The following is a 144,179-nucleotide window of genomic DNA, read 5'->3' as shown; positions in this document are numbered from 1 at the left end:
TTAAGAATCTGGGCGTAATTATGGATAGCACATTTACCTGGCTACCCCAAGTAGAAGCAGTTAGTAAAAAAGTCTTTGCATCCTGTCACTCCCTTAAGCGCTTGCAATTTTTCCTGCCTCATCACACTAAGATTACGCTGGCACAGTCACTACTGCTCCCGATTCTCGATTACGCAGACGTAAGCTATCTTGACCTCACAGAGGAGCTACTTAACAAACTCGAACGTCTCCAGAATTTATGTATCCGATTTATTTTCGGATTACGTAAATATGATCATATTTCTGAGTACCGTGCTGTACTAAAGTGGCTCCCGATTCGCCTTCGAAGGAATACTCATATTCTTTGTCTTCTTTATAATGCCCTTAATAATCCAAATGCTCCCCAGTACCTACGAAGCAAGTTCACATACTTGTCTTCCCACGGACGTGCTTTGCGATCACAGGAAAATAAAATGCTGAGTGTACCGCAACATACCAGTGCGGCCTATAGTGGCTCCTTTGCTGTCAAAGCTGTGAATCTGTGGAACTCGCTACCAGTGGAAGTACGGCTATCGTCATCACTTAATGTATTTAAAAATAGTCTTAAATTACATTATTATAAGACCTTGGGATGGTAATTGTTTTATTCTATTTTATTTATCTATTTATTTATTTATATATGTAATAGTATATTTATATATGTATACTACTATTTATATTAATATAAAACATGATAGTTAATATATGTAGGTAAGTACATAATAGTTATTTATATTTATTTATTTTTAGCTTAGAACTTAATATGTTAGGTTATAGTTAGATATGTTTATTTAAATTTGGATTAGGTTACACTTGATTGTCTCTGTGTATACAGTAGTTTTATTTAATTTTAAGAGTTATAGGCTTACTTTTATTTCCACACCATAAAGGTTGACTGGAAGAAATCGCGTTTAGGCGATAAGTCCGCCTTTGTATATATATACTTGTATTGTTCTTTCTTGTACTTGTTAACTTTTACTTTAAACTGTGTAATTTGTGTATACATACAATAAAGTGTTTAAATAAATAAGGGGCAAACACGCGAGACTCGAAAGTTATCAGGTACTCGCTCCTCGTCCCACATTCGAACGAACAACTTCCAAATCACTTCGTGCAATTCACCACCCCCATACTTTATTAGTTCTCCGGGTATGTTGTCAATACCGACCGCTTTCTTGTTCTGCTGTTGTTGAACGGCAATAACAACCTCTCGCAGAGACAATGGCTCGTCTAGCTTGTCCATCGTGGGGAATGATGTCATCGAGCTGATGTGCGACATGTCCGCAGCACGGTCAACATTGAGCAGAGTGTTAAAATGCTCGCCCCATCTATTGAGCACGTCTTTCCTATTGGTAAGCAATTCTGTGCCATCGAGCGTCCTCAGGGGCACACTAGTACGAATGACATTACCAACAAGTTTACGAACTTCTTCATAAAATGCACCTAGCTGTTTAGTATCAGCGAGCCACTGCATGCGCTTAGCCTTGTCCTGCCACCACTTGTCTTTTATTTCCCGTACATATCTCCGCAGCTCGGAACCACTACGCTTAACTTGTTCCACCTGTTGATCGTCACGGTGCCGACGTAAGAGGGACCGATGTTTCTGAATAGCCCTGGTCAAAATTTCGTCATTATCATCGAACCAGTCCTCGTGCCTACTCGTTTGTATGCCTAATGTTTGCGAGGCCGCGACGACTAAATTGGTCGAAAGCGTTTGCCAGTTAGCCACAGTATCACCGGTTTCTATGTCCAACGTCGAAATCGCACCACTTACTGTGTGAGCGTAGGCCTGGCGTCCATCTAGACGTTTTAATTTGTCTACATCGAGGCGCCTAGGCTTCACTCCTTCCGATCTGCGAGGAGGATGCAATCGCAGTCTTAGTTTAGTGACGACAAGCCGGTGATCCGTAGAACAGATCGCGTTAGCGTCACGCATCACGCGGGTGACATGTACTTGGGAAATATCTCTTTGACGTACAATTACATAGTCAATCAGGTGCCAATGTTTTGACCTCGGATGCATCCATGTGGTCTTATATTTTGCCGGAAGCCTAAACATGGTGTTGGTAACTGCCAGATCAAATTGAGCACACAGGGATAGTAGGAGTTCTCCATTACTATTCATATTCCCAACACCATGTCTTCCCAAGACCTTAGGCCAAGCTTCAAAGTCACGCCCAACTCTCGCATTAAAGTCACCCATCAACAGCACCTGCTCTCTGGGGAGAATCCTAGAGAGGGCTTGCGTGACTTCTTCGTAAAACTTGGCCTTGAGGTGATCATCCTTATCCATGGTTGGCGCATATACACTGACGACATTCAAATAATTGTCATTGGCCAGGTGTAATCGCAGCGTAGTTACGCGATCCGAGATGTGAACAGGAAGCTCCTCCAATTTAGAAGCTATATGGTTTTTGATCGCAAAACCTACACCGGATCTCCTAGGCTCTGAAGACGGGGTTCCTTTCCAAAAGAAAGTGTATCCGCCCAGGCGCTCCACCCTCTCCCCCTCCTCAGCCAGATGTGTCTCACTGATAGCAGCAACATCCACATCATAACGTCGGAGTTCTCGGGAAACGAGGGCAGTTCTGCGAGGAGGACCTGGAGATGCTGGAGGTGTTGGAGCATCCCCATGCAAAGGGAGGATCCTCCGACCAGGCCGGGTGGTGTGGCCTGGCGGGCAGCTGCCCAACGGTTAGCGTTGGGGATTTCTATATATTGCAGAGTAGGTGAGAAACTTCGAATGCGCGATGTAGGATTTTCATAGTAATTTGCGTAGTTCCCATACATCTTCTCTGTATTGCGTTCCGAGCGCCATCTGTTGATCTTCGTCTGAACTAGTGGCTAGAGTCCGCCACATCACTCCCCCACCGAGACCGGAGGGCGATAGTCTTCAGTGCAGCCGAGAGTCTTGATTGCCAGCCAGTGCCGCGTAGTCCGCAGTGAGTCGGGACTGTGAGTGCGGTGAGGAGTCCCCAGTGAGTCGGGGTGATGCTGCAGTGGCGATGTCCACGGTGAGTCGGGATGAGCCTGCAGTGGAGCATGGTGGCAGAGTGCTGCGTCGACCAGGAGAGGATGGCTCTGCTTGCTGACCGGCCGAAGTGCAGTGGTGCTGTGCCAAGTTGCTGGTGTGGGTCGAGGGTGTGACCAGGCCTGCGCGTTCGCTGCATGCTGGTGGTCATGATGCCCTTTGAGACCGGATGCTGGCTGGTTGGCTCCAGGGGCTGCTTGCTGAGAGTTCTGCTGCACGGCTGTTGAGGTGAGGAGAGAAAGTCGATGGAAGATGGCGTTGAGGCTGCTCTGCGGGTCTTCAGAAGGCTGCGCTGATGTTCTTCACGGGGTCACCACTATGGAGATGCTGGAGGTGTTGGAGCATCCCCATGCAAAGGGAGGATCCTCCGACCAGGCCGGGTGGTGTGGCCTGGCGGGCAGCTGCCCAACGGTTAGCGTTGGGGATTTCTATATATTGCAGAGTAGGTGAGAAACTTCGAATGCGCGATGTAGGATTTTCATAGTAATTTGCGTAGTTCCCATACATCTTCTCTGTATTGCGTTCCGAGCGCCATCTGTTGATCTTCGTCTGAACTAGTGGCTAGAGTCCGCCACAGACCCAAATTGCTCTCGCGATCAAGGAGGGTACGCACGTTCCACGCCGCGAAGGTCATATTATTTGTTTTGACGGTTTTTATATATTTTTTATGACTCTTTCGACCACGTCTTGACTGATGCAGAGATAGCCGTGGTTACTACCTCCTGTAATTTAGGGTTAAACCTTTTTTGGGACACCTTTTCTAGCCCCCTCCCCAGATTTGGGAAAGCAGGGCCCCTCTAAATAGAGCTGCTTTGTCACTCAGGTAGCTGCCGAGTCACACTGTTAACCCAGTGCAGTGCAAAGCGACCATCTTACCTGAGCCGCCTACGTGCAGACATCAGACAAAGCCCAGTTAGCATCACAACCAGACCTCTCTACCTCTGTCCATCGCCGCAGGACTTTCGGAGTCCGTTGTCAGAAACCAAGTCATTTGCGCAGGAAATATTAAAGTGCACAGAACATTTTTGAAAATGACAGTGTGCGCGCGAACACAGGTGCACTCTTATCCCTACCTCTCTTAATCCAATGGAACGGGGAGCCGCTACGATCGGCAAGAGGTAGAAACGTCCCTATGCGTCAGCGAGGCCCCTGACGCAGACCGATATTGATAACTATATGGTCAGCCTCTGTCATTTGTCGCCTTTTACGACACCCCGAGTGTGGAGGGGTGGTGCTATTCTACTCCACCGGCACCACACGGCGAATTTTCATAGATATATTGGCATGGAACAGTTAGTATACCTATTTCCTTAAACGTATCTCTTAATGAAATTCTAGACCCTAATACATATATGGCTCGAATTGCTCGTTTTTGCAGAACAAAGATTTGATTAATGTCAGCCGCTCGTCCCCACAATAGAATTCCGTAAGACATAACACTATGAAAATAACTAAAATACACAAGCCTGGCTGTATCTACATCTGTTAACTGTCTAACAACTGTCTGCAGTGGTTGGTATTTTTGACTGCTGCGCCGAGGTTGCCGGGTTTGATCCTGGTTCGTTGCTGATGTGATGTCTCCAAGTCAGGTGTTTATAGCAATAAACCTAGTCTTCGAGGCAGCTAGTACCCTGCAATGGACTTTCATGTGTGTGACCAGTCTTCAAGATTTCCTGAAGTCCGTTTCCTTTAATTCCTTCAAAATACTAATAACCGCATTATTCCTCCTCAGATTTGCGGAAAAGAACAACCTGCCTAAACTAGAATACGTGTCGCTGCCCCGAGCTGGTGCCATGAAGGTGATCATGGAGGAGATAGGACCCCACGTCGTGAAGGGAGAAGACGCGGGCACCTCCAAGGCCAACCAAGCTGACATAAAGAAAGGTACACTTTATAAAACGTTTTAAGCAAACATAGTGAGTGTTAGCCACCATGACTGTGATGTGGGCCTTTGGCTTCCTTCCGAATAGCAAAGATACAAAAAAAAAACCACTACCGGCTACTACAGCAATATAGCATGGAAGACTATAAGTTTAAACAGTATAAATCTATATTAAAATGTGTATTTCTGCCGTGACTTATAGGTGATATAATGGTGTGTATCACAGTGCAAATTCAATTATAGACACTAGAAACGCCAAAGAGCTACATAATTATAATGTTCTTCTCCAAAGACAAAAAGAGCCTCTTTTTCTAACGGAGAATAGTTTGTACAAAATTGTCTTTCATTAGAACATTATTTTATATTTATACGACGAACCTCCACTATTCCTACATGTCACTAACTAATTTCCCTTCACAGACGACAACTTCAACCAAAACAACGCGGCGACGATCTCGAAATTCTCCGACTCTCTATCGAAGAGCAAAGACTGTATCGAGTGGATCCTGGACGTGACCATCGCCTACGAGGACCGGGTTCCCCTGCACCTGCCCGACATCGTGTGCGGGTTCCGCCCGCCCTGCACCACGCATCTGCACTATCGACTGTATCCTAGTACCGATGTGAGTTGCTTTCGTGATTACTTCCGTTTTGGAGTTTGGCTTTTTCGGTTTTTGCTCAATACGTCTTAAATTTTTCACTGTTGTGCTTGATCAACAGGTATATTTGTGGATTCTCTTATTTATACATTATCTTCATTATCATCATCTTCAGTTAATAATAGTCCAGATCACTACTCAGACAATATGTTCCTTCCTCAATCGGCACCAAGACGCCAACGCTGTCTTTACCTTAGAAGTTATTAACTAAACCCATAATTTTCCAGGTCCCTGCAGACCCAGAGGGTATGACCCAATGGCTCTATGACAGGTTCATAGAGAAGGACAAGATGCTGGAACATTTCTACAGCACGGGCAAGTTCCCGTCCAGACCCTGCGTGCCCAGCGTCGTGAGAGAAGTGCGACAAGACAACCTGCGATACTTTATCGTGCATCTCTTCTTCATCACCTCAACTATCATACAGGTCAAGCTAGGGTATATGCTCATGAGCTACTTCTGGCAGTAGGTCGGAGTAAGGGACCAGATGTGACTCGCGAAGATTTGCGCTGAACGAATGCTCTAAACTACCTGCCGCAAAATAACCCCTCGGGCCACAGTTTTTGGTACTTTTGTATTAGTTTTAAGACAAACATATCTATGCAACTCAGGTAGACTGACGAGACTTTCGTTTCGCGCAAATCTTGTATCCACGAAAATTTCGGTCCAAATTCTTTAGCACCTTTTGACTTTTTGAATCCGTCTTTTTCAATAGAATAACTTCACTCTTCTTACTAGTCCAGGTTAGCCGGTGCAGTAGGTACTGCTCATTGGTATTCCCCGTCTGACATCCACATTTGTCTCTGTCCGAATCACATTTGTAGGAACGAAGCAAGTTCCTAAGGAAATGTGCTGAATAAAGTCTAGAAATTTCTCCGTTTTGCTAACAATTCCATTTCATATGCGGGAGTGATTTGTGTGCCGCGTACTGCCCCTGATGTGCTCAATAATTCACTCTGCAAGGTAGTTTTAATAAAAATAAAATAAGGTTCTGTTCAATGTATCCTAAACTCAATAAACTAAGGCTGAACTGCACCCTCAAAAAGTTGCATTCACACCACACACTAATCACTTTTATTATCAATTTCCACGTGTATGGCTGGCATAAATATTATATCACCGAACCAACAGTTTCTACCAGCTTATGGTTTTACAAAGAAACCGTTTTGTCTCACCGCTGCGAGTTTCCACATAAAGTTAAGGCACGCGTGTCGGCGAAGTTAACAGTTTTATAACTCGAGCTAATAGCAGGAACCACTTGCCTACTATGTAGCACCAAGTACAGCTCACAAGAGCAATATCGTTTATGTTACATTATATGGTGACATGCGAATAACGGAGACATTGTTAACCACTTAAGTTTTAACTTAAACCAAGTCATTTTACGAATTAAACTATAAGTACTAATTTTCTTTCACATGTTTCGTTGTGATAAATATAAAGTTGGTATTTTTTAAATATTATAAATTGACATTGATCAGTAGTGCGGCAGCATTAAAACAAGTATTTACTAGAAGCCTTTCAAAATCAGTGCAGTCTCGTTCAATCCAAATTAATCCTAAACTCATAAAACATAATTTTCCCAAAACATGTATCTTTCGACCCAGGAGAGTTACTCAATACTGACGAAAAACGAACGAACGAAAGCTGTCGTGCAATCGGCACGTTTAATACAACGAGATATAGACATGGCTCGAATAGCTGCGCTCCGCAACTTCGTTTTTCGTCACATAGAGTGACCCCCCTGTCACTAGAACGTAACGTTCCAATAACGACCCCGCCAAGTCACGTCTGGTCCGATCAGCATAAGTTATAAACTTTGTAACTATCTAGATAGGTTTCTAATGAGTCCCTATTATTAACGCTAATGACTGTTGTTTCAGAACTTTTTCTGTTCAGAATTACTGGAAGATTGACGTTGTTTTTGGTTCGTTTAGAAACAGCAGTCACTAGATTTTAGGCGGTTACATACTGCCCCGCATACTGCTGCATATTCTGTGAATAACATGCGAATGAACGTAAGTAAAAACCATTATCTCTGCGTGTTTTCTATTCAACGTTGGGACACGCATTTACGCAACATGCTGTGTAATGCGTGGCAGTGGGTGAACTGCCTTAAGCGCTCATTCTAAAAAGGTGCATGGCGTTAGTACATTTTAGTTAAGGACCTAACTTTTGTATGCGAGGTTGTTTTCTTTATTACAATAAGTTGATACAATGTTACCTCGTGTTGGTTATAGAGTGTTCTCTATAAATGCCATCGCACGTTTGTTATAATTTTGTAAACCGAAAGAGCACTTTCTTATAGTGAGAAAACACCATGTGTTATCAAAGCGTGCTGTGACATATAAGTCAATATTTTAGGAAATCTAGTTAAGGTATAGGTTTTGTGTGCTTGATGCTGAACCAATAATTGATCCCCTATGACAATAAAAACTCTTTTTTCTTTGTATTTTCACGGTACACCCTTTTATACTAAACCTTTCTTACTTTATACTAAACCTCTACTTACGAATTTTTAAATATGACGTAGCAACTTTATCGTACTATGTATTTTTTTGTACTGTCATGAGCAGTTTTACAAAAAATACAGCTAAGTACTTAGAACCCCCATCTTTACTACAATCCCATCGTATATAAGTACCTACTTGCACTTTTGGGACGCAGTTATTACATCAGTTATACTTTAATATAATATAAGTACCTACTCGTAATTTTGTTTATTCCAGAATTGTTGTGTTTAAAAAGTGATCATATTCCAGCCACCTCGGAATAGTTCATGGTAAGACGAGTGCGGAATGTTGATAATTAAAGTCGTGTTGCCGTAGTGTTTTTTTTCTTATCTGATCGGTGCAAGTTATGTACTTTTTTTTCTTCGTTGTCTACTCCGATAGTAACTTGAATTGCTTATTTTTTGGCCGTGGCATTGATAAAGCCTTTTTAATGTCTAAATTAGATTGTAAGTATTGGTACTAAGTTAAGGTAAAACAAAAAGTTATAACAAAGAAATATTTTTTATCAACAAAAGGAGAAATTTGTCGCTTAAAACCCTTTTCGTAAGCTACATTATTGTTGTAAAAATATAGTTAGATATCGGCGTATGTATAATTATTTGAGTACCTATATTTTAACCCCCTTATTCATAAAAAAGTTACTGGACGGATTAACTATTGAACTGTTCTGTCCCTCTCTAACAGAGAACAATTTGTTCTTTGACAGAGAGTGACAAAACAGTTCAATAGTTAATCCGTCCAGTAACTTTTTTATGAATAAGGGGGTAAGCCGGTAGTGCCTAGACGTTATTTTTGTCTGACAGAAATCAAAAAGGTATCCACTAAATTTGATCATTCTTCAAATCAATACCAAGGAGCTTAGCAGGAGAATTTAATACCGAGGTGAATATAAAAGATGGCATACAATACATTATGTCTATTCAGACCATAAAGCTGAATCGGGTTTTAGTTTTGTATTAAATAAAAAGCAAACCTTTTTTCGAAGAGTCAAGAATAGTCAGATAAGAATGCTTAGATAGAAAAATCCTATGATGTATTTATGTAAAATACCACCAAAAATTTAGTGTTTCTTTTTGTGATCGTATTATCAGATAAATAAACAGTATTTTTTACCATTTGCTGTTGTACGTTGCATCTAATAGGTAGAGGTACCCAGTCCGACCAAGTTCCTTTCATAAATGAAAAATATGTCCAATTGTGTGCCTTTCTTGACATTATAGCCGAAAATATTTAAGAAAATCGATTCTCCAGCAATTTTAACAATAAAATACGGATGCTATAGAATTGTTTTAATCTTATGATTAAATAAGTATACCTACTTAGTTTAATAACAAGGCTTCAAAACATTCAAACCGATTCAAATGTTTTTATAAATCGCTTTCCAACTGCAGAACTCTGCAAGTTCATAATTATTGATTATTAAAAGATCTATTCAATAAATTGTTGGATGAAGTTTATACGTAAGTATGTTATTTTACCAATATTTATTTTGGTAACAATCTGCCTTGCATACTACATCATCCCTTAAATGGTAAAATGATTGCCTAGTCTCTTACCTCGCAACTTGATATGTAGACTCTAGACTAGATTTTAAGCTAATATCGGCATTAAATCTACTTCTGTCTGTTAAATTCCATATTTAATAAGAAGATACATATAGAAGAAATTTTAAGGTCAACATTAGCTTAAAGTCCCTTTCTACAACTCTGCGTAAGACATCAATGTTTTCGTGAAAGGATTTTAACTTTTTCATATTATAAATGGGAGTAGTTTTCAGCGACGATTGATGGCATCTATTAGCACTTACGAATGTGTTAAGATTTCTTTGTGTTGTTATATTTTTTTAAGTTATAACTTGTAAGTAAGTAGTTGTTTGTTTTATTAATAATATTACATTTGTGATGCTTCTTCTTTGTGTCATTATTGTCTTAGTTAAAATATTAATTCAAATAGATAAGCGAAATTTATTTACCGATTCGGTAAGTTCACCGATCGAAAATAATATTAATATTTTATCTAAGTACGCTTCTGTTTATTTTGGTATGTATGTCTTGTCTCGCATTGTGAACTTGGCTTTTGAAGCTACAGTTGATAAAACAATGGTCAACCTACAGGGCCTCTAGTACGGGATTTGCCATTTTTGAAAACTAAAAAAGTTTATGTTTTCTCCTGTCAGCTGTCAAAAGTTTCATGATAGTTTACGCAAGAGGCGCCACTTAGTATGCGAGAAAACGTAAACTTTTATAGTTTTCGCCAAACTATCAAACCTGTACTAGACCCTCAGACGCTTTCTAAATTTTAAGTTAGTGACGAATGAAAGGGTACCAAAAAGTCACGAGTGAAATAGAAAATTTTCAACAGTTTGTAAGAGTGAGATGGAAGATAAGGTAGTTTGGTCTGAAATTTAATAAAAAATCATTTTGCATGTGTTCGAGGTACATAATACACATGAAATGGGGTTTCTGTAAATAAACAGGGTAAACATTTTTTTATCATTTGTCCGGACGCCAGCAATTTGAATTTTTGTTTGTATCAGAATATGTTTTTGGCTGGACCATAGCTTACAAAGTTTTGGATTTTGCACTGAATATGGCATTGTCAAAATGGTTAGTGATATTGAGGGCATGAAGATTCGAAGGTTCCAAAAGAAGGTTTTGTACGTAGGTACCAAAATGTGTTTTGTGTATTTTTTTGTTAAAACTGCATGCAAACAATAACCGAATAATATATATTTTATATCGGTGACGATTGTGTACAGTTGCCCGAGCACAGGATTCGAAACCTCCGTTTACGTTGCGTATCGTCAAATGTCACTGTCCAAATTTAAGGCAAATTTGTTAGTTCCAAAAGTGGCATTTGTTTTGTCCATGTTAGGTGGAATTTCACCAAACGCTAAACGTATTTAGTAGCCTGTCATACGTCTGTCAGTTAGTACAAAATGTATTTAAAATTTGATTTAAATACGTTTAGCGTTTGGTAAAAGCGACCCTTCGTGTAGATTCGAAAATAGTATCGAATCCTATGCTCGCGCCTCAGTTCAGTAATCAAATTCGTATTTGATGGAATATAAACATTCTATCGCGAGTCAATAGTTAGCTGTGAAGTTAGCAGAATTGGCGCTAGGTTATGTTTGCCATGTATTGCGTGTGAAAAATTCGTCAATACTAATTTTCATTATACTATAACTTTAGTTTGGGTTTTATTCATTTGTTGTATGATTATAATTTTGTAATAAAAGGATGAACAGCAGTACATTATGAGTTTTGTATACGTATGTAAAAGAAAAAGTTAAAAAAAGGTTTGTGATCACTGGAGTTTTGCTATACAGGGTGATTCAGGGAGAGCAGGGCCAACACTAAATATAAGTACAGTAAATATGGTGGAGTAGATAAATAATTGAATCCATACGTTAATCTTGGTCATGTCACGTGAAACACTCTGTATTTACTTTTTTTTTGTCTTAAAGCGTTAAATTTCGGTTCTTGTGTTTTAATATTGTAAACATTATTAAACTGTGTAAATATTTTAAATCAGTGATCAAGGACCTTTTTTTAATACGTGTCATCTGTTTCTGTCAAAATTATGTAATGGCGGAATATAATGATGTACAAGGTGTTAAAAAAAGATTAGGTATAGAAAGTCGAAAGGGGGTGACACACAAGGTCATTCTCTACAACTTTGGTTTAACAACTTCCGAGAATTTGCAAAATGACCTCTTGAGTGGCTAAACCCCCCTTTCGGCAAACAATACATCTTTAGAACACCCTGTATTTATAAATGTAAATATTTATATGGAATTGTTGTAAACCCGACTGCGAGAAAAGGGTAATGTTTTCAAGCAAATGCTTAGCTTGCTGTAAATATAATGTCTTATGGATAATGTTCCACAGTTTGTCAATAAAGCACGTTTGAGGCACCATCCTAATTTTTATTTTTATTTTATCCTATTCTATAACTACCGAGAAAAATATTTTAAATGTAATTGAATGCGAGCTATATACGCATGTCCTTAGTAGTAATGAAAAATATTTTAAAATTGGTAAATTTTATTCCACATAGGTAATTTGTTGCAAAGACACACAAATCTTACCTCTTTACAACTATGTCTTTCAGTCTTTAAACTTTGAATTAATTCATCACTACCTGAAAAGTTGGATGTACTTTCATCCAACATGTTTACGCTCCAAGTAGGGATTTGAACCCGCAATTCTTGTGTGAGAAGCGGTCGCCACGTTACGTAAGCATTGCCTCACATTAAGGGCGAGGCCTCATTGGTGCGTTGCGTCGTCGCTGCCATTTTTTATAACAGTTTGTTTGGGAGGATACGCTATGCAACGCAGCAATGGGGCCTCACCCTAAGTGTCCGCGGGCTATTCTCATTACGGGTTACGGACATGACGGCTGGAGTCCAATTTGTTGCTTTGATAATGCGTGACAGGTGAATTAGGTCATTTGTTTGAGCGCTCCGGTGTCCTGATTTGAAAGGGTTTTAGATGTGTCGACTGAAATTACAGGTTTTTTGGGTTAAGTAAATTGCAATGTAGGTAGGTACCTAAAGATTTGTTTTTTTTTTAGATAAATATCTGTCGGATGACTTTTCGCAGAGAAATTAGGCATGATATAAGTTTGACTTTGTCTTAACAACTATGTATTTGAGTCTTTTAGTCAATTTTCCGGACAGGTTGGTAGGGAAGTTAATAAATCCACAAATTTAATTCATGAATATATCACTATAGTCACGGATTAGTTCAATCGCATTTTTTCTCTTGATCTTAATATTTTTTTCTTTTTTGCGTAAGAAATTTTCAAGAGCTTAAAACCCTCAGCTATAAATTATTCAAAACAATAGGAACCATCATTTATGGGCCGTGAAATAGAAAGGGGTTCCAATATTGTCATTCATAGTGTCTCTGATATATTATTATCGGCCTTTAGTACTGTGTAAAACTAGAAATATTCTATTTCGAAGTAGTTTTCACGTTTTATAGAGTTCTGGTGGCCGTGTAATATTGGCCAACCATCTACTGTACTTATATCATTGTTTGTACTGATTTGAAATCAAAAGTGGTAAAACGATATTTTTTGGTTCCTTCCAGAAAGGATAGATGTATACATACGACCTTCCCACTGTCACTCCGGCATGGGGAATAAGCGTTTTTACTCCTTTCGAGTAGTGTCGAGTTAACGCGAATGTATTTGGCGCGGCAGAGTCGCCACCTAGCGGTATACACCTGCACTAACTGCGCGCCATACAAATTTGAGTCGATTTTCGCTGCTCGATCGGTTAAGAAAACCTTACACTATTGGTCCTTGCTTACTCGGTAATCTTTACCAATCTCATGCGTAGCCCATCATCTTGTTCAAACAGAAGGTTATTCGAATGCTGTCAGACCGTCATAAATAGAAATAAATCAATACGGGGCCAGCCGAGCGCCCTAAGCCTTCTTCAAACATTGGCGCGTGACGAGGAATTGTGGAGGCATTGAAGTACTATGAACACAGGAACGGACACGGCGAATATATTCTCAGGTTGCTTGGAAGATGTTGCTGCGAGCGATAAGATCGCATTGTTAAATTTTTATTGTGTAATATATTGTTTGTTTGTGTGTGTACAGAACGTATTTTATTTTTTATTTATTTTTATTTTATTTATTTATTTTATTTTCGGAAAACTTACAGCACAATTTAAAGGTATAACAATAGAATGAGCAGTAAAAGGCCTTTTACAAGTTTCCACTGATAGAAATAACTTAATAATATTTACGCTACTACAAAGTAGCAAACTAAAGTAGGTACATTAACATTATCTACGCCTAATCAAACGTACTAAACTGTATATATATATATATATATATATATATATATATATATATATATATATATATATATACAGTTATATACAGTATACATATACAGTATATATATATGTATATATCACATCCATCCACATATACATACCGATATCTAAGTATTAAAAAGGAATAGTGACAGATTTTCCAGACCAAAATGTAGGCCAGTTTAAGCTGAGGAGATATATTTATCAATTCTAATAATATTGTTTGTGTTGATTTTTTTACTTATTTTTCTACTTACGAAAAATCTGTATTTTTTACAGCAACGTTCTCTAGTAAAAATAGTACCTCAGTGAGAGCCTTCTTGAACTGTTTACTGACGGAAATGTATTTTGATGTTTTGTAAGTATAGGACATTGTTGCCCCCCTTTACCCCTCCTACACTATTCAGTTAGGCGTAGCTAAAATTGAAACATTTTTATAGGTATGTAGAATGCTTTTGTGTGAATTCTAAAATTACTTTGCACCCACGCAAACACTTTATGTATTTTCATTTTATGGTAGAAATCTCGACACTTAAAAATAAGTTCTTAACGAAAATATTTTCTTGCTTGTCTCCCACCCACGGTAAAAGAAAATATATATTCAATGGATTCTTTATAATTACACAGATTTACTGTAATCTGTTCACAATAAAATTTAATGTCGTTGGTTCACAATATTAAGTCATTCAAATCAGTCAAGTTCAAGTCAGTCATTCAAAATCCACCTATCGATAAGTACGATGTATCGGACAAAACGGATTTTCATGAGTGTGTGGAGAAACGGCGTCAGCAATACCGATGAAGTGGACGCTTTTGTGTTAATTTCTATACAAAGAATACTGAATGCGATGCGTCCGTTGCGTACGATGCTGAAAGGTGGACGCATCCTAACTTAATATTATAAATGCGAAAGTAACTGTGTCTGTCTGTCTGTCTGTCTGTCTATCTGTCTAATGAAATTTGGTACACATAGGGTCTAGCTAGACCCTGAGAAAGAACATAGGCTACTTTTTATCCCGGAATTCCCACGGGAAAACTTTTTAAGGCGAAGCGAAGCTCGCGGGAACAGCTAGTACCTTAATAAAAATACCTACTTACACCAAACATAGTGCGCCCTTTTTGAGTAGAAATGGCATGATTATAAACCTCGTGTTTCTTTAGTCTTTAGAATTCAAAGCTTTTGTTATTGTTTGTGCTTGAATGTGCCAACTTTATGCATATATGCGGTAAAGTACCAACTAAGACGTGTTTAACTCAACCGTGCTAACGTAACTCCAAAGACCCACAATGTGTTAAGAAGATAGCTGTGCTAGGGAAACCTATGATAGGTAATATTTTCTGAAAATTTAGTTTTGTAAAAGAAATGAAAGTTTTCATTTTCTATTCCTAAAAAGCAGATTTATATTTAATCTCAGCTTTGGGTTCGATCAAGTCGAATTGATCCCACCTGAAAAATAACAAATTACAATCTGAGCACATGTCATTGACCCGATTTCATAGCTTATTTTATTTTCAGATGCATTTGCTTTTTATAGAAAGTTCAGAAATTTTCTTGGAAAAATAAATATTTCTACATGAATTTGTGATAAAAACTTAGATACTTATTCCAGTAATTGCATACCTGAGGACTTTCTGCGTATCAATGTGTTTTACCTGATGTCTATCTACTGATAAGGTACTACGAAAATAGTATAAACATTTCTTGGAATTATACAGATAAGACAACGAGATAAGATGTATAGAATTAACGAAGTAGGTATTCTTTATGTAGAATACCCTTACATACAGTATAAAATTTAATTACTTATACTATACAGGGTGATGCAAAAAGAGTGTGCTAAGATATCTAATCTAGGTTTCGACTTAGTATACCCTTTTGGTGACACCCTGTATATTCAGAGACACCAAATTTCTCACAAGAGACGAAATGAAAAAAAGTAGTAACTTAATAGAATACCGCCATAAGGAAGGGTGCGTCAAAAGGCACGGTGATTTGGCCTCGGTATTGGAAATGCCTCATAATGTTCATAACAACACCGTCACATCACAACAGCAGGGGAACTCCTCGCAATGGCAGATTATCTTCAGTTGGCGGACTGAGTAAACTTTAATATTAAACATAACGAAATACCAAGGATCCAGCTAAATACAAGTAGATACAGTACAGTCACTATAGAATTTCACGTTTGACAGCTTTGAGTCGCTACCAATAATATAAATTACAAATAAATAACGGTATCACATATACGCAAAGGACACATCGCATTCAATATTCTGTATGAAAATTCACACAAGTGCGCCCACCTCATCGGCATTGCCGACGCCGTTTCTCCATACATTTATCACAATCCATTTGGTGCGATAAGTACGATACCAATAGGTGGCTCTTAACTTTATTGATCTATTGTAGATATGAAACGGATGGTTTTTTTTTAATTTAATGTCAGAATTTTATTGTGAAAAGATTGCCGTCACTCCGTGTAATTATAAAGAATTCATTGAATATCTATTTTCTTTTATCTTAGATCAATATGCAGTCTTAACTGACAGTACAGGGTGTTACAAGGACATTTTAAAGCTGCCCTTTGAGCTGCGCCCTCACTCGTGCAGGATGTGAAGCATGCATAATCCTGTTAGCCGAATGACAGTTGGAAAAATACGAATATTAGCTACGCGGAAGAAAAAAAACACCCTGCATTTTATTTGAACATATTGACTACTCCCCTACTTTATGTATTGGTTAAAACATTCTTGATGGGATTTGTGATGTACTTACTACATAATTCTTCAGTGTATGTTAGTAAATGAAATTCGGTACTTGCATTAATTATTCTGATACTTATTGCATTTTCTACATTCTAGGTTTCTACTTATATGGCGGAAAAACGACCAACTGAATGATATGTGTAAGTAAGTACATGGTGATTTTTGGCTAACATCGTTTTTCATAGAGACTGAAATTTTCAAAAGTCAATATTAAACAACTAGGTAGTACTAGCCAGAAAAATACGAAGCCAATGTTTCTTACAAAGAATTAGGTTCAACTTTAGAACTTCTCTACACTATGTAGTATGCAAACGCTTCTATTCTTTGTACTTACAATACAATACAATACAGTACAATACTCTTTATTTGCATTAAATAACATAGACATACAAAAAAGTGTACTTAAAATAATATCAGTTCAATTAGCGGCCTTATTGCTTATAGCAATCTCTACTAGACAACCTTTGGATGGAAGACAGAGTTTAAAAATAGTAAGGCGGCTATTTATGTTCTATCTCGATCAATATATTATTATTATTCGTAACCCATATCCCTTATTATCATTAGTGCATCCAACCATCAAACACCCCCGTTCTCACATCGTCGCCCACCTCTACACATTGTGCACCCACCTCCGTGTATAAAATGTTTAATAAAAAGGTGGGAGCCGCACGGCAATCAATCTCTATCGAAATTAATTGACTTGGAGAAACTTGACAGATTGATCGAACCGCGGGTGGGGGTGGGGGGGGACCTTTTTAATTAAATTCCACTTCAGGATTCGAACGTACAAATATTTCAGCAGGCGGAATTTCGCAAAATTTCTTTTCAGTTTTAGTTTTATTATTTTTTGTATGATATCTATTTGTGAAAGTGGTTATTAAAGTTATAATTTATAATGACTGTAGGACTAATTTTTAATGTTATTTATACAGGCTGTTGCAAAAAGGGTAAGTAATAATATAGTGAGCGGAGAAGAGGGTTATTCTAAAAATCTTTTGGAACACAAAATGTTGATCAAGTGACTTTTGATATAATAATATGTAATGGGTATTACATATATTTTTTCGAAAATTTTTAACCATCATTATACATAGAATGACGCCCAGAGTCACCCCCTTTCAGCTTATTACTCTTTTGCAACACCCTGTATTTGCAAGGCTGCTTTTCCACGGAAATTAATCCTGTTTGTGAATTCAAAGTCGAAGGCGGAAAACCGATAAATAAAATAACTACCAATAAATTTCAAGTTTGGTTTTATAGCGCCATCTATCAACCGCATTTTAAAGTAAAGTAAACTGGATAAATTGAGCTGCCAACGTTTGAGAGCTCGAAATATCCAATTGAACTCCATTTTTCAATTTATATTTCAATCATGCGATTTCTAGACATTTTCTCTCGCCCGCAAATTAAAGTTCTGAAATTATCAGCAAATTCCATTCGGGCCAACGTTGATTTAACTTTGAAGGAAAAAAACGTTTACTTATATTAGGTACTGTCAATCATAGTGATTTTTATTACCAACTAAACCGAAAGAGGCATCGAAAGATGGACTATCAGATGGTATTTGACCACGTAATTTATGATTATAGTAAAGAAAATATAGCATAAAATCATATGATTTTACCAATGAATAAAGTGACAAATCTTGAAACTGAACTAATTCAATATAAGAGCTCAGTGTTAGAAATTGGGTGTTATTTGTCAAGACGCTTCTTTAACACAGACATTCCATCAAGTTTATATTATTATTAAATTCTTTGTTGCACATAATTAATTTGTAGGTGCATAGGCGAACTTAATGCTAAAAGCATTCTCTCTAGTTAACCAAGTTCGTATTAAAATATTGTTGTGGTAAGGTAACTTTGCAGTCCGTGAACTCCGTCATAGAATAACAAATATAGTTGCAGACGCGCAACCTTTCCCAGGGGAGCGTTTCGGCTGGATTGCGAGGCAAAACAATACCACAGTAAATAGATAATGTCACTATTTTTGAAATGGGTTTGGACTGTCAAACCCTTTTCCACGGAATATTGGTAGTGCTCACTCGAGTGTGGCGGTGATAACCCTGCGGGTTTATTTTTTGTTCTGGAAAACCATTAGGATCACGTGGGATTCTTTTTGCGGAAACAATATAAAAAAACGGTCGGTAAGTAAAAAACTATGTAATTTTTGTATACTGTAGGTATTTTAGCAAATTTTATGCAGTTATCGGTCATCATGATCAGCCTAATATCGCCCACTGTAAAATAGATAGGTAATTAATAATACCGCTAACCGGTCTTTGGCTCTATCATTAATGTTTTGTCCACACTGTCTAATTTAAAGAACAATGCTAACTTTGCAACGGGTAAAATATGGAACATTATATTTGTAACAATCTTAAATGAATGAAGAATAGTAAGACCCAGCACGTCAGTGGCAAAAATTACAAAGAATAATTGAAGCCCTAATAAACATTTTTTGCTGTTGGCACTGGTTTTTGTTGCTACTCTACCACTTCGACGAACTACAGGAATTTCAGGTGACATAACATCACAATATATACTGTGACATCCTACATCTGTGGGTTACACAGACAATGCGGAATTGACACAGGCATCGGGACACGGTTGACATCTCGATTACGAGAATAACCCCCAAAGGGAGGTATCATACAGCTATCCGAGCGAACACAAGGTACGATGTGAATGTCGTATACGACTTTGTTGTGCGACTTGTATTGTAGAAGCAGTTTGATCGTTGAATACAAAGGATCTCTAGGTGTAGGAAACAGCTATTTAAGTGCTAAGAAAAGAAAACTAGAAAACAGCAGTAAAATCTCATTTTAATTTAATCACCACAGTGTGTTGTAAAATTGACATACTGTAAGCCGAATACGGGTATCTCAGAGTTTCTAAACTAATAAAATACATTTTAATTGGGATATATTAATTAGTATCTATCTAAATTCCCAGCCAGATAACGTTAATTTAAATACTTACGTTCGTTTTCTAGTATAAATGGTCCCGAAAAATACAGTACCTACTGTGTTACATTGCGACTATAATATTGCAAAGTGGTTACCATCGAAGCTAATGCACTAAGAACAGCCAGAGACTCCTTGCAAGCCTTACAACAACCCCTCTCTTTCGGCCAAAACCCGCCTAATCACCAAAAACAATGTCTTATTTTCCTCTTAACTACCCATTTTGTTCCCGGTAAACCTTGCACCACCCAGTCTCAGGGCCACTCTACCTTACCGAAAAGTAACTTTCAGACCTCTGCTATGCCAACCACGCCTGTATTCGACTGTACTCTTTGTCTTAAAGCAGCGATTATGTTATTTATTGTGCCTAGATAGCAGACTCGAATATCGTTCCATTTCATAACTGAAATAGGCTATGTCTGAAAAAATTGAACAACGCTCATAATTTTTCTGATGATAGGAATAAGCCTCCGTATCATCCTAAAAAAATCTCGGATTTTTCCTATGCGTCAGTAATTTTATAAAAATAAAAACATTTCAAGTTTCACAAAACGGGGATATGATGGCACTTCAGGACTTTTTCCATCGTCTCTATAGGCATTAAAAAAAATATGACAGATTTTGATGTGACGTTGTCATTGACAAAAGAATAAAGAGAGGACATGCCATATCAACGAAAAAAATGCGCTTACCTAAACTTTGGTGTCAATTAAAATGGCGGCTTTTTTCTTGAAAAATGTAAACAAACAAATTGTTTGACAGCTGAAGTACCTTGTGTTTGGATGTCAATCTTGGTCAATCAACATGGCGACCGATCGCAATGTTGTAATTTTAGGCAAAGACAAAACTACTGTTGTCCTTTTTTACGTACGATTTTTATGCCAAGTCCTCTTTATTCTTTTGTCAATGGACGTTGTAGGTCTATGGATAGACGTGTGACCAAAGAGTATGTAAAAGCTGACGCCTGTCAATTTTTTCTTTTTTATTGCCCATATATTTTTATAGAGACGATGGAAATAGTCCTGAAGTGCCATCATATCCCCGTTTTGTGAAACTTGAAATGTTTTTATTTTTATAAAATTACTGACGCATAGGAAAAATCTGAGATTTTTTTAGGATGATACGGAGGGTTATTCCTATCATTAGAAAAATTATGAGCATTGTTCAATTTTTTCAGACATAGCCTATTGTGAATGTACTTTACCTATATGCCAATGTGTAGGTATGTGTATTGTGTAATTCTTCTACTAGCTTACTAGTCAGACTTTTATAGCATATTTCAAATTTTGGGAGCGCTATGCAGTATGCAATATGAACTTTTTATAGGAAAATACCTACAGCTGTCGTCCGTTCCTTTTTCGCCAAGCTGAAGTAACCCCGCAGACTCTCAGTTCAATTAGTGTAATCCGCCGGAGCCGCCGTAATCGCTACACTTTAATTATGTCCTGAAGACCTGAAGGATCCAGCACCTGCACCTTCAGCTCTTTGAGACATTCATACCTGTTGTTGGGTGAGTTCTTTTTGTTTATTCGTTAATGGTTTTTTGGTTCATGATATTGAAGGACTGGGGAATTGTAGAAAGCGATATGAAATGAATTACTATTTACGCGTAAACTTAGAGCAAGTTAATTAGTAATAATAACTGTATAGAAAGTATTCTGTAGTTCACTAAACCACACAAAATAATATTTAAGGTACAAAAGCTTTACGTCTATTATATTAACAAAAAAAATACATCCTAGGGTTTATGAATAATATATAACATAGTCCAATTTTCACCCATATTAGTTAAATCAATACTGTCAAAGTTGAAAATGAAGTTTCCTGATAATTTTTTGCGATTTGCCAACAATTTAGTTTTTTGAATTACGCCTCTATTATCCTGAGGGTGCGATATGTATTTTTTACTTTACTCACGCCTGTCTCCTAGAGGGGTAGGCAGAGACTATGGATCTCCACGTGCCACGATCCTGACATACTTCTATCGCTTCCTCCCCATTCATAAGTCTTTTCATAATTTATCTTTCGTCTATTCTATTTAATATTAATGAAGTTACTTCATACATAATATTATCGGATATACTATCGCACTTAGTTCTAGGTTATTATGCATTTTTATCTAGCAATTATGTTTTACATAATAAAATCCTTCAATCAATCGCCTTATTTACCAGTAATTTTAACAAACCTCAGCTAATTACACTATCATTAATCAATAAACATTTCCTAATAAATTAAACTACCTACAAAAACCCTAGCCCCAAGACCCGGGCGTGTACAGTCTGCAAATAAAGTCCCGGAGAGGATTCCCGGATGGAGTCCGCCCGGAGCTCGCGCTCGAATAATCGATAGCCGACGTCTGGCGCCCCCGCCCCGCCCCCGCCCCGCCAGGTGGGGCGCCCCTGGACCCGGGGTTAGGGGGGAGCGGGCTGGGTGCGATTTTGGGAAAATAAAATGATTAGTCGAGAAAAGTTAGAGTTTGTGTTTAAAAGATTGAGAGGCTTTTGTTAGCTTGTGTCGTGATTTAACTATCACTATAATCTGAAAATGTATTTCATAGAGCAAGGAGTTTGAAGTTATTAACTACCAACAGCTGTTTTATCTCGCATCTAACTTTAAGAAAAGTACCTACCTACTTAATCACTACTAACGTGAGTGTTTTTGTGACAGGATGAAGATCTAGTTTGAATTTATTATTTTCCTTCAGTCACTGTATTTCGTACAAAAATATCATTGACATATTATTAATATTACCAGATTATAAAGACTTGTAAAAAATACATAATTAATTGTGTAAGTAGGTAACAAAGCTTTTCTCCGTATCTACAAATGAGACAAAATAGCATGTCAAAATATTATTTAATTAGTAATATTTTCATAAAACTGGTTACAAGCATCATATTTTATACGTAATATTACCCGTCTATCGCTGCTGAATGATACCTTACGTACCACGTGACCCATGCAAGCATAAAAATGTATTGCGAAAGATGAGATAAAAATGCAAAGTGTAAAAAATACCGCGGTTCCTCGCAGCGGGAACCCGCCTCAAGACGTGAAGTATTTTTAAATATTTATTGTATACATTTAATAATCCATTTAGGAAATAATCGCACAAAAATCAGACAGTCGCCGCATCGCAACTCCCCCTTAACCGACACAGATGGTTTTCCAGCCAAGCACCCGCGCACCAATAGACTTGTTGCAGCCTCCGCGTCTACGTGTTGCATTTAATTGCTAACTCTACATTGCATCTCAGTACTTATCTACACTCACGGCAGAAGGCTTGAGATATAAGTCTTTGGGGGACTAAGTAATGGCATAAGTTAGGAGTAGGAGATTTAGTTGACAGCGGTGCAGACAATGTAGAGGCTTCGCTGCTGTTCACATTTAATAAATTGTAATGAGGGAAAGGGATAAATAAAACGTCACATTGGTGGTTATAATGTACTTATATCTCTTTCTGTCCGTATACTGTCAAAGCAAAGCATCAATACATTTAATACCGGCATTAGGTTTAAGTTTCTTTGTGCAACTCAGTATTAGAGGTCTCTTTTTGTAGTGAATTTCACGATGGCAATCCTTAGTGTTTGTTACCGAAATGAAAATATTGGACGGTCAGATTAGTTGTGCGTAGCAAACTGTCCACTACCATAATAATAATAAATTATGCTCATGAATATCATGAATATAGTTAGTCACTATATATGCTTGGAAATCTTTTTTGTATAAATAACCAAAATCACGCGTTATCCATTACCGCCCGATATACCTACATAATACCTATTCCGGGAAACTTACTGAATAACTCGTGGCTTTTCTGAAAATAGGAGTTATTGTCCGCCTAACTATTCCATTGTAAGTCACCACATATCATAAAAAAGCTTCACAAACCTATTCAAAAACAAAGAACCACGATATTTCAAATTAACCAACCGAAACCTAAAAGTTGGTGAATAAATTTCAATACAAATTTTCATATCAAGTTCTACTTTTTCAATGCCTAGCTCGACCCTCCGTAGTTATTATTTATTCGCATTATTATTAGATATATTTGTTGGCAGCCCTAAAGGAAGGTTGTGTTACCCCACACGTTAAGTTTTCCCCTACGAGTTGTAAAACTACGCTTTCTTATACAATAGTGCCTTGGGATCCGCTCATAGCCAGAGGGAAGAGCCTACAAAGAGTAGACAACGATACATTTACAGAAGCGACACGTATTTTTAGCACACTGAAAAACACTTCACTTGAATGAATTTACCGACTTCAATAAAAAGTAAGAGGTTCTCAAATCATCTGTATGTATGGTTTTTATAGTTATTTATTTCTATGATTTATGTATTTAGATTTAAGAAACCCAGTTTTAGTACCACTGCTGGGCAAAGGCTTACCCAATGCTTCCTCCGTATATTTCTTTCGTCAGCTTCAGTCAAAAACTACCTACACAAGAGTAAAAAAATAAATTGCGTCAAGTTATTTCCCTCCATATCAGCTCGTAATCATCAACTGCTGGACTAGGCTTCTCGAAACAAGCATTACAACATTTTGTCCTCGGTCTTCCTCACTAAGCCACTATCGGCTATTGCCCGCTAAGTGATTTTAAATCGTACGACCAGTGTCACGTCTTCAACACTGTTCGCGTATCTGTACCATACGTCGCATCTATATATTACTTACATTTATTCTATGTCAGGTCGTCCGGCGCATCCGGCACTCTTTACGGCCTATTTGCGATATTCTTGTTTTTACAGCGGCGGCGCTGCGGCGGCGGCGACGATCCCAATTCTACACTTATTTCAGCTAGGTACCTGGTTCTCGTGTGATCCTTTTTATATTGTAGCATTAGTTTTATAAATATTTATTATTAATGATTGTGAACTTTACGGGCCATTAGCCATACCAATGTCGATATTGTTTGTAAATAAACTTGTCTATTCCGAGCAGCACAATAAGTTGCTAAATAAATTTAGTGGGTATAGCCTTTTGATATCAAACCAAGGTTTGTCCTCGTGAATTCGTGAAATCCTCTTGATGCGCAGTGAATAAAGGAAATTTTTAATACTTACAGATAGAGATAACGTTACAAAATATGTGGACTTATCGCTTACAGAAACATTATAAAACGTAGGCTTTCATATAGGAAGAGCCCTAATATCCCCAGTACTGAAGTTCAGAACAGGTGTTGTTGATTGACGATTAAACGTGTCTTCGCGTAACGCATTTTTCGTACGCACATTTTATTGTATTCTTTTTACCGTTCAAATTACTTTTCAGATGGTAAAATTTGTTTTTATGTCATGCGGCCTGAATTTATCGTTCATGTTGAATAGAATGTTTGTTTACTTAAAATTACTTGACGTTTTTATTTGTGGTTTTATCTTCCTAAGTATTAAGTGGTCTATATAGGTATGTATTGTAGGTACCTATGTGTAACGTCTTTAGTTCAAAGTAGTTTATAGTATTCAGCTCTGTGCAGTGAACTCTATTTTTGACGTGGCTAACTATTCTTTATACGAGTAAGTCTACGCTAAATTGACATAACAAATAATTGCATATTTAAGTACCTATTAGCACCTACTAAATTTGGTAAGATTGACACAAAATATTACAACTACATATCATGATAAACAAGGAATACCTACTGCACAAACAAGTACACACCAACCGAACTTAAATTTCTGGTCCATAAAACCGAAAACCATATCTGTACAATCGGCCTTTGGATCTTTTCAAATATCGCATCCCTTTGATTGTGGCAAGAGAGCCGTGGTCAAAGCGGGATATCGGATTCAATTCAGAGGCGGATTCCGGGAAAGAAAAAAAATACTGCCTTTGATTCCAACCAGCATTTATTGCTGCCTTTTCGTTCCGGGAGAGGTAAATAGTCATTATTTATGGAAAGGATTGATGAGCTTTGCTACCGGCCAAAATGAAGTACAGGATGTAGATTTGAGAAATATATTTTTAAGTACTTACTCGGTGTCTGATGCCCAAATGTAAGAGGTTATTATTAGGGTACCTACCTAATAAAACTGTTCTCGGGTAATACATATTAGTTGGTATACGTATATCTAATGAGTGTCTAGGCCACCTACGTAACTTTTAATACTTTCGCTACGAATATGATTTTATTTAAAAAATCGGAACTTTTGCTGTTGCTGTTATTTGTGCTAAATTATTAACCTTATAAGTAGCTTTATTATAAAAAGTACCTATTATTATTATTATAAGCTACTTACCTATCATCAAAAAAATAACAGACTGATTCTTTTTTTTTCAGATAAACCTAGATTTGCTAGCGCCGCCATTTTTTTATAATAATCGGAAATAAAAAAAAATATGGCCGCTACAGCCGTCGTGGCTCAGAACATTGGAAAATTGACTAATTTGATCAAACGGTCCCCCCCCCGCCCTCCCCTCACCTCAGGCAGGTCACTGAACTGTAAAAATTATTTGTTTTATTGTTGTTTTCAGATCTATGTATGAAATAAGTCATCTGGAAAATTCAGTTCAGTTGGTGTTAAGTATACGTTTACTCGTTAGATTGCTTTTCTATTGTCATAATCGATTTTTAATATCATTGTTTTAATACTGTCAAGATCCCATTTTTAACACTTGTATCATTTTAGTCATTATAATTTTTGGGTATTGCAACACTGTGCTTCCTCAAAGACGACGATTGGCCCCGCTATCTCTCGGTTCTCAAGCTGATTGGTCGAGAGGGATGGGGTGTGATTAGAATGATTAAAAAATAGGTAGCTAAATTGAGGAATCTAGAAAAACGCTTCTTCTGGTAATGGCGAAAAACGATTGTGTACGCTTGTTTGATTTTGAGTGTAAAAGGAAGAATAAATCTACAATTTCCGTGAATACCTGGTTTTATTTTATATCAGAAGTGGGATAGGACCCAAAAAGGTATGTTACATTATATTATGCTACAATTTAAGCTCGGTTACTAAAATATAAGTTCGTGTTTGAAAAGTGAAACGAACAAGCAAGCTGCGTACGAGTGGTGTATTTATTGTTCTTTATGTCTTTAACGAAACAAAATATCAGATTCATAGAAATGGTTAACATATTTTGTTAAAAGTTACAGTGAAAAGACTTGTGAATCAGTTGATAAGAAAAACTCAGTTAACACGAATTTGTGGCGTACATTTTTATCCGCATTGATATCTGCTTTCTCAAAATAAAAAAATTTAGTTATTAATACAGATATACAGTGATCATCAAAGAGATCTATAATTGCATATGAATATGAATGCGATTTTTCACTTAAACAATTGCTGGTTCGTTTCGCCGAAGCTATTTCGATATTGTATTTGTTGATGTTATACAGACAAGGCTAGATAGACCGAGTTGTTGACAGTAGGTACCTACTTGATAGCAATTACATAAAAAATTAATAATAAGATGAATTGAATGTTATCAGTATTGTTTCCTGAGCAAGGAAATACAGCTAGTAGGTATACAAACAATGCAGAGGGTTGTAACCTGACCAACTAATGTGTTAATGTTTATTTATCATAACGATATGTATGTCTGACTTAATCCTTGTCAGTGCGTTGCAAGATAAAGTGTTGCCTCTTGCTCGCACAAGATGAGATGCAGTGTTAATCCTTGTCAGTGTGTTGCAAGATAAAGTGTTGCCTCTTGCTCGCACAAGATGAGATGTAGTGTTTATCCTTGTCGGTGTGTTGCAAGATAAAGTGTTGCCTCTTGCTCGCACAAGATGAGATGTAGTGTTTATCCTTGTCGGTGTGTTGCAAGATAAAGTGTTGCCTCTTGCTCGCACAAGATGAGATGTAGTGTTTATCCTTGTCGGTGTGTTGCAAGATAAAGTGTTGCCTCTTGCTCGCACAAGATGAGATGTAGTGTTTATCCTTGTCGGTGTGTTGCAAGATAAAGTGTTGCCTCTTGCTCGCACAAGATGAGATGTAGTGTTTATCCTTGTCGGTGTGTTGCAAGATAAAGTGTTGCCTCTTGCTCGCACAAGATGAGATGTAGTGTTTATCCTTGTCGGTGTGTTGCAAGATAAAGTGTTACCTCTTGCTCGCACAAGATGAGATGTAGTGTTTATCCTTGTCGGTGTGTTGCAAGATAAAGTGTTGCCTCTTGCTCGCACAAGATGAGATGTAGTGTTAATCCTTATCAGTGTATTGCAAGATAAAGTGTTACCTCTTGCTTGCACGAGATGAGATGAAGTGTCATTTATCCTTGTTAGTATGTTGCAAGATAAAGTGTTACCTCTTGCTCGCACTAGATGAGATAAAGGTTTGTTTATCCTTGTCAGTGTGTTGTGAGATAAAGTGTTACCTCTTGCTCACACGAGACGAGATGTAGAGTTGTTTGTCCTTGTTAGTGTGTCACAAGATAAAGTGTTGCCTCTTGCTCACACAAGACATAATGTAATTTTGTTTATGGATGATGAGGACCTGCAGATTATTGAGAGTGTGTATGAAAGTTTAATACTTATCCATGTGTAGTGAGGTAAAGTGAAAACCTTGGTTGCACGAAAAAAATGAAGTATGTATAGTGTGTAGTAATGATAAAGTCACTGAAAGTTTATCTAAACATTAGTTCAAAAATTATAATTAATTATATGAATATAATATTATGTGATTATTGCTAAGCAAGATGTGTATGTCGTTGGTGTGTGTGGTTTACCAGTTTATTTGTAAGTTTGTAGTGATGAAGGAGAACATTACAGATTTGCTATTAAACTATATAATAATTAGTATAACAGTTACTATGCAACAGCAGTATGAGAATCAGAATACTTATTAGAAATAACACTAACTGTAAAAAAAAAAACTCTGCAGGCACTTATAGAACTTGATGTGTCTTGACCATGTTTATTTTTAGACATTGCTTGAGGGGTTAAGAAAATACATATAAATTATGAAAGAGAACATGTGGTAATTGTTATATTAACAATGTTTCAGCATCAAAGTACGATGAGCCCGTATCCTGAAGAAGAGAGGCGCAAGCGGGGGCGGCATGAGAAGCGGCGTCGACGAGATGGGACGCCCAGTTCATCTAGTCTGACAAGTAACAGCAGTAAGAACAGTAGCAGCCGACGGAGAGACAGACGTCACCGCAGGTCTCGCAGATCACGGTCGTCGATGGCCGGTGAACTGTTGAAGGTGCTGCAGATTTTAAAAGACGATTCAAGTAAGACGTCCTCTTCTATTAACAATAACCAACTGCACAATGTTATTCCTGAGTTTGATCCGTCACTTCGGACTCAGAGTATAGAATGCTGGATAAGAAAGGTTAACGAATGTGCCGTTATATATAAATGGGATGATGCACAGATTATTCATTTTGCACTGCAAAAGCTGGTAGGTTATGCTAAGACATGGTTTGAAGCCCTTCCAACAGTAGTATTCACCTGGAGTGAGTGGCAAGAGAAGCTTATGAAGGCGTTCCCTAGTGAGGAAAATTATGGAAAGCTTCTAGAAGAAATGTTAGCCCGTGTGTCACGGAATGATGAAAATTTACGCGAGTATTACTATGATAAGTTGACTTTATTAAACAGATGTCAAATTATAGGGAAAAGGGCCGTAGATTGTATTATTCACGGAATTCATGACAAATCGTTGCGAAATAGTGCACAGGCACTAAAATGCCAGGAACCTGAAGACATGTTAAATTTTCTCAATGCACAAAGTTATGTAGAACTTAACACAAGTGGCACGCAGAAGAGGCGCGACCGAATTTTTCGAAATCGATTTTCCAACGCATCATTTAACTCAGTGTTTTTCAACCTTTTTCATGACGCGACCCCCCTGGTATTAAAAAATATTTCGCGACCCCCTTGACCCTTCGGTTTTTTTTTAACATTTAGGTATGTATGGCCAAAAAAAATTGGGTTTTGTTTTATTGGCGACCATTTAAAAGGTCCTAAATATAATCAAAGTATCTTATTAGTTATGTTTAATACAGGGTGTTGCAAAAAGGGTATACTAAGCCGAAACCTACATGTGCATCATGGTATATCTAAGTCGGAAAATGAAATCAGAATTTCAAAACTCGCGAAAAAAATACCCATTTTGCAACATTAACAGCCTCTGTATTCACTTCGAAAAATCTGAAAAGAGTAATATAATTAATTTAGACGTGATTTTGAAAACCATTATACATTCTGTGTAAAAAGTATCGGGACTGGATCAATAAAACAAAAAATTATTGTTATTCATCCAAATTTATTTTATTACCTTCCTTCAGAAACGATACACATACGCCAACGAATTATCCAATCATCACAACATTTTTTTAAACGCATTTTTCAGAGTTGTGTTTAGTACTCGCGGCGATTTTTCCTTACATTTCCCGATTTTATCTTCTATCGATTGAAAACAGTGCCTCGAAGTGGTATTTTGAGTTTTGGAAAAAATAAGCTAGAAGCGTGATACCTGGTTAATATGGTGGATGCTCGATGGTATTTGTTGAGTTTTGGCCCAAAAATTCATTCACAATTATGGTCATTGTGCGAAGGCGCATTATCGCGGTGAAAATCTTTCTAGTTTTTTATTTATTTATTTATTTATTTATTTTATTTTAGGAAAACTTACAGCACAATTTAAAGGTATAACAATAGAATGAGCAGTAAAAGGCCTTTTACAAGTTTCCACTGATAGAAACACATCTGGCCTTCTTTGTCCAATTTGCTGTATTAAATTCTACATAACCCGCAAATAATATTCTTTTCCTACCGTTTGACTTTCTGGCAAGAATTCCGAGTGCACAACACCACGATAGTCAAAGAAAACAGTCAACATGACTTTGACTAACAATCGATGGAAGACAAAAAGGAAAAATCACCGCGAGTACTAAACACAACTCTGGAAACAGCGTTTAAAAAAATGTTGAGATGATTGGATAATTCGTTGGCGTATGTGTATCGATTCTGAAGGAGCATACTTTGAAGGTGATAAAATAAATTTGGATGAATAACAATCATTTTGTGATTTATTGGTGCAGTCCCGATACTTTTTACACAGAGTAGTATTTTATTAAAGTCAATATTATTTTCTGCATTCATTAAAAGCAAACATGACCTGAATCAATCAAAAAACCTTCTCTAATTAAATAATTTACTGTGGAAGGCAAGATAAAGTAAGAGTAGACTCGAGCTAATTGTAGGTATCAAGAAAAGATTTCTCGGGAAAACTACAGATTTTGGCCAGATTTAGTAGTAGTTTGCTACAAAAATCTATACTCGCAAGGATTGAGAAAAATGCCTATAAATGATCGCTGATCTATCATATATACAATATCAAGAAATATTAATTAAATTATGTAATTGTCTTTATGGTTTTTTTTTCACTGAAATACCCAGTTATTTCGATCTCTGGCGACCCCCCTACAGAACCTTCGCGACCCCCCAGGGGGTCGCGACCCACAGGTTGAAAAACACTGATTTAACTCAACGTCAAATTCTGCTGAATCCGGATTAGTCTGCTACAATTGCCGAGCCAAGGGACATACATTCACGAAATGTCCCAAACCATTACTCAAATGCACGAAATGTCACAGAATAGGACATGACAGTGATCATTGTAGGGCAATTAGGCCTCTGGGTAATCAGGGTATCCGTACAGAAAATAGAGACGGGGATAAAACGAAAACTACTCTGAAGGTTTCGACAAATAATCCTAATGACAAATACTATAAGCCAATAACGATCAACGGTAAGAGTTCTGTAGCTTACATAGATTTTGGTAGCGAATGCACTTTGATGCGCGATACGGATGCTCAGAAGTTTAATCTCACCAAGTGTCCTGGTAGTCTGCCCATAGTGAAGGGTTTCGGTAACTCTAACATTTCACCGTTATATAAAACGTTTGCTTGTGTAAAGGTTGATGAGGTTGAAACTTCTCTTGAAATTCTGGTTGTCAATGATGATTTGTTACAGACGTCGGTTTTAATCGGACAAAACTTTACAGAGCTGCCGGCTGTGACAGTTCTTAAGGACAGCGACACTTTGCTGTTTTATAGCAACCCAACATTTAGTATAGCAGAAAACCCGAATGAGAGAATTGATTTAATAACGTCTGAGTGCGTTAATGTAGTGCAAACGCAACTGTTACCTGTATTTACTTCCGAAAAGACTTTCACTGGTGATGTATATGTTGATGGATATTACTGTCACGAACCGGGAAGGGAGTACCATTTGCATCGTGGTGCATATCGAATAAAAGATGGTCAAGGTCATATTGTAGTCACAACTATGTCTCGTAAGCCCGTAGAACTGTGTGGTCAAACCGTTATCGCGAGAGCACTCAAATTTGTTGAAAAGCAAGTTCTTCACGTGAATAGAATCCATACTGACAATTCAAATGTAGAACCTTTAAAAAAGGAGGAAATTCACGTTGGCTGCAATATTGACGAGAAAAGTTTAGATAAGTTATACGAATTACTCCAGTCGTATCGTGACTGCTTTGCAACCAATTTGAGTGAAATAGGTTGTACAAATCAAGTAGAGATGCAAATTGATTTAACGGATGATAAGCCAGTGGTATATAGACCATACAGACTTTCGTTTTCTGAACGCGAACAGGTCAAGCAGATAGTTGACGAATTATTAGAGAATGATATAATCCAAGAATCTTGTTCCAACTATGCAAGTCCCATTCTGATGGTAAAGAAAAAAACCGGAGAACAGCGTCTGTGCGTGGATTTCAGGGCCCTAAATAATAAAACTGTAAAAGACAAGTTTCCTTTGCCGTTAATAGATGACCAACTTACTAATCTAAGTGGGAACAAGTTCTTTACTACTCTAGACCTTGCATCCGGTTATTATCAGGTCCCGTTGGCAGAGAAAAGTAGGCACTTAACAGGTTTTGTCACACCCGACGGACATTATGAATTCAAGAGAATGCCGTTTGGGCTAGCTAATGCTCCAGCTGTGTTCCAGCGCATGATGAATGTTATGTTGGGTCACAGGAGGTTCCATTCTGTCCTGGCTTATCTGGATGACCTCCTCATTCCCTCTAAAACTATCGAAGAGGGTTACAATAATCTGGAGGAAATTTTGAAACTTCTTAGGGAATTCGGTTTGACTCTAAAATTATCTAAGTGCCATTTTTTCAACGAGTCCTTAACATATCTCGGTTATGAAGTTTCCGAAGAAGGTATCAAACCCAGTCAGGAAAAGATACTAGCTGTAAAGGAATTCCCGGTACCCAGTAATATTCATGAAGTGCGTCAATTCTTGGGCTTGTCTAGCTATTTCCGCAAGTTTGTCAAGGGTTTTGGTGAGATCGCGAGACCCTTGACAAATTTATTAAAAAAAGACGTAACCTGGCGCTGGAGCAGTCCTGAAATGCAATCTTTTATGTGCCTCAAGGAAAAACTTATTGAGAGACCTATTCTTGCACTTTACAATCCCCAATTAGAAACTGAATTACACACGGATGCCAGTTCCATAGGATTAGGTGGCATATTAATGCAGTGGCAAGAAAATCCCAGAGTTCTTAAACCTGTTGCTTATTTTAGTAGACAAACCACACCTGATGAAAAATTCCTGCATTCGTATGAGCTAGAAACGCTAGCTGTAGTCTGCTCCTTAAAAAAATTCAGAATCTATCTCCTAGGTATAAAATTCAAGGTTTATACAGACTGCAGTGCCCTGAGAACCACCCTAACAAAACGTGATTTAATACCTCGTATCGCCAGATGGTGGTTACAAATAAGTGACTTTACCTTCGATATTGAACATCGCCCAGGAACAAGTATGATGCACGTAGATGCTCTAAGTCGTAATACTAAACAACCATCTGAGGCCTTAGATAACACCACTTTGACAGTATATAATATAACCAAAGAGAACTGGTTATTGACCTTACAATTAGCTGATACAGAAATTTCTCGGATTTATAAAATTTTGAGTCCTAATAATGATGAAACAACAAAAGAAATCAAGAAGAATTACATTGTTAAAAACAACAGCGTTTACAGAAAGATTGGGGATAAATTATGTCTTGTAGTCCCTCGTAAAGCTAGGTGGCAGATTTGTCGAGCAAATCACGACGAAATAGGGCATCCCGGTTTTGCTAAAACATTAGATAAAATTAGTAGTCAGTATTGGTTCCCGAAACTACGTCGGTTTGTAAAAAAATACGTGTCAGCATGTATAGAATGTGCATACAACAAAGATAATGCTCCGAAAATGAAAACTGGGTACCTTTACCCAATAGAGAAAGTCAGTGTACCGTTTCATACCATACATATAGATCATCTTGGGCCGTTTGTTAAGAGTAAAGATGGTAATTGTTATATTCTTACAATTGTAGATGGATTTACTAAGTATGTTTTTGTCAAACCTGTCAAAAACACCAAGACAAAAACTACAATCAAAGTGTTGGAATGTATTTTCTTTGATTTTGGAATACCGGTTAGGTTGATATCTGATCGGGGAACATCTTTCACATCAGCAGCTTTTAAGTCATTTTGTAATGGTTACGGGATCAAGCACATTCTGAACGCTGTCGCGTGCCCAAGGGCCAATGGGCAGGCAGAACGATTCAATCAGACAATACTTAATGCACTATCCACACATAATTCAGGAGTAAATGAACGCGAATGGGATAAATGTCTAGGAAAAATACAATGGGGAATTAATAATACTGTCAATGTAACCACAAAAAAAACGGCATCGCAGGCGTTGTTTGGTGTTAGATTACGCGATAATATCTCCAACAAACTTAATTTGGTTAACAATGAGGATGCCTTAAACCAAGACGAAATAAGAGAATCTATAAGTGAAGCGATAAACGAGGCCCAAGAAAAACAAAAATCAAAACATAATGCAACACATAAGCCTGCTCAATTATACAGCGAAGGTGATTTAGTAAAAATTTTGAGAAATAATTATCACAATGACGGTAAAAGTAAAAAGCTTTTGTCAAAATTTGTGGGACCATTTAAAATAGTTAAGTGGTTAGGTAACGATAGATACAGAATAAACAATGTTCCTGGATTCAGTTCAAATACCAAAATGTATGATACTGTAATCGCAGCTGACCGCATGAGGCCATGGATTAATTTTAAAGCTTTAGAAATCGAAAACAGTAGTTCAAGTGAAAGCAGTGGTGCTGCGTCAGCTGACGATAACGATAACCCTTAAGTTTTAGTAAGTAGATAAGTTAATGTCAAGTTTAAAAAAAATATATATATATATATATATATATATTTCCGAATGTCATAATGAAAACACTTACCTGATCTCAGTATTTAAGTCAAATACAGATATATTTTGTTGTTTAAGTTAACCACTACTAAAGATTACTTGCCATGTATAAGCTTACACCTGAAAATTATTTTAATTGATAATTTGTATTGTAAAGTCAATATCTAATTTACAACTACAGCCAAAGACAATGTGCCATGTCAAAGCAGAAACTTTAGTTAGTTATAATATTTAATTTTATACTGTGAGTCTATATTTAATTTAAAGAAACCACCATATTCAATGACAATGTGCCATGTAAAAGCTTAAACCTAAGTTATATTATTTTCTTTAATTATTGTGATTGTTAGTCAGTATAGGATTAGTTATGTAAAGCCAGAGCCTTAGTTTCTCAGTTAGAACAAATTGTAAGTGAAGTAAAGACAATTGTTGTACAATGTCGATATGTTGATTTTATTAAGTATTTGATACAAAATGTTTTGTAGCGCACCAGGAGGTAGCACTGTGTCTGATGGCCGAATGTCATAATCGATTTTTAATATCATTGTTTTAATACTGTCAAGATCCCATTTTTAACACTTGTATCATTTTAGTCATTATAATTTTTGGGTATTGCAACACTGTGCTTCCTCAAAGACGACGATTGGCCCCGCTATCTCTCGGTTCTCAAGCTGATTGGTCGAGAGGGATGGGGTGTGATTAGAATGATTAAAAAAAAGGTAGCTAAATTGAGGAATCTAGAAAAACGCTTCTTCTGGTAATGGCGAAAAACGATTGTGTACGCTTGTTTGATTTTGAGTGTAAAAGGAAGAATAAATCTACAATTTCCGTGAATACCTGGTTTTATTTTACTATAGTGTCTCAAATTGTTAAAACATACATTACATAGGTAGGTAAATCGATGAGTTGCGTATTATTTTTATGTGTTAATTATTACCTATAATTCAATAAATTCAATAAATAATAATAATACTCTTGAAATCGGCATTTCCAAATGGCATGAAATTTCCCCGATGGAACAGGGTAATAGGGGTTTATAAAGTCTGGCCAAATTAAAGATACAGACGGAAAGTGGAGTTATTTGCATCTTAACAGTCAATTGTTCCATGGGCCCGATCTCGAGATGTTATACAAGTTTTTTTTAATCTATCGCAATGGCAGACCAAGGTCGGGAAATGATTTAAATTCGTAGGACAAAAATATAAATATATCTTTATCTTAGTTAAAAATATCTTTTTTGTCTCTAAGCTGTGATTATGATATTTACGTTACTTTTTACTTAAAACTCAGTATTGTATTTACAAAACATTTCCATCTGCAAAACTGCAGACTTAGGTACTTAATCTAGAAACCCCCAAAAATATTACTTATTATAAGGTCTATAGAAATTTTATTTGCCTGTTCTAACAAAAAAGATATAGGTATTTTTCACAATCAAAGCGATAGAGATATTTTTAAAGAAGACAATACGGCCACCGGTCCTGTCTAAATAATACCCAAGATGAGCCTAATAGCTAGAGAGCGATGGAGTTCCTAGATTGATGTCGGCCATTTAACCTCTCTCTCGAGATTAAATGAAATCTCTCGTTGAAAACTTCTTTCTTTATATATTTTTTGCTGTAGCTATTTACTTTTGTTACGAGAGCTGACGCTGTGAAATGTTAATAGTAGGTGATCTGGTTCTACCTTTTTTGGCATAAGATTTATTTGCCTAATCTCGTATTGCATAGTAACGTTTGGTCAAAGTCTCGTTACGCCGAAAATCGTATGGCATAAATCTCGTTTAGTAAAAAGTTATTTCGCATAACATTGTTTAGCCTAATAATGGTATGGCCAAATCTTGAATAGCCTAATAATGCTATGGCATAGGTTTATTAGGTTTATACAAAGTAATAATATTCGTTTGGCTTTAACTTTGACGGAGCGTCTCCCTACATAGCGCAAACTGGTTCCTTGTATTGTTTCCGCTGTTTGGAAAACGCTCCGCTCCGCTTCGCTGCGCTCCGCTTTGGTTTTGATGAACATGTGCACCTAACACGCTCCTCCTCGCTTTGCTCGTCGTCGCACCTATTTTTAGGTTTCGATCTCATGGGGTTTGTAATAATTATATTGGTCGTTAATTTTCGATTTTTTGATCATACAATATCGTGATTTTCGGGATGTAGGAGAAAAATACCACAATTTGTACATTTTCTACATACTAAATATATTATTTATTAAGATAACATTACGAGAAACAAGATTATACATAGGTATAGACGAACATAAATTTGAGCAAACGAAACTTAGGTGTTTAAAGATTGTGCCTAAAGAGTTTTAGACGAAACGAGCCTTATGCCACATAAGTCTTGGCAAAGTGATGCTTCGGCTAAAAAAGTTTAGGCCATACGAGTTATGCGAAATGAGTTTTGGTAAATAAAGATTATGCGAGATGAGCGGAACCCAGGTGATCTTATTTCTTTTGTAATATCATTGCGCAATCTGCAATCTACATGAAACAATAAAATTCACATACTGCATAAGTATTGCATCTATAATTCCTCTTGTAGCTAAACAGAAACATCCAACATCACATTAATCCGGGTGTAAGGGGTGACTTGGGGGGCTCAGACTGGATAACTTTTATCAAGATCGTAAAAAAGATGCTTCAGATTGACCCTACGAGTCACTCCCTTTCTGAATAGTGTACCAATTTTATTAAACACACTATATAAGGATGCTTGACAATTTTATTATAATTACAGGAACTGCCTAGTTTGAAGTCGGGTAGCCGTGTGGGAGATATGACCACATAATTATAATTATAAGATATTTTTACTTTTCAAGTATTCAGGTGCTATTATTGAGATTTAATATACCCTTAATTGCAATAAATATTTTAATTTTGGATCGAATTAGGAGTATTAAAGAGTAATGAAAGATAGAGCACTGTCTCTGTTTCAGTATTCCAAGACCTCGGGCAAAGGTCGTGTAACGTTTACTGGATATTTCGTGACTTTAATTAAAAATTGCGAGATTTGTCACCGTGTAATGAAGCTTTCAGGAAGATAAGGTTATCGAACCATGGTACTTTATTTTAGAAATATTTTGTGTTATGTGTAGGTAATATATCTGTGAGTTTAATTTATTCTAGCAGTGCTGGAAAGTGATTGATCTGTAGATATATACTATATAATATACCTCTATATACTAACTATGAATCTGTATAGATTTATGACCACTACCTAAAATTCATAAACTTACAAGGCAGAATTGTAAATATAATGCGGCTTTCTCATGTAAGTAGAAAAGCCTGTCTAACCAACTGTAATAATTTGAAATAGAAGTGTCTACTTTATTTGCAACTGAGGAGGCTCTATTTGTGGTTCACCAGCTCCAAGTAGGTGAGTAATAGTAAAATACAGGGTGCAAAAATTATTTTAACGTAGGTATATTTAAATTATATTTTTTTAATGTCCTACTCATAGCACGCCCGGTGTCAGAAGGATATGGGGTAATGGCCATCGCACATATGACCGTAACGGTCCCTTTACCGCCTCTTTTTCTTCTGTCAACAGCAGCATAATACCTCTTCCACGGGTACCTCGTATTAGAGTGTAGTGGGCCTTCGCTCTTCAGACTTCCGCTGAAAGCTCAGTCACTGATCTTTGATATGTACATTTGTTGTACATAGCCTGAAGTGAAATATCTTGATGCTGAAACCAGTAAAACCCTGAAATAATGTAATTTTACATATTTATCATAATTTTCCTGGGGCACACGAAAGGAGTCCGTGCCTTGAATGACGTGCCATTTATATTTCTCGTTTTGCGACAATTTCCATGTAGAGTTACGGAGATCATTTCCAATGCCGAGTTAGTCAGCGACTGATGCTCATCTGACTGGACCATACTTTCACCGCGGTGGCAAACCCTTGCTCTTGTGTTTTTGGCACCGACACGATAAGAAAAATATATTTTTTCATGTTTTTAGAGCACCCTGTAAACTCGCAATGTATCAGAAATGCGAAGAAAGCCTTAAATGTATGTACACAACCTCCTCAAAGAAGCCGCAGAGAAGCTTTAAACTTACAAGGGAATTCGATTATCACTGCCATTAATAATTTATTAAGCCCCACGTTCTGGGAAATGTACTTAGAACAACGAATTAGGGTGATGTAAAATTTGTGCCTGACAGGCTAACTTTGTAGTGGGTAAAAGATGGGATGAAATATTTTTTTTTTTGCTGAACTGCCCAGATACGGCTGCACGGGTTCGTAATCTATGTAGATAAACTATTACGCGATTCATCATAAATTTATTGGTGAAATGAGTTTAACGACGTTCATAACGAACCCGTGTAGCAGCCGCAGAATGAAAAGTTAAGTGAACTGGTTGTTAGACAGTAAGTATTTCATTTCTAATTAATTCGTTGTTCCAAGATAACCTACTTATAATACGAATTAAATTCTATATAATTAAGTAAAGAAGATTTTATGTAAACACAAAGTAACCAAAGGTTTTTTTAAGTATTATTTTAGATTTTTGTACGCTATCATCCTTAAACTAATTCCATAATCATGAACAAACTATCACATAAAACGATCAAGTTATGTTTATGGTGCGAAAATTCGTGATTTTTTCTCGTGATTTTGTGCCTAAGTTAAAATAAAATTTTATAAAGTACCAAAATTTACTAACATTTTAAATTTAAATTGATATCTTAGACAATTTGCATCAAAACTCTTGCCAACTTTTGACGACACCGCAAATTAGTGATTGGACCAAACTTATAACGACATAATTCAGTTAACAAGTTGCTTTTGCTAACGGTATTAAACTGGGTTCGCTCGCTGGTAGCAAACCTCAGATTTAACCTTTGAAGAAAATATAATGGTTTCTAAAATAAATAGTATATATAGGACAGTTTTACCCTTCCTTCATGGCACCTTAAGGCTAAACCAAACAGATTTTCAAAAATGTATGGAGAAACGGCATCAGCAATGCCGATGAAGTGGACGCACTTGTTTGAGTTTTTATAAATACAAAGAATGCTGAATGCGATGCGTCCGTTTCGTACGATGCCGAAAAGTGGAGGCTTACCTAAGTAACCCGCGCATGTGTCATCGCTTGTGTACACTAGTGTGCACCCGAGTTGTACACCCGAGTCCGAGTTGTCGTTGTTCTATGCCTAAGGGTGTTTACATAGAGAATCGGGTTCCCTGTATCTACCTGTACCGGTAACCTGATTATGCGAAAGCGCTCACTCACGGAGCATTTCCCGGATTTTTAAATGTCATGAGCGCTTTCGCATAATCAGGTTACCGGTACAGGTAGATACAGGGAACCCGATTCTCTATGTAAGCTCCCTACGTCCGTTCGTCACGAAAATTAGCACTTGAAAGACGATATTTAATTCATAAGCCGGTTGACTCCATCTTGTGGCTCTCCGTGGAGGTTGGTTGGAGGAAACTGTGAACTTTTTGATTAATTACGTTTCGGGGCGTCGCCGCGCGGAAGTATTACGCATTCCACGGAAAAGTTATGTCAGGGGGCGTGCGTAGAGCTACGAACTTATTGCTTATAGAGGGGCCTTTGAAGAAATACAAGCTACGATTAAAATACGGGAGGAGCAGTCATAATCGATTATGTGTTTACTGAAACTTCTTTTTAGTAAACTAGATGTTAGTTTACCTGTCATGCACGTCCACTACAGAACAAAAGGTATTAAGTATGTGATTCCTCCCAAGGGAAGAAAGTTCACTATTCCTTTTTCCCAGTGAAATTCAAGCTAACTACTAGTAGCGGAGGACGGAGGAGTGCCCCCTACTAGGAACCTCATCGTTAACGTGAAAGTGACGTGATATTCTACTCCTGCCCGCTGGACTGACGACCTTAGGCGGGTGGCGGGTAGTGGTTGGATGAGGAAGGCCGAGGACCGAGTGCTGTGGCGCTCCTTGGGAGAGGCCTATGTCCAGCAGTGGATGATTATTGGCTGATGATGACGTGATATTGACAATTATATGACATACTATAGCTGTTCCTTTATTTATCTCTTTCAATATAGAATACCTAGAGATACTGAAGATGGCTGACGCCACCTGAGCGTGGCTTACCATAATAATATTTTCCTCACAGTCCTGTCTAATTACTCATAGCTCTACTCCTGAAGTGTTACCGGAGACTCAAGTTTATTACCTGACATGTTTGAAATACCAATTTAATGTGTGAAATGAGAAGAGCGCAAACTTAGCAGAATTAGGTAAGACGAGATATTTTACACTCGAGCCGTGATGTTGGCACTAAATACTTGAGGTACCTAGAAGATATTTAATTACCTATTTGAGAAAAATTCAAAGGTCATCTGGGCTTTTACGTGGCACGGGTCCTTTGGCCACGAATACGTTTAATGGGGGTTTAACCAATCACAACGCCGTATTACTAAAGGTACCTACTTATAATTATATTATTTTGGATTTGAAGAGGATAATACATTAGTATAGTTCATTACCTACATCAAATAGGTGATTAACTAATAATAAATGAACTTAACCAACCCGCACTTGGCCAGCGTGGTGGACTAGGCCTAAAGCCCTTCCTTCATTGGAAGGAGACCCGTGCCCCAGCAGTGGGGACGTAATGTGTCGTGATGATGAAATGAACTTAAACGCATGCAATGCATGGATGGATGTTTAAGTAAATTAATGAATAAGAACGGTTAAGAACCTACTGGATGAACCACAATGGAATAAAAATTAAAGGAATACCTTTTAAACATTACAATAAATTATCCTGACGGCAAAACTCAGTGAATTTTCAAAATCATATATTATCAGACATAGATAAAAGGATTATCTCTTGGACCCATGGAATTAGGAGGTACTTCGGACCCGGATAAAAATTATGATATCCCGTTTTCACTAATGTTTTTAAATAATAAATAAATATATGGGGACATCTCACACACGGCCATCCGACCCCAAGCTAGGCAGAACCTGTTGTATGGGTGTCGGACAGCTGATATATCTACACAAATACATAGATAGATAGATACTAAATATAAATATCAACACCCAAGACCCGAGTACAAATATCTATCTTTAAAAAAATATATGCCCCAGCCGGGAATCGAACCCGGGACCTTCGACATAGCAGTCAGGGCCACTAACCACTACGCCATTCGACCGTCTAATTTTAAGTTGAGGTTACACACATAAATTCGGGTAGCGTGATTTTCCATCCGTCTATCTGTTTGTGCTCTTTATATTAAGGTAAACTACCCAATTATAGGCATATTAAGCCACAATTTAGTTTACGATGTTATAGCCTGAAAACATCTGGCAGTCGGGTTGACCACTAATCCGACAACTCTCTCAGCACAAGCTTGCTTGTGTTGGGGTCCACCAACCCGCACTTGGCCAGCGTGGTGGACTAGGCCTAAACCCTTCCTTCATTGGTAGGAGGCCCGTGCCCCAGTAGTGGGGACGTGATGGGTCGTGAGTTCGTGATGATGAAGTGAAAACTAGTTATTTAGGTACCGATTTAAATCCTATTAATGGGAGAGAAACTATAGCCAAAAGCCATGTAAGGGCTGATTTTGTCACAATTCTGATGCTGTCACATCTGAATAGTTAGACAGTGACAACAACAATTTAATTCCTCAGATAACGTTTATACATCTGACCATTAAAAATCTGCCCTAAATAACATAAATAGATAGATAGAACACAGCGGAAAGATTCCTCGCTGTCAAGTACCAACAACACTTCAGACAAGATCGATTGTTCCAATAACAGCCGACATCCCGGAACATTCTAGAAATTTCTATCTATAAATCTGAGCTCGCCGAGGAAACACAATCTCGCTGCAGAAACATGAATGGTTTTACTTTACAAAGCGTCAAAAATATTTTACCAAAATGGGTTTAGCCGCTCAACAGACTTTTTATTTTTTGTTTCTCTATGATACATAACTTTGCTACGGGTGAAAGACGGGAAATTATCTAAATGAATGAAGAAGAACTGTAGTAGATTATTGAGTATGTGTGGGTAGCGAAATAATAAATCAGTCTGTATCAAGTACTCGTGCGTTTCACTTCATGGTGACAGCGGTGGCTAAAATTAATTGTTATATCTCGTAATTGCGCAGTAAAAAGTATTTTTCGGTGTCGATATTAACTAATATATTGTTTACGTGTACTTATAACAATGGAACATGCACGTCCGCCGGCGGAGCTCGTGTTGGAAGGCGGGCCGGCGAGCCGGGCCGACGCGTGGCGAAAATGGCTGCGCCAGTTTCAAGTATTTTTAAAAGCGTCTGGAGTGGACAAAAATGCCAGTGATGTTCAAGCCAGTTTATTAGTAAACTTAATTGGACCGGAAGGTTACGACTTGTTTACTACGTTTAGATTCGCTCCGAAAGAAGATAGTGAAAACATAGATAAAATAATTGAGCAATTCAACAATCATTTTGGAACGAAAACCAACACCACTATTGTTCGGTTCAAGTTTTTTACGAGGAACCAGGAGCGAGGTGAGGCTATCGACGAGTACGTCACGGCCTTGAAGCTTTTAAGTAGACAATGTGAATTCGAAACGCTCGAGGACAGCTTGCTGCGAGATCGTATCGTGTGTGGTGTCCTTGACACTACGGTACGCGATAGATTGCTGAGGACAGACGGGCTGACGCTGGAGATGGCAGTCAGGATGTGCCAGGCCAACGAGGTGTCACACGACAACGGTCGTCAGATCGAGGGCGTCGTGAAGACAGAGGAGCGGCCGGGGGCGGTGGACGCGGTGTGGAGCAGCGGCGGCGGCGGCGGGCAGCGGCGCGGGGCCCCCTACGGCAGCGCCAGGCAGGGCGGCTACAGCGGCGGGGGCGCGGCCGGCGGCGGCGGGGCGCGGCCCCGGGGCGGCGCAGGCGCACCCCGCGGGCCGCCGCCGGGCGCGCGAGCCTGCGCGGCCTGCGGGGACCTACAGTGTGCTAGTGATATTAGGTGTGCGGCTAAAAAGGTCAAGTGTTATCTGTGCGGCAATAAAGGCCATTATAAGCGAATGTGTCCAAACCGGAAGTCGCGTAAAGTGTTTGAGGTGATGGAGGAAAATGACGATACCTACGGGAGTGACGGGGAACTTTACTACGTATCTATAGTGGAGCGCGTCGACGAACTATCGCGTAAGCAGGACGATAAATGGTATGAAAGCTTACTTATATGTAATAATAACTGTAGACATGTTTTCAAGTTGGATACTGGGTCAGATTTGAATGTGTTATCGAAAAATAATCTTTTAAATCTAGGATTTTCATTGTCTGACATATCGAAGAACAATGTGCGCGCTCAATCATTCTGTGGAAATTATATAAACATAATTGGTTGCATAAACATTAATGTTATTTACAAAGATAAAACATATACATTAAACTTTATGATTTCTGAGCGCGACTGCCACAGTATTTTAGGTAAACATGCCTTAGAACAATTAAGTTTAGTCGAGCGTGTGTATTCTATAGATATAAAAGAATATAGTGATTTGTTCCATGGTTTAGGTAAGTTACCTGGGTTATATAAAATTCCAATCGAGCCTAACAGTAGCCCTTGCATTTGCCCTGTCAGAAAAATTCCTCTAGGAGTTAGGGACCGGTTGCGCGATGAGTTGCAGCGCATGGAGGAGTTAGGGGTCATTCGGAAGGTGACACATCCGACCTCCTGGGTTAATGGTATTGTCATTGCACCTAAAAAAGATGGTAGCCTAAGAATATGTTTAGATCCGCGGCCGCTGAATCGCGTCATACGGCGGCAACATTATCCTTTGCCGACGCTTACTGACATAGCTACCAAGCTAAAAGGAGCTCGCTATTTTAGTAAACTGGATGCTCGATCAGGTTTTTGGATGGTGGAATTAGATGACGAAAGTTCAGACCTATGTACCTTTGGTACACCATTCGGTCGTTATCAGTTCTTGCGTATGCCCTATGGTATAAATTCAGCGTCGGAAATTTTTCATTCTCGTGTCCGCCAACTGCTTGAGGATATCGAGGGGGTTGACTCATTTGTTGATGACGTCATCGTCTGGGGGGCGACTAAAGAAGAGCACGATGAGCGGTTGAGAGCACTGATGGAGCGGGCGAAGAGCGTCGGTATTAAGTTTAATCGTGATAAATGTTTGTTTGGAGTCAGGGAGGTAACGTATTTAGGTCACACTTTTAGTGAAGACGGCATGAAAATTGATGAAACAAAGCTAAAAGCTATCAACAATATGCCGAGTCCAAGCGATAGGAAAGCGTTGGAGCGGTTCCTAGGAATGGTGAATTACGTGAGTAAATTTATTCCGAATTATTCAGACATGGTAGGTCCTCTGCGGGGATTACTGAAGAGCACATCCGTGTGGAGCTGGGGCGAGCAGGAGGAGAGCGTGGTGCGCGCGCTGCGGGCGGCGGTGTGCGCGGCGCCCGTGCTGGCGCTGTACGACGCCGCGGCGCCCGCCACTGTGTCCGTGGACGCCAGCGGGCACGCGCTGGGCGCCGTGCTGCTGCAGGGCGGCCGCCCCGTGGAGTTCGCGTCGCTCACGCTCACCGACACACAGCAGAGGTACGCTCAGATCGAGAAGGAGATGCTGGCGATAGTTTTTGCTATGGAAAGATTCCATCAGTATGTATACGGAAAAAGCGACATCCTCGTAGAAACCGATCATAAGCCTCTTGAATCGTTGTTCAAAAAGTCCTTAGATTCAGTTCCTGCTCGACTACAAAGGATGATGCTGAGGGTGCAAAGGTATGATTTTACCGTATCATACAAGCCAGGTAAATACATGTTTATTGCAGATGCACTATCCCGGGCGCCACTCGCGGAGAAGATGTCTGAAGATGTGTCTAGTGAGGTTGAGATTCAGTCATGTTTTTTAATAGAAAATGTTAGGTTCAGTCATGAAAAACTTGATACAGTTAGAAATTTTGTGACTAAGGACAAGGACTGTCAATTATTGATAGACCACATCAAACACGGATGGCCTTCAGATAAATACCAGGTGCAGGAACCCATCCGTGCGTACTGGAGTTTTAGGGAGGCGCTTGAATATGTAGACGGAGTGATATTCAAGGACAAGCTGGTGCTGATCCCCAGCGGGCTGCGCGGGGAGATGCTGCGGCGCGTGCACGAGGGGCACCTCGGCGCGGACCGCTGCAAGCGCCGCGCGCGCGACGTCATGTACTGGCCCGGCATGTCGCGCGACGTGGAGCAGCTGGTGCGGCGCTGCCGGCTGTGCGCGCTGCACGCCGCGCGCCCGCAGAGGGAGCCCATGATCCCGCACCCGCTACCGACCCTCCCGTGGGTTAAACTAGGATCTGACATATTTGAGTACAAAAAAGATAAGTATCTCGTACTAGTTGACTATTACTCAAATTTTATCGAGGTCAGTTTGTTAAATAGCATTACGTCAAAGTGTGTTATTAATGCTATCAAGGAACAATTTGCGAGGCACGGAATAGCAAAGGAGCTGGTAACAGACAACGGTCTGGCCTATGCCTCTAAGGAATTTAGAGCCTTCGCGAGTGAATGGGGTTTCAACCACGTAACCACTTCACCCCACTATCCCCAATCTAATGGGCGTAGCGAACGTAGTGTACGTACCATCAAGTCGCTTTTATTAAAATCTATAGATGCCAAGTCCGATTTCTATATGGCATTGTTAAATTTCCGATCCACTCCCAGAGACGGTATAGCTAGTCCAGCGCAGCTGCTAATGGGTCGGAGACTTAACACGTTGTTGCCGACTCATGAAGAGAAATTAAAGCCTGAAAGGGATAACTCGGTAGATATCGCCAACTTGCAGAAGAAGCAGCGACTGAGCAAGTCGTGGTACGATGGTCGCGCGCGCGCCCTGCCCGAGCTGCAGGTGGGCGAAGAGGTGCTGACGGCGGCGGGCGGCGCCAGGCGCGAGGCGCGGGTCACGGCCCGGGCGCCGCAGCCGCGCTCTTACTTCGTACAGGACCGCAACGGTCATGTGTACCGAAGAAATAGGCGGCACCTCATTAGGCTAGCTGAGACGCAATCACAACTTGTTCCTCCCATTGTTCATTCACAACAGGTGAACTCTGAGGATGGTATCCAAGTCACTGCATCTAGCTCCTGCGGCAGCGATGACTATGACTCTTGTAAAGAGTTTGATGAAAATTTAAGATCATGCGAGTCGCGACCTAGGGCTAACAAAGGTTATACTGAACGGGCAGCTGCAAGGGTTGCTAAAAACAGGCTGAAAACCACGAAGTAATCTAAATGTAGCTGTTTTATTGATAAGTAATTTACCTGTTAACACTTTATTCATTGGATATGCTATATCAGTAAATCATTGCTGTATTTAGGTAGGTATGTACCTACATAAATATTCATAACAGTCATAACACTCATAACGAAATGTACCTACGTAAGTACTTAATATAATACCGTTAGATTTGTTAAAATTAAGTCTTTGAAATGAGAGTTTAAAATTATCTTATTATGTCTGTTCCATGTAATACTTACACACTTATACAATATTATAAAATCATTGCATATTATATATAAGTTCTATTAGTACAATGTTTCTATAAACAATATTGACTGATAGGGTAAGATATTATAGTAGGTGCTTCACAATAGAAGTAGGAAGATAGATTTGTATCTCGTTTATTAGTAATTAGTTAAGTAAGAATGGAAAAGTTATTTAATTGATGGCCCAGAAAATAATTGTACGTGCATATACAATATAGTTAATTTAGTGTGAGTACAAATACCTATATGTATAGATTTAAGTTTGTTTGGTTTATTTGTATCACCTACCTATACCTAATGTTTCTTTTTGTGAGGGGAAAGATGTAGTAGATTATTGAGTATGTGTGGGTAGCGAAATAATAAATCAGTCTGTATCAAGTACTCGTGCGTTTCACTTCAAGAACAAGACGAATTACGTCTAGAATAATTAAGTTTTTTGGTATTAGCATTTGTTTTATATCCTATAACATCTCTTTGGTCTCGTGTCGTGAGTATCACGCTATCAGCTAAACAAAAATCTGTTTGTTCATTCTAAAAAGTTAGTAAAAGAAACAACAAAACAACTTGACTGGAGTATTTTATGCAAACAAATCCTCTAAGCTCAGTTATTCGGAGTAAGAAAAGAAAAAGGATATCTTTGTTAAGTACTTACCCAAATTTTATCATAAACTTATTTTGTCTCTTGGGAAAAAGTTTTATTTGTCGGGATAAAGAATGGTTTGCGTGATAAATTTGGACACGTTTAACAATGATTAACTTATCTTAACTTCGTAACAAATGTATAAATTATGACTTCACCCAGCAATATGCATTGTTTTTTATGATTTCTGTGGATCTTTTAAAATAATTTGAATGATTTTTTATATCTTTATTATTTAAAAGAAATCCTAAGGTGAAGTCATTTTGTGGCGATTTATCAACATATCTGATAGCCTAATTGCGTTTTGTTTTGCCTTATTGTCTACCACCTGCGTTAACAATTAGCAGAAAAGTGGCAGAAAACCTCAGCCAATTTAAATGGCCATAGTCAATTATAAATGATAATGAAAACAGGTTGTTTAAAACCATGATCACCTAGATCATCACTACTTTTTAGCACACACTCTTGAATATGGTTCAAAACACTCATTGATAAAGGCACTTTTCTAAGAAAACTTACAACAGCACGTGTTTAGTCAGCGGTAAAAAATATATATTTAAATACTTAGTTATCTTTTGTTCCACCTCCATCGGACACATTAGTCACAGTCGCACAATGCGAAAATAACAAAATAATGAAACGAAAGGGGTCCAGTGCGGCCGGTCCACCCTGCAGTCTGCACTCAGAACAGGGAGAGTGCAGAAGTTAAGCTGCGATTGAGGACTAATATTATTTCTCATGCTAATTACCTAACCAAAATTTAAAAACCTCCGACATTCAACACTAAAAGTCAGATAACATAGCGAAGAAGATCAGTTCAGCCGTTTTGGAGCTACGTAACAGACACAGACAGATACAAAGAAACAGATACGCTAAACTTATAACCCCCTCTTTTTTTGTACGGAGTTAAAACGTTGTCTCTAAGCATCTCCAAATTTGTGGTTGGGATCCCCGTTTGTTCTAAAATTATTTATTCTTACTTGTTAGTTAACAAATAACATGATGTCGTAATAATTATGTATTGTATGTACCTACCATCTAAATAAATAAACTCTTATTACGGATGATGTGTATACAAGTGTAATGTTAAATTTACATGCATTAACAAGACGAGGTGGCCGAGTGGTTAAGGCGTTGGACTGCTAATCCAATGTGCTCTGCACGCGTGGGTTCGAATCCCATCCTCGTCGATACAGTTTTACATTTACTGTTCACGTGATTGTTGTTTTGATCAGAAACATGATGTGTTGATAAAAAAAAAATATTTTTTTTTATGTATCTATTTCAGTGTCCCACTGCTGGGCAAAGGCCTCCCCATGTTTACTCCACACGTCTCTATTGTCGACCACCTGACGCCAATCCGGCAAAATCTGTCCAGGTCATCCTGCCATCTCCGCCTAGGTCTACCTGGGCGCCTGCGTCCGTAGCTCGGCACCCACACGGTTATAATTTTTGCCCATTAATTAATAATTTTCTTAAATATATGTATAAAAGATCAAAAACAGATCTAATATCAGTAAGGAATATTAATAAATTTATTATTATTAGGAGTGCTTTAGCTGACTCCGAAATGACTTATAATGTAAAACTATATTTTGCATGACACCCATGAAAGCCCTGCCCACATTTACAGAGCTAGAACCCTATACCCTCTCTGTACACCAAGGAAAATTAATACTGTTTCCGTCACTACCATCTGACGTAGTAGGGTAAAAACGGGTAATTGCGACCCTCGCGATTGACGTGTTTACACGGATCCCGAGCCACATGGCCAACGATAGCTTAATCCGGACTAGATGGAGTTTCAGTGCTAGAATTCATTTATTCATTTATTCATTTATTCATTTATTCACCAGAAACAAGGTATACAGTAGTTCTTAAAGTACAGTTTATAGAGACAATCATGTTTCACCGAGCAGACGGTATGTGAAATACAATTTTAATGTAATTATAGGTACAATTTTAATTCATGCAATTTATTTATATTGATTTAATATGCTATTAAGTCAACAACAATAATAATTTATAATACTTTATGTCTATTTATAAAAGCTTAAAATACAATTTATATAATTTAATTTCATTCTCATTTCTACTAATTAATAATACAATTTAATAACACTTAATATTAGTTAATAACTATTATCAAAAAAAAACTTTAATTGCATAAAACATGCAAAAGAAACGTCTCGACAAATAACACCCCACTTCTGCCACTGAGCTCTTATTTTGAATTAGTTCGGTTAGAAGATTTGTGCCTTAATTCTTTGGTACAATGGTTGTCATTAGGTTGAACTCAAAACATTTTGACAGTAACTGCCAATTCCTCCATCGTCGGTTAAGCATAACCAAGGTATTAGTGGTTGACTTTTGACTCATCTGTCAAGAATTTTTATCGAGATGACTTATAATTGATGAAGGGTCCCGGGTCGGTTAGATAACCGACAATGGAGAAATTGGCACTGAACACTAATAAATGCATTCAGTTTTTTTATTTGTTTGTAGGTATGTGAAACACCATCTTGTACCTATATTTTAAATCTAAGCACATGGCTAAGTGTTTTTGTATCGAAGTGCTGATGCGGGGGCTTGTGGTCTCATAATTATCGCATTAGCAAAGGGATTAGGACTGTTGTCGGTGGAAGTAAGCATAAGTTAGGACAGCTTCGTATGTTGGTAGAAATTTACTTACCTACGGTCGTTATTTGCATCTTATCATCATCATAACATACCTAATTCATTTTTAAATGATATTGAAATATTCATTTTTTTTATGAGGTCACACCAAGACGTTTTCTGTTTTTTTTTAAGTTAGAAGACAATAATATTATCAAATAAAATATATTCATAGAATTAAGGTAGATACCTTAATTCTTTCAAGAGTTGTAGTAGATGCTACATTTCAAGAGTATTTCCCTCATAAGACTAAGTTATATTTAACAAAAACAAAGCCATAATAATCGCATTCAGTTTTCCGTCAAATTAATCCCAATGATCCCATTTGGCAGCTCATTGTGTTTATCTCCGAATTACGTCAAATCCCCACCCCGTATTCATAGTCCTTTACTACAGCGGCTGCTACACTGGTTTGTTATCGACGTCGTCAATAAACTCGTTTAATAATTTGTTCAATCACAAGTTGCGTTAGGGGATGATAAGGTAAGGTAGAATAATGTAATGTAAGTAAGAAACTTAGATTTCTAAAATGAAAGACTTAAGTTCACAGCCTAGGTGTTTTATTTAATTAAAAGCTAGGTACTTACTAAGAGTTGGATAAGGTATTAAAAAATGCTGACAATGCTGACTGTACTATGAATACGGCTACAAGTCGATTTTTCCTCAACCTTATTTTGTTTACAGCTGTGTAATAAATTCATATTAACTACAGAATATATTTCACAACCATTCCTTCCTTATTTTGGAAATGAATATGTTAATTATATGACTATACTGGCTGTTCCAAAAGTGTACAGAAAGATAAGCAATGGAAGGTACTCAGCTTGTAATTCTCGACAACGGAAATTCATAAACAGTTTTGAACTAATCTAATCTAAAATTGATTTGTTTTTATATAAATAAATTGTAAAAAATATATTTTTTCGGACCATTCATTAGATCTTATACATAAAGCTGTAACTGAAAATCGAAGATTACCTGTAAAATTTCACATATCGAGACGACGCTATTTCGCCACAATTTGTTACCAGACCCGGGGGTCACTCCATATGACGAAAAACTAAGTTTAGATTGCGCTCTCACGGCACGCCACGACTCTATCTAGTTGTATTAAACGTGCCGATGACACGACAGCTCTCATTCGTTTTTTTATTCAGTATAGAGTAACCCCCCAGTCCCTCGCACAGTGGTCCCCGTGTGATTGTGACTGGACATCGGTCCAGTCCTGAGCCGCTTACACCCATTGTGGACACCCTACAAATGTTATATTAGCTTGTTGCCATGAACTTGGGGGGAAAGCGTGTCTTTACTCTAAATAAAAAAACCGGCCAAGTGCGAGTCGGGCTCGCGCACAAAGGGTTCCGTAGCAGCAAATATAACATTACAGTTAAATCAACCTATCTCAAAAACTATAAGAGATACTTTGATCAAACCAAAAATCGTTGAAAGAGTTAATTAGCATGCATCACCTCTATTTTTTTTAGAATTTTATACCCCGTAGTTATAAAAATAGAGGGGGGGGGACATACTTTTTACGACTTTGAGAGCTGATATCTCAAAAACCGTTCACTTTAAGAAAAATGTTTTTTAGAAAACTTTATATCATTTTAAAAGACCTTTCCATTGATACCCCACACGGGTATGTACATCGAAAAAAAAAATTTCATCCCTCAGTTACATGTATGGGGGGCCCCACCCCCAATTCTTTTTTTTACTATTTAGTGTCATATTTTTGTAGCGGTTCATACAACACATATTCCCATCAAATTTCATCACTGTAGTACTTATAGTTTCCGAGTAAATCGGCTGTGACAGACGGACAGACGGACAGACGGACAGACGGACATGACGAAACTATAAGGGTTCCGTTTTTGCCATTTTGGCTACGGAACCCTAAAAAACTCAATTTACTGAATAAATCATTCTGACAATGGACAATTCACTAATTACAGTCTCATCGAAACTTACTTGACCTAGCACCATAGTGAAAAATAGCTTATCTGGGGGCACGGCAGTGCCCCCACCAAGTCGAGCAAAAAAGCGGCACGGCCGTACCATCCTTTTCTCGAAGCAATTCAGGCCATTTTCGACCCCCTGCAACTTGACTTGGTCATCGCACTAAATAATTTAATTTACACGTGTTTCCATGCGATGGCCGAGTCAATATATTTATATAAAACATTAAATATTTTTAAGATTGAGATGCGTGCGTGGATAAGACTTGGTATTACATGGATCTTACAACTTTTACCTTAGAACAACTGAGTTACAAGACTTGGTTTTTTGACAAGTATTGTTTTTGATGGGATTATCTTTACAACAGGAAATCTAATAATATCCGACGGTAGGTTTCTTGGAAAGTTGAAAATTGTTTAATTTGACCTGCTACCTAAAACATACCTAAGTAGCGTCGCTTGCATATCAAATATCTGTCAGGTCCACAAGAAACGTCAGATATGACCAGCGAGCGACGCTGTTGAATTGTTAATTATTAATGTTCGGTCGTGGTAGGCCCGGCGCCCATTATCGGCATCGGTACGATTGAGGATTTTAAATGGCAAACAGCAATATAATGGCAATGTTGAAGACAGACATTATTACGAGCGTCGGGCTCTATGCCCGGCGCTTCAGCTGAAGACAGTCTGTAGCAACTTATAACTTCAAACGAGCTTCAAACACAAATGTATGGAGTTTGGATAGTTTTGTTTATGGTGGAGTCATTCTATCTCACTCACTTCCTCTAACCTTTCATGTCTCATAAAATTACCTACTCTGTATAAAATGTCATCTGTCATTTACCTACTCTGTGCTATATTACCTACTCTGTGGTCTGTGTCACTCACTGCTGTCAGTCGTTTTGTTCAATGTCGGTTATATTTAAATTTTCAATTTGTTATAAGTACAATAATACCATGTTAATGAAAAAGTGGATAGAATCAGTTTCCTTTTAAGTGTATGTGGTGTCTAAAACAATAAAATCACTACCAAAGTGTTAACAAGAAAGTGCGAAATATGTGGACTGTAATCGAATTGTAAAGACGGCCTAAGACGTTTTTTTATGGCCAGATTTCCTTTGTACGTATCTCGGTAAGTAAAAAATAAGTAGCTATAAGTAAAGCAACGTATCTTCCTCGATATAAAGGGATATTTCTGTAAGAAAACATAATTTGCTCCGTTTCATTACAAAATATAGTGTTGGGATGAGACAATTTTAAAACTATCGATATTTTTCTCAGGTGTAAAATGGGTAATAGCTACGGGCTAGGAAGATTTAGCATATGTTCCCATTGAAAAACTGCACCAGCTAAAATTTATATGTGGAAATCACTTCAATGCTATAGATTTTAATACGAAGAAGAGTCGGTTGAAAAAAACTGCGGTTCCAAGGCTAAGACTAACTCTAAAGCCACTCTCTGATGAAATACTAAAAGAATTTCCTTTGAAACTTATGAAAGAAAAGTAGGTATTGTTATTAGATTTTATAATACACATTATGTACACCCAGGGGCAGAGAAACCTAACCCCTCCCAGAAGCATTGTTAATATGTGAGGGGGACTGTACAATTACAATTGAATTTGTTCCATTGAGTGGCATTTACCTATGTTTTTCTAACTATTTCTTAATTGATTATTTTACAGAACAAGGTGCATCATGTTCTACAGATAATAATATGACCAATATTCCACCAGTACAATGTGCTGTAGAAGTACACACGACACGACAGGACTTTGCTGAAATCAAGGGGATATGTACAAAGGTTCCACTCGAGAGAGCCACGTACAGGATCTTCACCCCCTACCAGAATAGAATAGAATAGACATCAACGTACAGGCCAAACGGCTCAAGCTACAATGATGAGACTTGGCAAGTAGGTCCCTTAGGTAGTGTAGGTGAGCACTAAGAAAGAAATTTCCGAAATTCCCACGGGAACGGAAATTAGCGGGATAATATTTTTGTATGAAAAATCTAAACCAAATCTAAGTTAGTCGCTTGAAATTTGGCATGCAGGTACCTTAGTAAACTTAAAGCTTAGTTACAATAGGATATTGCTAAATTTCTACAGGAATGGGAGTTAGCAGGAAAAAATATTTCCCACGGGAAAATCTTTCAAGGTGAAGCAATGCTCGCGGGAAATGCTAGTACATATGTATAAATGTATATATATCGTTAAATAAAAAAATGTTTTTGTTTATATCAAATCTTTTACTAATCAAAAACTGTTTTACTTTTTGATTAACTTCTAATTTATAAAGGGATTGATGACATACCTACATACTAAAACAAGTCGTATAGGTACTGCATAGTATTTAAACAAAAAGAAAAGCATTTAAAAACTGACTAGCTTTAGCCATATACAAAAAGAGAAATCGTTACGGCCAGACTACACAGTTCTAAGAGCACCGATAATTCGTGTAAATATGTTAATGTACAGTTTTATAACATACATGCTACGAGTTATCGATACCGTTCGAACTATGCAGAATGATCGTAACGATTTCTTGTAGTGTATACCTACGTCAAATTACAAGAGGCGTCGATTATCGATACGAAATAATACCTAGGTACATCACTATTTTGGTACATCACTATTTTGTGTTTGTAATGTTGGCAGCACTGACTGGTTTAAGTGACACAGGTTGGTAATGATTCATTATCCAAACTTTGTGTTTTTATTCTTAGGAAGTCCGGTCTCTTACTACTATATTACCTACTCTGTGGCTGAAGAAGAAATACTTATGTCAATCACATACAAAATAACAACACGAAGAAATTCATACCACATTTTATTAATTACTAATTCTAATACATAATTCTTATATCTCATATCTTGTAAAATACTATTCAATATACTTACTATTATTACGCAAATCTCTACACATCGTCTTAATCATCACCGTCACGCTCATCGACCCTCTTCGACTTCGAGCCTTCGCCATCATTTTCGAGCCGGATCTGGCTATACAACCAGATCGGCGAGACCAAGTCGAGGGACGCGATTGAGAACAACCCGTCAACATTCATTCACAAGGAAGGAGAAGGTCATCGGAGTTCGGTCATCACTCATTATTGGAGAGTCAAGCTAACGCATGAAGATCCTCATCAAGGTCGCCGAGTAGATGCACAAGAGCACCATAGTGTCAAGACTCAACTATCATACAAACCAGGAAGGGCGCCTTCGGCTGAGTGAGTCCGTTCCGATCTATCTAATTCCCAATTCGTTTCGATTCTTGTTAAGTTTCCTAAATTATTAATTTCTACTGATTCATTCACGTACTTATCGCCTTCTCATATTTCATTTGTTTAATTACCACAATATCTTAACGTTCTAAAACATTTGCAAATCATGGATGCAGAAACATTAAAAAAGAATAGAGGTTCTGTAAAGGCCAAATTGACAATATTTAAGGGCCATCTCGAACAACTGACAACTTGCACCAAATTAAACACCTTGCAGTTTCGTGAACTATCCGCACGCCTCAACCGCATTAATGAATTGTATAAGGAATTTGACTCTATTCAAAATAATTTGGAAACTTTATCGGACACTCCAGAAGACGAGTTTAATGAACGACAGGAATTCGAGGCTGGATACTTCAGCACGGTCGCTGCCGCGCAGGAGCTGCTGGACCGGAGTGTGGAGCGCCCCGCCCCTGCGGGCCACGACCTGGCCGTGGCAGGATCCAGCACTGCCAATGATTCAGGTGCATTTCTTCCAACACTTAAGTTACCTACGATACACCTACCTACATTTGCTGGTGGCTATCAAGATTGGCTAGAATTCCACGACACGTACATGAGTCTCATTCATCTAAATGATTCAATTCCAAAAATTCAAAAATATCATTACTTACGAGCATCACTAAGGGATAATGCTGCCTTGTTGATCCAATCATTAGACCTATCAGGTGACAATTACGATGTAGCTTGGGATTTACTATGTGAGCGCTACAACAACACCAAGTTATTAGTCAACAATCATTTGAAGGCTCTCTTCAATCTGGAACCGATGTTCAAGGAATCGTCCACGGGCCTTCGTAATATCATCGATTCGGTAAATAAAAACATTAGAGCTCTAAAAACACTACATCTACCCACGGAGCATTGGGATGCGATAATAATTTACGTCATCTGCACAAAATTAGACCACGCAACACTGAAGGATTGGGAGATGCAGCGCGGACCCAACAACGCAATTCCAAAATTTTCGGAATTTAATTCATTTATAAAAAACCGCGCTGCATGGCTGGAATCCATCGAAGAAAATCACCAAAAACTGCGTAGATATAGCGATACTCCACCCGTTCGAGCCAAAACCTTTGTGGCAAATTATTCAAACTCCGCGCATGCGAGTGGTTCTAATCCTTCACAAAATTCCTATTTCTGCCCAATTTGTAAACAATCACATAGCATATATGAATGCACAAAATTCAGATCCATGACCATAGAAGGGAGGATGGATAAGGTAAAACAATTAAACCTTTGCCAGAATTGTCTGCGTAAAGGTCACGATGAAACACATTGTTGGAGAGGTTCGTGCAAAATTTGCAACAAGAGACACAACAGCATGATACATCTAAACCATGAACAGCCAAATTTAGATTCGAATACAAAAATTGACCAATGTGTCGTCTTACCGAATGTAGAAAATCTGACGAACAACACAGAGCCAAAGCAGACAACTAATCAATCGTCGAACACAATATCCTTATCAGTGACGCATCCAAGCCAAGCCCAGGTATTGTTAAGCACAGTAATTGTCAGTATAGCGGATAAAAATGGTAAACACCACAAAGTGCGTGCACTGTTAGATCAAGGCAGCACAGCAAGTTTCTTAACAAATGATTTACTCACACAACTTCAAACACCTTGTTATCATACATCTGTTTCAGTCCAAGGATTAAATAATCAAACTTCTAAAATATCAAAAAGGTGTGATGTATCAATAGCATCACTCTCTGCCAGTGGTTACACGACAGACGTTAATTGTTTTGTTGTGCCACAAATAACGCAAGTAATACCCATGAATAAAATAAACTGCGGTAATCTAAACATACCCCCACACATCTACCTTGCTGATCCTACCTTTGCCATCCCATCGGAGGTGCAAATGCTGTTGGGAGCTGACATCTTCTGGGACATACTCTGTAACAATCGTGTCAGCCTAGGCAAGGCGAAACCAACCCTTGTAGAAACAAAATTAGGGTGGTTAGTTGTGGGCTCTATACCGACATCATACAACACACTAGGGCAATATGATACAGTCCACTGCAACTTGATAAACAAAATGGAACTAGAAGAAAAAATCAACAAATATTTTGAATTGGAGTCCTTACCCGCTCAACAATCCCAATCGAGGGATGAAGCTGATTGTGAGAAGCTCTTCTTGAAAACTACAGTCCGTAACCCAGATGGTAGGATGGTTGTGACAATACCCCTTAAGGAGAACCCTCAATGTCTCGGCGATTCAAAGCAACAAGCACTGATTAGATTCAATTCATTAGAACGTAAATTCAGCAAAAATGAAGCATTTAAAACAAAATACATACATTTTAGAGTAGAGCTAGGTCATATGTCGGAAAACAAAACACCCCAAGATGACAATGAATCCTATTTTTTGCCGCATCATGGTGTCTTGCGAGAAGACAGTATAACAACTAAACTAAGAACAGTATTCGATGCCTCTGCAGTAACAAGCACTGGTAAGTCATTCAATGACATCCAACTCATAGGTCCTCCTGTACAAGATGACTTATTGAGTATTTTAATCCGATTCCGACAGCACAAATATGTGGTCACTGCCGACGTAGAAAAAATGTACAGACAAATCTTAGTGAATGAATCACAAAGAAGTTTACAACAGATATTCTGGCGATCAGATCCAAGTTTAGAACTCAAGCAATACAAACTAAACACCATAACGTATGGCACAGCATCTGCCCCTTACCTTGCAACTAGATGCTTGAAACAATTGGGTCTTGAAAGCACTAATGAGGGTGTAAGAGAGGTGATTATACACGACTTCTACGTAGATGATTTAAATACTGGCTCAGATAATGAAAAAACGCTAATCGACAATTGTAAGGGTGTTTTAGAGCAGCTACGCGGTGCCCAAATGAATTTACGAAAATGGCGATGTAACAAGCCAGAATTGTTAAAAAATATTGTGGGTGAAACAAGTCAAGACGAATTACAAATTTTGGATAAGGACGAATATGCAAAAATTTTAGGATTACAGTGGGCCTGGAGAAGGGACACATTGCTATTCTCTTCCACAATGAAAACGAACATTCGTTCAGCTAAGTCAAGCAAACGCATAGTGCTATCAATGCTTGCACAAATCTTTGACCCCCTAGGGTTGATAAACCCGTGTACACTTAAGGCAAAACTCATATTACAAACACTTTGGGCTAACAACATACCTTGGGACGCCGAATTGCCAACCGAAGTCGAATCACAATGGAATAATTTTACGAATTACATATCCGACTTAATCTCAATTGAAATCCCGCGCAGGGTCTTATGTGACTCCTACGTCAGGTTAGAGATGCATGCATTCAGTGATGCATCTATCAAGGCATATTCAGCCTGTGTTTACCTTCGATCTGTTACAATAGATGGAGACGTCACTGTTAATCTACTATTGGCAAAGAGTAGGGTCGCCCCTCTCAAACAGCGGCTAACCATACCGAGGCTCGAGCTCTGTGGTGCCCTACTAGCTACAAGGTTAGCAAAGAAGGCGAAGGAATCACTTCGCTTGAAAATCGATGTTCAGCATTTTTGGTGTGATTCAACGATCGTTTTGAGCTGGATTAAGACATGCAAGCAAACTTTAAAACAATTCGTGTGTAATAGAATCACTGAAATTACCAACATCTCAGAGCCTAACGATTGGCATCATGTTCCAACAGAACTTAATCCAGCAGACATAGGCTCTCGTGGGCTCAACGCTACACAACTAAAGGGCTCTACCTTATGGTGGCGAGGTCCGCATTTCTTAAATCAAGTGGATATCCAGTGGCCCATGCAACCGCAAGGCATGAAACTTGAAGAACTACCTGAAATCAAGGTCCAATGTAATGTCACGACCGAGCAAACCGACGAAATTACAAATAAGTATTCGGATTTTCCTAAGTTGCAACGCATTGTTGGCTACCTTAAAAGATTCATCCATAATTGCCGACTTCCAGGGAACAAATCAATCGGAGCTCTGCAATTGTCTGAGCTTGATTTGGCAACAAAAACACTGTGCGCAATGTCACAAAAAACATGCTTCCTCAAGGAATTTCGTGTTTTAAAAAATAAAGGGTCTCTGCCATCTAAGAATAAACTGTTGCATCTGAATCCATTTCTCGATGATTCTGGCCTAATTCGAGTAGGAGGCAGGCTGTGCAATGCGAATTATGATTACGACACTAAACATCCAATTCTGCTAGACGCGTCTCATCCCATCACTAAATTAATCTTTAAAAATGATCATCGACTTTTATTACATGCAGGACCTCAGCTGTTATTGTCAACCTTGCGTCATAAATATTGGATCATCAACGGCCGAAATCTTGCAAGAAAAACAGTTCATGAGTGTATTACTTGCTGTAGGTTCTCAGAAAAAACATTTCAGCCCATTATGGGGAATCTTCCTAAAGCAAGACTCGAGGCAGATCATCCATTCTGCCACACGGCGGTAGACTACGCTGGACCGATAATGATAGCAAACAGGAAAGGTAGAGGGTGTAAGCTCATTAAGGCTTACATCTGTGTATTTGTATGTCTCACAGTCAAGGCAGTGCATCTGGAACTTGTCACAGATTTGTCTGCTAAATGTTTCATTTCAGCATTAAACAGGTTTGTGGCCAGGCGAGGTAAGCCTTCCAACATATATTCCGACAACGGCACGAACTTTGTAGGAGCTAATCACGAATTAAGAGCCTTTTTGAAACAATGTAGAAAGGATGTAATATCCTATTCAGCAGAAACTGAGATAAAGTTTCACTTCAGTCCAGCATACAGTCCTCATTTCAACGGCATGGCGGAGGGTTCGGTAAAGTCCATAAAACATCATTTGAAACGAGTGCTTGGCCTAGCACACTTAGACTTCGAGGAAATGTATACTGTGTTAGTTCAAATAGAAGGAATCCTAAACTCAAGGCCTATCACCCCCTTATCTTCGGATCCCTCTGATCTCATCCCTCTCACTCCTTCCCACTTCTTAATCGGACGGACATGCACGATGCTACCGGCTGCCCCGGTGGAAGACAAGCCAATTTCATCACTAACAAGATTTAAGAGGATCGAACAACTCAAGGCACATTTTTGGAACCGTTTCTACAAGGAATACATATCCGAGCTCCAGCAGAGGAACAAATGGCGCACAATTGGAGAGCAGCCACAAACAGGGGAACTTGTGCTAGTGAAGGACGATCGACTACCCCCAAATCGATGGCTGCTAGGCAGAGTCACTGCAGTATACCCCGGCACGGACGGGGTCAATAGAGTGGCAGATGTGATCACGAGGGCCGGGACGCTCAGAAGAGCGTACAACCGGTTGTGCCCTCTTCCACTCTTGGAACAGACCGTTCCAAGGGGAGGACCATGTTGAAGACAGACATTATTACGAGCGTCGGGCTCTATGCCCGGCGCTTCAGCTGAAGAAGAAATACTTATGTCAATCACATACAAAATAACAACACGAAGAAATTCATACCACATTTTATTAATTACTAATTCTAATACATAATTCTTATATCTCATATCTTGTAAAATACTATTCAATATACTTACTATTATTACGCAAATCTCTACACATCGTCTTAATCATCACCGTCACGCTCATCGACCCTCTTCGACTTCGAGCCTTCGCCATCAGGCAATAAAGTAGAAATTTAGAATATATATATAATAAGTTAGAAATTTCCGTGATATGTGGTCGTAATAACAAAAATACCTATACAAAAATAAGTATGCTTGAGGCTGCTGTATCGGCAGACTGGAGAATGCTTCGGGATGCTTCGGCATCCTTCGGTACGGCCGGCGTCGAGGCAACACTCGGGGGATAGTAACAACTTTGAGACTGTTATGATGAGAAATACGATATTTATTTATTTATTTAATTCTTTATTGCACAAATATAAAAAAATATGTACAAAAGGTGGGCTTAATGCTAAGAGCATTTTCTACCAGCCAACCTACAGGAGGTGCAGGAAAACTGGTACAAAGACGTGCAAAAAAAAAACTAAACTAAATAGTCACGATATTGAGACGCTTCGGCAAGCTACAGGACGGTGCGACATCCTTAGGGACGCCTCGTCATCCCTAAGAACGTTTCAGCATGCCAAAGCATAATTGCCGATAGTGTGCGCTTGCATGTAGGATGCCGAAGGATCCTTTTCCTTGCCGATGCCGATAATGGGCGCCGGGCCTTAACCTTACTAAAAATTTGCATGTTATTCAGCATGTTATTCATCATAATTATTATCAGTACTTATTCATCTTTCGTCTCGTGTCCATGGCCTGCGATCAATTCTAAACTTCAATTCATAAATCTCGGACGTCGAGCTCAATCCGAGCTTAGTCGAGGTGAAGCGGAAATCATTTCTAGCTCGAACTTAGCTTTACACGTAATAAAATATTATTTAATTTACGTATAATAGTGGACAGACCAAAATTTGTTTTAACTGTTTAGCAACACCCACTGTTTGGCAACGCCCCCTATTACATTGGGACTAACATAACACTGGTGAATAGTGGGTGCAGCGATGCACCTCTGCCTACCCCGCAAGGGAGTACATTAGTACAAGGTGTGAGTGTTTGTTTTCTTTGTATTTTTTTGTTCTGCAATCTGCAACTGTAAAAAAAACATGGAAGTACGATCACTAATATTATAAATTATAAGTACTATAAGTACATAACATACCAACACGGAGATACCTAAATGACTTCAGGGGGCTTAGAGTGAGTTTTTCAATACCGATCGAGCAGTAAAACCTAACGCAAAATTGTATGACACGAAGCTAGTTCACGTTACTCGCCGCTTCTTGAACGGTGAAAAAACTCGCACTCGGGGCCAGAGGGGGCTATTCTCACAGCACTCACTCGAGTCTCGATATCCCATTACAGTTTGACAGTTGGCATCGTGTCGCGGGGGGCTATTACAAGTTCCAAGTAACTCGCGGGTAACTCGTGGAATTGACGTTTTTATTGTTACGTACGTTTATGCCCCGGTAATGGCGGAAAATATATGTGGTTTAGCTCAATTTTGATACGATTCAATAAGGTTTCTGAGTAAGATTTCACAAGCCTATTTGGGTTTGTTAAAGTAATAAAATAAGACTGATAACCATTTTTGAAGGGCTCGATATTCAACACAAAAAATCGCATCCGCTTTTGATAAAATATGTATGTCTAAGAACACTCGGAGTAACATTATCACCTAAGTACGACCTAAAAAAAATTGAAAGTCTATTCAGCAGTTTGGGAGTTACGCTACCAAAGACAGATACATAGACACGTTATACTTATAACACCCCTCTTATTCTTCGGAGGTTAAAAATCAAACAAATGTTGTCATAATATCTAAGTTATCTGATCGCTATATTCTGGAATGGCTCCTGCATAAACGATTCATTCGCATAAACATTTCACATAAATATTCCCCATAAATTGTGTCGTTCCCAACTTTACTGTTTTCATTTGATTAAATGCTTAAAAGTTTTATTTACTCTGAGTTAAACGTTTTATTTAAATTGCTATACCTAGGTAGTTTCAGTTATGACTGGCTTTTAGTTTTATGGATTTTCCTCGCTTTTTATATTTCTTGATTGTAAAATAATGTGCTGTACATCGTTGAACTATCTGCATTCCTGACTTATGCCATGAATTCACAAATAAATTATATAATCTTAAGGTACATGATTTTCATCAGCCCGTAGTCATCCACTGCTGTATATAGACCTCTCCCAAGGATCGCTACTCATCCTTCCGAATCCAGCCAAGTGAATATAAATATCATATTTCGTAAATGAATAATAATAATTCTAAGTCTGTATGGTATGTTTGTTACGAATTCACACAAACCCACTGTCATAATATCCCTAAGGCTAAACTTAGGCTACTTATTCTGAAGCAGAAAAGCTAGTCTAAACTAAATTTAAATCAATGGCACAGGCAGCGTAACCACGTATAAGACATCCCCGGCTAGCCAAGTTCTAATCTCACAAAACCAGTTCCAATCTCAGGCTCAACGCAGCTCCGTCATCAAACCCGACTTATTGATTGGTTCCAAACATGCCCAGGCACCTGTAAGGGTGTTCGCAGACTTAGGCTAAGCCCTTAAACGAATGGGGGGCTAAGCTTCAAAGGGAGGGATTAATTGAAACTTAGTTACAAGAAGCAGAGGTAGGAAGGATTTTCAATGATTATGGGGAGTGTTTTGTATACGTAGATTACGGTATAACCCCCTACTCTTAAGACCAAGCGAGGCAAGGAATCTTTGGATGTATCTATGTTGGTATGCTCTAATGTGACTTTTCGTCATTCATGTGCTGAAAGTACCTACTTAGGTGTTTATTGACTGAAAAGACGCGTAGAAATAGATATTTTCATGCCCGGGGAAAATTGCTTTCATGCATCTAAAATGCAATGAGTGGTGATCAATTTCAAGTTAAAGTCATCTCATACCAAGGACCTAATGATTGATGATATCTACTAAGTACTCACAGGCAATGACAAAGTTCCATTGAGAAAATCAACAAATTACTCCTAAACGGAAAAAACTAACTTGAAGACGTCTTTTGCAATATTGAAGTACCTACATTTAACTGCGCATCAGAATATTAGCGATAAACATTTTGTTCAATATTTCTATTAAATGTTTGAAAAAATGGGTCTATTTGGAGTCTGCATTTTTTTAGTGGAACTGTTTCTTTGTCCGTGAGTGTATTATTTATTGATGTGAAGGAATCTTTTTGTTTTTGATATTGCATAATAGGAAAACCACTTTATACTTTGTAACTGAAATTGTACGCAATTCTTGCCTCTATACTCTATCCAAGCGTACAATTGTTGTCAAGTTATTTGGGGGATCCCACGAATGTTCAGACAGTGTGATTGTGATACTGTGAGGGCGTAGCAACCTGAGGTTTGTAAGGAAATGGCAAATTAAACACACTCGTGAATAATGTGATTATCAATTGCACGTTAGGGCGAATTTTTCCAAATGCTAATTAAAATTGAATTTAAATCTAATTTTCATAACATTTTGTACTTACTGACAGACGTTCACAAATTCAAATTCATTGTCGATTATCCTAAATAGTTTCAGGGAACAATACAATCATTATATAATAATTATGACTAAGTATTATAAAATATGCGTATATATCTATGTACCTACCTTATAATACTACATTCACTACAAACATGCGAGCACAATCAAAGGATTAACCGAAAACCTTTTCCGCAGTTTCAGTCGCGGAACCCAGAACAATATAAAAGCGATTTGGCCGATCCCAGTTCAGTCCGAGAGGTTTAGCCCAACGCATTTAGCGGCCGAAATTCACTAGTGCTGTCATGAGTCCACCAATAGAACCGGTTGAATAATATATTATATCGCCGAAAACATGATTCAAAATTAAAAAGTAGGTACTTGAAAGAATGATTGTTTGATCGACGGCTGAATGGCGTAGTGGTTAGTGACCCTGACTGCTATTTCAATGAAACTTAGACCTGGTTTCTCATGATTCTGTTAGTTACAGTCTCAATGACGGATTTGCTGACGACGCGTTTAAGGATTATTACCCTTGTTAATTAGATGAGTCCCATGACGAAAATCTAATAGACCATTCATAAATCAAGCATTATGTGAATCATTCACTCACACTTCATTCAATATTCTGTCATATTCATTGAAATTGGTGTCTATGTCTCTATAATGTCAAACAACCTCAAACAACCAAACTTTTTGGTTTTGAGGTTGCCATGGTTACTATTTCTATCGAGGTTGTTTTTTGACATCCGTCATTGAAAATAATATCATTACGCCATGGCCATTGAAAAACAATACAACGAACTAGATGGAGTGTCAGTGCAAAAGAAAGGACTCAACAAATAACACCTCAATTTCTAAGTAAGGTCTTGTTTTAAAATATTTTGTTAGAAGATTTTTCACTTAATTCATAGTTCTCATTAAGTCATTAGGTTTAACTTCTTATATCTACTTCTGTGGTCTAGTGGTAGAAGCTCAGCTTCATCACCCAGGGATCACGGGTTCGATTTCCAGGTAGGGCCATCAATTTGTGTTTCTATATTGCGGTTCCAAGTTAGGTTAGGACATTAAATTAAATCTTTTATCTCGGTTTGACATTATACAGGGTCTTGCAAAAAGGGTATACTAAGCCAAAACCTACATGTGCAGCATGGTATATCTAAGCCTGAAACTGAAATCAGAATTTGAAAATTCGCGAAAAAAAAAATCGTTTTCCATAGAAACTTTGTTAGTCACGTGACTTTTTACTATGGTTTTTTTTTTTTCGCGTATTTCCAAATTCTGATTTCAGTTTCGGGCTTAGATATACCATGCTGCACATGTAGGTTTCGGCTTAGTATACCAATTTTGCAACACCCTGTATAAAACCCAGACAGTATTTCGCTTCATTTTTTTATGTCACACAACTATATATTGTTTATCAAAGACTCTGTTCATTTTTCCATCTTGAATCTTGACAGAATGAGTCACAAGTAAACAACCCGTTGCCTGGTTACCGGTCTTAACCAAGTCTTAGCGGAACCCCACAGCAGCAATCAAGTTTATCACCCGATCAAGGGAGTTAACCCCGTGATTTAGCATGGTGGGACACTCACTAACTTTAACGGTCCAAAATGTAACCAAACCGAGGTATTTTTAACCTAACCGAATGGTGTGAAATTAGGCCTTAGATTTCTATGTAACCAGTGAATTTGGCCCTAAGCGAAAATTAATAATAATAATCTCTCTGATGCCAGAACCATGGACATCGACAAAATAATATGTCATTTTGAAATCATGGACCGTTTCCCCTCCCTAAACTTAAAGCATTTTATCAAATTCTGTGGCTTCTGAGGCAGGCGAATGTGAGGGCGGCACGAAACGAGATTTCAAAATGTCCTCCTAGTAAAATATTATTTATTTCATGCGTAAAGTCACCGCCTGTATTGCAATCTCTTTGATTATATATAATATAATCAAAATATCCTTCCACCCTAAGGTTGTCTTTAAGCGATAAGAACACCATTTTTGCACATATTTGTTAGTAATTAAGTTTTGTAAGTTTATTTTATGTGTGTGTACAAATAAAGAATATTCTCTCTATCTATCTATCTATCTTTAATCAGTTCAATCTACAGACAGAATAGAGGTAACTAAAATTTTGTCTGTAGATCTTTTTGATTTTTATTGTTAAGTAATTTTACATAAATTCATTGATTAGAAGTTCAATGGTTATAACTGGGAAGCATTTTGCAAGTAGTCATGTAAGACACTTAAAGGGCTGTTAAGTCACTGGATAAAACCCCAAGTCGCTGTAGAATCAAACATGCAGTGGCCAGTGATAATGATGATATTTTCCTCCATGTAGATAGGTACTGTTTAATTATGTTCATGGCATTTTCTCATTTCCTATTCTTGTGACATTTGCAAATCTGTCTCTAATCAATACCAACCTCCATTTTCTCCAGCCCCCAATATCTTTTTAATTAAAACTTTTTCTTGTTTCATTACATTTACTTGATGGGAACTTTGTTTCATTACTGAATACTTGGAATAACTCTAAGTCATCTTACTCCGTTTTGTTTATTAAATGTTTCACAAAAGTTTCAGAGCCCCCAGTACTTTACAGGAAGCGGCACGTTACTAGAATATTGAACCCTTTTAGCCGGCATTCAAATTTAACTTTTCAATTAAGTACTTATCTCTTCCCTGTCGGGGCTTTTTGCTATCGATATAACATTAAGAATTCATAAAATAATCCGATTAAGTGTGTACTATGTTATATAGATTTAAATACGATACTTATATGAGATTATTTTCTAAGTATTTCTATTCTACACTCACGGGCAATGAAAAAGTTCCAGTCACAAAATACCGACACCAAACGACCCAATTTTTTTCAAACATATAAAATTTTATTACAATATTACCGTTTTTAGTTTGTTACTTATATCCTGATGATCTGTTAAATGTGCTTCAATGTTGCAGAAGGCGTTCAGGAGTAATTTGGTGATTTTCTCAGTGGAACCTTTTCATTGCCAGTGAGTGTATTTTCAATGAAACATCAGAAGTTGTTTAGACTTTAGACAGACCCCCTTAGGGACTCCTTTTTAGCTTACTAATGTAACACCCTGTATTTACAACGTGACAAATCTGCTCTCTACTCCGAACTGCAGGGCGATCACGAAAAATATAGAATCGAATTCGAATGCGACTAGTGTCAACTTGACAGCACTTTCGATAACTTTTTACCTATCGAATTGACAGTTGTCGCACTCGCATTCGATTCTATACGTTAGCTCTGTTTTTCGTGATCACCCTGCTGGTCTGTAGGTACGATATCGATAGAAAGGGTACTCTAAAGTTGCGCTAGGTATTTTGTTCATTAATTATTTAAAAGCATACCAGTTGTTTCAACTGTTTCCAAACGAAATAGTCGAAAACAGGATCTAAATAATCCATTAGGTTTCTTTGTAAATTATATACTTAAGCTTAAGGTAGGTATCACATTCGAATAGAATAAGTACTTACCTGAATTGAAAGGCAAGACACCCTTAACCATTAACCAGACATGGCTACTTTTAATTTTTCATAACCTTAATTCAATGTACAGTCAATTTTGTACTAATTAACGTACTTACATATATATCTCTCTCTCTCTCAGCCTTCTGTAGTCCACTGTTGGACATAGGCCTCTCCTAACGATCGCCACCCCAAACGGTCACCCGCCATCTGCATCCAGCGGCTTCCCGCTACCTTCCGCAGATCATCAGACCAACGGGTTGGGGGGCGACCGACACGTCGTTTGCCGACACGGGGTCTCCACTCCAGAACCTTTGTACTCCAGCGGTCGTCGGCTCTGCGGGCTACGTGGCCAGCCCTTTGCCACTTCAGCGCACTGATTGAAAACAAAAGTATTCAATCAGTGCGTGTTGCCAGTGATGACTTACGGAGCCGAGACGTGGTGCTTCACCAAAGGGCTTATCCACAAGCTCAGAGTTGCTCAGCGTGCTATGGAAAGGGCTATGTTAGGCGTGTCCCTGCGAGATAGGATTCGTAATGAAGAAATCCGCTGGAGAACTAAAGTTACCGACATAGCCAAAAGGATTAGTACATATATAAGTATAGTTATTACGGAATATACCTATTATGGGTATACGTCCGTCCAGCAAAGAGTTGTTTTCTCTTTGATTGCAAAAGGACCGAAACCCCACAACATTCACGCTCGGAATAAGTGGAAAAATCTCTTCAACCGACGTTAATTTAATGACACAGATTTAATACGTTGAAGATGTATAATTTTTGAGAAAAGAGTAAATAAAATATATATAAAAATAATGGTTTAAAAGAGGTTGTGTCAGTGAAAAAGTTGAAATTCGTATTTGTTGTAAACCTCTTGCAAACCAGCCGTAAGTTTTATGAATACGGCGGTAAAATGTAAACTTAAAATAAATGCAACATTTATAGCATCAGATTTGTTTATTAAATTTTAGCGACTCAGATTTGACGGTATAGAGTCTACCTCATTCAGGCTTCAATATCAACTCTTTCCCGACATTAATTTGGTGGCGCATCTGTCGTCGTTCATAAGGAATCTGAAAGGAAACATTCAGTGTACAGGAAGTAAAGGCCTAGCACGGGGCGCTAGTCGCGCACGTCAAGACGAGACAAAAGTTCTTCGTCGCGCTCACTCTCGTTGCCCCGCGATTCGCGAACATGCAAAAGTTTTGGCATATATTGACATGCGTGTTAACCCGGTGTTAAGTCGGATCGGTATACCTTGTGTATGCTTAGCCGCGAGCACAGGATTCGAAACCTCCGTTTACGTTGCCTATCGTCAAATGTCACTGTCAAAATGTAAGGCAAATTTGTTAGTTCCAAAAGTGGCATTTGTTTTTTCCATATGTTTGTGTAAATTCGAAAATAGTATCGAATCCTGTGCTCGCGGCTCTGGTATCAAGCTGCTGAAGACACACACGACTATAAAGAACTCTCTAGCGTGATGTATAGGCATCATTGTATGTTTGTTTTATGGTCAACATTTGTTCAAACACTGTACTTATTGCATTTTAAGTGTGTACATTGAGTAATTATATTATTAATAGTTTATTACCATTACATATTATAATAAACAACTATTATAGTGCATTTAATGTAGAATAATGTATTGAGCACCTGCATCATGAGCTGAGGTGTCCGAGTGGTTAAGGAGTTGGACTTGAAATCCAATGGGTTCTGCCCGCGCAGGTTCGAATCCTGTCCTCAGCGACTGTTGCTTTTTTATTACAAAAGCTTCGTTTGTTTAAATAGTCGTTAAATGTAAAAATGAATGGAAAACTATTTTTTTGACTGGTTTTGAGATCGACTTTCGTCGAAGAGCCTACGGTCACCAATGATGATTTAATTGCATAATAATCTAGGTGAACAGGAAGAAATACCATGATATAGCCTTCATCATTATGACGGCATAGTCCTGTTAATAAAGTTGTATTATACCTACTACTAGGTGTCCTCGCGAGCTTTGCTTCGCCTTAAAAAGTTTTCTCATGGGAATCCCGCGATAAAAAGTAGCCTGTACTAATCCAGGATGTCTGCTAACTCCATATCAAATTTCATTAATATCGGTTCAGCCGTCTTGACAGGAAGAAGTAACAAACATACACACACACACATACTCACAAACTTTCGCCTTCATAATATTAGTAGGATCTACGTGTATAGTGCTTTCGATAGAACTAAGTAGATAAAGCGTCAGCTATTTATAGCACGATTAGATGGAAATTAATTCGATGTGCCCTATCTGGAAGCATATGCTATCATACAATATATTGGGCGGAATTTTACCATTGTACGAGTCTTAGGCTAAGACTAATAAGTTCAAATGAATCAGGATGTGATGTCCGATACATTAAGAAAAATATGGGTGCAGGCTATGGTGAATTAACGAAATTACAAAAAAATGCCAGTCGCTGAGGACAGGATTCGAACCTGCGCGGGCAGAACCCATTGGATTTCAAGTCCAACTCCTTAACCACTCGGACACCTCAGCTCATGGTGCAGGTGCTCAATGATAGATACTTCAGCGATGCATTAGTTGTTTGAACAAATGGTTTTATTGAACGTTACGCATAACTTGTTTGTATACAATTTATGTTCGTACAAGTTTTACAGTTCATAATATGATTTGAATGTTATTCTAGTACTTACCTAGATCATGTGCATTTTATTGAATACCTACATTAACAGCTGAGGTGTCCGAGTGGTTAAGGAGTTGGACTTGAAATCCAATGGGTTCTGCCCGCGCAGGTTCGAATCCTGTCCTCAGCGAATGCATTTTTTTGTACATTTTGTAATAAGACCATATTTGAAACCACCACTTTCATATATTAGTTCAAGTATTGCTAGACTAACACAAAACTTAGGGTAACAAACGCTAAACGTAGGTACCTACCTATTTAAAATTGTATTAAAATTAAATTTTATATATGTCGCAGGCATCTGGTTTAATCTCCTGTTTGATTGAACCGCTAGCCCGTTCATTGGATGACGGTATTCAGTTGTATGACTAGGCCGAACGTTGATTGTACGTCACAAAACGTCCAACTAGTTAGCGGACTTAAAATCAGTCAGGTGGTGAATAAAACAAATATGGCGTCTAACAGCGAACAGAAAAAAAAAAAAAAAAAAAAAAAACACGCTCTCACGCCTTGTACAACTGTACTCCCTTGCGGGGTAGGCAGAGGTGCATTGCTGCACCCACTTTTCGCCAGAGTGTTATGTTAGTCCCAATGTAATAGGGGGCGGGCCTATTGCCATTTTACGGGCACATCCCAGACCCGAGAACAAATATCTGTGTTTAAACAAATATCTGCCCCAGCCGGGAATCGAACCCGGGACCATCGGCTCAGTAGTCAGGGTCACTAACCACTACGCCATTCGGTCGTCTGAACAGCGAACAGCTGACACAAAAAGCACTTGTATTGTTATTTTTTGCAAATAAATTAGCTTTAAAGTGCGTTATTTATGTTAAAATAGTGTGACAACATGGATTTACCTATTACTACACCGCCGGCGGATAGTTTCAAAGAAAAAAATGTGCTGAAACTGGATAATTATGAACAACAAAATCAAGGTACGTTTATTGTTATTGTTTAGTTAATTTGTGAGATAAGAGCTTTGTAACATAGTCTTTTTGTTGACTCTTGTCTGGTCATGTTCATCCTAACCAGACATTACAAAGTAGCTATACTATATCCCATTTAACGACTTCGCTGAATAACGTTTAGTCAAGATGTTGGACGTTACAGTCAACTACTTCACGAGTTGTTCTTTAGTCATTAAACTGAGTAGCGTCATCCAATGAACGGGCTAGCGGTTCAATCAAACAGGAGATTAAACCAGATGCCTGCGACATATACATCACGACAACCGAATGGCGTAGTGGTTAGTGACCCTGACTACTGAGCCGATGGTCCAGGGTTCGATTCCCGGCCGGGGCAGATATTTGTTTAAACACAGATATTTGTTCTCGGGTCTTGGATGTGCCCGTAAAATGGCAATAGGCCCGCCCCCTATTACATTGGGACTAACATACACTCTGGCGAAAAGTGGGTGCAGCAATGCACCTCTGCCTACCCCGCAAGGGTGTACATTAGTACAAGGCGTGAGTGCGTGTTTTTTTTATTATTTTTTTTATATATATACATCATTACAGTGCCACAAACTTATCTGTTCCGGTCAGAGCTCACGTAAATGTCTAATACTTCTTAATTCTATAAGATTTTAAGTTTGCAAGTAGTGGTAATTCACTCTTGTGGTTTTAATAAACCCATCTAATCTATATCAATATATAATTCATTAGTAAGTAATGAGATATGGATCAACTTAGTTCGCTCTCACCGGAACAGATAAGTTTGTGGCACTATACTAACTGAAAGACGTTTGACAGGCGACTAAAATACGTGTAGCGTTTAGTGAAATTCCACTTTTAGGGCTGATTTTTCAATAGCCAGATTAAAGTTATCAGGAGAATAATTCTGATACTGTCGCGTCTGAATGTTTGTATTAGACAGTGACAGCAACAATTTCATTCGACAGATAACATTTATAGTTGCATAAAATATCCCCTCTTTTAATATAATTCAATAAAAGTTGCAAGGAGATTTCTCTCATAGATTTCTATCGATGTGGAAGGTTTAATTTGCATGATGCATTAACAAGACGAGGTGGCCGAGTGGTTAAGGCGTTGGACTGCTAATCCAATGTGCTCTGCACGCGTGGGTTCGAATCCCATCCTCGTCGACATACCTATTTTGCATTAATTGTGTGTCAATTAAACTATTTAACAGCATGTAACCGCTATAATCCTACTAAAGAAATATAGTACTGGATAGACTGATATTAAATTTATTAATAATAAAATATTCTGAACCATTTCTTTTAAAAAATCAAAAAATATGTAGAAAACTTGCACCCTGGATTAACACATAAGTAAGCTGTTTTTATCCCGGAATTCCCACAGGAGAGCCTTTTAAGGCGAAGAGAAGTTTGCGTGAAAGAGCTATTGTGTTATCTTAGTGTTATATTGTAGTAGTAGTTCTAAACTTCCGATGAACCAAAAAAAACACAGTCGCTGAGGACAGGATTCGAACCTGCGCGGGCAGAACCCATTGGATTTCAAGTCCAACTCCTTAACCACTCGGACACCTCAGCTCATGATGCAAGTGGTACATTAAGCATTTGCCTACCTGCATAATTTGTAAATATTACTAACATTTGTTCAAACAGTTTTTGCAATAAATGCAATCTTGATAGTTTTATCTTCGTGGTTGCATTGAGCACATTACATACGTAACATTCTTCATAAAACTAAAACGCGTGTCGCAAAAGCTCCACACTTCTGAGAGCTTTTTTAAAAAGTCTACTCAATCTAATTGCACAGAATGACTATTTACATATAGATTGCTTCTCAGCCTTAGCCGTCCACTATCGGTGGATATCTCTAGACTCTCCAGGCTGCACTACAATCAGACAGGGGAATTGAAGTCTACTGGTATAGATTGGCTAATAAAGGTCTTGAAATTATGCAGCTAGACTGTAAAAGATTGCTGCTATCGCTCTACCGTCTTTAGAGCCTGTTTCACAATGCCTGAATAATGACTACATATGGGATAAAAGACATTCTGTTTTGTACAGTGACAGCATGTATTTTTATCACACAGGTAGCCTTCCAACCAGATATTGTGAAACAAGCCCCTAAACTAAACTGAGCTTCAGTCCAGCCAAACATCAGTAAGATTCATACAAGTGATGGCTGTTTTGAAAGATCTATTGCGTTGCTTGATTATTAATGAGTATTGTAAGATAGTGGCACCGTTGCTAAGGTTTTAAATTTGAAAAATATTTTCAAACTTAATTAAATTTTCATTCAGAGTAAATCTTTAGACAATGAGTCTTCATAAAATAAATGAGTATTAAATAGGTAGTTAGGTACCTTGGTGCAACTGTGCGTTATAGTTATTTCATTACTAAAATTTTATTATGGGCATGCATTTCCACCTCAAAAAAAAAGTTTATCGCTGAGGACAGGATTCGAACCTGCGCGGGCAGAACCCATTGGATTTCAAGTCCAACTCCTTAACCACTCGGACACCTCAGCTCATGGTGTAAGTGGTACATTAAGCATTTGCCTAACTGCATAATTTGTAAATATGAAGGCAATTAATTACTGACTAATTTAAAACATTTGTTCAAACAGTTGATGCAATAACTGCATAATAGTTAATTCATCTTGGTGGTTGCATTCAGCATCTGCATCATAAGCTGAGGTGTCCGAGTGGTTAAGGAGTTGGACTTGAAATCCAATGGGTTCTGCCCGCGCAGGTTCGAATCCTGTCCTCAGCGACTATTTCTTTTTAGGTCATTTCAGTAAATTAAGTATATTAAACTATATGATAGATGCTCTTTTAGTGCATGTAATTAATAATCTATTGCACATTTATTGAGCGAAAAAAATAGTAGTTTTTCCGCCGTCGTTGGAGGGAAAATTGCGTAGAAGCGAGGCCCCATTGCTTCGGTGCGTCGCCGCTCTGCATTATTTGGGTTCATCCTTACTAATATTATAAATGCGAAAGTAACTGTGTCTGTCTGTCTGTCTGTCTGTCTGTCTGTTACTCTTTCACGCCAAAACTACTGAACGGATTTGTATGAAATTTGGTACACATATGGTCTAGACCCTGGGAAAGAACATAGGCTACTTTTTATCCCGGAATTCCCACGGGAAAACTTTATAAGGCGAAGCGAAGCGCGCGGGAACAGCTAGTAACATAAAAAATATATAAGGTGGGGTAAGACTAACATAGTGATGATTAATACAAACATATAGAAAAGAAACAAAATTAACGTTGCATTCACAAACATTCGGAAAGGTAATTGTGCATAATTTTGCAGGGAGGTAGGAATAGGAGAGAGTGGGTAATCATTTTTGTCATACAGTTCCCCAGAAACATGTTTCTAACACCTGAATTGGGGCAAGACTACCATAATAATTTGTCTAGCCACATTTGGACTGATAACCCCGGTGATTGTCTTACTTATGTTAGAAATAAACCGCTGCGTATATGGCGATGTACCGCAGCAGTGATTCTCGCCCTAAGGTCAGGAGGGCTACTCTATATTCGGTCGAATGGCCTAGTGGTTAGTGGCCCTGACTGCTATGCCGAAGGTCCCGGGTTCGATTCCCGGCTGGGGCGGATATTTGTTTAAAGACAGATATTTGTACTCGGGTCTTGGGTGTTGTTATTTATATTTAGTATCTATCTATCTATGTATGTATTTGTGTAGATATATATATCAGCTGTCCGACACCCATAACACAGGTTCTGCCTAGCTTGGGGTCGGATGGCCGTGTGTTAGATGTCCCCACATATTTATTATTATTATTTATTATTATTTTTACTTACTGACGAAAAATGTGCGAACGAGAGTCGTGGGTGGGTCGCGCAGCAGCACTACGAAACTTAGTTTTTTAGTTAAGTAACTTAAACTTAGTTTAGTAGTTTTCGTCATTCACCATCCAGAGCCTAGGTGAATATTATAGAATACTAGCTGTTCCCGCGCGTTTCGCTTCGCCTTCACCTTACAGTATCTTATCGAAGTTGCTATTGCATAGTCGAAAATTATTTCTGTGGTAGACATATTCCTACTCGATTGCTGCAATGATAATTTTGGATTAACTAAATGACTTCAAACTTTGACGTAACATATTACTTACAAAAAAAAGCCAGTCGCTGAGGACAGGATTCGAACCTGCGCGGGCAGAACCCATTGGATTTCAAGTCCAACTCCTTAACCACTCGGACACCTCAGCTCATGATGCAGATGCTGAATGCAACCACCAAGATGAATGAACTATTATGCAGTTATTGCAACAACTGTTTGAACAAATGTTTTAAATTAGTCAGTAATTAATTGCCTTCATATTTACAAATTATGCATTAAGGCAAATGCTTAATGTACCACTTACATCGTGAGCTGAGGTGTCCGAGTGGTTAAGGAGTTGGACTTGAAATCCAATGGGTTCTGCCCGCGCAGGTTCGAATCCTGTCCTCAGCGATAAACTTTTCTTTTGAGGTGGAAGTGCATGCCCATAATTTTAGTAATGAAATACCTAACTCACAGTTGCACCAAGGTACCTAACTACCTATCTAATACTCATTTATTTTATGAAGACTCATAGTCTAAAGATTTACTCTAAATGAAAAATTCTGCATACGCCAACTTGCAGAGTTTGCAAATATACAAGCACTTAGAAAACATTTGTTCAAACAGGTGTTGCAATAGAGGCACTACTACTTCGACAGATCGTATCATTCTATTGAACACCTGTATCATGAGCTGAGGTGTCCGAGTGGTTAAGGAGTTGGACTTGAAATCCAATGGGTTCTGCCCGCGCAGGTTCGAATCCTGTCCTCAGCGATAAAATCACAATATTTTTTTTACATTACATTAAAATAAAAGCGTTGCGTTTTTCGCAACATAAATATGTCGTTCTGGCCACCTATTAAATTAAGTTTTGAGCAGAAAATATTTTGACCTTATTTTTTATTGTTAAATATTGTAAAAATTTAAATTCTAAACAAAACTTTGCACTCAAAGTGGCAGCATAGGCAGCCTTTTCGTGGAAGCCTCCCGTTATTGCCAAATATTCCTGCCAGGAAGGGCGAAAACATTCTGTAATGGACCAGACTAATTAAATCTCTCTCCCCCGTGAACTTTACCCTTCTGTACATTTGCGTCTAATACTAGGTACTTTTTGTCTCTGTTGAATGAAATTAAATATTCGTCGCGGAGTAAAATGTGTCTCTGCAAAACGGTAGAACCGATTTTGACAAAACTTTAGGTAGGCACTTATCAAAGGGTGCTAAGAACATTTTTGTGTCATAAATAGACATACCATAGGTAACCGATTAATTATCTACAATAACGAGTGTTGCGACTTGCGACCAAACGCTCCTAGAGGTATTTTAACGCAACATAAAAAAATATATTGTTTTCTCGCTGAGGACAGGATTCGAACCTGCGCGGGCAGAACCCATTGGATTTCAAGTCCAACTCCTTAACCACTCGGACACCTCAGCTCGTGATGCAGGTGCTCAATAAAATAACAACATTCACTATTTTTTTCATACAATTAGATTATATTTGCACATATGTTACTTGTTTACATATTAACTTACCTATCACAACTTACGAAACACACTGTCGAAATAGTTTTAATATCAAACGTTGTGTGTCATTGAAATAACAGTGCGTTTCTAGAGTAAGTATATGCTACTTTGGGAAATCTGATGATAAAATGTCTATACGTATTTTTAAATTAAACTACCTATATATGTATTTTAAAATTAACCTGACACAAATGTTACTTATAAGTATTTACATATAGCTCTGTAGTAGCTTATTAATCCAACCTACTTTATATACAATCTAAGCGAACCCGCAAATTCATAAGACGTTTATTGACCAAGCCGTATTTGATTAGAGCCTAGTTGTGGGCCAAGAAACACAAGATTAACTAACCGACCCGCTGATATTTATCAATTAAGGAACATCCTAAACAAACTGACAATCAGCGAAATACCAACTATTTGCCAAAGATTTATTATGGAGGAAGTGATACAGATAGGTAGGTATATGTACCTCTAGGACCATACAGTACATAAGGAAGCCGAAAGAAGGTGACTCAGGGGTCAGGGGTTTTTAAATAGCTTTTATTCTAGGACTTTTGATTAGCAAAAAAAATATTCATCTCGCCATAGTTAACACACATGTTTAACCGAGTAAGTTTCTATAGGTGATATGGCTTTTAATTCGTTTTTACTCCAGATTTTAGGTACTTATAGCCAGCACTCACCAGCGAAAATACTATAATTTTAAGATCGATGAAAGAAAAACCTACCTGCATTACCGCTATTACATCCTTGACATAGTTCTATTTCTCTTGCTACAATACAAATAAGTTACAGAATAATTGTGTGTCTTTGAAGCTCAGGTAAGTTTATAATTGAACAAGGAACTTACAAGTTTGACGATGGCGGTCCTGAATTTCGATAACTACTCGCTATTACGCAAGGTTCTATTTGACAGCATCAATGATTTCAAAATAAGGATACGCCCGTCAGAACGTTTTGTCAAAAGAAAATGGTACCCGCGCGCTGGCCCTAATTCATACAAATTATGACAGATATATGAGATTTTAGGGCCAACGCGAGGGTGTCATTTTCTAGTGCGGTTGGGCCTGTCCTTACGCTAGTAATATATAAGTCAATGGACAGCATTCAATTTCGTCGGGGCCAACTCTGACAGATCAAACTACTTTCAGTTTCAATAACTCAATGATCTATCTATAACATAAAAGTAAATAAACTAATGTACCTATCAATCTATAATGTAGTCCTACAAGGTTACTTTTACCACAGAAACAATGCGTAGTACGTAAAAAAAACTTCCCAGGGTATTACAGGCAAAAGTGGTAAAGTATAGTTACCTTAATCGAAAAGGGTATATAGTTTACCCCCTTTTCAAATGTTTTAAAAATGCAAGAATTTTTTTTTTTCCTATAATCAGCAAAACTATATAATCAGGTATACTATGTATGTATATATAGGCTATCGATGTGGTTACTATGACCAAAAACATCCACTATTTTAGAAACTTCTAACTTCGTATGACCTATATTATTGTATAGAACACCACCTAAGTACATAACTCATTATTATCATAAATAAAGTACATAATTACATAATAGCAAGTTAATTATTTATTCAGTTGATACCAAGAAAAATAAGACAATACATATTAATTAACAGCGATAACAGTGTTTATGATAAGAGAACATTAGTTTAGTGATAATATTTAACAGCTGAGGTGTCCGAGTGGTTAAGGAGTTGGACTTGAAATCCAATGGGTTCTGCCCGCGCAGGTTCGAATCCTGTCCTCAGCGTAAAACATACCTACTTTTTGTTTCCTTTTTTAAATAGTTGGACCAACTTATGTAAGTATAACTAATCCTAATTATCTTCTAATTTCGGCTAACTACAACAAGGACTTATAAATGCATAACAAAAGTTGTCCGATCGTCAATTTGGCAAGGTTCCATCTGCCCCACTACATGATGAAACTTATTACTTTGTGCCCCTACATTCATGTCACGATTCCCGGCCCTCGTCAAAGTTTAGTAAACACCGTGTTTACGACTGCTTGTAATTACATTTTTTTTTTTTAACCAGAATATACTATTCTATTTATTCATAAAAACATATAAGTCACAAACATGCATTATATCCACTAGAAGTTTCGTCAAAAAAAATTAATAATAATTATAATAAACCTACAAATATACTTACTACTTACTTATATAACTAACTAATCAAAAATACCCCTCCGAGCCACACCCGACCCAAAGGTAAAAGGTGTAATTACATAGTTAGCTACTTATAGTTAGTGACTTTGATTAACAATATATGTACGAAGAAGATGGAGTCACTGCAAAAGAAACGTCTTGACAAATCCTGACAACACCCCGCTTCTACCACTGAGGTCTTATTTTGAATTAGTTCGGTTCGATTTGTGACTTTATTCATTGAAAGAAGAAAGAAAGAAAGAATATTTATTTATTTCTCACACACACAGAAACAACACATACATTTACAAGAAAAAGGTTATAAAGTATATAAAAAAAATAAGTAATAAAAAGCATGAATGTTGCTTCTCGGTGCTGAAATGGGTTCTAGTTCAGCTTGATGCTATGGCAGGTATACTAAACCGTACATAGGTTTTCATTGGTACAATGGTTGTCATTAAAATGGTTAGACAGCAAACAAAATGCGATGTGGACAGTTTTAAATTAAATAGGCGGCCATATTTCATGCACTTATTTTATAAGTATTTGTCATTATTTAATCATAATTATAAAATTTACCCTAACTCTGCTTAACCTTACTACGCTTCCACTTTAGCACCAATTTCACAACCACCACCACTTTAGCCAACAGCACTACAACAACAGCAGAAATAACCCCTAAGACGTCGAGCATGAGAAACTCAGCCCAGGAGATGTTGGCTGCGGGGGAGCGCAGGTGCTTTGCCCCTCCGTGTCTGAGGGTGTACTCCGCCCACCACACGGCTCGGGAGAGGGGGGGTTGGGGCTGGTCTAGCATAAGACTGCGGAGATGCACCAGGTTTGTGTGGTAACTGGAGGGAAAATTCGTAAAGGATAAGATGAGATATTCTTTACCTATTTGTTTGTACACAAAAAACACCTAAAAATACAAAATAAATTAAAATATGGAATACTATTTACCTAGAAAGAGGGTGGTATAGTTTCACTATAAAACATTCTGAAATAACCTATACACATATGTGTAAAAAAGATACTCGCTGAGGACAGGATTCGAACCTGCGCGGACAGAACCCATTGGATTTCAAGTCCAACTCCTTAACCACTCGGACACCTCAGCTCATGATGCAGGTGCTCAATGTTATATACTCACCCTATTTCATAGCCTTACAAAAACTGTTTGAACAAATGGTTTTTAAAAGTTAACAATACCCACTTCATAATAGAACTTCAATATTATTCTAGTACCTAGATCATGTGCATTTTATTGAACACCAGCACCATGAGCTGAGGTGTCCGAGTGGTTAAGGAGTTGGACTTGAAATCCAATGGGTTCTGCCCGCGCAGGTTCGAATCCTGTCCTCAGCGACTATCTCTTTTATATAGGAGGCTCCGGAAATGCAATCTTGAATGTTGTATCGCAAGACATTACCAATCCTTTTTACAAGCATTGGATATCTGTTCATCAGGACGCGAATCGTAAATGACTGTCTTTTGCAAGTGACTAGTATAACCCTATACATTATATTGGTTATTTGCAAAAGACCTTAGACTTAGATTTTAGATTTTTTATTGTAGCTAGTTTTAAGACAATATGGGTACTGCATTACCTGAAATAAATGACTATTTATTTATTATTATTATTTATAGTTAATTTCAGGAAATTTTATTTTGATCTCTCTTGATGTCGCCTGAGTCATACCCTTTCCCATATATAGGTAAATAGTCTTCCATATTTCATGTGACTGTATGCATCCCAAATAAACAATATTAACTAAGAGAATAACCGATTTCGTCCACATCCATCAGATACCCACCTTTCATCTCCAATAACTGTCTTCACCGAATCCTCAAGCACCTCTTCAGTAATAATTTCCAACTCCAGCTTCAGGCCTATCCCGTGGTGGACATACTTTTCTGCGTTGTACCACTGGTCCCCTAGCATTGGGAAGGCTATGAGGGGTACTGCGGCCGATATCGCCTCGTCCGTGGACTGCAAGCCACCTTGTGTGATGAAGAGTTTTACGTTTGGATGCCCTGAAACGGTTAAAGTGGTGGATTGTTCAGATAAGGCTATGGGAATATGGATAACACATTGTTTTGAAGTTTAACCCGTTGAGTTACGGGTGAAAACTGATGAAAAAAGTAGCGGTGCCCTAAAAGTGTTATGCTTTATAGTGGCTCTACAGGCAGACACGTTCATTAAGAACCTTCTTTCAATGGCAGTTACGGAATATTCACTGACTTAAAAAGGTGTAGTACCTATTCCTAAAGGAAGTGACTCAAGTGTCTTATATCAAGTTCAATTATTGTATTTTCAGAAGTTACTGCGATATGTACATAAAAAAGAGAATTTCGCTGAGGACAGGATTCGAACCTGCGCGGGCAGAACCCATTGGATTTCAAGTCCAACTCCTTAACCACTCGGACACCTCAGCTCACGATGTAAGTGGTACATTTAGCATTTGCCTACCTGTATAATTTGCAAATATGAAGGCAATTACTCCGTTATTTGAAAACATTTGTTTATACAGTTGTAATAAATGCACTTTCTATTTAAATTGAATAATGATCATGGAGGTTGCATTCAGCACCTGCATCATGTGCTGAGGTGTCCGAGTGGTTAAGGAGTTGGACTTGAAATCCAATGGGTTCTGCCCGCGCAGGTTTGAATCCTGTCCTCAGCGTCTTTCTATTTTGTTTACGTAAGTTAAGCATGCATAGATTTCAAAGTTTTGTAATAATTATCATTTAAGGCCTTACCACATAAACTATGGCAGGTATATTTAACAAGTGTTTAGCGCTGTCAAACGCCTACAAAATCTGTCAAATTTTGATTTAAACAATTGGTAAACGGTGTTTAATGTTTTTGTGGTAGTACAATTTACACGCACTGCGTTTTTTCTAACGCGACCTTTTTGTCACATAAATATACCATAATATTAGTTTGTATAAATTAAAATAATATCGTTATTTGGATAATAATTGATGAAGCTAGGTACTAAAATGTTGCATCAAAACAAACGTTACTTTCGTTAGCAAAAAGCTTCAATCGCTGAGGACAGGATTCGAACCTGCGCGGGCAGAACCCATTGGATTTCAAGTCCAACTCCTTAACCACTCGGACACCTCAGCTCATGATGCAGGTGCTGAATGCAACCTCCATTATCATTTTATCCATTTTAAATAGAAAGTGCATTTATTGCAACTGTTTAAACAAATGTTTTCAAATAACTGAGTATATATATTTGCAAATTATGGAGTTAGGCAAATGCTTCATGTAACACATACATCACGAGCTGAGGTGTCCGAGTGGTTAAGGAGTTGGACTTGAAATCCAATGGGTTCTGCCCGCGCAGGTTCGAATCCTGTCCTCAGCGACTTTCTATTTTTGTTTACGGTAGTAACGTATGTATAAGTCTTCTATCATTGCAACATCCACTTCGATTTTACCTTATTACATAAAAGGGTTCTAGGGATTATATTGTTTTCTCTGTAAAGGTGTAAGAACTCTGCACCTGTATCTCTCTAATTAATTCCTATAAACACTACCATTAATCCCTGCTCAGCTAGGTTCTTAATTCATCGTCGTAGGCACCAAAGTCAAGTTCAAAACATGAGTTTATCATATATTTTTACATTGACGTTTACAAGACTCAACGACGATTTATTTACAAAATCACATAGCAGTATGGACAAAAAAAGTCTTTGGGTTAGGGCTATTTAACTAATGCACTGTATCAAAAAACAAACGTAACTTTCGTAAGCAAAAAGCAACAGTCGCTGAGGACAGGATTCGAACCTGCGCGGGCAGAACCCATTGGATTTCAAGTCCAACTCCTTAACCACTCGGACACCTCAGCTCATGATGCAGATGCTGAATGCAACCACCAAGATGAATTAACTATTATGCAGTTATTGCAACAACTGTTTGAACAAATGTTTTAAATTAGTCAGTAATTAATTGCCTTCATATTTACAAATTATGCAGTTAGGCAAATGCTTAATGTACCACTTACACCATGAGCTGAGGTGTCCGAGTGGTTAAGGAGTTGGACTTGAAATCCAATGGGTTCTGCCCGCGCAGGTTCGAATCCTGTCCTCAGCGACAATCTCTTTTTTAAGCCATTTCAGCAAATTAAATAATTGAACTCGGTTCTCGCTATCTTTTGTGAACTATAGATAAGTAGAATATTAAATTTTGCTCTAATTTCAAAAAGTCCTAGAGCAAATGTTGTTATTCAAACCTAGACCTAGCGTTATTTTGACTAATCTCTAATCTTTACGAGTAATCTCACGGAATTCTGACAGTTATCAATTTTTGACATGTCAGAGATCACAAACCTTTTTTGGCTGGGTACTTTTTTTCAATACGAGTCTGAACATCAGTTGCATCCGGACAATTTTCTATATTATATTTTTAAATATTTAGAATGATGGTCTTTACGTTAGGCGCAAAAGAACCACGAGGACGCTTCTTTCTGGGAGAGAGAAAGTCTGACTCTTGTGCTCTATCAGATGGGGCCGCTTCCTGGGAAGGGCCAGGTTGTGGCTCCATAACGTTTATAAAAATCAACAAACTATCACAACGCGAAAGTTCAACGATAAGAAACCGGCCAAGTGCCAGTTGGACTCGCGCACTGAGGGTACTTACCTGAGATATTTTTCCTTTTAATTTCATCATTATGTACATATGAATATTATGTTATACCTATATGAAATATTAGCTTGATATCTTTAACCGTTTCTGAGAAAAAGGGTGATGACAGACAGATGGACAACAATAAGGGTTCCTTTTTTCCTTTTCAGGTACGGAACTCTAAAAAAGAATAGTAACAATTGGATCAATCGTTTCCAGATATTCGTGGACAAACATACATACCAACAAACATATAAACATACTTATACAATAAAACATTTCATATTTGTTTATTAGGCTTAATGGATTGTCATATGTTAATATGGTGCAGTTCCAATAATCTTACATAGGTACCTATATACCGATCATATTATGTACTTACCGAATTGAGAATCTTTTATTTGAATTCGATTAAAAAGGTTTGTTATCCCTGAATTTAGTAGCAAGTGATGCCATGCTAAATAATAAAATAAAGTAATTAAAATTAATTCGATACAATGGTCGTGTGTCGTGATTTTACTTAATATTATAAATGCGAAAGTTTGTGAGTATGTGTGTATGTATGTATGTATGTGTGTACCTTTGTTACTTCTTCACGTCAAAACAACTGAACCGATTTTAATGAAATTTGGAATGGAGTTAGCCGACACCCTGGATTAACACATAAGCTATTAACACACACATACTCACAAACTTTCGAATTCCGTGATACAAAGTAGCCTTTTTATCGCGGAATTCCCACGGGAAAACTAATTAAGGTTAAGCGAAGCTCGTGTCAACAGCTAGCATTGAAATATTTGTTATTTATGTATTACCTACTTCACTTGAGCAAGTAAATATTTAGATTTATGTTTTTCTATGAAAACATTAAAAAAAATATTGCCCTTAAATGGATCAAAATTTTACCTTTTTTCGGTAAAGAGCTTTTTTAGTGGTATCAGTAATGAAATGTCAGAATTCCGCGGAATAAAAAATTAGAGTATAGGTACACACAAGTGTGCAGATTAAGATAAGTAGCAACTTATGATGAGCTTATGGTACTTACTGAGCACATCTGACTGCGGCACCCATTTGTAGATCCTGACGTTGCCGGGCCGGCCCGGGAGCTCATCCTGGTCCCACTTCCAGATCACGTCGTAGGGCAGCCGGCTGAATACTTTGCAGAACACCTGGAAGTGTATGATGATGAAGGTTAATACAATGACCCACTTTCGGCTTAGTATACCACTTTTGCAACACCATATACTATATACTTAGCTACTTTTTTATAGTTTATATAATAATAATTATTATAGTCTTAAAGATTATCTTTGTCATGGTGCAGGGTTCAATATTATTATTATGACTGTACTTATACCGTTCAATCAAGTGTTGTATGACGCACTATCCATAGTGGCAATGTAATTAAAATACACATCATTATGTACCTGATTGTAATAACTTTGTAACTCGACGTTATTATGTTTTTGCCATATTTTTTTACATATAATCGAGTACTCTCTACAAGTCGTGAATCCTACCTGAATTCTCTCAGGAGGCAGCTGCGAGGGAATCACATTGGTGCCGAAGCTCATGTATATGACACCGTGCTTTGAATTGTCCAGCAGTTGCTTCAGATCCTGGATCAAACAAACCAACATTATTTTTTAGTAAATTTTGCAATAAATGATGTTCCGGATTTCGGATGCAATTACACGTATTTGGGTTAGCTGTATGGGTAAAGATTGATTAAGTATGTATGTTACCACTATAATTAATATAACACTAATGAAAGGCTTACCTCTGGCAGCTCCTTATGAGGTTTTTGCGGTAGACCTCCCATATGTATCACATTCGGAGGCACCGCTCGGTTCCCCTCCCAAATAGGATGTACGTTCAAAAACAACATATCCACATTATCAGCCAGTTCAGCCACGGTCGGGGCTTCAGGGCCGAACTGCCTTTTAATCATCTCGTTTTCGAAATCCTCATTTCGCCTCCAAATGTAGTGAATTCGAAGGTCATCGTACGCTCCTGAAATTTTCTCCCAAACTGTCAAGTTGTAGATCTTATTCCGTGTCCATTCCGGATACAATATAGGATGAGCTGGTGACCCAAAGACCTGGTAATTCGGTGGCACAGCCATGAAAGAACTGACCTGTATAACCGGTGCTTTGAACACATGGGACATGATCAGGGCAGGCCTGGCACACGCTTCAACCAAAATCAGGTCGAATTTCGTTTTGCTCTTTATCAACTCTTGCACTTCTTTTGTTTCGATTTGTTTTTCGATTAACTTTGCATTTATTTTTATTGCCAGCTCAATGAGGGTAATTGGATCATCAGTTTTTCCGTCGACAGTGTTGAGGACTTCTGTTCTCCAGATTCGGTAGGACTCATCATGTAGGTCAATTTCTCTGATATTCGCTGGGGTCTCTCCAGGTTTGAAAGCTGGATCTGTTGTGAGGATGACCAGGTCATGTCCTCTCTTAGCTAGCTCTTGAGTCAAAGGTCTAAACACTACCTGATGACTCACGGAGGGTGTTGGAAATACTCCTAGGATCCTTGCACTGTTTGTAGGGAATACTAAACTCACAGCAACACTCGCAAATAGATAGTATAGAATTATCATTTTACTATTTACAGTATCGTGTTCGTATTATAGGTCAATTCTATCTGGAGTGTGGTGGTTATCTGGTCTTGATGACACTAGGGTATAGGTAATATAAGTACTTAGGTATATCTACACTCTCGTGACATTACTCGGCAGATTGTGGTGATTTGCTGATAATTATACACATTTAATGACCTTGGCACTTGACTGTAAACTGTATGCGCTTGTTAATACTGTTTTCCTATAATTATATCTATATTTCAAATAGGCACCAACTAAAATTAAACAAATACAATACAAAGTTTATATTTCCTTTCCATTTATTCCTTTGATTACCATAAACATTACCAATAAATTACGGTTTCCATTCAAATTAAAACTTACTCCGCTGCACCTAGCCAGAGTTTTCAGTCCATTAGCTGAAATAACGAATTTATTAATACAATTAAAACAAATATATTAATTAAGCCCCCCAGAAAATGTACAGCAGAGATAAAAGACGAGCAAGCTAAAAGTTTAGATTCAAATTTGGAATTTTCTTCCTCCAACTCTGCTGCAAACAACTTCCATCTCTTGCTGTATAGAAACAAAGATTAACATTGCAAAACAACTATTGTAACGTGTAGAATACTTACGTAATGTAAGATGAGGGAAATTTACAACACCCGAAGCGCCCTTTGTAATGGCGCCTATACTTTATGTGTAACTTGATTATAATTCCCTTTAATTTACTGTGTTTTATCATTCGCAGGGTCGCAGTGATGGGATCTTTTGATATTCTATTGATAAATAGGAAAGTAACTTTATGAATTTTGAATACCTACTGCACTGCTTTATTTAGAGAGTCTAGTAGTTTACATCGCTTTATAATAGTTAAAAAAAAACATATATTTTTTTGCTTTTGGCCAGCGACAGCAAAATTTAAACGTTTTTGTGGCCCTTAAAAAAATGTTGAGTACCAGGGGTCTAGGTAGTGTTGGGTATTGGCAATAATTATTCTTGCTCTTGGCGTATCGATGATAATACTATTAGTCTATGCCCTAATGAATCAGTATTGGGTAAAATGTTGCTATGCAGGGAGCTATGTAAAGGGAACTTATATGTACTTACTTACATAGATTTTTAATAACATTGTAACACCAACATAGTAGTAATGAATAAATTTTAATTGCTGTGCGCTGTCCTTAGATTTTGACGAAAATTCTCAATAAGCGCCCCCTGACTGGATTTCCCTAAACTTTTTAGTCTGTTTGCTTTCCCGTAGATGTGCCGGTTTAGATGGAAAGACGCAACGATACAGCACTTGGTACCTAGGTAGTTCCAGATAAATTTACAAGATGGTACAATTAAATAAAATGAATATTCGCATAATTATCTATAGATCTTACGGCACACGATAAATTTTGTTTGCCTTCGGAGTGAGTGTTTATATATTTATATTTAGATTATTGTATTTATATTTAGATTGTTCTTATCTCAGCTAAATTAACCAAGTTTGGTAAAGGTAACAAAGGTCGTAAGTGTATCTAAAAGGATTTTATTTATTATTATTTTGCTCATGTACTTATCTTGATGAGTACGTACTTGCGTGAATGACTGAAAAGAGAACCCACTGAGAAACACAAATCAGTCTTTATAAGATCACAAGCACCTAGTAAAGACACAGAAAAAATACCTACATTAATCAACTAACGCTACATAATACATACTTAATTACTTACAGTATACTACATAATAAGAATAAGGAAAAACATGAACGTAGTGACCAGTGAATAAACTTTGATCACAATAATCTCAGTCTCACACTGGGCAGGCGAAGCGCCGGTCCCACGTCACAAGCCCGCGACCGGTCGAGGTCCAAGATAATAATATTAATAATATCACATTCACCAGACCAGTTTTTGAACGTGTCATTATCACTACTGTTTGTTTTCGCCAAAATATGCAGAGGTTAAGGTTTGTGTGTTTTAATTGTAAAATTATTTGCTAGGTTATAATTACGAGTACCTATATCTAGTGAGTAAAACAAAGGTTGGTTATACGTTTTGTTTTGTTTGTTTTAGTTTGTTGTGTGTGTTGGTGTCGTGTGTCGGTGTCGTGGTGGTGGCGTTGACCACTTCGTCTCCTGATGATGAGCTGGACCTCTCCCCGAGTGCTAATGGTGAGTTTAAAGTAAATTTTTAATTGTTGTATATAAGTTCTTACTTACACTAAAACGTCTACTAAAAAAACTAGGAAATAAACATTTAACAGCTGTGCAATTGAGTTTTTTTGATTCGCGATTATAATTATTCGACCGTATGAGGATAAATAAAGTATTAATAAGTAGGTACTCAGTACTACTCAGTAGGTAATTAAGATATACTTATTTAGTAACCCGAATTCGGCATTTTATATAATAATATATAACTTATAATGTGCTAAACTGCATAATGTAACTTTAATATGGATACACAAGTTTACAGGTGTAACCACTACTTAATAGATACTTTCTAACAGATAGTCGATAGAAAGTTAAATTCACTTATAAAATTTAACTTCGTAAGCTTTGATTCGTAAGGTAGTTAATAGAAATGTGTCGATTCTTTTGTAGATGAGGTGACTCTTGATCTATAATTTTCAGTATTTTTTGTACACCTTCCCCTCATAAGTCAAGCAAACCTTGACTATAAGATAACGCTTTTGGCGCTAAGGCCACCTATTGTGCTTCCCCTTACTTTTTAACGTATAATTTATGTTGAGTGTGTTTTCAATAAAGTTATATTGTACTAACTGTTCCCGCGAGCTTCGCTTCGCCTTAAAAAGTTTTCCCGTGGGATTTCCGGCATAAAAAGTAGCCTATGTTCTTTCTCAGGGTCTAGACCATATGTATACCAAATTTCATTAAAATCTGTTCAGTAGTTTTGGCGTGAAAGAGTAACAGACAGACAGACAGACAGACAGACAGACACAGTTACTTTCACATTTATAATATTAAGTTAGGATTGTTGACTAGGCCTAAACCCTTCCTTCATTGGAAGGAGACCCGTGCCCCAGCAGTGGGGACGTGATGGGTCGTGATGATGATATTATATTGTATTGTATTTAATTGCAATATATTCCAGTGTCCAACACTTGCGTGACGGACTTGGGGCGCGCGGGGCTGTGCGTCAAGTACTCGCAGTGCAGAGACAACGGCACCATCGACAAGTACGGGACCATCGACGAGAACGAAATCAGGTTCGTACACTATGTACTATTATGTACATCTTCTACTTCATAGGTTGTCGGTAAAAAAACACGAGGTACTTATATGAAGGCACCGTAGCTTAGCCGGTGGTAAAGCTGCTTCCCAAGCTTGGGGCCGCGGGCCCGAATCCCACACAGGGCAAACATTCGTGTGATGAGCACCTGTGTTTACCTTGTATCTGGTTGTCGTTTATCTATTAATTAGTATTGATCTGTGTAGATATATCAGTTATCCGAAACCCATATCACAGGCTCTGCCTAGTTTGTGGTTTGATTACCATGTGTGGGAATATGTCCCCACATACCTACTTATTTATTTATATCACCTTCCACCTTCTATTCTATTCTTATTCCATTCTAATCATTTCACCTCGGTGACATATCCTAGACGCACGATTAGCCAGGCAGAATAGGCCAATCGCTGACTGCCGAGGGTACTTTGGACCTAAATAAAGTAGTTAATTACATTTAATACGTCACTCGGGGAGATTCCTTACCTTTATTATAATGTACATGAATGAAGTCACATGCTTCCACCGCATTAGTAGGTACGGTTAGGTGCAAAGAAACCTGACCGCCCTCTCATACTAACAATGCTTCTGAGGGGGGTCAGGTTTATCTGCACCTTACTGTACCTACACGACATAAAGGTTTATGGGTCAAATGCGTAGGTAATAAGCGCGCAGCGTCTTGAGTCACTCGGTAATTTGGCAACTTACGCATGAAAATTTCCCAATACGGAAAATCCAAATCGATTAATGTAATATTAGCTATTTAACTACTATCTACTATCTAGCAGACTATGTAATATAAAAATTACGTAGGTCATCTCATCACATACATCTCTCTGTACTTAGCTGAAACAACCGCACCATGTTAGCAGCATACTTAGATAATTAAATTCAGCGTGATAGAACTGACCAAAATCACCTGCGTGAAGTTAGCAGCCTAAAGTTAGCAGCCTTTGAATAGCCGACCAAATTAAGATGTTCACTTCAGTCATTGCATACTTTATCAATTAAAACACGGAAAAAGCCCCAAAAACATTGAAATAACAATGCTAGGTATTCATATAAACACTATAATATGTTCTAAAATAAATAAATACTAAAAAATACGACGTTTACTTACTGATGCCCTTGTTGGTTAATGAATATTTTGTATGGGGGCACCAAGATGCCATAGACCTGCCAGCATCTCACCTGGTTTATTATGTGTGTTGACTCATTAGAAAACACTGACAGAAGTTTCATCAACATTGAAACGGTATAGCAGGTGTCCAGGAGCCACTTTCTGACAGATTTTGGGTAAAAAATCACAATATTTCACGAATAATCAAGTTTGCAGGTGGAACCTGAAGGAATTCAGCTGCAAATGATAGTTCATATGAAAGGTATTATTTATACCTAGAAACGATTTTCAGCAATTTCAGATTAAATGACTTTTGGTGAATATTCATGGGGAAGATCAGAAAATAAAAGTTAGCAGCCCAAGATTAACATTTTGTATGGGAGCACCAAGATGCCATAGACCTGCCAGAATCTCACCTGGTTTATAATGTGTGTTGACTCATTATAAAACACTGACAGAAGTTTCATCAACATTGAAACGGTATAGCAGGTGTCCAGGAGCCACTTTCTGACAGATTTTGGGTTAAAAATTGTCAATATTTCACGAATAATCAAGTTTGCAGGTGGAACCTGAAAGAATTCAGCTGCAAATGATAGTTCATATGAAAGGTATTATTTATACCTAGAAACAGTTTTCAGCAATTTCAGATTAAATGACTTTTGGTGAATATTCATGGGGAAGATCAGAAAATAAAAGTTAGCAGCCCAAGATTACCATTTTGTATGGGGGCACCAAGATGCCATAGACCTGCCAGCATCTCACCTGGTTTATAATGTGTGTTGACTCATTATAAAACACTGACAGAAGTTTCATCAACATTGAAACGGTATAGCAGGTGTCCAGGAGCCACTTTCTGAAAGATTTTGGGTAAAAATTTACAATATTTCACGAATATTCAAGTTTGCAGGTGGAACCTGAAGGAAATCAGCTGCAAGTGATAGTTCATATGAAAGGTATTATTAATACCTAGAAACGGTTTTCAGCAATTTCAGATTAAATGACTTTTGGTGAATATTCATGGGGAAGATCAGAAAATAAAAGTTAGCAGCCCAAGATTACCATTTTGTATGGGGGCACCAAGATGCCATAGACCTGCCAGAATCTCACCTAGTTTATAATGTGTGTTGACTCATTATAAAACACTGACAGAAGTTTCATCAACATTGAAACGGTATAGCAGGTGTCCAGGAGCCACTTTCTGACAGATTTTGGGTAAAAATTACAATATTTCACGAATAATCAAGTTTGCAGGTGAAACCTGAAGGAAATCAGCTGCAAATGATAGTTCATATGAAAGGTATTATTTATACCTAGAAACGGTTTTCAGCAATTTCAGATTAAATGACTTTTGGTGAATATTCAAGGGGAAGTTCAGAAAATAAAAGTTAGCAGCCCAAGATTACCATTTTGTATGGGGGCACCAAGATGCCATAGACCTGCCAGAATCTTACCTGGTTTATAATGTGTGTTGACTCATTATAAACACTGACAGAAGTTTCATCAACATTGAAACGGCATAGCAGGTGTCCAGGAGCCACTTTCTGACAGATTTTGGGTAAAAATTGTCAATATTTCACGAATAATCAAGTTTGCAGGTGGAACCTGAAGGAATTCAGCTGCAAATGATAGTTCATATGAAAGGTATTATTTATACCTAGAAACGGTTTTCAGCAATTTCAGATTAAATGACTTTTGGTGAATATTCATGGGGAAGTTCAGAAAATAAAAGTTAGCAGCCTAAGATTACCATTTTGTATGGGGGCACCAAGATGCCATAGACCTGCCAGCATCTCACCTGGTTTATTATGTGTGTTGACTCATTAGAAAACACTGACAGAAGTTTCATCAACATTGAAACGGTATAGCAGGTGTCCAGGAGCCACTTTCTGACAGATTTTGGGTAAAAAATCACAATATTTCACGAATAATCAAGTTTGCAGGTGGAACCTGAAGGAATTCAGCTGCAAATGATAGTTCATATGAAAGGTATTATTTATACCTAGAAACTATTTTCAGCAATTTCAGATTAAATGACTTTTGGTGAATATTCATGGGGAAGATCAGAAAATAAAAGTTAGCAGCCCAAGATTACCATTTTGTATGGGAGCACCAAGATGCCATAGACCTGCCAGAATCTCACCTGGTTTATAATGTGTGTTGACTCATTATAAAACACTGACAGAAGTTTCATCAACATTGAAACGGTATAGCAGGTGTCCAGGAGCCACTTTCTGACAGATTTTGGGTTAAAAATTGTCAATATTTCACGAATAATCAAGTTTGCAGGTGGAACCTGAAAGAATTCAGCTGCAAATGATAGTTCATATGAAAGGTATTATTTATACCTAGAAACGGTTTTCAGCAATTTCAGATTAAATGACTTTTGGTGAATATTCATGGGGAAGATCAGAAAATAAAAGTTAGCAGCCCAAGATTACCATTTTGTATGGGGGCACCAAGATGCCATAGACCTGCCAGCATCTCACCTGGTTTATAATGTGTGTTGACTCATTATAAAACACTGACAGAAGTTTCATCAACATTGAAACGGTATAGCAGGTGTCCAGGAGCCACTTTCTGAAAGATTTTGGTTAAAAATTTACAATATTTCACGAATATTCAAGTTTGCAGGTGGAACCTGAAGGAAATCAGCTGCAAGTGATAGTTCATATGAAAGGTATTATTAATACCTAGAAACGGTTTTCAGCAATTTCAGATTAAATGACTTTTGGTGAATATTCAAGGGGAAGTTCAGAAAATAAAAGTTAGCAGCCCAAGATTACCATTTTGTATGGGGGCACCAAGATGCCATAGACCTGCCAGAATCTTACCTGGTTTATAATGTGTGTTGACTCATTATAAAACACTGACAGAAGTTTCATCAACATTGAAACGGCATAGCAGGTGTCCAGGAGCCACTTTCTGACAGATTTTGGGTAAAAATTGTCAATATTTCACGAATAATCAAGTTTGCAGGTGGAACCTGAAGGAATTCAGCTGCAAATGATAGTTCATATGAAAGGTATTATTTATACCTAGAAACGGTTTTCAGCAATTTCAGATTAAATGACTTTTGGTGAATATTCATGGGGAAGTTCAGAAAATAAAAGTTAGCAGCCTAAGATTACCATTTTGTATGGGGGCACCAAGATGCCATAGACCTGCCAGAATCTCAACTGGTTTATAATGTGTGTTGACTCATTATAAAACACTGACAGAAGTTTCATCAACATTGAAACGGTATAGCAGGTGTCTAGGAGCCACTTTCTGACAGATTTTGGGTTAAAAATTGTCAATATTTCACGAATAATCAAGTTTGCAGGTGGAACCTGAAGGAATTCAGCTGCAAATGATAGTTCATATGAAAGGTATTATTTATACCTAGAAACGATTTTCAGCAATTTCAGATTAAATGACTTTTGGTGAATATTCATGGGGAAGATCAGAAAATAAAAGTTAGCAGCCCAAGATTACCATTTTGTATGGGGGCACCAAGATGCCATAGACCTGCCAGAATCTCACCTGGTTTATAATGTGTGTTGACTCATTATAAAACACTGACAGAAGTTTCATGAACATTGAAACGGTATAGCAGGTGTCCAGGAGCCACTTTCTGACAGATTTTGGGTAAAAATTGACAATATTTCACGAATATTCAAGTTTGCAGGTGGAACCTGAAAGAAAACAGCTGCAAGTGATAGTTCATATGAAAGGTATTATTAATACCTAGAAACGGTTTTCAGCAATTTCAGATTAAATGACTTTTGGTGAATATTCATGGGGAAGATCAGAAAATAAAAGTTAGCAGCCCAAGATTACCATTTTGTATGGGGGCACCAAGATGCCATAGACCTGCCAGAATCTCACCTGGTTTATAATGTGTGTTGACTCATTAGAAGACACTGACAGAAGTTTCATCAACATTGAATCGGTATAGCATAAACATTGAAACGGTAATGGTATAGCAGGTGTCCTGTTCTTATAGAAAAGGACAATACTCTTATCAGTATCACAAAAGGTCATCTTTTCAGCCTTACTCTTTCCGCCATACAATACGCATGACGCATGACGCAGGTGTGAGCCTTTGATGGCATGCCGACTAGTGTTATTTTATAGTTGGGAACCCATTTACCTACCTGCCTAAAACAAAGAGTTCATCACACCACAACAATAGAATGTCGTAACTTATTATCTGTTGCGAACCTATAGAATTGATTATGGTTATTTTTTTGTGCGTTAGTATACAGAATATTTTTTTACCTTTAATCATTAGCCGACTTGCAAAAGTTTTTAATGACAAGACGTTCACCTGGCAAAATAATGCTATTGTCTCTCATATTATGTTATTGCGATTCAATGTATCTTGAGTATAATTTTTGTTTTCTGACCAGTGCATGAAAAGTAATTTATTCTGAAATTGCTTAAAACCGTTTCTAGGTATAAATAATACCTTTCATATGAACTATCATTTGCAGCTAATTTTCTTCAGGTTCCACCTGCAAACTTTATTATTCGTGAAATATTGTGATTTTTTACCCAAAATCTGTCAGAAAGTGGCTCCTGGACACCTGCTATGCCGTTTCAATGTTGATGAAACTTCTGTCAGTGTTTTCTAATGAGTCAAAACACATTATAAACCAGGTGAGATTCTGGCAGGTCTATGGCATCTTGGTGCCCCCATACAAAATGGTAATCTTGGGCTGCTAACTTTTATTTTCTGATCTTCCCCATGAATATTCACCAAAAGTCATTTAATCTGAAATTGCTGAAAACCGTTTCTAGGTATTAATAATACCTTTCATATGAACTATCACTTGCAGCTGTTTTCTTTCAGGTTCCACCTGCAAACTTGAATATTCGTGAAATATTGTCAATTTTTACCCAAAATCTGTCAGAAAGTGGCTCCTGGACACCTGCTATACCGTTTCAATGTTGATGAAACTTCTGTCAGTGTTTTATAATGAGTCAACACACATTATAAACCAGGTGAGATTCTGGCAGGTCTATGGCATCTTGGTGCCCCCATACAAAATGGTAATCTTGGGCTGCTAACTTTTATTTTCTGATCTTCCCCATGAATATTCACCAAAAGTCATTTAATCTGAAATTGCTGAAAATCGTTTCTAGGTATAAATAATACCTTTCATATGAACTATCATTTGCAGCTGAATTCCTTCAGGTTCCACCTGCAAACTTGATTATTCGTGAAATATTGACAATTTTTAACCCAAAATCTGTCAGAAAGTGGCTCCTAGACACCTGCTATACCGTTTCAATGTTGATGAAACTTCTGTCAGTGTTTTATAATGAGTCAACACACATTATAAACCAGTTGAGATTCTGGCAGGTCTATGGCATCTTGGTGCCCCCATACAAAATGGTAATCTTAGGCTGCTAACTTTTATTTTCTGAACTTCCCCATGAATATTCACCAAAAGTCATTTAATCTGAAATTGCTGAAAATCGTTTCTAGGTATAAATAATACTTTTCATATGAACTATCATTTGCAGCTGAATTCCTTCAGGTTCCACCTGCAAACTTGATTATTCGTGAAATATTGACAATTTTTACCCAAAATATGTCAGAAAGTGGCTCCTGGACACCTGCTATGCCGATTCAATGTTGATGAAACTTCTGTCAGTGTTTTATAATGAGTCAACACACATTATAAACCAGGTGAGATTCTGGCAGGTCTATGGCATCTTGTTGCCCCCATACAAAATGGTAATCTTGGGCTGCTAACTTTTATTTTCTGAACTTCCCCTTGAATATTCACCAAAAGTCATTTAATCTGAAATTGCTGAAAACCGTTTCTAGGTATTAATAATACCTTTCATATGAACTATCATTTGCAGCTGATTTCCTTCAGGTTTCACCTGCAAACTTGATTATTCGTGAAATATTGTGATTTTTTACCCAAAATCTGTCAGAAAGTGGCTCCTGGACACCTGCTATACCGTTTCAATGTTGATGAAACTTCTGTCAGTGTTTTATAATGAGTCAACACACATTATAAACCAGGTGAGATTCTGGCAGGTCTATGGCATCTTGGTGCCCCCATACAAAATGGTAATCTTGGGCTGCTAACTTTTATTTTCTGATCTTCCCCATGAATATTCACCAAAAGTCATTTAATCTGAAATTGCTGAAAACCGTTTCTAGGTATAAATAATACCTTTCATATGAACTATCATTTGCAGCTGATTTCCTTCAGATTCCACCTGCAAACTTGAATATTCGTGAAATATTGTCAATTTTTACCCAAAATCTGTCAGAAAGTGGCTCCTGGACACCTGCTATACCGTTTCAATGTTGATGAAACTTCTGTCAGTGTTTTATAATGAGTCAACACACATTATAAACCAGGTGAGATTCTGGCAGGTCTATGGCATCTTGGTGCCCCCATACAAAATGGTAATCTTGGGCTGCTAACTTTTATTTTCTGATCTTCCCCATGAATATTCACCAAAAGTCATTTAATCTGAAATTGCTGAAAACCGTTTCTAGGTATAAATAATACCTTTCATATGAACTATCATTTGCAGCTGATTTCTTTCAGATTCCACCTGCAAACTTGAATATTCGTGAAATATTGTCAATTTTTACCCAAAATCTGTCAGAAAGTGGCTCCTGGACACCTGCTATGCCGTTTCAATGTTGATGAAACTTCTGTCAGTGTTTTCTAATGAGTCAAAACACATTATAAACTAGGTGAGATTCTGGCAGGTCTATGGCATCTTGGTGCCCCCATACAAAATGGTAATCTTGGGCTGCTAACTTTTATTTTCTGATCTTCCCCCATGAATATTCACCAAAAGTCATTTAATCTGAAATTGCTGAAAACCGTTTCTAGGTATTAATAATACCTTTCATATGAACTATCACTTGCAGCTGTTTTTCTTTCAGGTTCCACCTGCAAACTTGAATATTCGTGAAATATTGTCAATTTTTACCCAAAATCTGTCAGAAAGTGGCTCCTGGACACCTGCTATACCGTTTCAATGTTGATGAAACTTCTGTCAGTGTTTTATAATGAGTCAACACACATTATAAACCAGGTGAGATTCTGGCAGGTCTATGGCATCTTGGTGCCCCCATACAAAATGGTAATCTTGGGCTGCTAACTTTTATTTTCTGATCTTCCCCATGAATATTCACCAAAAGTCATTTAATCTGAAATTGCTGAAAATCGTTTCTAGGTATAAATAATACCTTTCATATGAACTATCATTTGCAGCTGAATTCCTTCAGGTTCCACCTGCAAACTTGATTATTCGTGAAATATTGACAATTTTTAACCCAAAATCTGTCAGAAAGTGGCTCCTAGACACCTGCTATACCGTTTCAATGTTGATGAAACTTCTGTCAGTGTTTTATAATGAGTCAACACACATTATAAACCAGTTGAGATTCTGGCAGGTCTATGGCATCTTGGTGCCCCCATACAAAATGGTAATCTTAGGCTGCTAACTTTTATTTTCTGAACTTCCCCATGAATATTCACCAAAAGTCATTTAATCTGAAATTGCTGAAAATCGTTTCTAGGTATAAATAATACTTTTCATATGAACTATCATTTGCAGCTGAATTCCTTCAGGTTCCACCTGCAAACTTGATTATTCGTGAAATATTGACAATTTTTACCCAAAATATGTCAGAAAGTGGCTCCTGGACACCTGCTATGCCGATTCAATGTTGATGAAACTTCTGTCAGTGTTTTATAATGAGTCAACACACATTATAAACCAGGTGAGATTCTGGCAGGTCTATGGCATCTTGTTGCCCCCATACAAAATGGTAATCTTGGGCTGCTAACTTTTATTTTCTGAACTTCCCCTTGAATATTCACCAAAAGTCATTTAATCTGAAATTGCTGAAAACCGTTTCTAGGTATTAATAATACCTTTCATATGAACTATCATTTGCAGCTGATTTCCTTCAGGTTTCACCTGCAAACTTGATTATTCGTGAAATATTGTGATTTTTTACCCAAAATCTGTCAGAAAGTGGCTCCTGGACACCTGCTATACCGTTTCAATGTTGATGAAACTTCTGTCAGTGTTTTATAATGAGTCAACACACATTATAAACCAGGTGAGATTCTGGCAGGTCTATGGCATCTTGGTGCCCCCATACAAAATGGTAATCTTGGGCTGCTAACTTTTATTTTCTGATCTTCCCCATGAATATTCACCAAAAGTCATTTAATCTGAAATTGCTGAAAACCGTTTCTAGGTATAAATAATACCTTTCATATGAACTATCATTTGCAGCTGATTTCCTTCAGATTCCACCTGCAAACTTGAATATTCGTGAAATATTGTCAATTTTTACCCAAAATCTGTCAGAAAGTGGCTCCTGGACACCTGCTATACCGTTTCAATGTTGATGAAACTTCTGTCAGTGTTTTATAATGAGTCAACACACATTATAAACCAGGTGAGATTCTGGCAGGTCTATGGCATCTTGGTGCCCCCATACAAAATGGTAATCTTGGGCTGCTAACTTTTATTTTCTGATCTTCCCCATGAATATTCACCAAAAGTCATTTAATCTGAAATTGCTGAAAACCGTTTCTAGGTATAAATAATACCTTTCATATGAACTATCATTTGCAGCTGATTTCTTTCAGATTCCACCTGCAAACTTGAATATTCGTGAAATATTGTCAATTTTTACCCAAAATCTGTCAGAAAGTGGCTCCTGGACACCTGCTATGCCGTTTCAATGTTGATGAAACTTCTGTCAGTGTTTTCTAATGAGTCAAAACACATTATAAACCAGGTGAGATTCTGGCAGGTCTATGGCATCTTGGTGCCCCCATACAAAATGGTAATCTTGGGCTGCTAACTTTTATTTTCTGATCTTCCCCATGAATATTCACCAAAAGTCATTTAATCTGAAATTGCTGAAAACCGTTTCTAGGTATTAATAATACCTTTCATATGAACTATCACTTGCAGCTGTTTTCTTTCAGGTTCCACCTGCAAACTTGAATATTCGTGAAATATTGTCAATTTTTACCCAAAATCTGTCAGAAAGTGGCTCCTGGACACCTGCTATACCGTTTCAATGTTGATGAAACTTCTGTCAGTGTTTTATAATGAGTCAACACACATTATAAACCAGGTGAGATTCTGGCAGGTCTATGGCATCTTGGTGCCCCCATACAAAATGGTAATCTTGGGCTGCTAACTTTTATTTTCTGATCTTCCCCATGAATATTCACCAAAAGTCATTTAATCTGAAATTGCTAAAAATCGTTTCTAGGTATAAATAATACCTTTCATATGAACTATCATTTGCAGCTGAATTCCTTCAGGTTCCACCTGCAAACTTGATTATTCGTGAAATATTGACAATTTTTAACCCAAAATCTGTCAGAAAGTGGCTCCTAGACACCTGCTATACCGTTTCAATGTTGATGAAACTTCTGTCAGTGTTTTATAATGAGTCAACACACATTATAAACCAGTTGAGATTCTGGCAGGTCTATGGCATCTTGGTGCCCCCATACAAAATGGTAATCTTAGGCTGCTAACTTTTATTTTCTGAACTTCCCCATGAATATTCACCAAAAGTCATTTAATCTGAAATTGCTGAAAATCGTTTCTAGGTATAAATAATACTTTTCATATGAACTATCATTTGCAGCTGAATTCCTTCAGGTTCCACCTGCAAACTTGATTATTCGTGAAATATTGACAATTTTTAACCCAAAATATGTCAGAAAGTGGCTCCTGGACACCTGCTATGCCGATTCAATGTTGATGAAACTTCTGTCAGTGTTTTATAATGAGTCAACACACATTATAAACCAGGTGAGATTCTGGCAGGTCTATGGCATCTTGTTGCCCCCATACAAAATGGTAATCTTGGGCTGCTAACTTTTATTTTCTGAACTTCCCCTTGAATATTCACCAAAAGTCATTTAATCTGAAATTGCTGAAAACCGTTTCTAGGTATTAATAATACCTTTCATATGAACTATCATTTGCAGCTGATTTCCTTCAGGTTTCACCTGCAAACTTGATTATTCGTGAAATATTGTGATTTTTTACCCAAAATCTGTCAGAAAGTGGCTCCTGGACACCTGCTATACCGTTTCAATGTTGATGAAACTTCTGTCAGTGTTTTATAATGAGTCAACACACAATATAAACCAGGTGAGATTCTGGCAGGTCTATGGCATCTTGGTGCCCCCATACAAAATGGTAATCTTGGGCTGCTAACTTTTATTTTCTGATCTTCCCCATGAATATTCACCAAAAGTCATTTAATCTGAAATTGCTGAAAACCGTTTCTAGGTATAAATAATACCTTTCATATGAACTATCATTTGCAGCTGATTTCCTTCAGATTCCACCTGCAAACTTGAATATTCGTGAAATATTGTCAATTTTTACCCAAAATCTGTCAGAAAGTGGCTCCTGGACACCTGCTATACCGTTTCAATGTTGATGAAACTTCTGTCAGTGTTTTATAATGAGTCAACACACATTATAAACCAGGTGAGATTCTGGCAGGTCTATGGCATCTTGGTGCCCCCATACAAAATGGTAATCTTGGGCTGCTAACTTTTATTTTCTGATCTTCCCCATGAATATTCACCAAAAGTCATTTAATCTGAAATTGCTGAAAACCGTTTCTAGGTATAAATAATACCTTTCATATGAACTATCATTTACAGCTGATTTCCTTCAGATTCCACCTGCAAACTTGAATATTCGTGAAATATTGTCAATTTTTACCCAAAATCTGTCAGAAAGTGGCTCCTGGACACCTGCTATACCGTTTCAATGTTGATGAAACTTCTGTCAGTGTTTTATAATGAGTCAACACACATTATAAACCAGGTGAGATTCTGGCAGGTCTATGGCATCTTGGTGCCCCCATACAAAATGGTAATCTTGGGCTGCTAACTTTTATTTTCTGATCTTCCCCATGAATATTCACCAAAAGTCATTTAATCTGAAATTGCTGAAAATCGTTTCTAGGTATAAATAATACCTTTCATATGAACTATCATTTGCAGCTGATTTCTTTCAGGTTCCACCTGCAAACTTGATTATTCGTGAAATATTTACAATTTTTACCCAAAATCTGTCAGAAAGTGCCTCCTGGACACCTGCTATACCATTTCAATGTTGATGAAACTTCTGTCAGTATTTTATAATGAGTCAACACACATAATAAACTAGGTGAGATGCTGGCAGGTCAATGGCATCTTGGTGCCCCCATACAAAATATCCATTAACCAACAAGGGCGTCGGTAAGTAAACGTCGTATTTTTTAGTATTTATTTATTTTAGAACATATTATAGTGTTTATATGAATACCTAGCATTGTTATTTCAATGTTTTGGGGCTTTTTACGTGTTTTAATTGATAAAGTATGCAATGACTGAAGTGACCATCTTAATTTGGTCGGCTATTCAAAGGCTGCTAACTTTAGGCTGCTAACTTCACACACCTACCAAAATCCTGAATTTGATCACACGACCATGGAAAATATTTTTAGAATACAATTATTTGCCTGCCTCTTCTGTAGTCTTGGAAATACTCGAAATTGGCGCGTATTTATACAAATAAGTATATTGTATTTTATTGTATTTTACCTACATTATGTAAATACTTAATGTTATATGTATATGTTTGTCTTCCAGGGCAGGTAATTGCCCAGGCCGGTATGACTGGTGCTGTGAAGAAGAGGGGGGGACTGAGACCACATTTCCACAGGCCGGTGAGTACCTATGTTTACCAAAAACAAAAACAAAATCCCATCAAAAACAATACTTGTCAAAAAAACCAAGTCTCGTAACTCAGTCGTTCTACGGTAAAAAGTTGTGAGATCCATGTAATACCAAGTCTTATCCACGCACGCATCTCAATCTTAAAAATCTTTAATGTTTTATATAAATATATTGACTCGGCCATCGCATGGAAACACGTGTTAGTTAAATTATTTAGTGCGATGACCAAGTCAATATATTTATATAAAACAGGAGTTGAGTTACGAGACTTGGTTCTTTTGACAAGTATTGTTTTTGATGGGATCTCATTTCTTTTTGAATTTTGTAGACAGTTCTACTTTTTTTTCTTTTCGGTACCTTCTAGGTAACTTAGTTTGGTAGGTACTTACCTACATAAATCGCAAACTTGAGATAAGAATCAAGAATCCTTATTTTTTGCTACGTAATGAATAAACGTAACTTAGATACTTCGTACTGCATCAAATTTCCCTAATAAAATTTCAACCTTAGTTTCCAATACACAAAGTTGTACATTAAGAAAATTTGACTATAAGTGGTAGCCTGATGTGCTTTGTCCGTAGGTAGGTAATCCATCCTTTGCGGATTTAATTTGCATGACGGGAATTTTTTGCTTGATTTGGCAGGGGCACTACCGTGCGCCTATATTTAGTTGGTGGGGGCACTGCCGTGCCCCCATACAGGGTGGCCCAAAGAGTGACGTCCAAAGGAAAATGTTTGATTCCTTAGGTCAAGGGGTAGCCAAATCACCCCCATGTATGTTCAGCAATTTTTAGTAGTTTAGGAGTTATTATTTTTTTAACAAATTTTCTACGAAAATCGACCTCAGTGGATGAATTATGTTTTATTATTTTTTTGGATAACTTTTTTAAATTATTTTTTATTTTTGTGTCATCCTCTTAAGTTGTTCTTTTAACCATAAAAGTTTCAGCTTCCTAGCTGTAATGTAAGTTAGTTATTTTTATGTCGAAAGTTCAAATTATATCATCGAGCTAGACTGCTCTGAATTTTCTACTTGAAATTAAAAATTGAAATAGATATTCTCATGGTCCCTTATTAATTTTAAAAACTCCGCAAGGTTCCAATATATAATAAAAATAAAAATAAACTATTGCTTAATGGGGTATTATTTGCAGAAAACAGCCTTCAAAGGTACTTGGGTGGAAATTACCTAATTAGTAAATTGTTTCAGAAAGTTGAAAGATTCCTGTTATGTCATTACTAAGGACTAATTCAAATAGAAAAAGTATCAAATTAAAGGGAAAATAAAATAATTTACATTTTTTTTATTTAAGTTACATTTTTGAATGTAAATTCTTAGTAAATTGTTTAAGTCTGAGTTGTAAGATTTATGAGATAATTGTATTATTAATACTAAGTAAATAAACTCAAATAATTATTTTAAACATTTACTCACAATAAATTTTCAAAATGGCGACCTCCCACAGCAATACACAACCTACATCTACGCAAGAAATTTTCTTTAAGTCGCCTATACGCCTCTCTGTTTCATTCAGATGTCACTTTTTGACAGAGGTCACATTTTTGACATGTTTAACTTTTTGTCAGATGTCATATTTTTTACATTTGTCACTTTTTTGACTTAAAGAAAATTTCTTGCTTAGATGTAGGTAGTGTATTGCTGTGGGAGGTCGCCATTTCGAAAATTTATTGTGAGTCAATTTGTAAAAGAATTATTTGAGTTTATTTATTTATTATTAATAATACAATTGTCTCATAAATCTTACAACTCAGACATAAACATTTTACTAAGAATTTACATTCAAAAATGTAACTTAAATAAAAAATAATATTAAATAATTTTATTTTCCCTTTAATTTGATACATTTTCTAACTGAATTAGTCCTTAGTAATGACATAACAGGAATCATTCAATTTTCTGAAACAATTGACTAATGAGGTAATTTCCACCCAAGTACCTTTGAAGGCTGTTTTCTGCAAATAATACCCCATTAAGCAATAGTTTATTTTTATTTTTATGTTAATTTGGAACCTTGTGGAGTTTTTAAAATTAATAAGGGACCATGAGAATATCTAGTTCAATTTTTAATATCAAGTTGAAAATTCAGAGCAGTCTAGCTCGATGATATAATTTGAACTTTCGACATAAAAATAACTAACTTACATTACAGCTAGGAAGCTGAAACTTTTATGGTTAAAAGAACAACTTAAGAGGATGACACAAAAATAAAAAAAAAATTAAAAAAGTTATCCAAAAAACAAACATTTTCCTTTGGACGTCACTCTTTGGGCCACCCTGTATATGTGATTATGAAATTATTTAAGAAGTTATGTACCTATCTAGAAAACTGGACCAAAATTGAAAAATTTTACTTTTTCCTTGATTCATACACCAAACACTACTTATATTCCAAATTTGAAGCTTCTAGGTCTGCTAGAAGTAAGTACCTTAGAATTTTTATGATCGGTGAGTGAGTGAGTGAGTGAGTCAGTGACAAAATTAAGAAACTTTGACCCGTTATAATTCTTAAACTACTGGTACAAATTGAAAGAAATTTGAAATATACCGTGTCTTTACAATGCCTGCATGGTTAGTGAAAATTCAGTCTTCTAGTTTTATCCACAACGAAGTTACAGGGGGTCGAAAATGGCCTGAATTGCTTCGAGAAAAGGATGGTACGGCCGTGCCGCTTTTTTGCTCCACTTGGTGGGGTCACTCCCGTGCCCCCAGATAATACTTGTGTTACTACCAAAAAAATAAATGAATAAACCTTGTTTGTTAAAACAAAAAAATACACATTTATAGTGCATTTATCGGCAGCGTTTAGCCGGTTCCCCTCATCTGGCCTAATCTTTATTGCCCTAAACTCGTTTCGCATAACTCGTAAGGTCTAAACTTTTTGGTAGAATCATCACTTCGTCAAGACTTATGTGGCATAAGACTCGTTTCGTCTAAAGCGGAGCGCAGCGAAGCGGAGCGGAGCGGAGCGGAGCGTTTCCCACATAGCGGCCACAAATACAAGGCACCAGTTTGCGCTATGTAGGGAGACGCTCCATGAAAGTTAAAGCCAAACGAATATGATTACTTTATATAACCTATGCCATAGCATTATTAGGCTATTCGAGATTTGGCTATACCATTATTAGGCAAAACAATATTATGCGAAATAACTTTTTACTAAAAGAGATTTATGCCATACGATTTTCGGCGAAACGAGATTTTGACCAAACGTTACTATGCAATACGAGATTAGGCAAATAAATCTTAGGCCAAAAAAGGTAGAACCGCGTTTAGCATTGTGTGTAGGTTGTATATTAGTAGGTAGTACGGCCATGTTCTGAAAAATTGTTTGCCCATTTGCGTACACATTTAGCGTCAAAGCGTTTAGGACCTAAGTTGACCAACTAAATAAATAAATTATTATTTATATTTAACTCTATGATTCCATAATATTAAAACTGTTGCAGCTGATTAAATGTTCTGTTTGTATTAATTCTAGTATGCCAAGACGCGCCTGGAGAGAACGGAGTGTGCCCATGGTGTGTCACGTTACACAAGTAAGATTAACCATAATAAAACCAGAAAAAGTACCGGTGATTAAAGCAAAATATTTTATGAATTTTCTAAAATGACACATGAAAGTGTCCAGTTTTAAAGCGGTGGTGTTTAAAACTAGCAATATAAACTGGAACAGTCGACTTGTGCAAACTGATGTAAACAGCTGAAACAGCTGTAGCAAGCATGCTTTTGCAAGTAAACATACATCATGCAGTGTACTGAATAAACGTTTCTTTCTTTCTGCATGAAAAATAGTCAACTTCTGCAATATTAATTGCTAGTGTAAAACCGGCTTTAGGGACAGTTTGTTGATCATTAGTTAAAAACCAACAGCATTCGTATGTAGGTATCAGTTGACTACGGATAAAAAAGGCGGCCCTTAGTCATTCGCTAATTGGTACTGACCTTCCTTCCACCATCCCCAGAGACGGTGGGTCCCCCGGGTCGCGGGGGCGCGGGGGCCGCTACTGCGCGGGGGTCGTCGTGGGGGACGGGGGCGCCATGCTCACCGCCGCCTCCTGCCTCCGAGCCACCCTGAAGCAGCAGCTGTGGGTGTCTCATGAGGGGAGGAATTACACCGTGCATACCGCTAACACGCATAAGCTGTATAATTCTGGTGGGTGGATTTTGGTTGTTTTAAAACCTTTGTGATTCTTCAGAGAAACCCAGTCCAAAGCTGTTTTTTTTTTCGTGTCGGTGACAAACTCAAGCTGAATAAGCCACCGTGGTGAAAGGATTGGCCGATCAGATTCATGTGCGAATGGTGTAGTGGATAGTGACCCTGACTGCTATGCCGATGGTTCTGCCCCCGTATTTTGTAACTTTTTGAGAGTTAGCAACCGGTGACAATTGGTATCAACTTAAAGACTTATTAACCGAAAACACCAAAAATCTTAGTGAAAGAAATATGCAAGAAGCCTAACAATATATCCTTACATTCAACATAAACGTTTGTGAAATCAGATAAGTCAGTAAAAAGTTATTAATTTATAATGCTCTAAGTTGTCAGCCATTTTATACTAACCAACCCCACTCGGAGTTACAAAATACGGGGGCTGGTGGGTTCGATTCCGGGTTGGGGTAGATATTTGTTTAAGCACACATATTTTTTTGTTCTAGGGTAACGTAATAATTATGTAACTAGGTATCTATGGATGTACAGTAAGCTGAATAAGTAGTATACCTTGTAGTCCTTGTACCACTTTTGTGCCTTGTCAATCTGAAACCGCCTATCCATTCATTGAAACATTGACGGCTCGTCAGTTTGAAGTGTATAGCTACTTATGCAGCTGACTGTATCTGTGTAGATATACTCTAATGCCCGATACAAATGTATCTTATACCTGGCATTCTCTAATTCCAGGGTCCCGCGAGCACGACCTAGCCGTGGTGGTGTTCAAGGAGCGGCTGCCGAACCGTACGGGAGCGTGTCTCAGCTTCACGCCGCCGGCCGGCGCCTGCCGAGCCGTCAGCTTCGGCAAGGATGGGTCCTGGGCTGCGGTAGGTCTTGAGGAGTTACTAGCTATTTGTGAAATACCTAATAGTGGATATTAGCGTGTTGGTGACAAACAATTATAGCTCAAAAGCTAGACTAAAAGCCCCAGTTTCATCATACTTGGTATATCAAGTATCAGATCATAACCAGGGATTAGTCATTCACTTTTGGTACATCACACATATAATAAATGAACTAATCCCTTCTTATAATCTAACCGAGTATGATGAAACTGAGGCTAAAGTTAGTCCCCGTCGTGAATTTAAAAGCCAGTCAAATCAGCGTCAGCCGCAAGCTATAAACCTCGGTTGATGCTGAAACTGAAATTCTATTGTCTTATCGAAAGCAAAATGTTAAAACTCTTCTTGTTCGCGTGTCGTGTCGGTGACAAAAACTAGAGCTACACTTACATTAGGATTTGGGTTGTAAGGCGCCTTCAGTAGACCATGCATGGGTTCTACTGATGCCGCCATACAATCTTGTCATGTATACCTACGTTTGTGTGATCTCAGTCCAGCGATCTACATCACCACGTCTTCCCATTCCAGAGTGACATCACAGTGTCCCCAGGCCTGTGCGGCGCGCGCGGCGGGGCGGCGGGGGCGGCGTGCGGCAGGACCACCGACCCCCAGTGTGCGGTGGCTATGGGGTCTCCGCTGCTGTGTCGGGGTCAGGTAACTTAGATTACAACTGGATTTTTTTATGAGGTTGCCGTTTATCAGCCAAAAGCATCCCCATTTGGAAATCATGAATTGCGACACCAACTCTGCTCTTATTACGCGTCACATATTTGCGCAAAATTGGCTATTGCCATTCTCACCATCTTTGGTTTGGTATATGTAGGACAGTAGGATACATAATGAACATTGAACATGCAAAACCCAAGTAACTTTGTCTTGTCACTTCTATAAACTAAATAGCAATCACCGCAGCCAACCTCCGCTCGAGGACCGTCAGCACAACAATACGATACCAAAACCGCTTTAAACCTTTCCAGGAGAACGCAGGCTGGTCAGTGTGGGGCGTCTCCCGCGGCGGCGGCTGCCGGGTCGGGGCAGACACCGGCGCCATGTACTCCACCCTGGCTGCCGACGAGGAGTGGCTCAAGAACCTCCTACCCAGCCTCGTCAACGCTAACAACCTACCAACCCCCACCATACACACCAATGTAGGCGAGACACCGACGCCGAAGAATGGAAGCGATTTCGGCGTCATAGGAGATGATGACATAAGGAAGACTCCTAGCTGAGTAGTGGTTGAGGGATTGTTGTTTTGTAAATGGTCATAGTTTACCTGGATGGTATTGGTGTTCTTGAGAGGTGATGAAATTAATATTTGAATAAATTATTTGGTTAGGAATACACCAAGATGTTTGTGATTAGCGTAGGTAAATGTGCTTGAAAGAAAGTTAGTGGTGACAGGAATACTCAATACTTTTAGCGAATCCAACAGATTCATGTAAACTGTGATATTTTTGTCATAGATGTAAGTAATAGGTAAATAAATTTCAATAATAAACAAAGTTAACTAACTTTCCTAATTGCTTTTCTTTACTAATCCACCAACCTACATTTTAGAGCTATGACGTCAAAGTTGACCTACCAACCCTTTCTCAATTACCGCCATCTGGCGATGCACCCCCGAACTGCGGGGTGTTTTCTTTACACCGTGGTGTTTGTTGGAGGCCTGTGTAGTGCAGGCTGCGGCGGGCGGTGTGCTGGGCGCAGGCGCGGGCGGGCGGGGCGCGGGGCGCGGGGTGCGCGCGCCGGGGCGGCAGTGCCTCGCGCGACCGAGCGGCAACACCGCGCCGCGCCTCGCCTCCATCTCACGACAACTACACCAACCAGACCTCCACTCCGCCTCCTCACCACCCCACATGCCAACAAACTCATAAGCACCACCACTCCCACAATCACAAACAACGAAACGCGATATTCAAGTGGTGGTGAACACAGGATCTCTCCTAAATCACATAACAAGGAAACAAATGTCGATCCGTCGCAGCGACGCAGTCGAAATCCAATTAAACTCTTAGTGGAATCTGGCTGGACAGGTGGAAGTCTTCGGCCGGAGTGTGGCGATCGATCGCGGGGGCATGCCGGCGCCCCGGCTGTGAAGGACCAGGTCACAGGACGTGTTTGTGCAGGGGCCACACACACGTAAACAACCGACCACGATCAATGTACGTAATGAAAGGAACCCCAATAATATCGAGATTTATGAAAACAATATAGACTATGCACCTGTAGAATTCAATATGAATGAGCATGAGGTAGATATTGGCGTCGCAGATGTTAGGGCCCAATCGAATGAACAAATACACTCGGGCTGGAGCTTTCAGAAACAAATGAAAGAGTTATGTCATTAAGTAGGTCACAATGACAACAATAACCGTTTATCGTCAATAACGGGAATAACGAATTCGATTTGGCTGACTGAAGTTTGTCTAACGAATTAGCGTATTATTTACACTTAATAATTAAAATTATGTAGCAAATAACGGACCGTAAGCAACGATACTTAGAATAAATCTTCTTTTCCTTCAATGTTATTTGATGATTGAAAGAAAACAGTCAATTTACAAGTAAAAAAACGTTTCAAGTCCTAATTTATTTGGCCAACTGCTGAGGCTGGCTTTGATTTAATCTTCTCTTATACTAAACGTATCTTGTACAACGATCAAGATTTGGTCGTCATCCAAGTCTGCACTTTGTGGTCAGCTTTTTCTTCTTTATTGTGTTGGAATGGATTACAGAAGCACTGGATTGGCGTCCAACCAATAGCTACCATCGAAGTAGTAACTAACAGTATTAGTTCACATGACGATAGGAAATTGACCGAGTGTTTTAGTTTTATTAAAAATCGATTTCGCTAAACTCAGGTCTTTAGTTAAGTGGTCACTCAAAACTAAATTGTTATGTTCCTTTGAAGGTTTTAACCTTCAAGTAACTAAAATCGAATGTAGGTAATTAAATTACTGTTGTAATATTTCATTTCTCAGCATATGGAACAGAATCCGCGACCATCGGAAATCAATGTAATATCTGCGACCCTTGACAATAACAATGAACTTATAAATGGGGACACAACTCTTCACCTTGTTCGTTTATGAGATTACAGCTGGACCGTCAAGGCAAGACAGAGGTTCTGTATCTACGTCAATCACAGCTCGTCGGCTCTGTATTATCTATTTCATTTAAGATACTTAACTCTTTCGCTTCTCCCATCGTAATGTATCTTTGGTTACATAGGGTGCACCGGTGCAAGGATATCCAATCAAAAGTATAGCTTTCCAAACTTATGTTGCAAGATATATTAACTTTTGATTGGATATCTTTTCAATATTGCCCCAAAACAAGATGATACCTAGTGGTAGGTAGATTTCAATGTTCTATTTATCCATCGTCACCTGATGTAATTTTTCACAAACTGCTATTCCTTAAAGACCTAGCTTCAGGTTAACTTTTAATTAAATAAGTTTTGTAAACCTACCAAGCCACTTTTACCTTTTTGTCAACACTGCAAAAGTATTTGCCCAAACAAACTTTGTCTTCAAGATGACCTCCACTGACCTTTACGTAAAATGAATCGTCTGGATTCAGATGTCTCTCAAGATTAGGCGAGAAGCGTAGACCAAGGGCCGAGATTAAACATTGATGAGCGTGACTTGTGGGATACATGATTCAAGATTCATGAAGGTGCACCCCTACTACCGATAAAGCTATACAAAGCACCTATATACCTGAGCTCTGTACATAATTACACGGCTTCTTGATAGTTTTCCGTAGGCGTGAATAAAAGGATTTGTTTCATGTTAGTATAACTCGAGGAAAGTGCCTGGAGAAGTGTAATTGTGTGTCGTAATTACTTGGCAAGCCTTACCGTCATTAGTAAGATCTGCCTTATGCATAGTGGAGATTAAGGAAGGAAACCACAATTTACCCGCATACTAAACAACAACTGCCAAAAAGAAACAACAATTTCCAAGCTGGATGGTAGGTACTTGGATTCATCAACATTGATGGACGACTTACAACCTCACCAAACCAATACAAAAGTCTGAAAAAATATCTCAACAGATGCTAGACACTTCTACAGCTCTAAGATATCTTCTGTCCCTTGCAGGCCAATGGACGCTTCCCGGAGGTGAGGCTGATGATGTCGTGGGTCAGCGGCGGGTGACCGGCGGAGGCATGCCGGGCGGGCGGCGGGGGCTCGTGGCCCCTCAGAACACCTTCCTCGAGAACATCATCAGACGCTCTTCTAGCCAACGTCAGTATTAGTGTTATGTCTCCCTCTTTTATATTGCTATTTTGTCTCTCTCTCTTTTACATCCTTTTCAACATCATCAGATGCTCGTCTAGCCAACGTCAGTTTTAGTGTTCATTCTCTCTTTTACTCCCTTTTCAAAATCTTATTTGTTGTAAACTTATTTGTTGTAGAGACCTTTCAAAGTATTTTATCTTCAGCTGCATATTTTTAATAGTTATGACTTTTATGATAAATGTTGAACATTGTCACACTATGATGAGGAAGTAAATAAGGTAAAATAACTGTGAACGGTCGGTACTCGTTGAGATTGCAAAAATTCAGTTTATGACGGTTGATGCTTGCGAAGAAACTTGGAGATAAGGTTCATTTTTGAAATGTTATCAATACAATAATAAAAGCAGATCAATTTTCGATATTATGGATCATCTACTGTGAGTATGTCATTGTCACGACACTGACGATCCTTGTAATGTTCCTCGGTCACGATTGTATTATTTACCTGTATCATGTTATGAATTATGACCATCAAAACCTTTGGAATGATATTCTACTATTAGGCAATATATTCTCCTTTGACAGAATGGTTTTGGTATAACTTGGGAGGATTTTTATTGCCAAAGTTATGCACTTTGAAGATCGCACTATTAAGTATACGGAACATCAAACTTATCTATCAATTATTTGGCATTAAGTCCACCTGATTGTACGTATAATTACTTTTGTATATTGTGCAATGAAGAATAAATAAATAAATAAATTATTCATTACTGCGCAAAAAAATAAATATAGTTATGATATTTAAAATGTTGGGGGTTTGGATTATGACAATTTTCTGTCCTGAAGGCTTCCTTTTCCACTTAAAGATATAAGGGATAAGGTATCCTCTTAGACTTAAATATTGAAGTGTTAGCTTGAAAAGCCTGAGCTGAGTGCTTGATTTTAACTTGAGATTTAAGATTCTTTGCTCTTGGACTGATTCAACACCGGATAAACTCTTTTTAATTTTAAGTACTTACTCTAGATAATAACCTATTTACTTTTTCTTTTTCCAACTTCTTCCTCAGTGTAGTTTGACCGTGAAGTTCGAACCCTATCATAAAATTACCTTCATTATGCCTGCCTAGGTCGCTAGCTACCAAACTTTGCTTCCAAATCGTGTCCAATTTTCCTACACAACCATGTCACCGCAACATTATTATAATCATTAGATATTCCTTTGTTTCGTGTGATTGTGTAACCTTAGAAACACATGCTTATTCAGATATACAAAATAATAGATACCTAGTAGGTACTTATAGGTACTTCTGTAGAATTTTACTTGTATTGAAATTTTGTATATTCCAGTACGATTTATTTTATACGCTGTGTTTATTAATGACCGCCATAAATAACTATTTACCTTCATCCTTCATCATAGTTTTCCAAAGAATACTGATATTGTTATAAAAAGCGAAAATGATAGCTATTCCGTAGTACCTATACCTATAGATTATAACATGGAAATCCAAATAAGTATTGTTATGTTGTATGAGTGTGAGTGTTATTAGTAGTTGATTATATGTATTTATTTTGTAGCCGTTTTTAAAGCTGGATCGGGGATTAACTAGCGTTGAAAATATACAGAACTCGAATTTATTCACGGGCGTAACGTGTGACAAGCGTATTTCTGGAAGATTTTCATATAATATTAACCCTAAACCCCGCTTAACGTTACCGCTATGATTAAGCATTTCGTTAAGGTCATAAAAAATGATGTTATGTGTAATGTCCCATTGGTACCCGTTTGACCCGCTTTCCACGAATACCTTCTGAATCGGGGAACGGGTTATTTCCCTTGAATTTTTAATACACCCTCTTTTGTAACTCCATGGTTTATTCAGGTAATTAAATATTATTATAAGGTGGTAAAAGCAAGGCTTATAATAAGACCCTTCGTTGTTTTAACCTGAGTGCCACAGTTTATCGATCTGTCGAGAGTCGTAAAGTACCGCATAGGTAGTAGTAATTTCCACTTTCATATATTCTCTCATCATAGAAATACGGTTTCAATCTGATTACAGTCACAATCTCTGTAAATTATAATTAATTGAGCTTCAAACGTATTTTATATCAATCTTGCCTAGTATTTTAAAACTGACTCTTGCCATTGTGCCACCAATTTTGCGCTACCATTTATTTTCTGACACGTTAAAAGATAGGGTCTACGTGTTTACGTTTCAAGTTAAAACCTGACGGCTTGAACAAAAATGGCGTACGTAGGTATGTACCCACAGATAGGCAGCGGTAGCGCCACGTAAAATTTTATATCCGCTAGAGTTACGAGTATATCCCACCGATCGTATTTCATGATAGTACCTGGTTTGAACATTTTAAATTCTTTCACATCCCTTTATAGAACCTAGAATTTATGTAGGTATAACGGCAACCGTAAAGCTTCTCTCCTTTAGTGTAACATTATAGGTCGAATGTCATGGTAAAATCCTTAGAGCCTTGAATTTGGCTTGGTAAATTAATGAAATCATATTTATGTAAAACCATCTAGTTTAAAAAAAAGAATTGCTACCGTAGGTTTCATATGTCCTAGCATTACCATAATAGATAGGTAGGTATAATAGCAATGATCGCTGCGGGTTTGTTAAAAATGCTACTGCTTCTAATTGCTATTGTGCCATGGTACGGCTGCTGGTAATCATATATTTAAAGCTCAATTCATTATTACAGTAACTAAACACAAGTTCAAATATTCTGAATTATGTTTATACACTACAAACAGGTACCTAGTACACAGCGAATTAATTTCCGCTTATAACTCTCTCCTTTTCCGCTTCTATCTCTCCCATCTCCTGTCTATCTCTTTCCTATCTATCTGTAATCTGTGAACTCTTCTTGGGCTCCAAATGGAACTCTACATGGGTGTTTCTTGCAGCAGACAGCAGCTTTTTGCTGGCGAACGCTCAGATTGTAGACTACCCGATCGTCTATTGCAACGAGGCCTTCTGCAAGATGAGTGGCTACAACCGTGCGGAGGTCATGCAGAAGTCTTGCAGGTGAATATATATTGTACATACTAATAGCTTTAAGAAGGCCGGATGACGCATCGTGTAGGTACACTGATTGTTATTCTGAAACGGTTCTTTCACGGTCGATTGAGACTTGAACAGTTGGTCCAAAGAACGTTAGGCCCACAAACTAAATAAATGTGGTCATTAGAAACATTGTGAGTCGATCGAATGTGGATGAATCGTTATGTTCCCGATTGTTTAGCTAAAAAGACGATTACGTCAACTTTCAAAGTAACTTACGCCTACGTCTTTTTTCACTCATAAACAAACTTTTTTTAAACATTTCGTGATTATTATTTTTATTTGTTCAGGTTTAATTCTGATTAAGGTTTTCCAGAAGACCCTTTATAACCCTAAAATTAAGTCCACCGTGTTCTTTTATTATTGCTGGCAAAGGTTTGGATTGTTTCAGTTCCACTTCTTTATGTCCCTAGTTTGGGCGCCAAACGTATAAAGCCATCAAATAAATGTTGATGTACGTAGACCACGCAATGAGTCTTCGTGTTTCAGCATTTGGAAACAAACCAAAATTGTAAATAAGACAGTAAAGTTTTTTGCCCAACTGGACACATAGTCAAGCAGAACTAACCTAAACAAATGAATGAAAATCAGTAGGTAGGCAACACTATAACAAAACAAGCTAATTGATTCTGAATAAATCATTAACCTTTTTCCTATTGAGCTAACTTCTAGGAAATCAATAAGAGCCGAAGGCAAATATACCTATCAAAGGTTAATTGTATTATGTCCCAAGTCGGGCGCCAACCTCCATTAGGTACATTGTTGAAGTTCTGAATATCCAAAACTCTACATAGAACTAATTGTAATTCTAACCATTCCACAGTAAAACGAAACATCCGATCCGATTAACCAAAGATTACTAGCATTAACATTCTGTGGCGAACACGCAAAAATAAACAAATAAACTTTAGAAAATCTTATAATAAACCATTTTACCGCTTCCTCACACAATATTTCCAGCCCAGTATTAACCGTTGTCCTGTCACAAACAATTGAACCACCAGATGCACCTGGATGCACGGGGAGCTGACGGACGCCACGACGGCGGAGCGAGTGGAGCGCGCCCTGGACCACCACCTGGCGGACCAGCTCGAGATCCTGCTCTACAAGAAGAACCGTAAGTTTTGGTGACCCCGACATGATTAATTTAAACAATTTCTGACCTTTACATTTTGTCAGATGTGTCGTATTAATTGGTTGAACTACTTAGCATGGTATTTTGGGATAAGTTTTATACTCCAATAGATAAACCTTCCATTGTTGAATTTCCGAGCATAAGATTATGGATCGCATAATGTTACAATGACATTTTGCATTATAAGCGACTATAAGTCAAGTAATGGTAGGAATACCTATATTTTTATGTTAATACTGGGCATTAATGCAGCGTCGCGTATGTTTAGCTCCCACTGAAATATTTGGCGTTTCATCAGGCCAATTACGCACCCTTTGTAATGGATGGTCAGCTTATTGCCATTATTCGGCCACTTAGCCGGCATTCTTTCTCGCCCTCCCGCATAAAACATGCAACATCCAGTCTCTGTGCAAATGAAAATATTCTTGTTCATCTTTCGCCTTCTCTGTTCATTGGCAGCATGGAATAATAAATTTATTCGCTTTTTGGAGGCTGACGTCATCCGACTAATACGTACGCTTTGTCTGTGTAATTCAGTAGCCTGCAAGATTCAATTATCGCACGCCATGTTGAATAGAATTCTGGATTAAAAATGATAAAATGTGGCACGGCGGCCGAGCGGTGGTCCGAGCTGCAAATTAACTCACCTCACGCCGTTTTATTTTATTGCGGTGGCCGACACGAATTCCCATAACCCTGTATGTGCACGATACTTTAACGGATATCTATGCAGTATTTTTCTTTTTAGTATAATGCAATTTGCTGTAAATGGTGGCTGAGCCGGCTCCAAGGCCGAGGTATCGGGCGGGGGCGGTCACGTGACTTGTCCGCCGTGAACTGATTACTTCCTGCCAACCCTCGCTCGGCTACGTCAAGGACGCATGTCTGAAGTAATCAACTCGATTGCGACCCTACATTAGATACAGATAAAGATAATTTTATCATACTTCAATGACAAATGTTTATCCACATAGCAGCATGCTGAAATAAATCCTGATCGACCACTTTGTTCTAGAATGCTACGGAAACCGTTACCAGAGATTGACATCGAACATGACATATCGTAAATAATGATACCCTATATTTGGCCCCTCCTGACCAATAGATGCTAGTGTAGTGAGTAGTCACTAGGGTTGGCTGACGACTCAGCCCTTGTGTAGGTAGATACTAAGGTGACCCTTCACGAGTGTGTTTGAACCCTGGTTCACTTTACAAAGCTCTGATTCAGTGCTTAGGTTAGATTATATCGAAGTGTGCATTGCATGTATTGGCGCCTGAAATAGGAGTGCAACCTTTCGGTAGCTTACATGTTTATATAATTTATTCCACCTTCTGCGCAAAACTCGAGGCGAGCTCAACGACCTTTCTATTTCGGGTAAAATATCCGCGGTCTAATAAAACGTGGCTATTATGGTTGCATGTCCCAGCTTGGGCGCCAATAAGTACAGAATCGATTTATGATGTTTGGTGTGAATCTTGCCTTTTCAATACGGAGTAGTTTAATAAAATGTATTATTGAAATTTTTAATATCTATGAACGCAGATACCCCGCTATGGCTCTTGGTGCAAGTGGCTCCGATCAGGAACGAGAGGGAGCTGGTAGTTTTGTTCCTACTGACATTCCGGGACATCACGGCGCTGAAACACCCCATAGATGCCGACGATCCAAAAGGCGGTAAGCAATCCAGTTTACTTATTCAGATTAAACACTTCTCTACCAAAAGAAAGCGAACTTCAAAGGATAGCAGGTGTTAAAAATAACGGTAAAAGCAGTCAGAATCAGACTGCAGAAGGCAGGGCGCTGCACGCTACTTTCGAGCTACTGAAATATTCATTTAGTGCCTCTCGCTTCCGAGCCTTTTGTTTCCACGTGCATCTTTGGCAAGGAAACTTTTTCGATCAAATTGTTGCCAACTGGCTGTTTGGAAAGTTGTCTATGTTAGAAATGTTTGTTGTTTGCAGGTTTATCCAAGTTCGCGAAGCTCGCTCGGTCGGTGACGCGATCTCGATCGGTACTGGTATCTGCTCTTCCCGCACTCAAGGAACCCCAACGCGCCAGCCATCTCGCGCATGTCAGTACCGCGCCGCCGCATGTACGCTCGCACACTTCACTAGTCCCCTAGCTCTAGCACGCTGACAGCCTGTCTCTATCTCTTTCTCTCCCTCTCTCTTTCTCTTGTAACTTTCAATGTAAAAACAGGCACAGTAACAATATCTCGTTCTGATACTATACTTCCTTCCGCGTTTGAAACCATTGGACATTTTGAGAATATCCACCACTGCTAATTTGCTAAAAGTTGGACCCCGCTAAATTATATTTTGAGACCTTGCACAGCACTGTTGTTTGTGAAATTGTGGATATTGAAATTGATGTTTTTATTATGACGATTGCACGCCTTAGCTACTTTGGAATTGTTATACCCGACAGGTGATGTCACTGTCGGGTGACATACTGCCGCAGTATCGACAAGAAGCGCCGAAAACCCCGCCACACATTCTGCTACATTACTGCGCGTTCAAAGCGATCTGGGACTGGATTATCCTCTGCCTCACGTTCTACACAGCCATCATGGTCCCGTACAATGTTGCCTTCAAGAACAAGACCAGTGAAGATGTTTCCCTGCTGGTGATAGACTCAATAGTAGACGTTGTCTTCTTCATCGACATCGTCCTCAATTTCCACACAACATTTGTGGGGCCAGGGGGAGAAGTAGTCAGCGATCCGAAAGTCATAAGGAAAAACTACTTCAAGTCATGGTTCTTGATTGACTTACTATCATGTTTACCCTACGACGTATTCAATGCTTTTGACCACGACGAAGACGTAAGTATTCTATATGTGCGAGTGTTTATTCGTGTGTTGACCAATGTTTACAATGTGCTTGCTATTGCAGGGCATCGGATCGCTATTCAGCGCATTAAAAGTAGTCCGTCTGCTACGGCTGGGTCGTGTGGTGCGAAAGCTGGATCGCTACTTAGAATACGGAGCCGCGATGTTGATCCTGCTCCTCTGCTTTTACATGCTTGTAGCCCACTGGCTGGCCTGCGTGTGGTACTCGATAGGCCGGTCGGACGCAGACTCTGGGCTTCAGTACTCGTGGCTATGGAAGCTGGCGAATGTGACGCAGAGTCCTTACTCTTACGTGTGGTCTAACGAGTCAGACGGGCCCGAGCTGGTGAACGGGCCCTCTCGCAAGACCATGTACGTGACGGCTCTGTACTTCACGATGACGTGCATGACCTCCGTGGGCTTCGGCAACGTCGCCGCCGAGACCGATAACGAGAAGATCTTCACCATCTGCATGATGATTGTAGCAGGTGCAGACTACTTCTGTTATTTGCCGGAGCACAAGCGACCCCCGCGCAGATATGCTGGCACTACTGTGGTCTTAACTATTTAAAGATAATACGGACCTTCAGCACAAATTGCTCTTGGTACCGGATGGCCACGGTAGTGCCAAGCCCTGCTGCTGGGGCCGTATTCCTTATAGCACTCCTTGATGTTTGCCGTTTGTTTTCACTGTGTTCTGTTTTGTTATGTTCATTTTGTTCTCGTTTAATTTACTGGCCATTATTATTCGTCATTCACTTATTTATGTATTGTTAATTTGTCACAACGTGTGTTTTGTGTGCACTCATTGAACATGCGGATGCGACGTATCTTCTTTTTAATTGATAAATATATTTCTATTATTATTTTTTTCCTAAGGATCTGTTACTAATTGCTTTCGTTTCTTTTGTATATTATTTATTTTGGTTCTTCCTTACTTCCTGAAGTGCAAGCCCACGAAGTGTTGCTACCATTTATAAAAATGTCACGTGTGGTTGAGTCATGTTAAAAGTCACAATATTTTTACAAACCACAGGAAGAACTGCATCAACGATCATACTGTGTGTGTCATTATGTGTGGTATTGGTATGCTAGACTACACCTTGTAAGTCTTGTAACACGGATTTGGTATACTTTTTTTATTCTGTGTTTTTAATTTAACTTCAGTAAACTAAACGAATGAGCTATTTTGCAGCGCTGTTGTACGCAACTATTTTCGGACACGTGACTACCATCATCCAGCAGATGACGTCAGCAACAGCTAAATACCACGACATGCTCAATAATGTCAGAGAGTTTATGAAACTCCATGAGGTTCCGAAAGCATTGAGTGAGCGAGTCATGGACTATGTGGTATCCACTTGGGCAATGACCAAAGGGCTCGATACAGACAAGGTATGCTTTTACACATCTGCTATTAGATTTAAAATTAGAGGATGCTGATGAACTTTTTCCGCAGGTACTGAATTACTGTCCAAAAGATATGAAGGCAGATATCTGCGTGCACCTGAATCGGAAGGTCTTTAACGAACATCCAGCATTCCGGTTGGCATCGGACGGCTGTCTAAGAGCTCTTGCAATGCACTTCCAAATGTCCCACTCAGCGCCAGGGGATTTGCTATATCACACTGGAGAGTCTATAGACTCTTTATGCTTCATCGTGACAGGCAGTTTGGAAGTTATTCAAGACGATGAGGTGGTAGCGATTTTAGGTGCGTATCTTTCTTGATGAAGCTGACTTTGATGCGTCATTTAGGAAGTCGCTTGATGACTTATGGATTTTAATATTTTGCAGGCAAAGGAGATGTTTTTGGTGATTCATTTTGGAAGGACAGTGCAGTGGGTCAATCTGCTGCCAATGTCAGAGCCCTGACATACTGTGATCTCCACACTATCAAGCGGGATCGATTGCTAGAAGTGCTAGACTTCTATCAAGCTTTCGCCAATAGTTTTGCGAGGAATCTCACGCTCACCTACAATTTGAGGCATAGACTCATCTTTAGAAAGGTATTGTAATAAAAATCATCTTTATATTATCACCAATGATCTAAGATTCAGTAACGACACAATACCTTTTCTTAGTACTTGTCTTGAATGCTCTTTCTTCTGATGCTATGTCTCTATTGTTTTAATTGTATTTATCGTTTAAAATTAACTTTTATTTCATTTGCATCAGGTAGCAGACGTGCGCCGGGAAAGAGAGCTGATGGAGCGGAGAAAACGAGAGCCCCAATTAGAGCAAGCGCAAGACCATTTAGTGCGGAAAATCTTCTCACGATTCCGTCGAGAAAGGAGCGTTGCTGCGGCGCCACCGCCACCTTTACGAGCCCCGGGGGACCCTGAAAAGGGGGAGCCAGTGACTACATCCCCCCCTGCTTCGACTACCTCAACCCCAGTTGTCACCTCAGGGACAGCTGTGACAGGCAATGCGGGAAGAGGCAAATGGGGGCGGCTTCTGGCTGGAGGATCTTTGGACTCCGGAGGGGAAGCGCAAAGGGCGCCCTTCATGAGAAGTCTGAGTGCGCGGGACCGCCCGTCTCCCGCCCCGGCCACCACCACGGCAGCAGCTCCCGCAGTCACCTCTACAACTCCCACTAGTACAACTACCGTCACTGCTTCACATTCCCTAAAGGTAAGATTACGCAATTATTAAATCCATTCGGATTAAGCCTGACAGTCTCTTATCATCGTCGTGTATTACTTATCCCATTAGCCAATTTTCACTATCAACATTTTCTTACAGACCTTTGCCAAAGGCCGCTCAGCGAGTGCTTTAGGCGGCAGTGGAGGCTCAACAGGGCGCCAAGACACCATAGAAGAGGAGCTGGAAGACAAACGCACGTGTCCCCCGGCGGCCGTGCTACCACCAGCGTCACTACCGGTCCCGGCCCCGGCGCCTCCGCTGGCGCTATCCCCACTCGCCGTCCAGGCCCACTACTCACACGACGCCGCTCTAGCTGAGCTCAGGAAAGACGTCAGGACTGAAGTGCAACGGCTTCAACAAAAGGTATCTTACCTCCAAAGATATGAAACTTAGAATGATGAAGGTACAGTCTTCGAGAGCTTGAACTTACCCGGAATCGGTTGTTTCCAGTTGGGTCGCGTTGAAGACTTGCTGACAGCGTTGGCGACGAGGTTAGGCGCTGAACCTCCGCCGATACCTCCGGTGGCACCGCTGGCGACCCCCGAGCCGGCCCCGGACAGCGAGACCCCGCGGACCACAGCTGACCCCGCCTCGGTTAGGAAACGACGGTCAAAGGTGATGTCTTGATCCCAATGCTGAATTTGATGATGGTTCTGACAAAGCTATAAAAACTCTTTTGTGGAGCCGCTAGTTGAAGTAAATTTCCTTCTGCAGGCTCGCAGCAAGGGAGCCGCGCCGCAAGCGCCGACCCCGCCTTCGCCGAGCGAGGCGCCCCCGCCCCTCGGCTCCACCCCCTCGGCCTCCGCCCCCACCCCCTCGTCCTCCGCCACGGCGAGACGTCGAGAACTGCTCTAGCGCGCCGCGGCGCCCGGCCTTTTCCCGCCGCGCGCCGAATGACCCACCTGACTCTACAGTCGTGCCTAGGAAATTATCTATTTTATACACACATACTCGGCTACTGAACGGAGATACACCGGACGGGGTGGCTCGACGGAACGCAGCCCTGTCCGGTCCTTCTTATGATATTGTATTCTGTCGACGTAACGTCGGCGAGAATGGTTAGTTAAGTAAGTAGAAGTAAATTATATAGAGTTTGCTCGCGCGTCTGGTCATTGCTTCAGGGCCGAAGGCACCTTTTGCTGTTGGTTCCGTAGATGCCCTGAATCGGTGATGAGACGGGCGGGCGGGTCTCTGCAAACTATGCCTTGCTCTTTATGCATTCGAATTGTTAACAAGTGTAGCTTGATGCTCGCGCTCCTGACGCGCCTCGTAGTGTGGAGGCGACGGACCGGTGTATATTGTTCGTAGTTATTTGCGATAGTTTCGTTATGTGTAAGAGATCGCATTGCGGAGACTGTTAAGTGTTTATTGAAGCTCAGTACTGACCGCGGCGGCGGTGTGGCGTCCGGATGGTGGTAGATATAATGTAAGCACGCACTAGGATGTATCTAATCAACGTATATCGCGACGTGATAGCGGACTCGGCCCCAGGCGTGTCCGTGTCACTATATTAGTGCAGTGCCGAACAATAGCAATAATAATACTTCATATCCAGACGCTATTAAGTTTATATATTAATTAATCTTCTTGAGTTGTGATGGACTGTGTAAAGATAATTTTATTGATAGTTTAACGGGTTTGCAGCGTTGCCTATAGATAACTTGGTTGTTCACGGCGCTTTTACACGGAATTGAACTAATTACTTTAGTAGGTACCTACTGCTCGCGATGTGGCGTAGGTATGTGTAGGATGTAATTTCGGCGATTACAGCTAATCTCATTAAGGAACATGCTTTTGTAAATATCTTCGTCTAGTCGCATTTTGTGACATAACAGAAAATAATACGGCTTGAATCCTGTAAGCAGAATAAGGGAAAATTCATATAGCAGCGTGTTTCAATAAAATTAAACATAAAAAGTGTAAACATGTACTTACAGCATCTGTGTCCATAAATAATACGATATTATAATAGCCCGTGTCTTACTCAACATGGGTGATATAGATAATCGTGGCATCGCTGATCGCTATTAAATAAATAGGCAATAAAACACTAGTGTTTATAAACAATACGGTTTCATACTCACTGATATACGGTAGCTCACTACACCCTTCTGTTAGCCTTCAGACTATCTATCTACACACAAACGACCAAGTATTTTTGTAAACTGTATAAAATACTCTACTGCAAGTAAACTTTTAAGTATAATTTTGTACGCTTTAAAAGACGTTAGGTTACTGATATTGTCTGTATAGTGGGTCTCGATTTTGTATCTCTCATATTTTATTGTTTGTTATTTATTGAAAGTCTAATTTGGAAGCAATTGAAGCATAGTGCTATTGTACATATCTATCTCAGGCGCGGCATCTCGACAGTTCTATGCTGAATAAATAATAGCGAAGAGGTAAGGATGATAACTGGGATCGCCATTTTAAGAAACAATAATGAACTTCTTATTTATTTAATATGTGCCTGTGTAAGCCTTATTTATAAATCTCCACACCTAATCCCTCTTATTATGTAACGTAGACTAAACATAGTTTAGGGGTATGATATGAATGAACAGGACCTACTATATTAATAAATGATACGTTTTATAGCAACTCCTTGTTTAGTTATGATTTATAAATAAGGTATGTAGGTGCGTGGATGCATCCTTGACTAATTTGAGGCTTACATTTGTTGTGTCAATTATATCCGAATTACTGAATAAAAAACATACCCAGTATACTTTTAACTTTTACCAAGCTAGTATAGGTACCTATTATACTTACTCTAATCTATCTATGTACGTACATGACTGTAAAATATATTATTATGATTAAATTATTATTAAGGCTGATTTATCTTATGGTAATTTAAGTGGTGCAAACAATTATTATAATAATAAAAAATGTCGCTATAGAGTAAAAATGGCGGTCCCAGTTATCGATTTATCCGGAACAGTAATAATGATCGAATTAGTTTAGTAATAGAAATTTAAAAAAGTTCGAGCTGTTCGCGCCTGTTACTTGTTGACGTTTACAAATTCTATTCGATGCGTTCGATTATAAGTTTTTGGTGGCATTTTGGCGTTTTCAATATTCTCAAGTTTGCCATCGACAGAAGGAATAGTTAAGTACAGTGGGAGTGTCTTAATTGCAACACTTATAATGTAATGGCATAAATGAATATAAATAAAGTGCAGCGGTTAGTAGGTATTCATGTTTATAAGTTGTCAAACTATCAAACCGTTGAAGTTTTAATGAAATAAAATGGCTGTTTGTGAGTCTGAGAAGATAGAAAACTGCATAGCTACTTATGATGCTAACTACATGAATAAGAGAGCGATTGAGCGATTATTCGACACGAATTATGATTCATACTAAGTTCAAAGTTCTGCGTTGGTGTGTTTAGGCCATTCCCACTGTGCCTTAAAAAAATAACGAACTATTAAACGCCAGAATGTCGCCAAAAAAACGTTATCGTATCTATTTATCGTTGGCACGTGTTTATTTACCAAAATAGTATTTAGAAACACCAAGATATACAGGACGGTGCAAACAAATGACGGTCTGAGCCTGACCTCGCCATCTCTTTGTCTGTGAATAATAAAATAAGTACCTAAATTGGCCTAAATAAGTAAACAGATGAGATTACAGATGGAAGAGAGCTCGCGTCGCGTCTTTCGCAGTCTAATTCTGTTGTTTTAAATTAAATTCAGTTTGAACATGTTTATTAAACCCCGTATTAATAATTGAAATATATATAACCTCGATATAGATATATTTATCGCAATATGAAGGTACATATATGAAAAAATATATGAACTCCCACGTTGGGCGCCAATTAAGTAGCAGGCCCAAGTTTGGGCGCCAATTTCATAAATACATTTTTGTTAAATAAATATTAGCCAACGACTGAACGCGTGTCTAGTGCGACACCGTCGCGAACTAAGTCGAAATGATACTCGTATTCGCTAAGCCACGCTCCTTATGATCTTTTTTTATTGAGAATAAAAGTGAACACTGATTACTTATTCGTTGTTTTATTTACGCCTAAATTGTAGTAAATTGGTATGACTCGTTTATAAATCTAGCAGATAGATAAATAAAACACACAATCTCTTTAATCCTATTTTTAATATATACAAAAGGAAATACAATTACATAGACCGTCGGCCTTTCTTCCTTATTTCACCTTACACATTTAACGGTCCATTAGACCTTAGGCTGCTCACACACTGGGAGCACAAGCAGACCCAGTGTGCCATCAGCCTAATGACAAAATAAACATTAATCGTAACCACTATTCGTATTATTTGCATATGTATAAGTATAGGTCGGGCGACTGGTAAGCATTATCTTAATTTATTTATGTACATAACTGATTTATGATTTCATCTGTAGGATTATTTACAAAATGCCTTCCGGTGAATACTAGAAGCTGGTACCTCGTTAGGAGACAGAAAGTGAGGTAATGAGAATAGTTATACAAAACTAGAGTTTACAAATAGAGAAGAACTAAGGAACTTAATAAAGGAATCATTTCACTAGATGAGTCAAAAGAAAAATGAGTTGTCTCAGTTTAAAACATACTTTTTGAATGATGTCTCTAAACTTTTTGTGTCTAAGGCGATATCAGATTGTAGATATTCTCATTATACGCATAATTATATCAATGTTATACAATTTGTAAACTTAAATTTGTAATTACATATTTTGTGACGTGACAGGAATATCGTCTACCAGTCGCCCGTTGATTCTGTACCTCTAGTACAGGTTTTAAAAAGTCTTGGTTTTTTTGTCTTAACAAGTTTCAAAGTAGTTTTTACTTGTAATAACCTCACAAAAAATAATTTTCATAAGTTACGCAAACCATGAAAACCTTTGCGTAAATGAATAAAGTTTACGTTTTCTTCTTTCATACATTATCTGTCAAAAGATTGATTATAGTTTCCGCTAGAGGCGCCACTTTGTATGTGAGAAAACGTAAACTTTCTTTGTTTACGCAAACTTTAAAAACCTGTACTAGACGTACTGGTCACGTGACTGGCACTTACATAAAACGTTACTACGTCGTTAGTTTACAAAGGTTACACGACAAAATTAAAAACACATGCTGAAACAACAAGACTTCACCTGATAAGAAGAAAAAATAACATTATGCGAGGTATTTTAAATGCGTTCAGTTTGTATCGGCGGTTTCTTTCAGGTGATTTTGTGGGATTTTTATTCGCGGCAACGGTTTATGGTAAGTGCTTTTTATATGAGTCACGTGACATACTGTAATATCGATGACAAAAGTTTTAATAAAATCAAAATATCCACAAAGCTTTTTGGCGGCGACTGTACATTAGCAACCATGTTTTGTGGGTAGGTAGTTAGTTACATAACTTATTCATTTTACCATTTTGCAGCGAGGTTTTTAACTTTGATGAATAAAGTAGCAGGGGCAGGATTCTCAGACCTATGTAGTCGGACACATTACTTAGAAAGGCAAAAACCTTGCTACGCTCAGAGGTAATCGTTTCTAACAAATTTACACAGCAATGCATAGTAAACGGCAGTTATATGACAGTCTTATACATTGTAGTCGGACCAAAATTAATATAAAACATACCATACCTTTTTAACTATACACAAAAAGTATTTTAGTACTCGCTTAACTTTAAACACAACAAAAATAAACAGTTCTCCCCGCGAGTCGTTTAGAGAGGGACAGAAAGAGAAAAACAAAATGGCTTCCAAGTGTTGGCCGCTCTCAATATGAGTATGATTTGAACCATTTCGTATAACGGAGTTGTGAGCAAGATATTATCATCGTACCATCATGTTATCTCTGTTAGTTTTTTTTCAGTATGACAATAATTTGTAACAAGTCTTTTTCATTTACTTTTACAGATTTTAGCAACATCCACTTCAATTATTTAAACCAATAATTTATTTCATTCTTTTATTCGATAGCATGATGGTACGAATTAAATGTAATGCTCTATAAGTCGACATACAGATCGTTTCTTCGAGCCTGTTCAGACAGAAAATCCTTGGCCTAGTTTTTCTCAATAGTTTCATACAATTCGCTTGATTTTTTTCTTTCTTTCGCTGATCACCAGCCTTCCATGATCAACGCAGATTAATTTATGATTAAAATTTCTTGCGAATTTCGTGATTTCATCCGATTCCATGAGTAAATATCTTGTTCATTCAAATTGTTGTGATGATGAATCAATAACACTAATTTAATTGAAACCGTTGTTATAGATTATGATTATTAATATGAACTATTCATAATTTAATTGTTTAAGAACAATATACAGTAATTTTTTGTCAATTAATAGAATACTTATTTCAAACAATCAAAATTTATTAAAATTTAAAAGCAAATTAGAGACAATAATTATTTTGGCTACCGTTGGTTTTCTTACAAAAACAATCGTTACATTAGCTAGCATAGTACGTAATGATTATTGATAACAATAGACTGATGATTTCACTTAGATTTAACCTCACAGTCAATAAGGCGTATAATATATCAATAACGGAGTGGAGAATAGTTGGGACGTCTTTCCAGCATTTTGATACAATTGAGTTACGAGCGTAGGCGAATATTGTTTTGGACCATTCATTCGCATTAAAAAAAACTGGATTTAAAAGGTGGCAATATATTTTTATCGCTGTCGCAAAAACAAAATATACCGTTTTCTGTAAAAATATTGTTCAATTCACCCCTTCAGCTTAATATCTGTTATATCAAAATGATACACAGATTGCTTTTCCCCAGTAAATCGACCATTAAGGCACTATTAAAACGAAACAGTCCAGCAACCTACACTCGCAACTGTCTCCTTCACTCCAACAGTGTCCCTACTCGTGCCTTCTCTATCTCTTTAGTCCGTATTTCGTGACAAACCGACAAAAATATCCGCGTACCGACATCTATTTGCGATTCAGAGTTAGTTGTTACACTGACGATCTTTCAAATTCATTCAAATGACGTCATTTTAGGGTGAGGCCCTATTGGTGCGTTGCGCTGTCTTGCATCGTGTCGTCCCAAAGCAACGGACATATTTAAATGACAGTTCTTTTGTGAGGACGCGAAACAACGCACCAATACCACCTCACACTTATCACTAAAAACCTAACCTCAAACAGACGCCACTACCAACGTACTCACAGTTCTCATTCCCATTTTCGTCCGTTCTCTATCTTCCGTCTCTCTCTCTCTCGCCTTGTCTCCGTCGTGCCGTCTCGCTCTCTAGTGCCGACGGTCGCCCGCGATAGCGTGTTGAGAGTGAGAGAGATGCGAGAGGGCCGAGTGTGCTGACGAGCATATGTCCTGGTAGCTGAACTGGGGGAATTGCTCCTCCTGTGGATGGGAATAGTGTTGGTTTTTGAGTGTGTAGGTCAAGGTGTTAGTTAGGAGGGTAGGGGTAGATGGCGCTTTTGAGTAGTTGTTTTAGCTTGGATGTAGTCTGAGCTGTGGTGACGATTGTAATCCCAGAAGGGGTAACTTGCAAGGCAGGCATTCGCCTTCCGCTGTACTTACATATTTTTTGACAGAGTACATGCACTTATGTAAATATCTACGAGGGCTACACCGAAAAGATCGGGAATAGAATACTTAGGAATAAATTAGAGTGAAACCTTTTTGGTGTATCAAATGTAGTGTTTTTTCAAACATAATTCCATTTTCGAATTTTAAAAAAAGTAAAAAATAAAAGAGTATTGACCATTTGAATTTGACAAGTCGGTGTAAAAAATGGAGCTTACGCGGGAACATTTCCGTGCAATAATTTTTCACAACTTTCGTCGAGGTTTATCTCAAGAACAATGTCTCGCCGAGCTTGTTTCTATTTTTAAACTTGAAGCACCAAGTAAAACGACTATATATCGTTGGTATTCTGAGTTTCGCCGTGGACGTTCCTCTCTTACCACAGTCCCTTCTACTGGTCGGCCAAAAACAGCGGTAACACAAGATAACATCGATGCTGTACGCCAGTTAATAAAAGAAGATAGACATGTGACATACGAGCAGATTCGGGCTTCTCTCAGCATTGGTATGACAGCCATTCAAACCATTTTACATGAAGAACTGGGTGCCAAGAAGTTAGTTTCGCGCTGGGTGCCCCACCGTTTGACCGAGGAACAAAAGTCGGCTCGTGTTAATTGGTGTCGATCTGCTCTGCAACGGTTCAATGGAGGCAGTTCAAATGCTGTCTACAATATCGTCTCTGGTGATGAATCGTGGATTTATTAATATGAGCCCGAAAGAAAACATCAATCGGCAGTTTGGGTCTTCGAAGGTGAGGTCAAGCCAACAAAAGTTATTCGCTCACGCAGCGTGTCGAAAAAAATGGTCGCTTCGTTTGTATCGAAAACTGGCCATGTGGCTACGATTCCATTACAAGAACAAAGGACGGTTACTGCTGATTGGTACACAACAGTTTGTTTGCCGGAAGTCGTTAGAGAACTTCGTAAAACTAACCCGAATCGTCGTATAATCCTTCACCACGATAATGCAAGCTCTCATACCGCTCGCAAAACAAGAACGTTTTTAAATATGGAAAACGTGGAGTTGATGGACCATCCTCCGTATAGCCCTGATCTGAGCCCCAATGATTATTTTACATTCCCAAAAATTAAAGATATGCTACGTGGTCAACGGTTTAGCGGCCCAGAAGAGGCGGTCGAAGCTTACAAATCAGCTGTTTTGACAGTATCCACTTCAGACTGGAATTACTGTTTCAATGATTGGTTTAATCGAATGAAAAAGTGCATTGAATGTCACGGAGACTACTTTGAAAAACAATAAAAGTAAATAATATTATGATATCTTTGTACTTTTTTCTATTCCCGATCATTTCGGTATCGCCCTCGTACAATCTAGTTTTAAGGTTTCTGGTGATCTACTGTCCAGTAGACCACTCCATCATACCTATATAATCGATATTTACAGTAATTTTGATTCATCGAGTTCTTTTTCACCCGCTATCACTTATAGAAGTAATTGTAGTCCTATGGCACCTTAGAGGTGCTGAGGCTCTCCACTAACGTCCGCCACTTCCGCCTTAGGCTGGTTGAAACCTGCATGCTGTTAAAAACAGCCTTTGGTCAGCATTTGGTGGCCGCCAGTCAAACGCTATATTTGCGGCATTCGTAGCTCCTCTTCGTACAGTGTGTTACATAAGTAGTAGTAGGACATTAGAACTCCCGAAGACTAGCGGAAGACTGCACTGGACCGTCAGAAGTGGCGATCTCTTGTATCGGAGGGCAAGGCTCACTTTGGGTCGCTGAGCCAACGGAGTAAGTAAGTAAGTAAGGCCCGGCTCTCCTATTACGCGCCGTGGGTCGCGTCCAGCGTCGCGCCGTGGGCCGCGTCAATATGCTCACTACGTCTACGCGCCAACGTCGGCATGTGAGGGAGACCGCATCAGTACATTTCTATAGTGAGCATTGTGACGCGGCCTACGGCGTGACGCTGGACGCGACCTGTGGCGTAAATAGGAGACCCGGGCCTAAGACATAATGTCCAGCAGTGGATGATCACGAGCTTATGTAAAGATAACATATTGTTACCTGTATGCGTTGCAGCGCAGAGTCGGCCTCGGGCGGCGTGAGCTCCACGGACTCGCCCGTGAAGTCCGTGTCGAAGTACCGCGTGTCCGTCTCTGATTCCACTTGCGCCTTGTACGTTCAGGAGCAGAGAAACCTGACCCACCTCTCGTAGTAACAATGCCTCTAGTAGGGTCAGGAGTGGATAAGTTATGTAAATAACGAGCTTATGTAAAGATACCTGTATGCGCTGCAGCGCGGAGTCGGCCTCGGGCGGCGTGAGCTCCACGGACTCGCCCGTGAAGTCCGTGTCGAAGTACCGCGTGTCGGTCTCTGATTCCACTTGCGCCTTGTACGTTCAGGAGCAGAGAAACCTGACCCACCTCTCGTAGTAACAATGCCTCTAGTAGGGTCAGGAGTGGATAAGTTATGTAAATAACGAGCTTATGTAAAGATACCTGTATGCGCTGCAGCGCGGAGTCGGCCTCGGGCGGCGTGAGCTCCACGGACTCGCCCGTGAAGTCCGTGTCGAAGTACCGCGTGTCCGTCTCGGATTCTACTTGCGGCTTGTACGGTCAGGGGCAGAGCAAACCTGGCCCACCTCTCAGAGTAGCAATGCCTCTGAGTGGGGTGATGAGTGGATAACTTATGTAAATAACGAGCTTATGTAAAGATGTGGTTACCTGTATGCGCTGCAGCGCGGAGTCAGCCTCGGGCGGCGTGAGCTCCACGGACTCGCCCGTGAAGTCCGTGTCGAAGTACCGCGTGTCGGTCTCGGATTCCACTTGCGGCTTGAAGGGGGGCGGGATCTGTAAGATAAAGACAAGTGTTAAATTTAGAATCAAATGTAAGTCGATGTAGTCAGTCGATAAAGGGTGTCTCACGGAGTCATTCTTAATAACTTTTAATTATGTATTATGAAAATATGATTCTACACTTTCTACAGTCCATAGTAAAAAGTCATGCTCCAGACCATAATAAAAAATCATGTGACCATCAAGATTTTATAAGCTTATGTTTTACCGTCAATTTTCGGATTTATAACATTTTAAAAACTTAGGTTAGGTACATGCGGCAGTCTCGTAAAGAGATTTCTTTCAGATAAACACGATTAAATCCTTCCAGCCAACTGGACTTAACAGCAGGTTGTGCTTGAAAATGGAAGGCCGAGGACAAAGTTGTATGGCGCTCTTTGAACTATCATTGGCTTGTAATATTACAGTGAAAAACTCTCACCTTCTTAGCAACAAGATCGGCCCAGTTTATATTAGCGAAGAAGGGATGCGCCATGATGTCCCGGGCATCGTTGGGGCCGCCGCCGAGTCGCGCCGCCGGGTCTTTAGTCAGTAAGCCGGCTAGGAGAGCCCTGGCAGCCGCTGACAGGGCGCGGGGGAAACGGACCTGGAAGAGAGTGGGGGTTTGGTTAGTGGATTGTGGAATAGATTAGATAAGATATTCTTTATTTGTACACAGAAAACATAGACAAAATTACAAAAAAAAATAACCTAACACATATGTACAAATAGCGATCTTATCACTTTAAACAATCTCTTTCAGACAACCTTTGGGTGAAAGGATATTAAAATTTAGATGCAAGGGGTTACGTGTATATGTATGTGTACACTGGTTTGATTAGTGTTGTGTATTTATAAATATGAGTTTATTTGTGTAGATAAAAGATCTTATTGATTTACTTTCTAGTGTAAGGACGTGAGATTAAATTACCGCTCAAGACGTTATTTGAGAAATGAGGCGCCAGCGGCATAGTTCAAGAGTGAAAGCCATTGGTTTGTCGTTTATAAGTGTGAATCGTCATTCGTTTATTTATAAGTGTGAAGGCTATGCTATTTTGGTGCACCTGTTCTAACAGCGTTTGATGTGGAAACTATAGCGCGGAGGTAGCGCGCGACGAATTTGTAAGACTCAGAGTAGAGCAGCGCATGTACCGCTAGGTGGCGACTCTTCTGCAGCATACTAGTTACCATTACTGTGCTGTTGTATAGTACTTAGTACTATATACTACATGCTACACCAACACTGTGCAGTTACCTCCTCCTGCACAATCAGCGAGAACAGCACTTCGTGGTCGCGGTTGTAGAAGGGCAGCCGGCCGCAGCACATCTCGTACAGCACCACCCCCACCCCCCACCAGTCCACGGCGGGGCCGTAGTCCGTGTCCTCCAAGACTTCGGGCGCGAGGTACTCGGGGGTCCCGCAGAAGGTTTTGGTGGTTCGGCCGTAGGTTATGTTCACCTGGTGGGATGGAGAAGGTTTGTTATTTGATAGGTATATTTAGAGCCTGGTTCTCTATGTCTTACTAATTAATACTAATTAATAGTGCTGCATCCCATACTTAAGTTGTACTTAACATGACATCCTCAAGTAAAACTTCAGAGTCTAATGCATGCTTAATCATTAAACAGGCCACATTTGATATAAGAACGTATTGATACATTAAAGAAACATACAGATCATCTCTGGCCTCATCATCATCAGAGGCCTCTACGAAAGGACACCAAAACACTTTTCCCTTGGCCTTTCTTATTCACACCACGGCATACAAAATGTAAACATGACAGACTCACAAAACCCTTTGTTTTCACCATAACTCACCTTACAAAGCCCGAAATCGGCGATCTTAATATGGCCGTCTTTGTCCAGCAACAGATTCTCCAGTTTCAAGTCCCTGTAGATGATGCCCTCCGAGTGCAAATATCCCAGTGCTGACACGATCTCCGCTCCGTAGAATCTGCAGAAAAAAAATATAAAAATAGAATATGGTATGGTAGCTTGGTGTGGTAATGGGAAATCAGTGTGGATATGCAAGATGGCGGAATGATTGTTAGATCCTACATTACTCCTTAGCATGTCATCTATATTATGCCTCCACTAGCATTTAAACGAGTACATCATTTATTCTGTGTTTGTATGTACTATTGAATAAGCTCCAACACTACTAGGTATCCATGACTTCCATGAGGTCTATGGGCTACTATTATCCCGGAACTCTCACGGGAAATAGTTTTAATCTCGTTGCGAAACTCGCTCGGAAAATACCACCACAATCGCTATTTATACTCGGGTCTTGGGTGTGAATTCCAGCCGGGAATCGAACCCGGAACCTTAGGCACAGCAGTCAGGGTCACGCTACACTATTCGGTCGTCTTTCACACTGACCTGGTTCTGTCCTCACTGAAGGACCGTTCCCGGGACAGATGGAAGAACAGTTCACCTCCGTTGGCGTACTCCATGACGAAACACACTCGGTCGGCGGTCTGGAAGGAATACCGGAGAGCCTGCGGACAAATTATATGAGTTATTGTAATGGGGATTAGTGATCTGGTGTTTTTATTATTCATGTAAATATGAAACATTTATTGAAGAGGACGGTTTTGACAATACATAACGTATTAAATTTGATCAAAATGGCGGAAGTTTCCTCGTATAGTCATGAAAAAATAACAAGAGAGCAGTAAGCATCGCAACAGTCCAATAGTGGTCGGCTGCAATTCAGTCTTGACATTTCATTTCACGCAAAAAAGCCACAATAGGCCAGTGAGGCATAGCACGCACCAATGGCGTTCCAACGCACGGTCCAATAGCCACACATGCGTCACAGCGCGCACCAATAGCATCACTCCACCTCCTAAAACCTAAAAAACTTAACCAATACTCACAGTAAGGAACGGATGCCTCGTCTTCTTCAGCACATGGTTCTCTGTGAGCGTGTGGTCCACTTCATCCTTCTGTATGATGAGGTTCTTCTTCAATATCTTCATGGCATACAGCTTGCCGGTGCCCTTCTCTCTGGACAACACCACTTTGCCGAAAGTGCCTTTGCCCAGGACTTTCACGAACTCGAACTTTTCGAGCGTCTGTGGAGGTAAAGGGGGGGGGGGGGGGTTAGTATATTTTGTACATCAATCAGCGTACTTTGTTTTCAATTTACTCGTATTCTAAACAATTCTATATTATATTATCTGCGGGGGTCACTCGAATGGAACCTTCGTATTAGCTGCGCTCATAAATACAAGTGAGTTTAGACAAGATAATCATCAGGCAAAGGAAATATAAACAAGTGGGATATGTTCTCAGCCAAAGCTGACACTATTTCAGATTTCTGGAGACAATAAACTAAGTCATTGTGATGGCCAGGGGTTAAAAGGGCGTAATAAAGGAAGTTACACCATGACAGACTGGACGGACCTAGATAAATATAATATTTGGTGGTAATCATTATTATTATCTAAGTAACTGTTTTGTGTTTCAAGTTTCTTCCTTGAATCGTATTTCCTAAAGTAGATCTTTCTGTTTAGATAATCTGTGTCTTGAGGTGTGTGGAACCTACAGTAAGTACTCAGAACGTAGGTAGGTATATGCTGTGTAGGTTGTTTTTGCAATATCCGTGGTAGGTATAAAAACAATTAATAAAGTAAACGCTTAATTCGTTACAATCTAAGTAAACAAACTGAGAAAAACAATTAAAAATGGCTGACATCACGGAACGTGCTTGCGCGTGTTTACCCGAAAAAACTAGTGCATTCACGAGAAAAACAACTTGTAATGAAAACAAGTGCGTTTGTATGCGAACCTTGTTCCCAAACGATGCAAATGGCACATAGGTAACAATAAAATTAAGCAAGTAGGTATTAAAAATGTTAAATGTTCCATGAAAATAACCTAATAATCATAAAATAATCCTATTAGCTGCAAATGAATGGTAGAAATGCAGGTATGCTGATTTAAAAAATAAGCGAATTTTTACTTTCTCTAGTAGTGACTTTAGTAGCTCTCCGTCATATTAGGGAGGGCATAAGTAATTAAAGTAACTACTTATGTACCTACCAGACGCAGGTGTGCCCAAATTTATAATACGTTTTGCTAATCCAGAAATAATGCAGATAAAAGTAGCAAATCAAGATATCTAATAATAAAATCTTTAAGCAAATGCCAATATCCCAGCCATCATACTTTGATCCCCATAAAGTGATGGCAAAAAATGGATAGGTGGTACATTTGTACTCCCAAACAGTATTTTGGGAGTACAAATGTACCACCATTTTGGAACAGCCTTGCACGTGGCCATTCAACAAACAAGTCGAGTGCCCCTCAATTCATGGTACTGTCACCGACACTGTGACTCATCACAACAGAATTTTATCAACTTTAACGCCTACTTTTTCGGCACTTAAGCTTTGCACGTCTGAGTAAACAAAGTCGGTACAGTCGCATGCAATTACATTAACTTAACACGACTTGAGGTTTGGACCTAAGGGAAATTTAGTCATAAGGCTTAGCATGGCGAACACGATAAGCTGTGTATTTAAAGTTGTAGCCGTGACAAGGTAGCATGCCATGCTAAGTGCACATTACGTTACCTCTCGCTTTCGTAATATGGAACCACGGGAGAGACATACCAATCATTCAAAATCATGTCAACTAAGTTATATTATTAAAAAAAGACTTCTGTTAATAATAATTTTAAAAAAATTAAAAACCGACTTCAAAAAACCACTAAAACGTAAGAAATAATTTAAGGTTTAGACCAATCCTAGGTCACAGTATAAATATACCTAAGCAGGTACTGTTCTTTTTTGATGTTGGTGCAGTGACAAAGTAGTTAATCTGAAGAAATATGGCACCAACTTCAAAAAAGAACAGTACCTGCTTAGGTATATTTATACTGTGACCTAGGATTGGTCTAAACCTTAAATTATTTCTTACGTTTTAGTGGTTTTTTGAAGTCGGTTTTTAATTTTTTTAAAATTATTATTTTATTTTGTTATTTTTAGTTTATTTGCAATAATTATCAATCAAAAGTAAGATGCAAATGATACCAATATGTCCTACTCGTTAATACGAATCATTCGAGCCCAAACACGAGGTAGTTGCTATATACCGTTGAGGAGTTCCCTTGACTGCCTTCCGTTTCCATCATCAGATCAGCTCAAGGTCACCATCATATCTTTTTGTTATAATAACAATATTTACGTTATAAATTTCATAAGAATCGGTTGATAAGTGCCCAAAATGGAAATTTATACCCCTGTTTTTACCCCTTTACCCACCCTTGGGGGTGGAATAAAATTCTGAAAAAAAAATGGGACCACCCCTGAGCTCAACCCAATACATCAAAAAAAGAATTTTCAAAATCGGTCCATAAATGGCTGAGTAATCGATGAACATACATAAAAAAAAAAAAAAAACATACATACAGACGAATTGAGAACCTCCTCCTTTTTCGAAGTCGGTTAAAAATGCACCTACATACCCCATATCATGTGGCCCATACTCGTAATGTACGTATGTTAGCTAAGTGAATAAGGCTTTGCAATATTAGAAATGCACGGGGGTACATAATATACATATAATACAATAATAATAATACATAATACATAAATGTTACTAACATTTTCTATGCATTTAATTTAAATTGAATTGATAATAATCTAACACTATTCTGACTAGCTAATCGTTTCAGTACGGTGACAAACCCTAGACCACCTGTAGTGTTAGTCACCGACAAGCTAAAAAGAAAATCTACTATTTACTAGCAATTGCAGTCTTCACATGCCTTTGATTGTACACAGAGTTACTGAATTCCATAAAAAAAAACCCACGTCCGGTGCAGTGCATTAAAATAATGTTTGCATGATTCGGTTCGATAATCGTGTGTGTTTGTCGAAAACACGCTGAGGCAAACAGATTGTTTATTTACATCATGTGTAAACACCGCGCCGATTCGGATTAGGAGATACTAAATCTGGTTTACTATGCTATTTATTATTTAGATCTCAGCAGTGGAATGAAAGCGGACTTCAAGCTAGTCTACTTGGTGTTTTAGAAGATATTAAAGTACCTACCTACCTACAACAATTTGAAATAGGAAAATACACTCACGAGATTCGAAATTCGTCCAAAATTTTTGTTAACAATGAATAGGAAATTTGAATAAAAGGTTTTCGTTTTTAGTTGGTAATATACTGGTGCACTCTTAAATGTTGTACAATATTGCAGAAGGCGTCATTAAGCTAGCCTTTTCCGCTTAGGAGTAATTTGTTGCTCTTCTCACTGGAACTTATTAATTGCTGTTAGTGTATAACATGGTAAAACATATTGGATTGATAATCAATTAATTGTAAGGTCAGGGACAAACCATTGCCATCCATAGATATGCCATTAGCTTGATATAATAAAGACTAATTCGCTAATTCGTTACCAGCACGATACTAATTTATTATTAGTGTCTTTCTAGTTGGCTATCGTAGATAGTTAGGCGTTTTCGGTTGAGGAAAACCAACAACAAATGAGTCACAGCGAATTCTCCGATACAACATCTATTTGACCAACTTTAGGTTGACCGAACAGTATAAGGAATTTCTATTCAATCCAAAATGGTCGAGTTACGAGAAATGCAAAATCAAATTACTTATTAGAAAAAGTTACAATTAGAACAACTTTAAATATTGTGATGTCACTAGATTTTCACTCCAATGGTTTTTTAGCTTTATTCGTTACAAACAAACTTACTTAAGTAGGTAATTAAAAATTGTAAAATTAATCATTATTCTTATTACACTAGACGTTGTCAAATTACGAAAGCTAGACTATGTGTAGATAGCATTATTCTACCTATAGTTTAAAATATCCACCTTGATACTTGTACATAAAAATAAAGACACCAAAGTAAATTATGCCTAAGGGCTTTAATAATCAACTTATGTCGTATAGTATCTCAATAGTTCACTGTGCGGGTACCCTAAAGTATGCGTCACAGCCTGCATACATAGTACATACGAGTACAGTACTTGTACTTTCACTTTCAATGCGATGTTTGTTTTCCTCGTCTGCCAGTCAAAGGTAAAACCCTGCCTCGTATACCATAATATTTTAATTATAGCCTCCGCATTTACCTACTAGTTGCGGACTTGTGGTAGGTCGGGTTTTCCGTTGGTTAGGTATTTTAAATTATTTTACCACATCATATTATAATATTATAATTATTAATTAGAAATAATGACTGGCTCTTGTTGCTGAAAACTTGCTAGGTACCACATAGTTACCGCTGTAAAGTTTTTTTTTATTGCACCAAATGCAGTCTTTTTATTGGCGATTTCTTTTTGGCGTACAAAAATATACATAGATCTAATTGATATTGGAGATATTATTTAATAACCGATACCACATGGAACCCTTAAGTTGATGGCTACCACTGGACAATAATTTGCAAAAAGAATGAAATGGATTTAACTCCCCCATAAAACGATTCTACAACTCGTATGGCCAACATTTCAGAACTACTGTTCTTTCGGTGCTTTTATCCTTTTTACACCGGTCCACATCTTGGTTCCCTTCCTGCATTGGCAGTCAGACTATAAAATGTCAGGATTCGCTCTGATTCACCACAACAAGTAAAAGGTGTATGTGTTTTTGCGTGAGAATGCAACTGTGTGGTTGTGTAAATAGATGTAGAGACTAGAGATGCATATTTTACTAGTATTTTGAGTCGCGTATCTTCTTGAATTGGTGGTGGTGGTGGTCAATTCATAAGGAGGCCTTTGCCCAGCAGTAGTTTACCCAGGATACAATGAACATTTTGAAAATTGTTATGCTGGACTTCGACGAGAGAGAGTTAGTCGGTAGTGGTGGTATGAGAAGGGTCAAGGGCTGAGTATTGTGGCGCTCCCCACCAGGCAAAGCAAAATTAAACTCCATGCCACTTACAATACGTCTAGAATTCCTGAAGCTGGTCTGACCTAACTTCATCTATTCATTGTTCCCATCACCAAAAGCCAAACAAAATTAAACTCCATATTACACTTACTGGGCTGAGGGTGCACACAATCGAAGGGTAAGGAATACAAAAGGGGAGGCCCTTGCCTAGCAGTGAGAAACTAAATAGGTTATACAAGTTGTTGAAAAATGGGTTTACTAAGCCGAAAACTAGATATAACATAATGCACATGTAGGTTTCAGCTTGGTACCTATACCTATTTTACAACACCCTGTATAGAAATAAAATAAAAAGAAATACTTACAATACGCCTCGGATCCCTGAAGCTGGTCCCCAGCTGCGCAATATCTCCATCGTCACCCTCCAGCCCGGCAGTGGAGGGAGCGCTGGTGCCCGCCGCCGCCGCCGCGCCCGCGCTCAGCTGTTGGGACACGAAGCGGATGGCCGCTATCCATTCGTCGCTGGAAGGGGAGTTTGTATGGTAAATGGGATGTAAATGTATGAAACTGTAGGTACTAGACGCATAGGTGGCAGGTAGGACTATGGGCTTGGACACAAAACTACGTTGCAACGTCGCATCGCAAAAATCTGAGATAGTAATCAAGCATTTGCCCTGAAAAACTGTCAAAACAGTTGCATATTTTTGCGATGTGACGTCGCAACGCGTATTATCTTTCTCTACAGAAAAGTATACATAACCAAACATCCAGTTACCTAAATATATCAAGGATTAAACCAGGTTTATCACTGAGGCATTGATAGAAGACATAAAAATTAAAAGTATCTTAAGGCATTGGCGCTTTAGGAGGGAAGTAAGAATGAATAATCAGTTTATCGGTTGCAGTTGGTGGGTCTAAAGAAGGTGTCAGTTATCACCTCTGGTTCATCATGGTGGAGAGGTAGTCCTTAAGCCCCAAAAATGGCAAAGCTTATTGTGATGATTAGTTTTCTAATGTATTATTTATCCTAAAAGGCCATAATATTCGTCTGTAAGTCCATAAACCAGTTATTATTACATCAAAGACTTAACTTCTATGTAAATGGTAATACATAGCTCATTATTTTAAGCAGTATGAGACTCCCTAGAGCTCCCTACATACATACCAATATACACACAGTACTAAACTCAAACACAGCCACTTAGTTCCAAACAGTAAATAATTTTAACTGCCTTTTATAAAACCTCTCTGCTTACATGCCCATAAAAGTTGTTTACAAACAAAAGCACTAAGGACTTACATTATCTAAACATATTATATGAAGTGAAAAAGTGGCTACAAAGTGGTATGAATCATCTTTGCTTGGTAGTAAGGAGTTTTTGAACCAAATATTACCACTATTACATTAATAAGGTATGTGCAATGTGCTTAGGCTTTATTGCATAACAAATACAAACATGCATAACAGTTTATGGGCTTCCTGCAAGAATATTTTTGCCAAAATCTCCGCTCTTGGCAAACCAGTCAAAGACATCACAACACAAACATTAGCTGCATATTCATAGAGTGTTGGTAACAAACACAAGAGCTGGACCATCGTGAAAGGATTAGTTGATATATTACTTGGGGCTCCAATCATGCATCCCGCATTTCACAGTTTAACATAATGATGAGTGATTGAATGAGAAAGTCATGCATTCACATGAGCCAGGATTTCGCCCTGGATACACACAAGAGTCAGTGTTACAAACAACATCAGCATCTTATTACCCATAAGAACTATCAGTAGTAACAAAACATGCCATTACACGAGAACTATTTGCTATAAAATTTCCACCACAGCCCTTGAAAATTTGTGATATATAGAACATAAAAAACATGTTTACTTCATAAGATGCAGTTAATGTGGGTAGATTAGGACCCAAGACCATATAAGTCAACAGATGCAAAAACTAAATGATTCGCTTGCTGGTCTATCAAAACAAACAAACTTTTTACATTCTAACAAAGCGACCTTGTATTTTATATGTAATAGCTCATTCTAGGCTTAGCAATGGAGTAATCACTGCTTCTTCAATCTGCTGAGAAAGCTAAAGAGACATCAAAACAGAACAACAAAATGTAAGCTCACCGTTCCTTCTCAGTGTCCACAGCGAAGTTCCTCTCAATAACAGAGGTCCACTGCAGGCCCCTGATGTTGAAGCTGTAGGGCCGCGGCTTGTCCACCGCCATGATCTGGCAGTCCTTCACCGTGAACTTGTTCAGGGGATCCCTGTAGTTGTTCCTCTCGGGCTGGGACTTGAAGCCCACCAGGTCGCCATTGTCGAAGAGGATGAAGTAGCGGTCGCGCCAGTTGCGGATGTGCTCCCCGCGCTTCTGCAGCCAGCCCTCCTTCACGATGGACCCGGGCGCCTCCACCCGCTCGCCTAGCACCGCCGCCATGCCGCCGCGAGCTGTTTGATAACAAACCGCCGTCGCCGACGACACCCGCGCAAGCTTCACCGAAACGATCCGGGCTCGCACAACAACAAAATGAACATTTTCACCATGCGAAACACGATATTGCACAGAATTCCAAGTTTTCCTGTTTCAGAAAACGACACACACGTATGCGACGTAGCCTCGCGGTTCTGCTATAGTGACGAATTTGAAAGCACTGTCTGGCTTCAGACATGTGGCGCTGGCATACGACTTTTTCGTAGGTTAGAAAGAGAGATCAGAGTTGATTTTGCGAAATGACACGGACGTTTCAAAACGGTCGGATTGTAACCTATTTTGACAAATTAGTTCCGTCTGTCTGCCGCTAGGGGAACAAATGGCGTAGTTTTTTTTAACAATACGTTCCGTTTCACCGCTTTTTCACATTACAAACAAACTAATTAACGGACCACGTGGCCTGCGTGGGCGTGCATTTCTGCGACATATTTACATAAATACCGCTACCCACTAATTACATAAATAGCTACTCCAATAGTTTCAAAAGTTACATATTTCTTAAAGCATTGAAAAAAATATCCTCAATAGACCTCAAGTATCGCCGAGATGCGCCTGAAATGGTGAGATTAGCAAAACGTTTTCATTGGAATCTCTAACTCACGAAAAAAGCTCAAATAAACTTCTTAGGAAGGTTAATTATACTTAACTATAATAAAAATAAAAATTATAGTTTTACTTTAACTATTTCAGGAAGCTACGAGTTGTAACAACCCTATTCTTTGCAACCAACGTAACTAGGTAATAAATAGTGCTACGCTTTTTATCCTCAGTATGTCAAACTTTTGAAATAGAAGTTCGCACAGTGGTATGGTAACTATAGGAAGGAGTTTGAGGCAGGTTAGTTTACAGTTTACCATAGATATAGGTACCTAGCTAACTGCGTACCTACACTACTTATACTTACACTCATACCCAAGCGGGTGAATTTCCTAACGCCACTCATTAGGGCCTCAGTAACAAAGTATCCGTCAGCTCGGTAATTATTATAGGTACTCGCGGGCGAAGTCACTGGTAGAGAACTTTAAGCATGTTTTTCATACATTACCTTCAGTTTCTCAAAGTTTTTAAGATTTACCCATAGCAAGTCATAAGTATAGTAATATTGCCAGAGTGGGGGTCCCTGGGGCTCCCACTTCAACGTTGGAGACATAAAGAACCTACCTATTTCATGGATATTATGCGCTCATTCAATGACTAACCGCGTTATGTCATGTGTTTGAGCAACTTCAATGATCGGTTACGATCACAGAATCTAGCTTTACTACGGACGTTTCAGTACTTACATACCTAT

The 144,179-nt window shown here is 38.5% G+C and overlaps 5 protein-coding genes and 19 non-coding genes across 26 annotated transcripts in view; 14 read left to right on the top strand and 10 right to left on the bottom strand.

Moving 5' to 3' along the window:
• LOC105380836 (acyl-CoA:lysophosphatidylglycerol acyltransferase 1) overlaps positions 1-8,263 on the top strand; it is a 14,699-nt gene extending 6,436 nt beyond the window's left edge. The window contains exons 2-4 of the mRNA XM_048627137.1: positions 4,782-4,933; positions 5,352-5,554; positions 5,818-8,263. Of these exons, the coding sequence (XP_048483094.1) occupies positions 4,782-4,933; positions 5,352-5,554; positions 5,818-6,057 (595 nt within the window). The 3' untranslated portion in view covers positions 6,058-8,263. The remainder of the gene's footprint in view (positions 1-4,781; positions 4,934-5,351; positions 5,555-5,817) is intronic.
• A 40,856-nt stretch (positions 8,264-49,119) lies between these two features.
• On the top strand, positions 49,120-49,201 carry Trnas-gcu. The gene has a single exon. It is a non-coding gene; the product is annotated as a tRNA-Ser (tRNA).
• A 20,912-nt stretch (positions 49,202-70,113) lies between these two features.
• Trnas-uga lies at positions 70,114-70,195 on the top strand. The gene has a single exon. It is a non-coding gene; the product is annotated as a tRNA-Ser (tRNA).
• Positions 70,196-70,894: 699 nt separating this feature from the next.
• Trnas-uga lies at positions 70,895-70,976 on the bottom strand. Its single transcript has one exon. It is a non-coding gene; the product is annotated as a tRNA-Ser (tRNA).
• Positions 70,977-71,172: 196 nt separating this feature from the next.
• On the top strand, positions 71,173-71,254 carry Trnas-uga. The gene has a single exon. It is a non-coding gene; the product is annotated as a tRNA-Ser (tRNA).
• A 1,892-nt stretch (positions 71,255-73,146) lies between these two features.
• Positions 73,147-73,228, top strand: Trnas-gcu. The gene has a single exon. It is a non-coding gene; the product is annotated as a tRNA-Ser (tRNA).
• A 329-nt stretch (positions 73,229-73,557) lies between these two features.
• On the bottom strand, positions 73,558-73,639 carry Trnas-uga. The gene has a single exon. It is a non-coding gene; the product is annotated as a tRNA-Ser (tRNA).
• An 864-nt stretch (positions 73,640-74,503) lies between these two features.
• Positions 74,504-74,585, bottom strand: Trnas-uga. The gene has a single exon. It is a non-coding gene; the product is annotated as a tRNA-Ser (tRNA).
• Positions 74,586-74,748: 163 nt separating this feature from the next.
• On the top strand, positions 74,749-74,830 carry Trnas-uga. The gene has a single exon. It is a non-coding gene; the product is annotated as a tRNA-Ser (tRNA).
• A 1,383-nt stretch (positions 74,831-76,213) lies between these two features.
• Trnas-uga lies at positions 76,214-76,295 on the bottom strand. The gene has a single exon. It is a non-coding gene; the product is annotated as a tRNA-Ser (tRNA).
• A 163-nt stretch (positions 76,296-76,458) lies between these two features.
• On the top strand, positions 76,459-76,540 carry Trnas-uga. The gene has a single exon. It is a non-coding gene; the product is annotated as a tRNA-Ser (tRNA).
• Positions 76,541-76,821: 281 nt separating this feature from the next.
• Positions 76,822-76,903, top strand: Trnas-uga. Its single transcript has one exon. It is a non-coding gene; the product is annotated as a tRNA-Ser (tRNA).
• A 580-nt stretch (positions 76,904-77,483) lies between these two features.
• Positions 77,484-77,565, bottom strand: Trnas-uga. Its single transcript has one exon. It is a non-coding gene; the product is annotated as a tRNA-Ser (tRNA).
• Positions 77,566-79,348: 1,783 nt separating this feature from the next.
• Trnas-uga lies at positions 79,349-79,430 on the top strand. The gene has a single exon. It is a non-coding gene; the product is annotated as a tRNA-Ser (tRNA).
• A 902-nt stretch (positions 79,431-80,332) lies between these two features.
• LOC105380880 (UDP-glycosyltransferase UGT5-like) lies at positions 80,333-87,142 on the bottom strand. Its single transcript, XM_011550490.3, has 5 exons — positions 86,246-87,142; positions 85,986-86,084; positions 85,511-85,634; positions 81,644-81,863; positions 80,333-80,680 (listed from the first exon to the last, which is right to left on the bottom strand). The coding sequence occupies exons 1-5, from the start codon at positions 87,074-87,076 to the stop codon at positions 80,410-80,412; spliced, it is 1,545 nt and encodes a 514-aa protein (XP_011548792.3). The 5' UTR covers positions 87,077-87,142; the 3' UTR covers positions 80,333-80,409.
• Positions 81,113-81,194, top strand: Trnas-uga. The gene has a single exon. It is a non-coding gene; the product is annotated as a tRNA-Ser (tRNA).
• Trnas-uga lies at positions 82,183-82,264 on the bottom strand. Its single transcript has one exon. It is a non-coding gene; the product is annotated as a tRNA-Ser (tRNA).
• Trnas-uga lies at positions 82,880-82,961 on the bottom strand. The gene has a single exon. It is a non-coding gene; the product is annotated as a tRNA-Ser (tRNA).
• Positions 83,125-83,206, top strand: Trnas-uga. The gene has a single exon. It is a non-coding gene; the product is annotated as a tRNA-Ser (tRNA).
• Positions 83,608-83,689, bottom strand: Trnas-uga. Its single transcript has one exon. It is a non-coding gene; the product is annotated as a tRNA-Ser (tRNA).
• Trnas-uga lies at positions 83,853-83,934 on the top strand. Its single transcript has one exon. It is a non-coding gene; the product is annotated as a tRNA-Ser (tRNA).
• Positions 87,143-88,837: 1,695 nt separating the features above from the next.
• LOC105381787 lies at positions 88,838-109,760 on the top strand. The gene is made up of 9 exons (XM_038114261.2): positions 88,838-89,014; positions 89,122-89,219; positions 90,163-90,277; positions 103,084-103,160; positions 106,671-106,728; positions 107,155-107,345; positions 108,093-108,229; positions 108,773-108,898; positions 109,222-109,760. Exons 1-9 carry the CDS (start codon positions 89,001-89,003, stop codon positions 109,471-109,473), a joined length of 1,068 nt encoding a protein of 355 aa, XP_037970189.2. The 5' UTR covers positions 88,838-89,000; the 3' UTR covers positions 109,474-109,760.
• A 229-nt stretch (positions 109,761-109,989) lies between these two features.
• LOC105381796 (potassium voltage-gated channel protein eag) lies at positions 109,990-124,714 on the top strand. 3 transcript variants are annotated; one of them, XM_038114274.2, is made up of 15 exons: positions 109,990-110,406; positions 112,350-112,496; positions 115,426-115,543; positions 116,584-116,696; positions 118,258-118,389; positions 118,677-118,807; positions 119,143-119,538; positions 119,609-120,032; positions 120,740-120,939; positions 121,004-121,256; positions 121,340-121,551; positions 121,721-122,176; positions 122,288-122,551; positions 122,639-122,803; positions 122,903-124,714. In XM_038114274.2, the coding sequence occupies exons 2-15, from the start codon at positions 112,418-112,420 to the stop codon at positions 123,041-123,043; spliced, it is 3,084 nt and encodes a 1,027-aa protein (XP_037970202.2). In that variant the 5' UTR covers positions 109,990-110,406; positions 112,350-112,417; the 3' UTR covers positions 123,044-124,714. The 3 variants fall into 3 exon arrangements, with proteins under 3 accessions (XP_037970202.2, XP_037970204.2, XP_037970201.2); XM_038114276.2 differs by having other exon boundaries at positions 115,423-115,543; positions 118,677-118,786; XM_038114273.2 differs by having other exon boundaries at positions 115,423-115,543.
• A 1,574-nt stretch (positions 124,715-126,288) lies between these two features.
• On the bottom strand, positions 126,289-143,045 carry LOC105380907 (RAC serine/threonine-protein kinase). Its single transcript, XM_048627500.1, has 10 exons — positions 142,524-143,045; positions 140,758-140,914; positions 135,397-135,594; positions 134,897-135,015; positions 134,333-134,468; positions 133,769-133,972; positions 132,956-133,120; positions 132,505-132,528; positions 132,178-132,279; positions 126,289-129,533 (listed from the first exon to the last, which is right to left on the bottom strand). Exons 1-10 carry the CDS (start codon positions 142,832-142,834, stop codon positions 129,423-129,425), a joined length of 1,527 nt encoding a protein of 508 aa, XP_048483457.1. The 5' UTR covers positions 142,835-143,045; the 3' UTR covers positions 126,289-129,422.
• Between the last annotated feature and the right edge of the window lie 1,134 nt (positions 143,046-144,179).

Source organism: Plutella xylostella, chromosome 18 (assembly GCF_932276165.1).
Source record: "Plutella xylostella chromosome 18, ilPluXylo3.1, whole genome shotgun sequence".
NCBI lineage: Eukaryota > Metazoa > Arthropoda > Insecta > Lepidoptera > Plutellidae > Plutella > Plutella xylostella.
Note: the sequence above shows the minus strand (reverse complement) of the source record. Positions and strands in the feature narration are given on the sequence as shown.

What these genes read in the sequence shown, in the direction of transcription:
- LOC105381787 (XM_038114261.2), top strand. An exon ending in ATCGACGAGAACGAAATCAG is followed by an intron (nt 90,278 to 103,083) that starts GTTCGTACACTA and finishes TTTGTCTTCCAG; the next exon opens with GGCAGGTAATTGCCCAGGCC. An exon ending in AGGATGGGTCCTGGGCTGCG is followed by an intron (nt 108,230 to 108,772) that starts GTAGGTCTTGAG and finishes TTCCCATTCCAG; the next exon opens with AGTGACATCACAGTGTCCCC.
- LOC105381796 (XM_038114273.2), top strand. Translation starts at nt 112,418, where the DNA reads ATGCCGGGCGGGCGGCGGGGGCTCGTGGCCCCTCAGAACACCTTCCTC. An exon ending in TGCCGACGATCCAAAAGGCG is followed by an intron (nt 118,390 to 118,676) that starts GTAAGCAATCCA and finishes TGTTGTTTGCAG; the next exon opens with GTTTATCCAAGTTCGCGAAG. An exon ending in TGCAACGGCTTCAACAAAAG is followed by an intron (nt 122,552 to 122,638) that starts GTATCTTACCTC and finishes GGTTGTTTCCAG; the next exon opens with TTGGGTCGCGTTGAAGACTT.
- LOC105380907 (XM_048627500.1), bottom strand. Translation starts at nt 142,834, where the DNA reads ATGGCGGCGGTGCTAGGCGAGCGGGTGGAGGCGCCCGGGTCCATCGTG. An exon ending in TCAGGGATCCGAGGCGTATT is followed by an intron (nt 135,595 to 140,757) that starts GTAAGTATTTCT and finishes TTACCTCCACAG; the next exon opens with ACGCTCGAAAAGTTCGAGTT. An exon ending in CGCCCCCCTTCAAGCCGCAA is followed by an intron (nt 132,280 to 132,504) that starts GTGGAATCCGAG and finishes TACAAGCCGCAA; the next exon opens with GTAGAATCCGAGACGGACAC.
- LOC105380880 (XM_011550490.3), bottom strand. Translation starts at nt 87,076, where the DNA reads ATGATAATTCTATACTATCTATTTGCGAGTGTTGCTGTGAGTTTAGTA. An exon ending in CTCATAAGGAGCTGCCAGAG is followed by an intron (nt 86,085 to 86,245) that starts GTAAGCCTTTCA and finishes TGTTTGATCCAG; the next exon opens with GATCTGAAGCAACTGCTGGA. An exon ending in TGCCTCCTGAGAGAATTCAG is followed by an intron (nt 85,635 to 85,985) that starts GTAGGATTCACG and finishes ATACACTTCCAG; the next exon opens with GTGTTCTGCAAAGTATTCAG.